This window comes from Gordionus sp. m RMFG-2023, chromosome 3 (genome assembly GCF_954871325.1).
Source record: "Gordionus sp. m RMFG-2023 chromosome 3, tfGorSpeb1-WG-v2, whole genome shotgun sequence".
Classification (NCBI taxonomy): domain Eukaryota; kingdom Metazoa; phylum Nematomorpha; class Gordioida; order Chordodea; family Parachordodidae; genus Gordionus; species Gordionus sp. m RMFG-2023.
This window is the reverse complement of record NC_088777.1, coordinates 8,951,080-9,072,975: the sequence shown is the minus strand read 5'-3', so window position 1 is coordinate 9,072,975 and position 121,896 is coordinate 8,951,080. Positions and strand designations below refer to the sequence as shown.

Genomic DNA, 121,896 nt, shown 5'->3' with positions numbered 1-121,896 from the left:
GGTAAGGAGTAGGTTCATTAAAGAGATTTGGCTGGATTAATTTAAAAGTGTTTTAGTAAAATAAAATTATTTTTTATTAACTTGTCAAATTTGACAGATCATGTGATTATAAATAGAAATTTTCATAAATCAGCTGTTGTAATAGCAGTTTCTTAGAGTTAGTCCATAATCGATAAAAAGCTCTTTGAAAAAATAAACAATATGACCAATAAAGCCATCTATAAATTTATAAAAATCATTTGTTATGACTTTGATTTTTTTTATAAAAATATAAGAATAATAAAACCAAATTAAATAAATTCTGATTAGAGCAATGACATCATTTAATGTTAATAAGTTGATTTCACCAATTTTCTTTTTAACTTGGTATAAATAACATCTAAAATCCTTGCTTCATCCCAAATATCTATAAAAAAAAGCTTAATATTCATTCCAATATATCTAAAAACATAACATTTCTTTTAAATTATTTTAAAAAAACCTATAAGTTGCTAGAACAATTTTATGGGCTTTGATTCTGTCATGTCCTATTAACAAGTTGACATCCCCATTTTGAACTCCCCCATCTTGGCTGATTTCATAACACGTCACTTTCGTATTGATTTCTTTCTTTCTAGAAATTTGGCTCATTCGTAATAAATTAATTCTTAGTTTTTTTTATTCATTTATTATTCGTATGAATATATAGATAAAAATATTTACTACTTTTTATACGTATTTAATTTTTTGTGTCGAAATAAAGCATGCTTTTTTACACGCATGTTATAGGAGATAATATGTAATATTAATTTAAGTGCATAAATTTTACCTAAAGTTAATCTTAAACGATTATGTAATTATTTTATAACATATTTCCCATAAAGTGAATTATTTAAACGCTATCCATAAGGTATACATTTAATTTATTTATAAGCTACCTATATTAATAATTTTTAATGTATCACGATTTGTATTTATTAAAATCAAATAAATATGAACCCAGCTTTCAACAAATTATTTATTATATAGCTGGATATCGTGGCAAATGAACTCTTATGGTCTTACAAAAAAAATATCCTACCATTAAATTTGATCTTTACCGATTATAACCAATTCTCTTGCTTTTTTATACTTAGTTTTGTTTTTGAATTATTTCTTACACTATGCAAAGTGGTTAAAAATTAGACAGATTGAAAAATTAATTTATATTTTTCTAAAAACAATGTAGTATATACTTCAATCTTTTTAACCATAGCCTTACCCTGCATTTATTTAGCACGAATTCGCTGCAAAATATATAAAAATGAATGCAAAATTATTATATTTATATTATATTTTGTATTTTTCGTCACGAATTTATGCTAACTGTGAATGCAGGGTTATGTCTAATCTGAGGTCTGGTGGTCTGATAAGTAAACTCATAAAAATTTAGGATCTGTTGATTTCATAGAAAGGTTATAGAATGGAAGATACACATCTAGTCTCAAGTTAGTTTTAGAAGAAAAAAAATTTATGAAAATAAACTGCTATATGAATTTATTAAATTTTATAAAAATATGTGTTTATAAAGCTTTACCCTTCAATTTTCTACCACCTTGCCTCTCTACTCGATATATTCATTTATTATAAAATAAGCTATTAGATAATATTTCTTTAAAAAAACGATATATCACGATGATAATATTAACGTAAAAGTTTGAATATTAAATATTTTAAGTCTCTCTGTTACCAGATGATCCATTTTCGAATAAAATTATTTTTCATGGGCACGAAAAAGTTTATAGTTGTTTAAAAAAAAAGATATGATGGTATTTAACGATTATTATTGCTTTTAAATTATATTTTCATTAAGAAGGGTGTAGAATCTATATTCATTATTTATATTATTTTGCAATTATAACTGATTTTCGCTTTAAATTTTTTTAAAATATTTTGAAAGAGATAATTATTTTAGTAAATTATGATTGTAGTTTTAAAATACTATCATGATTGAATGGGTTAATGATGCTTACTAATCAAATTTGTATTTTGTTTATTTTTCATTTGGATAGGCACTACCAAATATATTTATAATATATATTTGAAAAATCGTGATTTTTGAAAAGCCTCTGTGGCCTAGTCGGCAAGAGCTTCGCTTACTTATCCCATAGTCATTAGGGGTGGGACCAATATTAATATAATATTGGTTTACATTATCAATACAATATAAACCAATATATATTTAAATATTGGTATTGCTTTTACAACCAATACCAATACTAATTACCAAAATATATTGGTTTTGATATATTGTTTAAATACAATTTTAACCAATATTAATACCATTATTAAAAATAACATAATTTTTTGGGTTTATCGTGGATAATTATATCGGTATTTTTTTTACTTTCATCGCAAAAATTGATTACATCTGTTATTTCTTCCAAATACTACTGTGATATCAATATTTCTGTTATTTATAATTATAGTTTATTTTTATTATGGAATTAAATTTTTAGCATGACATCTATCAATTTTATCTATTTATTTAGGATATTATAATAAATGAAGACCAAATAGAGTTAATAAATATAGATGCTGTTGGTACTAATAAATAATAGCGATAATGAACAAGAAGAATTATCAATATCTAATAAAAGATGAAATTCAGCAAAAATCTGGGAATTTTATACTACTTGTGATAATAAAAAAAAGGCAATTTGTAATAAATGTAAAAAAAAATGCCACTTCCCAATTTTGGAACCTCAGGATTATGGACACATCTTAAATCCATCCATCCAACATTATATAAGAAATGTGAGCAAATAAATATTGGCAGTAAAAAAATTAAGACAATAAAATCATTTTTACTTAATAATATAAATAATAAAGCTTATTTAAATAATTTAATTAAAAACCTTTTCATTCAAAATAATTTAGCCTTTTCAATAGTTGAGGATATCACTTTTAAAAATTTAATAGCAAATTGTAACCCCTCACTAACATTAGTTTCTAGGAAAACACTAAAAATAGAAATTATGAAACATTATCATAGTTCTTTTATCAATTTAAAATCTGTACTTTCTAACATTACATCTAAATTTTCCTTAACAATGGACATTTGGTCCTCTCCAAATAAAATACCCTTTATGGGCATAACAATTCATTATATTGATAATGATTTTAAATTAAATAATCATTTATTAGATTTTATTCCTTTTAAATCAGCACATAATTTTATTAATATTTTTAATTCTGTATTAAAAGTAAAATTTGAAATTGATTTTTTTGCATTACATTAGACAATGCAAGTAATAATTTAGAATTTCTAAAAATTTAAAACAAAAAGATAATTTTGATAATGTGTGCAAATGCTTTTGCCATATTATACATTTAGCTGTCATGGCTGCATTGAAACACTTATAAGAAATTTTTTAAAATTTTTAAACTTTCTATATCTAAATTTAATAAACTCGCAAAAAGATATCTTGATAAAAATCCACACTTAAAATTTCCTCACCCAATTTTGGTTTTTGATTACCAACACGTTGGAATTCAACATACCAAATGCTTGAAAGAGCAATATTGCTCAAACCCTATTTGACAACATATAATAATCATTTACAAAATACCAATCAAGAAAATTATATTAGTGCCTTAGCCTGGAATAATATAGAAATATACCGAGAATTTCTAGAACCATTTAATTTTGCTACAGAGATGGCCTCATGTGCTAATACTCAATCAATTTCAACAATTATTCCTTTATATTCCAGTATTTTTGAGCATGTGGAGAGTTATAATAATAATCCTAATGCTATTTTAAAGACAGCTTCTTTAGCTGCCTTAACAAAACTTAATAAATACTATAATTTTAATAAACACCTCTTTATTATTTCAACAATGATTGGTCCAAGATTTAAACTATCAAGTCATTTATTAAAGCATAATAATATGGAAACTCTTTTGGATTTCTTACTAATGAATACAATATTTATAAAATAAATAATAACAATTCAGCGGAACTTACAAATGAAGCACAAAATAACAAAAAATTGTCCTTTTATGACAAATTTATCAGGTGAAACCTCATAATAATAACAACTTAGAAATAAGTAAATACGTAGATTAAGCCACAATATCCAATGATACAAATCCATTAGATTGGGGAAATTAAATAAAAATAGATATCCAGTATTATCAAAAATTTCCAGAGATTATCTAGCAATTCCGGCCACCTCATCTAGCTCTGAAAGGGCTTTTTCAGAAGGACAGTATGTTATAACCGACCAACGTTGTTCACTAGATGAGCATACTATACAAGCTTACTTGTGCCTAAAAAGTTGGATGCGCATGCAAGATTCTTCTTAAATACATAAAATTATTTCCTCTTATATTAAAATTATATCATTCTTTTGAATTATATTTTGTATAAATAGACAGTTATGTTATATTTTTAGTTTACTTATTTTGCTATGTTCTTTGTGATAAATAAAATGGTTCAAAATCAATACGTTTATTATTGTTGATACAAAAAATACATGATTAAATCAAATTTTTCATATTCACATCACTTAATAAATTCCTAGTTTAAAAAAGAATTTGAATTCAGTAAAATTTTGAGAGTTGGTTCTTAGCCCTGATCTTATGGTATCATGATTTTTTTCCCATGTTTATTTAAATTAAGGGTTTTATAATCACTATTTCTATTCTTTTAATTAGTAATTTGAATTTAAATCAATACCAATATAAACAATAGTTACCAATATAAAGCAATAGCAATACCAATACAAGAAATAGAAAATATTGTTTAAACCAATACCAATATTTTAGACCCAATACCAATACAATATTTTGTTAATATTGGGTTTTTACTATTGGTTCCCAGCCCTAGTCATGGGTTCGAATCCCGAGAATGGTCATGTTTTTTTTCTTAATCTAACTTGGTGGTTCCATCCATGGGGGGGGGGGGGTGATATATAGGAGGCCGGACACGACCATGTGATTCCGTTATAATCTATTAAAAAAAATATAATATAAAATTAAGTTTATTAATTAATAATAATTATAATAGGAATGATCCTTTATACAATATATCGCAACTTATACTTTAACTTATTTCATTTTAATTTATATAATAAAATTCAAATTTAAAAAATTATAATAAATAAAAATATAACATAAAATTAAGTTTATTAATTAATAATAATTATAATAGTCGAATGACCCTTTATACAATATATCGCGATTTCTACTTTAACTTATATCTTTTTAATTTATATAATATTATTCAAATTTATATCCCAAAATTATACTATATAAAGTGAAAATTTTATATATGTCTGATTACAAGATAATTCTATTTTCAATTTAATAAAGTAGTTTTCTAAATTTTAACTAACCGTGTTTCTAACAGTCGAAATAAATATATAATATGTTTTTTTTAATACATATGAGCTATTAATGATAATAATTTTCATTATAAAAAAATTTATATTAAAATTATATCACTTTGGAATTGGTAAGGATATATTTTTATTTTTAAATATTATATCATATTTATATCGATATTGATATCAGCTGATTTTTCAGAATCTACATCGGTTTTGTATCGAACTACATAAATATATAATTCATGATGGAAAATTGGTGCGGTTTCATCCGGTGGAAAATTTGAAGTGATAGAACGGTAAATATTATTTTATTTTAATCATATTTATTTACAGATTTTATGAACATTATATCTCAATATTGATAGTAATTATAACTTACACTAAAGAAATTAAGCTTAAAATCAGCCATCACCCACCTTTAAAGTAATTAAATTATACTGTAGTTTTTGGGTATAGGCTTTTTCTTTGTCCCACGCCTTTTAAATTAAAGCCTATAGAGGTTTAAGCAACATTTTTCGAAATGTTGTGCCTACAAGTACGTGCGGCTTGCCACAAACTGGTGGAGGGCTCCTCATATTTTTACTTTTATACCCAAATTAAATTGTTCCAATTAGATGGAAATGAGGAAAACCTAGCGTAGCTCTGTTGAATCTTCAACGCTAGAGGGCAAAAGCGCTATATATCACGTATCATGTATAATTCATGATTAATATATTTTGAATAATTTTTAAGCACGGTTAAAAGTTTGTTATAGCATGGAATATAAAAAAATAAAACACTTTTTGCGTGGATTAATTTAATTGACACATTGCATCTTGAAAATGACAGCTGAGGTAGAACAACCCTGTTACGTTATTATAAACTCTCCAACTGATTCAGACACGCCGAAAGAGTCACAATTAAAACATGATATAGGTATTTATAATATATTAAATTATTTATCCAAATATTTTAAGAAAATGGTAATTTAAAGGCCAAAACTGAGGCGTTGAAAAAATTGATATTTGCTCTTTTAAATGGGGAAAAGCTGCCCCCATCTATGTTGATATTGGTCATTAGATATTTGCTTCCACAGCAAGATCATCAGGTCAAAAAATTATTATTAATATTTTGGGAAATAGTTCCCAAAAGAAATGCCACTGGTAAATTGTTACCTGAGATGATTTTAGTCTGTGATGCCTACAGAAAAGTAATAAGCTCATTTATTAGTGAAATACCTGTTTTTAATATATATTAGACAACACTATATTTTTATAATATAAAAATAATTATTTACCTTTCCATTTTTCTACTCTTATTATTATTAAATATATAACATATTTATAACTAGCAAAAATAAATATATTAATTATTATAATAGTGTTATTTTTAAATTTATTAAAAATATAAATTTTCCTTTTTGTAAATTATATATTTTTATAATTATAAGAATATGTATTTACAAATATATATATATGTAACTATCATTAATTAGGATTTACAACATCCAAATGAATTTATAAGGGGTTCAACACTGAGATTTTTGTGTAAATTAAAAGAATATGAACTGCTGGAACCATTAATGCCTTCTATCAGAGCTTGCTTGGAACATAAACATTCTTATGTCAGAAGGAATGCTGTATTGGCCATTTATACTATATACAGGTATATATTTCTTTTGTTAAATCAATTTTTTTTAATACATCTTTTGGAATTTCTTTTTAATATTTATTTTTTATTGCTATTTTTTCTACATGTAATAATGTCTTAGACTTATATAATAATATCTTTTAATATTTTTTTTATTAAATATTTATCATAAGACACATTTAAGTCAAATTATTTTAAAATTTCTTTCTTCCATTGCATTGAGTTAGGGTTAGGGTCTTCTTTATCGATTTAGTAATTTATTATTATTCTGCTAAACTAGAAGCTTGCATATTGAATAGTAGGCTGCATTATCTTCACAAATTTTATAAAACTTACCCTATTCATTAAGGTTGGTGGTTAAATTATTTAAATTTTTGCTTACAAAAATAATAAATTAAGGAATTTTGAGTTTTTGATACCTGATGCACCAGAATTGATTGGAAATTTTTTGGAAATTGAACAAGATGCTTCATGTAAAAGGAACGCTTTCATAATGCTAATACATGCTGATCAAGTTTTTAAAAAATTAATTTTCCAGTTATTTTTTATATACATATTGTTAACTTAATTTCAAGAGTATTTAAAATTGTAAAAAGAAGAAAGAAAGAAATAGAGGAATATAATTACAAAATGTTATATATATTTTTTTATATATATCTATTTTTAATAAATCATGAAATCGTTTATAGGAAAAGGCTCTGAATTACTTACACAGCTGCATAGACCAGGTGCAAAATTTCAATGAAATTTTACAATTAGTCATTGTGGAATTGATTTACAAGGTTAAAAAAATTTATTTTTACCTATATAAAATTTTATACATCATAAATATCAAATAATACATACAAAATATAAGAATAATATTTTACTCCACTGGAAAAATAATAAATAATATAAAATTTTTACATCTTGTGTCATAATTTCAAACAAAAAATAGAAATAAAAATATTATTTTCAATTTTATATATTAGTTTACCATATTCAAATATTATTGATAAAAACGGGATTTTAAAAAAGAATTCTTAACTATATATAGGTCTATTTTATCGATAATTATGAAATTTGCTATATTTGTATATACACTTTATTACAAAATATTAAAATAATGTGAGGTTCAATATATCTTCTCATTTTTTTATTACCAAGAATATAAGGCTCATGCATACACCACCTTTGTTCTGAAGAGTTAAAAAAAATTTATTAACTGGAGTTATAATATTTTTAATTATTTCCCTACATGATACTATTAAGTTTTTAAATTATTCCTTACTATATTTTTGATTATTGAGATTTAATCTTGAGATTAGATTGGTTTTTTTTTTTAAAAAGAAATAGCTTTTTCTCTTTTAATAAGATCCTTATTGCCTAATACATGTCATGTTCCATGCTTCTATAGAAAGATGTGTATGTAAAGACTTTTAGCGATTTTTGAAACCTGTCCCAGATTTTAGCTACCATGGATGTGCTTCCATTTTGAAAATAAAAGATGGGATAGGTGTTTGACCTATTCTACCCACTCCCCATTCTTCTTAATAAAAATCATCATTGCATCGATATATACTTTTCAGATAATTATTTTCTATGAATATAATAAGGTATTTATTGCATTTTAAAGTATATTTATACTTTAACTATAACCCTTATTAGTTTGTACCAAGAATATGGCCAATAATTTTATTCTAAAGCTATGAAACTAAAACCCTGGTAATATTGCCAAATCCCCTCATTTAACTCGATTTTGAGTCGACTCTAATATATTACTAAGCCTAGTTTTGTATTATGGCTTTCACTTAGGGTAGGTTGGGGCAAATTAATCTGCATCTGAAGGTTTATTTGGCACCCACCTTTAAATTGAGTCGATTTTGTAACCCAAAATTGTACTCCTATTTTTTTAAATATAAAGTAAGGTAAAAGTTGAAATTCTTATAAGAAAATATAAACTTGCCAAATCAAAGAAAATTTGGCCCAAGCCAACTCACTGCTAAGTGGCGAATTTTTTTTAGAATGGACCAGACCCATTGAGGCAGGGCCTTATGGGGAAGAAACCTTAAACTCACAATATATTTTTTTTCCTATTTGTTACAAAATATAATAAATAAATTTTTAGTAAATATTTCCCACTTTCCTATTTTCTTTAAATTCATTTTATAATTGTGATATTTAATTGTGCATAAAAAGGGGATTAATATTTTTAGCTATGGACCAGGCCTGGTCTATATTTTATTAATGAATTTAGTGCCAGCTCGGACTGGCCCTGCAAGACTCTAATTCTTATACTAATTCTGTGCGTTTTTTTTGAAATAGTTATCTTTAGCACTTTCAAGCTTAAGAAATTTATTTTAAAAAAATATAAAAAAAATATGCAATCTTATTTAGATGAACATAGTATATAATATTACACATAAAAGGTGTGCCGTTCCAACCCATCCGAAAGATCCAGGTTTATCAGGTGCGTGTACAATCTGATAAATTCTTGCAATAACGCGGTCAAATATGAGGCAGCCGGAACCCTTATGTCTATATCCTCTGCTCCCACTGCTATTAAAGTATGAAAAAGAAAGAATAACTAATTTTTTTTAAAAAAAGAGGTCGATTGAAATAAAAGGAAAAAGGATATAAAGTTTTATAAAAAGAAAATTTAAGAATTATATTATATAAATAAAAAAACATTTTATACATTAAACAAAAAGGCTGCCACTACCTGTTACATAGATTTGATAGTTAAGGAAAACGATAATAACGTAAAACTTATCGTGTTGGGAAAGTTATTGGAACTCAAGGATCAAAATGCGAACAACGAAAGAGTCCTCGAGGTTAAATATTATCCCTTTTTTATTTTCATTGAAAATGATTATAAAAAAATTTAGGATATGATGATGGATATTTTGCGATTGTTGAATTCGAGCGATTTGGAGGTCAAGAGTAAAACTTTGGAATTGGCCTTGGAACTTGTATCCTCAAGGAATGTTCGCGATGTATAAAAAAATATCTTCATATTTTTAAACTTTTGATATTTTTTTAAATAAATGTAAAAAGGGAAGAGATTTGGACGAAGTATTTAACGGAATAATCTTTTTTTTAGAAAATGAAATATAGTGAATGATTTTTTTTAGCTTTTATCTTTTCGAGTGGTAAGCTCCTTCAATATCTCTTTCCAATTTATATTATTCATTTGTATAATCCATGTATATTTTGCCATATTGGCTTAACTCTTTGGGCTCATTGGGTTTTCGGTATTCCTTTCTTTCTTTTACCCATCACTCCTATACACTAAACCTTGTTTCTTATATTTAAGTAAGTATAGCATTCCGTTTGAAATGGACAGTTTCGTGTACATCTTTCGAATTAAATGACATTTTGTGTCATTGTTAAGTATGTTATGAGGAAAATAGTACGATGAATTTTTTAAGAAAACTATTATTTTAAGAGATATTAGGGTTTAAAGTGTAAAAATGGCGTCGTACCGTTTTGGTAAAACGCGTAAAAATAAATATTACTCGGAAAATTTTAAATGGTGGAGACTGGAGAGCTATGTTTGGCATCATTAGACAGCCCCTGAAGTCCTTTATTAAAAAAAACTACTTTTAAACCTTCAGTGTTTTCTCATTTCCAGAAAAGATAATGCTTCCAAATTTGGAAACTTCACTAAATATGTTCATCATTAAATGAATGTAAATTATGCTTGAAAAAATTTAATCCGAGTAAAAAAAGATTGGTTTTCGAGTTTTTATTAATTTTTTATCGATAAGAAATATCAATATAGATAGCGGTATGCACATTATTTAAAATAAATTAGGTATGTGAACCTTCGACAAAAAAACAGGGTCCGGTTTAAGAGATAAAATTTAAAAAAAAAAGGTTTCACGGTTTGGTAAAATAAAACTTTTATTTTATGATATACTTGATATAAATATAATTTGATGGCAAAGAAAATAAAAATTGATTCATATTTTAATTGAATTTTTTTAATATTCAATCAAACAATTATTCCGCACAAATCATTGAATATCTAAATAAAAATAAGATTCTATTTTACTTTCGTGATTGTATGTGTTTTTGTCCCACTATTTTACTTTTTTAAATTAATATAGAAACAAGATAAACCACGTATTCCTATTGTATTATTAGAATATTAAATTATCGTTCCATAAAAAAGTTTTACCTTCAAAATGAAGGCATAAAAACTAAAAAAATTAAAAATATGAAGAAATTGAAAAATGATTCCACGAAAAAACCTCTTTTTATTTATTTTTTAACCATTTTTTTATATAATAATAAGGTAACTGCTCAATAATATTTTATTTTAGAATTATTTAATGGAAGAAATAATTTTTACTAATTTTTTTGATACATTGAACCACCCTTACTTTTAAAAGACGTTCGGCATCAACAAAAACATGAGAATTCGAGTTCACGTCCTCAAAATAAAATAAATAATCCTATAATTACTATATATCGAATATATAATCCAAAACACTTATAATGTGGTGTGAATGTCCTAGATTTGAAAATAAATAATATGAAAAATTGGCTCAATATTAATGACATAGATTGCATAAAATACCTCATTAGATTTCTAGGTATAGAACTAGGTTATGCCCTTAATGAATCGTAAATTGATTTTAAACCCCCTTTACTATAGAATTCCTATACTTATAATGTACTTTCTTTTTTTTACAATAACATGGCAAATTACTATCCATAACAATAAGATCAATTTTTTTAAAAAAAAATTAACTAATTGATAATACAAATTTGAATAATCCATTAATGGAGAAATTAGGCGCATATTTTTATAATCTTAAAAGTCATTTATTTTAAAATGTTTGCATAATGGCATCTATATTGATGTTTTATATCTATAAAAAAATTTTAATCAATTTTTAGCATAATCTGATCTATTTTTAGTATAAATTTATATTCATTTAATTAACATATTTACAAAATTATAGTAAATTTAAACTCGTCGTCAATATTAAAAATCTGTTTTCACCTTTTCTAGAAGTCAAAAACACTTGAGAGTAAAATAAATTATTTTGAATAATGGACCTCAGAGGTTATCTAGCGTTACCAAGGTCTCTATCAATTAAATTTTACGAGTAATTTTTAATGCATTTTGCTAAAATGAATAAGACGTCATGAGTAGAATGATAACAATTTAATTTTTTTTATCCTTTCTTTTTGCCCCTAAGCTTATAGCGGTTCTCAAAAAGGAGATTATTAAAATAAAGGATGCCTCCGACATGCAGCAAAATATTACCACTAGTAGCCCCACGACTACTGCCAGTGACCACGGCTCCAAGCTAGCTTCGGATTCTAAACCTACCAGCGTGACCACGGTAAACGAAAGTAACCCCAACGAGGATTCTAACAAATACAAGACGATGCTGATCAGAACGCTTAGAAATTGCCTGTTTCCCAAATACCCCGATATTTTGGGACAAATTTTTCCGACCCTTATAGAATGCTTTCTGGTGAACGAGAATAATTGTGAGTTCTGCAAGCTAATTATTCTTTGATATTGATTTTTTTTAAATTTAATCCAATAAGATAAGTTTCTTAGATCTGCTTTTTTCAATAAATAGAGAATGACATAGGTTTACCTCGTTTTATTTCCTTGAACAGATCCTGGGCGTCGGGATTTTTTGAAGATGGGACGAAGCAGTGCCCGTCGATTTAGGGTTCATTTAGCTCTATAAAATTTATAAATCTAGTGATGGAGCAAGATATTCTGTTATCGTAATATATTGTTTTTATTAATAGAATTTTCTTTTTTCATTTTAGCTAATAATTCGGAATCACCGGCTTCCCAAGTTTTATCTCTTTTGCGGGAATCTGTTCAAACTTTTCCTCAGGTATTATCAAACTAAACTTATTTACGATCGATATCCTTTTTATTTAAATTCAATACTTTTCATAAAGGGATAAATGAGATCGGAATTAATTATGTTTCAGAAGAATAAAATTTATGAAAAAATAGAAGAGATTTAATATCCATTTAATTTTTTTTAATAAGATGACGGAAGGTATAGTAATGAAGCTTTTGGAAATATTCGCTACCCTAAAATGTCCCTACGTGTTTAGAGGAACGATTTGGTTGCTAGGAGAATATTCGTACGGAAATTCGCAGTTAGAAGCTGTTTTAGACGTAGTGACAAAATCCTTGGGGAAAGTAATTAATTTTTTTTTGTTTAAAGAAAAAACAAGAGAAGATTTTAAATAAATAAAAGAGATATAAAAGAAAAAATTAAAATTTGTTTCTTAGGGATAAGTTTTTTAAGTGTTTATACTTGTCTAGCATCTATTTATTACTTTCAGATTTACTTTAAAAGTTTTCTAGAGGATATAAGCGAGATTTACAATTTTTAGCGATTTAGAATTGGAACCGTTTCTTAAGAAATAGCACTATTTTTTTTTGTCTTTCCAATCATTAAGATTCCATTGGTTCCGGACCAGAATCAACTTGTTTCCGAAGAAGGAGAGAATACAAACGTCGATGTAACTGCTGCTACGGATAAAAACATCGTTGAAATTAAGTCCAATAAGCCCGTTATAACGCCTGATGGAACTTACGCCACTCAAAGCCCATTGGAAAAATCCAATAAAGCAACTAAAACCGATAATGAGTTATAACCAAAAAACATTTGCTTTTAATGTTAGAGAAAATGGAGGGAGGGATCAGAATGAAATTTTTCTTTTTTAAAAAAAAAATACCTTGATTTTTTTATTCTTTTTATATTTCACCAAGGATCCCCCCTTTGAAAAAATTTGCTTCAAATGGAGAATTTTTCGTAGCTTCCAGTTTGGCTAACGATCTTACCAAAATCGCTTTCAAATACATGGAAGCCAACAAAGGAAACGATGCTAAGATTAATGTGAGTACTCATTTTGTCATTTTAAAATGTATACACTAAAATCCTCATTTTTTTATATTTAACTTTCTAATGAAGGGCTATTTGTCTAGTCGCTATTTTCCTAATATGGGCATTACAAACTTATTTACCCAGAGTACGCTTTTTCGACAACATAAATTATGATTCATTGTCATATATCTGAAGATAAGGTTGAAAACGATTTAGCACCAGCCCCATAAAATATACCTTAATTTAAGGGCATTTGTGGAGCTAATAAATAATGTCCAAAAAATTATCAAGAATCTCGTTGGAAAAGTTATCTTCTATCTAAGTCATGGACAGAAGTGTATTAACGGCTCTATTTGAACCAATTTTTTAAACATATTTAAAAAAATGGAATTATTGAATGAAGACACATTAATGCCATATTCTGAAAATTTATCAATTTTTCTAGACTGTGACTAGTGTTATCGAACACGTAATGCAGAAGGTTTAGAGTTTCCACCCAATTGGCAGATAGCTTAAAGAAAAACGCGTTTGGTAAAATAAGAAAAAATTTCCAAGATTGGCCATCGTGTCGTAACGAAAATATAGAATCGTTGAATTTTTGGGTGCGCCAATATATGTCTAATTATACTTAGTAATTCATCAATCAGTTTTACCAGTCAGTAAATAAAACCAGCTATAAACGAAATAAAAACTTTCTGAAAATGTCTGATTGTAAATTGCTATTCAGAATTCGGTTATCTCTAAATAATGTTTATAAAAAAATTCGATTATTTTAAAAGAAAAAAATGATGTTATATTATCTTCAACATTTCAAATAGTGTTGTTAAGCAGCTCGTAAATTACAATTTTAGCCACAAAATTACCTTAGCCTAGAAATTTAGCTTCCAGATGTAGGATGGTTGGACATCTATTGGCCAAATTTTGAGCTATATGTAGACCTGTGCGCCGCCTGCAATTTTATTCTAGAAAAATCGCCGATTTTTTTTATAGCAGCGTGCATAATTTTTAGAATGCTATATGATTATTTAAAAAATAGAAATATGATATTTGATTTCTCATCAGAATTGCCTGATAGGACAAGAATTAGTCGGGATGCACTAGATTGTGTTTATTCATCTACGACTTATGTTTTAAATCTGATTTATTCTGGATCAAAATTCTGTTCTATCACTTTTGATTTTGTTAGATATGAGAATTTAGAGAATACAAATAAAATTAAATGCTAATTACTTTATTAAATAATATTAATTGTAATTTAATAAATTATAAAAACAAAATAAAAAGTCAACTAAAATTTATAAAAATTTCTTCTTCATATTACTTTTTTTTCTCTAATTTTTATACTAATAAAATTCATATAATCTCGTCATATTCATTACATGAACTCTAAATATTTAACTTTATATATATAAAAATACTATTTTCCATAACTATTCAAATTTATATAAACAACTATTTAATTAAATGCAAATACAAATAATAACATTCTAATTATTACAACATCCTTTACTTTGGATTCACCTTTCTGCGAATGAACAACTTTCTTCGATTTCGACTTAGTCTTGTATCTCCATCAAATCTATTCTTCTTAATCTTTAATGTATTCTAATTTATAACTACAGCTGTCCTTTGCCTAGTATTCTTAGTTTCTAACAATCGTTCATGTCCGACTACAGCTGTAAACATTGAGTTATCCCCATCTTTTGCCAAGGCATCTCTTTTGTCTCATAATGTCTACGATAAAGATTGCTTATAACGATACTGCCTCTTGTCATGATCCTATTGATACCAATTTCTTGAATAACCATTTCTTGTAATCAAGATCTCTTATACGATAACGATTTTTTGTATCTCAAATGATCCCAAATAAAAATCCGATTTCTAAATGAGCTCGATTCCTACATGAATCTAATGATGAAAGCCGTTTCTCTTTATGAAGATTACAATTAAAATAGAATAAATAAAATTAAATACTAATTACTTTATTAAATAATATTAATTGTAATTTAATAAATGATAAATTAACAAAAAAGGAAAAAATAACAAAAATTAAAAAGCAAAATAAAAATTAAAGTCAACTAAAATTTATAAAAATTTCTTCTTCATATGGATGTATGAAATGACCATCGACATAAAGAATGAGAGCAAAAAAACAATGGTATCAATATCCAGGCAAATGGTCGTAGTTCGAAAAGGTATAGAATTAGTCGTTTTAGTCTCAAGAGATTGTGATAGTTAAAAGGAATTCATCACAAGAGATCGTTATACGTACATGTGACGTTTTAGCTAAAAGAAATTCGTTATTTTTATTAAAGATATATGTTTAACGGTGAATTAAGTTGATAATATTTAGCAAAATATTAGGTTTTTTATTAACCAAAATCTTCATAAAAGAAACGGCTTTCATCATTAGAAAATTCATGCCGCAATCGAGCTCATTTAGAGATCGGATTTTTATTTGGGATTTAAGATACAAGAAATCCTTATCATATAAGAGATCTTAATTACAAGAAATGGTTATTGTTACAAGAGATTTGTATCGGTAGGATCATGACAAGAGGCAGTATCGTTACAAAAGAGCGTTATCATTGTAAGCAATCTTTATGGTAGACATTATGAGACATATTCGCGAAAGATGGGGATAACTCAATGTTCACAGCTGTAGTTATAAATTAGAATACATTAAAGATTAAGAAGAATAGATTTGGTGGAGATACAAGACCAAGTTGAAATCGAAAGAAAGTTGTTAATTCGCAGAAGGATGGATCCAACGTAAGTGAAAGAGTGTTGTAATAATTAAAATGTCATTATTTGTGTTTGCATTTAATTAAATAGTTGTTTATATAAATTTGAATAGTTTCGGAAAATAGTTTTTTTTATATATATAAAGTTAAATATTTAGAGTTCATGTAAAATATGAATATGACGAGATTATATGAATTTTATTAGTATAAATATAGAGAAAAAAAATGTAATATGAAGAAGAAATTTTTATAAATTTTAGTTGACTTTAATTTTAATTTTTGTTACTTTTTCCTTTTATGTTAATTTATAATTTATTAAATTACAATTAATATTATTTAATTAAGTAATTAGTATATAATTTTATTTATTCTATTTTATTGGTATTCTCTAAATTCTCATATCTAACAGATTTTATGGATAGATCATTTCAAGCATCTATTTTATATCACGTTTAGTCTTAGTCATTTAAAAAATATTTTTTGAGATAAATATTTTACTCTGACAACTAGAAGCGTGACACAAAAGCATACTGGTGAAACCATATTATCTGAAATCTATATATAGTAGAGGAATTTCGTTTTAAAAAACAAAATAATACAGATAACTGATGCTGGCTGCTTTCATAAGGGGAGCTTATAAATGTTCATTATTTTTGTTATATCTGATACGTTTAAAGGTCACCATAATCGACTTTATTTCAAAATTATAATTTTGTATATTGTTATACAATATTATTTCAATATTACATATCGTATTTGTTTTAATATTATATAAAAGATCAATTGAATTGAATAATTATATTATAGTGTCTATATAGACAAGAATTAATAATAAAGGTTAATAAAAGACACGTTTTTAGAGACTGATCATATCGAATCAGGCATCTATGAACATTTATATCATTTTTAATGGAATGGACTTTTGGCAGATCGGATATCCCTCTCTACACTGAAAGCACTCTTGATCTTGATATAGCAAATATCGAACCGGCCTTGGCCGAAAAACTCGTTGATCGATGCTGCCCTCTCATATTTAAAATGCTAATTATTTTTAAGTTAACAATATAGCATTTTTTTTCTCAATTTCGATCAAATCTTATTCATCTTAAAATTATTTTTCTTTTTCAAACCAGTCCTTCTTTGCTCGTACGATGCTAATATTGGCTTCGATATTGCGATACGGAAAATCCAGTTTACCCAAAAAGGTATGTTTGAATTATTTGAAAAATTTAATAAGATATCGGTACGGGGAACAATCAATATTTTTTGAACTTTATTGGTACATTATTTACTCCATTTTTAGTGCCTTAGACTTTATCACTTTTCGTTACATAATCAAAAGATAACTTAATTTTTGAATTTTAAAAAATAAATTGATTTTAAATAAAATATTATCGAAATAGAAAAGTAGTTTATTACACAAGTTTGATATAAAAAAAAGTCCATTTAGAGGTTTAAATTGGCCGTTTTATATCTGCCAATATATATGGTTTGAAAAAAATATTTTCCCCGCCCATTGGCTTAAAAGAAATGTTGAGTCAAATCCACCCGCCTCTTTTTAAAAATAATCTTCCCTCCTCGCCCATTGGCTTATAAATTTTAATTCATTAGCCATTTTATTTTAATATATTTTTTACGTCACCCGCTGCTTACCTCTATTTTCTCGAATTACCCTTTTATTAAAGTGTTTTTCTTATTTTTTGCTCCTTTTGAGGGGAAAATTTTTTTTTTGTACATTTGAATATCATAAATCAAGTTAATTTCCTATTATACGCTTTTATCATCCATCCCATAGGGCGTATCGCTCGTTCTTATAATGACAATTAAGGCATTCTCAAATTAACTTCAAGCATGTTGTTCCTAGCTATCCCACGTGCCACTATGCCCTGATTCATTTTTTTCTGATATTTACAATGGCATTCTAATCGTATTATTTTTTTAGATAACTTTTTTTATAAGGAAAGAAAAAAAATAGTTTAGTTAGTTATAAAAAAAAAGTATATTTAAAAAATCTTTTCCGCAAAAAAATAATAATCAATTAAGCGCATCACTTCGGATGATACGGATCGAATAATGCTGTGTTTAAAGGTTCTTTCGAGCTCTCTATCCTCCAAAAATGGCGACGGAAACTCCGTTTTATTGGATATCTTTTCGAGATTTTGTCGCGACTCTCTCAATAAGATTGTTAAGGTCGAGGCTAACACGTTGGCTCAACAAGCCAACCGAAATAAAGTTTAAAATTGAATAAATTCGATAGATAATTGAATAAATTAGATATAAATTGAATAAATCCGATAGATAATTGAATAAATTGGATATAAATTGAATAAATTCGATAGATAATTGAATAAATTAGATATAAATTGAATAAATCCGATAGATAATTGAATAAATTAGATATAAATTGAATAAATTCGATAGATAATTGAATAAATTAGATATTTGATAGGTTTAAAAACTTTTCCCTTGGCATCTTACACGATTGTTTTATGCTAATAATTATATTTTTTTTGATCAGTAAAAAAAAATATTGCTTATTTAGCCAGCAAATCTTTTCACACCTTTTTTTTATATTATTTTAATCAGGGAATAAAAAGCTCAGAGGTTCAACCGGACTCCGAAATCATTTTTATGCCTCTGATCAAACATGGCGATCTGGATGGACAAGAGGTTAATCCTTATTTATCTTTTTCTTTAACTATTTTATACGACAATAGCTTTTGTTGGTAGCTATAATTATATTTTTTTTAAAAAATTTTTTATTTATAATCTTACCTTGCGCTATATCCAAAACCATTTTAAAGAAATTCGAAAAGTTTCAATACTTTCGCAAAATCATATGTTACATTTTGAACTTTATTAAAAAAAATTCTAAGATTATTTCTTATACACTTTTTTATATTTAAAATAGCTTATTTACATAATTTCATTATAGTTCCGAAAGTTTGTGAATTTAATTTTTTGATGTTTTGGACATAGATTAACACACTTTATTCACATAATTTAATTTTTCCCTTATAAATTTTATAAAATCTAAATAAAAACGCATTTTCCTTCAAGGACCAATTCGAATCCAGTCTATTGAAAGCTATAGGGGACACTGGGATAGATGGCACCAGCCACAAAGAAATGCAAAATATTATCAATTCATCTCGGCTTAATAAAGTATAGTTTTTTTTTCAATTTCTTTCTTCCTTTCCTTATATTCAAAATATTTCGATTCTTAACTGAAACTTAAAAATAACTTTCGAACACTTTCCTATGTTGCATTAAGATAATCTGGGGGAAATGGGAACCCCCTCCCCTAAAATATTTGCAAATATTGACGCCATAAATAAATAAATTTTTAGAATAATAAGAATGCTATTAATTTTTAAAAATAATTGTTATACTGTCAATCCTATACCTTGGGACCAGGATTTTTGCCCAACTTGGTTGCTTAATTTATCAAGACTTTTTATTTAAAAAAAACATTTTACTATATCTGTTATATTCATAGTTTAGCAAAAAGTGAAATTAATCATGAATAAAATTATTTATTTATACGTAAGCTTAAATAAGAATGTAGTACATATATTTAAATTGTTATAAAATATTTGCATACAAAATAAGAATAAAATTATGTAATTAATTCAGTTGTTAATTTTGTGGAATATTAAATCGTTTAGCACAATCTCTTTGAGTAAGATGGTAAAAATAATAACCTCAATTTTTATAATTAATGATACCTTGTTATATTTGTTTTATATTTGACACGAATAAGTTTAAAAAGATAAATTTTATAATATAAATGAATGAATACAACAAAAAACAACAAATGCCCACTTTTCAAAGTAAAAAGTTGCCCGAATTACCAAGAGCTAAAATTAGACACGTTTGACTGTAATTGAAATCTTTCCGAATTTTTTAAAAAAGTGTGAATTTTAATTAAATATTGTTACCATCATTGCATCCTCTCATCTTTGCTGTCGTCTATTGACTATACTATTAGCCCTATATTTGTTCTTTCCACTATCAGGTTACTCAACTCACTGGTTTTTCAGATCCAGTTTACGCCGAAGCTTATGTGGACGTTACTGGTAGGGATATAAGGCTGGACGTGCTTATAGTTAATCAAACCCCCGATACTTTGCAAAGACTAGAATTGGAATTAGCTACTCTAGGTAAATAGAATAAATGGAAAAAAAAGATATAAATAAAAAAAGCATGAATATAAACAAAAGGTTTTAGCACATGACTAATTTTATTAGCTATGTTCAAAATATATTGCTAACCTTTATAGAGGCCATATATAAATTAATTAAAATCATCGTTTGAAATGAATACATGAATTTTATGTGTATTGGAACTTTTTTTCTAAATTTTGAATAAATAGTTTATTAAATACTGGTAGTTACTTTTTAAATTTATTAAATTACCTTTAACGCTGTGACCTCTCTTTTAGAAAAAGAAAATTCTTTTTCATTACAGTTGAATCCTTCTTTGAAATAATGTAAATTTTTTTAGAAATCGTGTTAATTGTTCCTAATCCACGAATGTTAGAATCTGTCATATTGCCTTTTATTTTATTAGTTATTTTCATCAAATTTTATTATTTAATCCCAATATCAAATTAAAATTAATTTAACCATATAAAAATAAGCATCGTACAATGAATCCATTTCATATTATAAAAAAATAACACATGCTCCCGTTTTATAAGTTTTTGAATACCCTGGAAAATCACTTTTTCCTAACAATTTAACAATATAATTAAAAAATAAATCTACAAAAGTGTATACATTAGTCACGGAATAATGCGGCCAATATGAAAGCTGCTAATCTTAAGATATCTGCTTTTAACTTATTCAATTTTATATTACAATTATATTTTCGGGATCTTGAACGAGTTAAGTTATTTAATTCACATATATCCGTCATTATAAAAATTGTTACATTTTTTTAAAATAAACATATGCCAAGTTCAAGTAGTTTCCCACCGCTGAGATCAAAATGGTGTATTATCTACTTTTCTTCAATGAATGTATGCAACAAATACAAGTTTGCAAAAGAGCTTAAAAAGAGTCTGTCGTTAAAGAAACTGTTTGTGATTTAAGACAGGGGAAATTTCTCCTATAGTTTCTTCAATTTTAATGGTCTTATGATAAAATAAATACAAATTTTATTATATTTTATAAAAACAATTTTTCCTCGCGGTTTATATCATAAGTTATAAATATGGTTTGTTTTATTATAGGTGTTCATTTCCTTATCTTCATTTGCAAAATTCTAGAAGATACTTTTAAAAATTCAATAGCTATTTTACAAAGTATATTTATATTATAAATAAATACAAATGAAATATATAAGTAATATAAGAAATTTTAAAGGTTATTTTTAGTAGAAAATATTTATAGTAATCAATTTAACAGTTTTGTTCATTTAAATTAATGTATCAGTCATCAAATCAATATATACAACATACATACTATATTATAGTTTTTAAATTCTCATGTTTGGTCTTATAGATGCTTGGAAAATATTAAGATGTTTGGTCTTTATTTTATAAACACAAAGCTGAGAATAAAAAGGGCCTGTTATTTAGAATACAGCTTTCTCAACTCAACAAAAATAACTACTTATTTCTAAATGTAATAGGTATCTTAGAAAATTAAGTAATAATATAATTAACAATAATGTAATACAGTAGAAGTTTAAGTCATAACCCCATCAAATAAAAATGTTGCTGATTTAAGAACTGCATCCTCCTATATTAATTCTAATAAAAATGATAATATAAACAAAAATGAAATCATTTCAAAAAAAATCAATACCTTACAAACAAAATACATTAATTATATAACAGCTTAAGAACAAGTAAAATGTATATTGAATTTACACAAGCCATTTTTTTGTCAAATTGTCCATTTTCAATAACCCATTGTTTTTATTGGAAGAAACTATTTCAATCCTTAAGACCTGCTTTTAAAATCACTTCCAGATATTTACTAAGCAAAAACTTATTAGACAGTAAATTTAAAAGGATCAAATATATAGTAAATTTAATAGGATCAAATATATAGTAAATGAAAAATTAAACAAAAGCAAAAATTTGACTCATTAGTGTTGGGCGGACAAATATAAGAGGGGAATGCATTATCAACTTTATTCTAGCAACCCCTTGTCCCATTTTATATAAATCGATCGACACAGGAACAAACATACATACAGGGGAATACATATCAAACGAATTTATCAAAGTAATTGAAGAGATGGAATATCAAAATCACCATAATAACTGACAATGCAAACATTATGAAAAAACCATGAGCCCTTGTAAAAATGAATTGAATGCATTGGGCCCTCATGAATTAAATCTACTTCTAGAGGATATAGCAAATAAGATATTATCGATTCAAATTTTAGTCACAAAAGCTAAAAAATATCATCAAATATGTAAAATCTAACAATATTCTTATATCAACCTTAAAAGGAAAACAACTCCTAAGCAATAATAATAAAATTGTTTCTCTAAAGTTGCCTAGCCCAACTTGTTTTTAAAGATAAACTTGTTAAAAAATAAAGATATTCTATAGGAAATGGCAATTCTTGATATATTTACTAATCGAGATAAGAGACTTACTTTTCTCAATAACGATGGGGTTTTAAATATTTAATGCAAGTATACAATTTTAAGTCATATTTACACAAATATAGATATTGGAAGGGGATAAATCCAATTTATCTGATGTCCCTTAAGCATTTATTCATATCAGGGAGACATTTAACGATTACAAAACAATATCAAATCTATTGTTACAGAGCGAGATTTCAGCGGGACATACTTTATGCTGCTCATATATTTTACGCAAGGTTTTGCGGATTTAATTTAAGAGACAATGAATTTGTAAAAGAGTTGGATATCATTAACCGATTTTCTGAATATCTAGATTTAGATAATACGAGCGGCAAAACAAAATCTATTTTGCCTTTTAAGAAACTGCTCAATTTCTGAAATCTCGCTCTGTAACAATAGATTTGATATTGTTTTATAATCGTTAAATGTCTCCCCGATATGAATAAATGCTTGAGGGACATCAGATAAATTGGATTTATCCCCTTCCAATATCTCTATTTGTGTAAATATGACATATAAAATTGTATACTTGCATTAGATATTTAAAACCCCATCGTTATCGAGAAAAGTAAGTCTCTTATCTCGATCAGTAAATATATCAAGAATTGCCATTTCCTATAGAATATCTTTACTTTTTAACAAGTTTATCTTTAAAATATACCTTCCCAACGAGTTGGGCTAGGCAACTTTAGAGAAACAATTTTATTATTATTGGTTAGGAGTTGTTTTTCTTTTAAGGTTGGTAAAAGAATATTGTTGATTTTACATATTTGATATTTTTAGCTTTTGTGACTAAAATTTGAATCGATAATATCTTATTTGCTATATCCTTTAGAAGTAGATTTAATTCATGAGGGCTAAATGCATTCAATTCATTTTTACAAGGGCTCATTTTTCATAATGCTTGCATTGTCAGTTATTATGGTGATTTTGATATTCCCATCTCTTCAATTACTTTGAAAAATTCGTTTGATATGTATTCCCCTGTATGTATGTTTGTTCCTGTGTCAATCGATTTATAGAAAATGGGACAAGGGGTTGCTAGAATAAAGTTGATAATGCATTCCCCTCTTGTCGGCCCAACACTAATGAGTCACTTTTGTTTAGTTTTTCATTTACTATATATTTGATGCTTTTAAATTTACTGTATAATAAGTTTTTGCTTAGTAAATATCTGGAAGTCATTTTAAAAGCAGGTCTTAAGGATTGAAATAGTTTCTTCCAATAAAAACATTGAAAATGGACAAATAAAAATGGCTTATGCAAATTCAATATTCAGTTTACTTTGTTCTTCAGCTGTTATATTATCAATGTATTTCATTAAATTATTTTTTTGAAAAAGGTATTGATTTTTTGAAATGATTTAATTTTTATATTATCATTTTTATTAGAATTAATATAGGAGGATGTAGTTTTGAAATCAGCAACATTATTATTTGGTGGGATTATGACTTGAACTTCTACTGGATCTACATTATTGTTAATTATATTATTAATTAATGTTCTAAGATATCTATTGCATTTAGAAATATGTATTGTCATCTTTGTTGAGTTGGGAAAGTTGTATTCTACAGTATTTGCACACTGTGATACAGTCCTTATTCTGAGCTTTGTGTTTATAAAAATAGGACCAAACATTTGAATACTTTCTAAGCATCTATAATATCAAACATGAGCAATTTAAAAACTTTAATATAGTATGTGTGTTGTATGTATTGATTTGAAACTGTAAACACATTATTTAAAAATAAAAATTTTCGACTAAAAACTGAACACATTGATTTAAAAACTGTGAAATTGATTACGATAAATATTTTCTACTAAAATTTCTTATATTATTTATAAATTTCATTTGTATTTATTTATGATATAAATACAGTTATTTAATTTTTACAAGTATCTTCTAGAATTTTGAAAATGGAGATAAGGAAATGAACATATATTCAAAAATAAAACACAATTATAACTTATGATATGAACCACGAGGAAAAAATGTTTAAATTTTATTTTTTTATCATAGGACCATTTTTAAAATTGGGAAAATGTTAATATTATAAAAATCATGTTGATTTAAGCAAAAAGCATATTATGAAAATTGGGAGGGGAAATTTCCCCTGTCTTACATCCCTACTCATAATGCTTTCTACTTATTAGATCTCCAATATCAATAACTCATGTTGTTAAAAATATAACTAGTTGCCTTTACATTTCAAATGAAACTAGCTACATTATAAGTTACTTTATAAATCTTTAATATAAAAATTTGCACTAAGGAAAAAAATACCAGAGAATAGAATAAATTTACACCGAAATAAAATAGCATTAATATCATTGCCCTGATTATTTTTTATAAAAATTCGGGTTTAATAAATTTTTAAAAAAAATCCTCTCGTTTCTCTCCACAAATAAGCTATCCTGGATTGAACAAACTTTCTACGGGAGCACTTAATATGAGGACAACATTATATTTGATAAGAGGTAATTTTAAATCTGGGAAATCATCATATAAGATAATGTGTTATTATTGGATCACATAAAAAATTTTATATTCGTTTATCAACAACAAAATTTTGCCTATCTTGTTATGCGGGATATGGTAGTTGCAATAAAGCTTGTGGTATGATAAAAGAACTAGGTATTCTGCAAGGTGGTGATAGTCAAGTAATAAGCGATATCTTTGATAACAAAATATGTGGAATGCGGTATGATACAACACCAATAAGATCCTAATATTAAGCTGGTGGAATGGACTTGGTCCATTTTGATTTTTAAGGGAAGTAGCAAATAACTTATTAACCCTTTCAAGTTCAACTTCTTCATAAAGAAATTAGTGCGTTTGGAATAATTTTCATACAAAGAACCGAAATCAAATGAAGACTTTGACTAGGACAAAGTTAATTTACGATTCATTAAAAGCAAAAATGAAAATGATTATTCAATAGAACCAGAAAATTACTCTGCCCGAGAAAGTGAAAACGAAACAGTATTTCAAGAATGAATCAAAATATTATCAACTTTAATAATATGCATTTATTTATGAATATATTTTGTTTATTTTTTTTATTACATATACTTCAATAAAGTAAATACTCTCTTAAAAACATTTAATTGAATTTGACCCTTCATATACCTAACCCTGTTTTTAACAAAAATAATTCTACTAAAAATATTTAATATTATATTTTTCCCTCCCTTGTATACTTTTTTTAACCTCTATCTAATAACACTAAATCTCATTCCCAAACATGGTAATGTTTCTCCCATATTTATAACATAAGCTTTCCCTCCAACAGAGTAAAGTTACCCTAATATTTATTCATCTAAATCCTTCCTCTCCATAAATTTTTAAAAAAATATCATTATTGATTTTAATCTTTCCCCTCCAACTTTTATTAATATTCTAAATACATAAAAAAAAATTATCTTGCTTGTCATACCTTCTCCGTATTTTTTAACCCCTTTCCTTTCCCTACCCACCCCCTTTAAAATATTATACGATGATATATTCCCCTTTCTTATCCTTTATTTTTATTTCAATATTCTTCCACCCCGAAAGACTCCACCAAGTCCTAAATTGTTACTCATTCCACCCCCTCTTCCCCTGATCATTGTGACGTTTTACTGTTTTTATTCCTCCCCTCCACACATTTATTGGATGGTCATGTTGTAAATTGTTGCGCGTCCCACATCCTTAACGCGCCACCCTATCCCGCAACCCGTTATGCTGACCGCGTCTCCCAGATTATCCAGTCCTGATAATAGGGCGTTGTCGACCTACTGGCTCCCACTTTCTTTGGAATTTACTACCTCCTATTCATCGTAGTCTTCCCACCGTCCTTCCCCTCGATTTATTCCCACTGCCAACCGTACTTATACTCATATAGTCATCTAGAATTGGAGTACAATACTCAGTCCCCTAACTCCACATATCATGTCTATTTTGAAATGAAATCAATAAATGTTAAATAAAATAATCTTATAATGAGCTGGATCTAAACAAAAGAGAAAAAATAAATAATAATAAGAAAAACAAGCTGATAATTACAGAATGTTTATGGAATGCCTAGAAATGGGAGATCAAGTAATGAAGGTTAACTCATAAACAAAGTCCTTAGGCCGTTGACGGATGAATGGTTGACAATGCTAGAACTCAGAGAAGGGAAAAACGGCCAAGAGGGCATGATATGGGAAGTTAGGGGCCGAGTAAACAGCTCAATTTCATATCCAGGATATTCAAGCCACCGGCGGATGACTGGATGGCGAAGGCAAGAAGTATAAACTGCAAGGCCGGAGATGCCAATAGGAGAGATCGGCCACGGGGAGATGAGCATATGTTTGACAATAAGAGACAATAGCTATTATCGGAATCGGTCAGTCCGGTTAATGAGGTTAGCAAAACAGTTTGAGGAAGGAAGAGTGTGGTATGGTTGTGGCCCACCTGACTATTTATAAATTGATGGCCCAAAAAGTGCTTGAGAGGAGGGGTGAAAACAGGGCAAGCGCACAAGAATCATTGGAAAAAGGGATGGAGTTACTCATGGCAACCCAGGACTTGCTAGAGTTTTTTGGGAAGGAAGATAATTGAAATTAAAGAGTTAAGGAAGAGGGGAAGATATAATGGTATAATATTTTTACTCGATCCCATAATCCAATATTTATGTAACTAATAGATATATAATATATCAAAATTATGCACATAAAAAATTTTAACATATATTACTATATTTACCACGTATAATGTATATCATAATGTTGAATCGTAAATAAAGAACGTATTGAAAATTTTATTTTTTATCTTTAAGGCGATTTGAAACTGGTGGATAAGCCCGCTCCCCTCAATTTGCCCCCCAACGATTTTTGTAACATCAAGGCTTCTGTCAAGGTCTCCTCTACCGAAAATGGAATCATATTCGGAAATATAGGTTTTCATTTTTTATTTTAATCTGTGGCTGGTGAGGGAAAAAGCAGAGATACTCATTCTCATTTTAATTTAATTTTTGCGAATTTCAGAAAAATGAATTTAAAAATTATAATATTGGCAATTATATCTTTGCATTCTTATCAATGTTATTGGTATATCTAGCTGACATGCCACAACCACATACCCTATTGATTATATTTATGTCTTGTCTTTACATTAATAAATAAAGTTTATGAGGTCAGTAGCAGTGGTGCTCAGGATAGAAACGCCGTCATCCTTGAGGAGATACGGGTGGATGTCACCGATTATGTCATCGCATCACGTGATGGTAGTGACGACAGTGCTCTCACCGATTCCTCCTTCAGGCGAATGTGGTCCGAGTTCGAATGGGAAAACAAGGTAACACTTTTTTTTAGTTTATACGTTAGTGTAGAAAAAAAGGGTGATTGGTATATCATTTTGGTTCTGTATTGAAAAATGGGGACACAGGCTATGAATGAAAAATAAAAACAGCCTTTTAGAAAATATATATTAAATAATCGAGGAATGGAGGAAACATTTATAATATAATTTGGAGAATATTTGTTAAAATGAGATTCCATGTCCAAACGACCAAAAAAAAATGATTTTTGCTTTGAGTGAAATTTTGTATAACAAACTAACGTATACATAACTAACCCTGCATTCGCACTTAGCGCGAATTCGCGAAAGCAGTATTCGAATTTTCTCATTCTTGCGCTTATTGAAGATATCAATCAGGGATCAAAGTACGAAGAATGACCTATTTTTAATGCTTTCTATTAAAGATTTGCTAGAAACTACAAAAGTAATGATTATTATATCAAAATTAAGTATGTGCATTCGATTTTTTTAAAATATTTGAATATATTTTTATATCAATGTGGCTGTCCATTTAAAACCCCATTCTAAAGTTTAGAATTCTTTTATTGAGTTTCTCCTATTTTTATTAAATTTTAAGCAAATGTCATTAAGACCAATCTATACCTGTAATTGATAAAAATACCCTTAATTTTTTGTAAATTTTATTAAATTTTTGGATACGAAATTTTTAAATTAATTGAAGTAAAATTATTCTTAATTGAGTGATCATTTAAAAAAGGAATTTAATTAAGAGATATATAAAAATTTAGTAAAAATCAAATGAAGACGGAAATTTCATCAGATCAAAAGCCATTACAAGGTGATATCAAGACTGAATCAGAATAGAATTGGCCCAGCCTAGTAATCAAGCTCTCAGGGACGAGGGAGTAATCCTTTGTGGACATGCTACTACCACTGTTCAAAAAATCACTTAAGAATCAATTCTCCCTTGGGCTCTTGAGAGCTTGGGGGCGAATAGGATATTACAGTCCGGTTGATAATGCCATCACAGACAAGACTCGGCATACCTCTGCAATCAAGGCCCTTGTCCATTATTTAGGGAAATGTGGCGTTGGTAGCAAGGGATGGATATCCTCAGTATAAGTAGTGGCAGACCTAAATTCCAGTGGAATGGAATCAGATGAGTGACCATTATGGATATTTAGGCGGCTGAATTATGTGAATTATTTGGAGCAAACAGTGAGGTTACTGACTTTAAGGAGAGGGTAGCATGTCGTCGGTCTATAAATGGAGTGTCCCACTCGACATTTTCAAAATTTTTGAGTTATAAGTGGATAATAACTTATTTATTCCCAATATATATAAATAAAAACTAGATTAAAGAATATTAATTTTTGCCAAAGACTATTTACTAGCACCTTGCGTTCTGTAACATTAGCCTCTTTTTTCTTTCCTATCTTTATATTTTTAATTTGGTATTCATTATTTTTGATATACAAACTTTATTTTTGTATATAAAATTAGATAATTCAATTTTATAATTTCCTGTCCATAATTGTATTAAAATAATCATCATTGTGATGGAAAAGAATACCATACAAAAGAGATTAATTTTAAATAATTTGAAAGAAATTTATATATCCCCCCCCCCATCGTAGTATATGATTTTCTTAGAAATATGAAAATAAAGTTCTGCTTAAATTTGGACTCAAGCTGTTATAAATAATGAAGAATATCCCAAATTCGAAATTCTAAGTAAAAACAAATAAATCTCTTTAATAAATATTCAACTCTTTATTTCCTTGTTTATGGAAAAAATAAAAAAAATATATTTTCTGCTATTATATATGCTAAAAAGTATTTATTTTGAAGCTAACCTTATCCCATTTTATAAAAATCAAGCAGATGAGACAGTTTGAAAATTAACCTTATTTTTAAAACACAACCCTGGTCAAAATCTGACCCTCGTCTCTATTTAATATAGATCAACCCCACTATGCTACATTCAGGGATTGGTTTTATATTCCTTTTATTTTAAGTGTCATTTTAGAATTTGACTATTTACCAACATTGTGTTCCGTAACAATAATCAAAGAAAAACAACAAAATTAATGCAAAAGAATACACGGGGGGGGGGGGGAATGCTAAAGTGAATATTGAATTTTTTAAACAAAAATAGATAAAAGTACTTGTATATCAAGAAAATGAAAAGGATACCAGATGCTTTTGAAAATAATGTATCTTATTAAAATATCCAAAAGATACAGAGCATAAGATGCAAAAAGGATCTTATATACGAGTATTCATGATACTGTCAAAATCATATTACATGTATCACAATATTTTTCAAACAATCTAACTTCGTATTTTTGTATTTTTAATTTTGTCGAATTTAAAATTCTACATAAATATAATGTAGTTTCCCTATTTTAAAAATATCTCATTTTAAATCATATCAGAACAATTAATTACATATGCTATCTATTGAACAAATAAAACCATTGTCTTAAGTAACTTGATATAAATTGGTCTTTGTGACATTTGCAAAAAATTTTATATCCGAGAATCTCATTATGTTTTTTGTATTTTAAACTTTAAAATGGGGTAAATGTGGACTACCATATTATAAAAGAAAATACTTTTCAAATATACATTTTATTTTGATATTATAATCTTTATTTATAAATCTGATTTTTAGTCCTTAAATGAATAGCAATCGATAAGCGTAAACTTTGGCCCTTGATATCTCCAAAAATATAAAAAAACTATGATGGTAAAATTAACACTACTTTAGTTACGTGTACTTTAGTTTGTATGGGAAGTTTTAGCCAAATCCCTCTGGAAAAATATAAACAATCATTTTTTATAACAAAGGTTTGCGTGAATCGCGTGGTTACATCTCGTCGAAGCGTCAAGCAGGATAGCGGTGCCCATGTTACAAAAGCGCGGGAATTCCAATCAACCGAAAATGAGATCGAAGAGCCGGGAGAAATCGAAGGAACATTGGAAGAAGAAAAGGATGAATTGGTCGATTTTTTAGAATTTTTGATAGCTGGTACCGGTATGAGAAGCCTCACCCCACATCAGGTTGTCATTTGTTATCTACTTGAGGACACTTTTTAAAAAAAAATACATTCATTTAAAAATTGTTACGAAATAATCAGGGTGGATTGGATCAACGTAATGAAATAGAGAGATTCAGTGAGGAAAAAATATTTTAAAATCTATAATTACATTTTTATCCATAAAGTTTCAAAATGTTTTTACTTTATATATATCCTGTATTTATTCAATACTGGGGTTAAATATGGTTGTTTGAGGAGATGGAGGAAAAGAATAAATTGATAAGGAGAAGGTAAGGGATTTCAAACCTCTAGGATAGATTTATAACAATCAAAGATCACTAAATATTTCATATTAAATTAATATCTAGAGTGACATTCTAATGTTTAAACATAAAAAATGATTAAATTAGAATAAGAGGAAAGCGAGTGTTTGTTAATAATTTATCTTATTTTATTCATATTGATGAAAACCTAGGCACTAAAGGGGGATTGTGGTTTCCTGGCCGCTAACCTTTACGCAAAATCCATTTTTGGCGAAGACGCTTTGGCCAACGTGTGCCTCGAAAAAAGTAATTTCGTGATTTCTCATTCTCCATATTTTATTTCTTTGGATTATTATCTATATACATTATCATTTTAACTTGTAAAATGTCATTCTAAACTTAAAGTGCGACATTGATTTGTAAAGTTATCCCTTTTAATTTTATAATGGAAAACATATACTCTATTATTAGTAAGTATGTGACTATATTTTTTATATTTCTTATGGCCTTTTAAAAGAAGGTTGGCATTTGAAAAATATTAGTCCCGCTGTCGATCAAACAAAAGAAATTTTTTATAATAATTATCGGTAGAGCTAGCTATCTATTTACCATTCTTTTTATTTTAAATTAAATTTAAAAGATTATCTCAGGCCTTGAATTTCTCTAATTCCCTTCCTCTTTAATTTATATTGTTTTTTTTATATTCATTTTAGCTATAAGCGATATAAAAACTTCGTCTAAGTTTGAAGAAGATAAGGTTGAAGGCGATATGGAAGATAAAGAAATTGCACCTCCAGTTCGGTCTGTCACTATCTTGGGGCACGTCAGAATTAGAGCCAAAACTCAAGTTTTTATTTGTATTTTTTTACTTTAATATCGCAAAAAATTTTTTTGCTTAAAATATTAAAATTAACTTATTATTTTATATCATAAAGGAGTATTAATTAACAGTCTTAATCTAGATTTTTTTAAATTTCTATAAATATCATAAAATTAATTTTTTTTAGGGCATGGCACTCAGTTTGGGTGACAAAATTAACCAGTTACAGAAGAACAGAAAATAAAATATTTAATGGGTTTTTTTTCTTACTTATTTTATTTATAATTATGACCTATTTTTTACGTGTAACTTTAATTTCATTACCTTTTATAAATTTATACAAAATATATTTAACTGAAATAAGATCATTATAATATATATTTTTTTAATAAAATTAATAATTCAAATCTAAAAACTTTTATATTCTCGGGCAAACTCAGGAAATTTCCTATGATATTCAACTATTTTTTGGAAAAAAGATTGATGACTCCTCGTCGGAGATGCTTTTCGCAAAATCTAAACATTTTAGTTAATTCTCTTATACAAAATAAAATATTCTTTGTAGCAGGTGACACAGTCTGAAACAATTTATTTCGATTCCAAGCCTGGAATAATTTTTTTTAGTGGAACCCATCTAACAAAACCTTATAAAATAATCTTCATTTTTTTAAAATTTTTGTTAATAATTTTTACATAGATTTGTGAACCTGAATTCGGATTCAAGAACTTTAAACTACTTATCGGAAATTTTGATAACAGAAACTTAATCGAAACCGATTTTTTAAAAAAGGTCCTAACCCGCCCCGTTTTTATATTGCCCCATTGCCTTTGATTCGGTCTCTGTTTAGAGTGTTCTCAAAATGTCCAACTAAACACACAACCCTGAATTATACTCCTTTTATAGAGTATTTTCTATAAAAAAAATGATAATCACGTTTTGATGGGTTCATTTTATATACATCTAAATTATTTTAATTTTTGCAAACCAAGAATATATTTAAGATCCAACCTCTTTTATTTTTATATTATATTTTTTATCGCCGATTGGTAAATTAAAAAATCTTGCTATAATAACAACAAAAATTTTATTTTTATTTATTGTAAAGTAAATCCTTACCTTTGCTTATTTTTCCCAAAAATATATCATAAAAGGGTTCGTCTTAATTAAATATACAACTAAAATGCATTACATGAAACTATAAAGAAAAAAGTAAATCAATTTTCAGACCAAAATAATTTTAAGAGAAACATCAGTGTTCCTAAAGAGGAACAATAGTTAAATTTAAACATGTTTATTTGTATGTTCTGCCTAAAGAATAAGAACTTCAAGTGTATTTAATCTTATTTTATAAGCTAAATTTTTAAAAATCTAAAGGTGATAGAAGCAAACTGTCCTTTGAGAAGGTGCAATTATTTCTTTCTCTTTTCGTTACCTTACAAATTTTAGTTATAGATGTCAGCATGTCCTAACCCGAAATTGAGCAAATATTTTATTGGCTTGCCCGGAATTTTCAAATTTTTTAAACTTGTAACTAAATAAATTTATCCCTTTATATCAAAGAAATTATTACGAGCTGGATGATGCAAAAGAGTATACGCTCATATTTTTTGCCCCAGTCCGAGAGCCTTTACAACTTTTTCAGTCGGTTTTTACGTTTCAAGATCATTTTTAAAATTAATTTTATTACATATTTCCGTGTAGACGGGAAAACGAAGGACAGAAGAAGATCCAAATAGCCGATAAATTTTTACGGACCCTTAACTAGTCACACCACAACAAAATATTTATTTTTTTGCTAAAATTTTATTTTTGACATTCAATGTAAATTTTGAAATTCTATTTCTTTAATTACCCGAGGAGGCAGTGCTGGTCAAAAATTTTACCGGTTCAGGAACTTTACATATTTTTAATGCTCATCGATGCATAAATCTATGCTCTCAGTAAATATTATTATTTTTAGTAAATTTTTGGATTTTAGCGCTTAAAAATGTAGACTAGATAGATAATTATGGTTTCTGAGGCTGGCTCTTATTCAATATGTAAAACATAATTCCACTTAAAAAATTAATTAATATATCTCTAATGATATTTCGTATAGATTATTAGTGTAGTCAAAAAATCACTGTGCTTTAAAACTCTACTTTCGCATTTCTCGGATAACTTTAACATGTTGAAGATAATTAAATCAATATTTATTTTTTATCAATAAGCAATTGTTCATGATCTCAATTTTTAATAATTTACTTACATATTTATTTAACCTAACATCTTCCAGATCACCTTAAAGTGTTAGATGTATTTGTTAATTTATTTTTTGTATGTAATTAAATAAGATTTCTAGTGTCAAAAGAACGAGTGTTTTTTTTCTACATACCTCTAATCTAAAAAATTAATATTAACATTTTCTGAATCCTTTTAAAGAGTCAAACATGATTTTGCATTAATTTGTTAAAAATTTAGGATGCAAGGAGTTTTTTATGGTGATGCTCATATTAATTAGTCAGCAAAAATAAGGGTTTTTCTTTAAATATTTTACTAGTTATTTTAAATTAAAAATAACATTTTCTATATCATCAAGTTAAGCTGAACACGCTTCTCTATTAAATTTGCGCATCTACAAGAGGGGATGAGTAGTTTAGTCAAAAAAAAATTGATATTTAATTTTTTTTTTAAATATTAACATTTTCTAAATTCCCTCGAAAAGCTAAACATGATTTTATATTTATTTTTTTAAATTACAGGGTATGAGTGGTTTTGTCAAATAAAAAAATCCGATATTTAAAATATTTTTTTAAAAAAGTTAATATAAACATTTTTTCTGGAGCCTTTTAAAAAGCTAAACAAGATTCTTGCATTCATATTTTTAAAATAGCTCATAATTATTTAGGATTCGGTGCTTTTTTTAATATTTTAATCATTTATTTTTAAATTATGAATAACACTTTTTATAGCATCTCAATAAACTAAACATGATTGTATATTTATTTTTTTATATAATTAAAATATTTTATTTTAATATTTATATTAATTTTGAAAATATAAGCTATTCTGACTATATGTATTTTTATTTGTGAATAATATAATAGAATAAATTGTTTAAATTTTTTTAAATCAGAACCTTTTTAATAGGAAATTGCGTAGTTTAGTCAAAAAAAGTGTTTTTAAAATCCTACCATGTTATCAAATTTTTTAAAATTAATATTCACATTTCTGAATCTTTTTAAAGTGCAAAATGATTCTACATTCATTTTTTTATGTGCATTATTAAGGATGATTTTAGTTTACCAATTTTTTAAAAAAAATTTCTAAATCATTTTTTATAGCATAATTTTTAACAAAAAAATGTTTTAACTTAATTTGTAAATTATATTTTGAATAAAGGACTTGATAAAGTAAACATGATTTTATAATTTTTTTTTTTAAATTGAATTTTTTATTAAAATTCATATACAAATATGATAAAATATTATTATTTAAAAATTAACTTTATAATATAGAGAATATAATAAAACTAGTTGATAGCCCGTCAAGAATGACGGGAATTAATGTTCTTAAATATTGGATATTAAACTTGTACCTTATATTATATTAAAATTTAGTAGAAAAAGAGGTAAATTTGTAAATGATACCTCATAAAATATTCTTAATTTCTGATTTAAATATTGGGAAAAATATTATTACCCGCCTTTAGCGAAGGGCATAATAATAACTAATAACACCAGAGCTCCCGTTAGTCAGCATTTCGCGGCCACCGCGGAAGGTGGGAGATGGGTTTTAGGGGAGCAAAGAATGAATAAAAGAAGGTAGAAATATAGGAAAAAGAGACAAAATGTGAAAAAAAAATTTATAATTATTTACAACCATTACTATAAGCGCGGAATTAACGCCGGTATCGGTTCTAAATCGCTAAACTATAAATAGCCAAAAAAAGGGATGTTCCCAATTTTGTTACCAGTAAAAATCCCAAAAATGGCTATTAATGTTTTATTTAAAAAATGAAGATCCAAACCGTAGCAAAAAACATAAATAAATTACTTAAGTATAGGAAAATTAAGTATTTGAACTAAATTTGTAGTGTCTGTTTAATAATATAATTTGTAAGATATATATTTGTATTAAGTATTTAATATAACGATTTTTTATTGCCATTTAAAATACTTATTAAATTTGTAAAAGGTTTTCTTAATAATATAATTTGTAATTAATTACAAATTATAATTTCATAGAGCTTAATAATCCAATGAAAAAAATAAAATTGATTAAATTTAGTTAATTTTAAAAAATCAAATATAAATAAAGATTTTTATAACAAAATATAAAGCTTAAAGGGGCTGAACGGTAAGAACGTTTGCCTTACGGAAAGAACGTTTGCCTTTTTCGAATCCCCGAGTAAGAAAAAAAAATTTAACAATACCGAGATAATAAAAGCCCTCGATTTATTTAACATTAAGAAGATAGGAAAGTTGATAGAAAAAATAAAAATTAACGTTATGAAGATATGAAAGTTGATACCAAAAAAAATTAACGTTATAAAGATAGGAAAACGTTCATTTCTTGAATACGGCTATTATATATAGAGATATGTCATATATCAGTTTAAGTTAAAAAAAGAAGATTGATATAAATGTATATTTTTATAGAAAGAAAAAAACATTTAAAAAAAAAGTACCAAATGACGAGGTCGGGCCATGATGTTTTAAATATTTGATAATTAGATCTAATTATAGATATGGCGATTTTCTGGATTGAGTTTGTTTAATAGATCTAGGGCCGCTTGATGTAGCTGCTATAGGAACAAAGTGGTTATCACACATTAGGCATGAGTATTTTATATTTTTTAGAGATTCGGCTTAAGTGGATCATGTGAATTATTAGATGGGGCTATGGGATCAATGCAGGTAAAATCCCACATTAAAGGCTTTCCTATGAAAAAAGGTACGACGGTCTTGACGTCATTTAAAAAAAGAAGCTATTATTGCATTTATTTTATCATGTCGGCTGATTTTTGATATAAATTTGCAGTGGAGAGCGATACGTGTCTGCCGATTGATTGCATTTAATGCAAATATAATTGTTTAAGAAAGGTACACCTTATGCGCTATCTATTAGCTGGTAATTTAAAATACTGGGATATGAATCTAACCATTCATGACCAGAGTTGTTGAAATTAAGAGATTAGGAGGGATTTATGTTGGTGATCATCGCTCAAGTTGAGGTAAGCTAAGCTTTCTTTCTTTTATTAAATTTGATTTATATTGGCCATGAGTAAACCTGTGTCGCTTTATTTTGGCTAAGGCTGAGCTTATTTTGATTGGCTAAGGTTAAGCTTAAGCTGATTTTGATTGGCTAACGCTCTGATTTACTGTAAATTTAATAATAATTTAATTTTTACTGATAACAATTGTCATATTCATCATTTTAAAACTTTTACAATATGTTTAAATGAAAAATTAGGTTAGAATGAATATTTTAAATTTGTTTTAGTAGAAATATAATAAATTTTCATATTCGTCAATATAAAACTTTTCCAATGATTTTTAATAAAAATGGTAATAATGAATATTTTAAATCTGTTTTAGTGGATTCAAGAATATTAAGAAAGGTGACAATTGTCACATTCACCATTTTAAAACTTTTCCAATGTTTTTTTTAATGAAAATAGTTATAAATGAATATATTATATTTGTTTTAGTTTAAATTCAATAATTATGTAATTATTAGAGGTGACATTTGGCTAAAATAAATTGACTATTACCTAAACTTACCCAAAATAAATTGGCTTAGGCTTAGTCTTAGCCAAAAAAAATAGGCTCAGGCTTAACCAAGAAAAATTGGCCCAGACCTAGCCTTAGACAAAAAAATCAGCTATTATTCAATTATAATCATCACAAATAAATAAATATATTTTGTTTTCTTATTCCCCCAAAAGTTAATCATCTCATTTAAAATATAGGAATTGTTTATTTGAATGTAACTCATTAAATATTTTTAAATCCCTCTCAATTACAATGATCTAATTTTTTTTAATAATCCATAATGAAAAACAATTATTTAAATTATTACTTATTGTGATATATTAATAATGTAAAAAAAAAATTGGGGAGAAGAGCTAGTTTTAAAAATGTTTTATTTTAAAAATGAATTTGTATCATAAAAATTTAAAACATTTTATTTATTTTAATATACAAAATAATATGTAAATTTAAAGAAATTATATATATTTTTTGTTTATAATATAAATGGAATGAATAAAAGCATCATATAATTTGATTTTAAATATAAAATCATGTTCAACAAATTGATCTTGAATTTCAATTATTCCAATCCTGTTTATACAAAATAAATTATTTAGCAGATCAATAAATAAAATTTGTAAGCCCTATAAATAAATCAAAATGGCATTTCAATCTATTCATAAATTTAAAATACTCACAAATTAACCTTAAGTAAACAAAAAAAATAAATCCTTCAGAAAAATTAACCTAGACTAAATTAGAGCTGTGTAAGTTAGCCTGGAGCTAAGTCTAAAAAATTTTTAACATTTTGGGTTGGGCCCAGGCCTAAAATTTTTTTAATGGAAAATAATTTTTTTAAAAAATAATGTTTTGTCTGGTTTGTCAAAACAAAGTACTAATTAGAGTTTATCTCTGATAAGGACAAAGAATTATTTTTAATAATATATTTCAAACTCGGCAAGGTTTAGGCTTAAAAAAATTAATAATTTGGGCTTGGGAAACTAGCAGGACTCTAGCTTATGTTTTATGAACAATTAACACTAGTTATAACTTTTAAATTAGATTCATGCTTAAGATTTTCTCCCTTAGACATTCTTTCATTCTCCAATCTTTCCATCTCTTGGACCTTTTTTTGCTTTTCTTTCAATGAGAGTGGATCTTTTATACCCCTTGATTCCATTTGTTCTAATCTTTTTTGAGTAGCACTTAGTACTTGTTCCCTAACTACTGCCTAATGAATTATATATTTAATAGGCTTAAAAATAAAATATGATATAAACATTAAGTCATATGTTAATATTAATATTTCACTTAAATAAAATTAAGTCAATACAAATTTTATACAGACTATGCTTATTAGTTGTTATAAAATACAATATAATGATTCAAGATTAAAATTTAAACTAAAATATACCTGATTTGGATTAGGTGGGTGATTTCTATTTTGCTTTATATTTAAAATAATAAGATTTAGTATTTTTTTAAAAAAAAATTCACTTCAGTAACTGTATCATAGGTTTGGCTTTCACCACAACAAGAAAATATGACCCCCATTCATATTATTTATATGTTATATCAATATAATTAAAAGTGATAAACATTTATTTTAATTTTGACTGACAACATGTTAAATTTCCTACCATAATAATTTTTTGATGTCATCGTTGCTTGATATTAATTAACTAATAGTGATCTAGGATAAGGACTATAATTGTATGTGGAAGTTTAATATATTTTGTGGTTTTAATATGATAATATTTTAAATTGATTTTTGTGTTCAATTATGAAATAACTTAATTAGTTTTCAATTATTTATATTTTTTGTTTTATTAAATAACATTTATTGGGATTAATGTAATGTCGATGTAGATAAACATTGAGGCTGTGAAGGTTAGTGAGATACTTGTATTTTAGAGAATGTGGAAAGATTTTATTTGAATATCAGAAATAATAAAAAAAAAAAATTTAAAAGGAAATCGAAAAAACTTGTAAAAAGTTATTATTATAATTATCTTAAATTAATTACATTTTATTGATTGCGTATTATAATTATCGTAAATTAATTACATTTTATTGATTTTATTTTAGAAAAAATTATAATATTGAAATTATTATTATTATTATTGTTTTTTTTTAAAAAAAGAAAAAGTTGTTGGAAAAAGAAAATTTTTGTTTTAAGTTCATTATATTTTTTGATTAAATTTTTGAAAAATAAAATTAATAAAGGATAAAAAAAAAGGAGTTGTAAAAAAAAGAGATAAAGAGTTGTAGAAAATCAAAAAGAAAAAAGAGGAGTTGAAGTAAGTTTTTTTTTTTAAATAAGAAAATTATTATCAAAAATTTAAGTGTGGAAATTAATTAAATTTTAAGGAGTTGAAACAAAATATTTGAAATAAGAAAATTGCGTTGAATGAGTTGATCGTTTTTTTTTATTAAAAAGTGTTAATAAGGGAGAGAAATACCACAGTTATAATCCAATTCATCATTTCTATCAAAATAGATGTATTTATATTAGCAACCTACCTAAAATAAAATGAACAATATTGTTGCTAAACGGCTCATTCCTAATTGTCAAAAAATGTTGCTATGCCTTGAGCTGAAGAGGTATTTTTTCAAGATTGAGCTAATCTTTAAGTTTATCTAAAGCTCAGATTATGTTTTCTCTTAAAAATTCGGTTTAGTCATTTTATATTCGATTCAAAACTTACTAAAAGTGGAAAATTTATTATTATTTAATCATAGAGAACCTCATTCTATGCCTTAAATATGCAGAAGCTTAGGCGATTAACAAAAATTTTTATGGGGTTTAAAAATTTTTCAAAGACAATTTGATGTTTAAAATATTAATGGGTCAATAATTATATTTTTTAGAATATTTCAATGGGTCGTAATTTTTTACTAAATATTATTCTATATAATCACTCCAGTGGCGTCACTAGAATGGGGGAACAGGGGCTCTAACCCCCAAAAAATTTGGAGACCTCCGAAAATTTAAAAATTAATTTTTATGCCATAAAATGGTACTTTTGAATAGCTAAAAAAAGATTATTTTAAAAATAATTTAAAAACAATTTTTGAGCCCCTGAAATGTAAAGGCTAGTAATGCCCCTGAATCACTTTGCATTTAGTCTCAGGATGCATAACTCTGTCCTAACTCCTAAGGACACTACATAGTAGGAGAGAACCACTTAGTGTGTTTTGATTTTTTATAAAATAAATAAATCCAGTCACATGGATTGAATATAATAATAGCTCCTCATCTAAATATAGACTTTGAAAAAATTACCTTTACTGTCATGTATGATGAAAGTAAATAGATAAAAACTCTTTCTAAATTTGCCTATTAAAAATTATTCTTGTGTAAATTTATGATATTCATTATATAATAAACCACAAAAGAGTTTATTCTTAATTGTCTGTGGGTTCAGCGTAGTCTATTTCTATAAAGGATAGATTATTGTGATGAAATATTAAAAGGTAATGGGGACCCAAACGGTTATATAAAAAGGTTTTAGATTACATAAAGGTTTTAGCTCTATAAAAAAAATCGATTCTTATTACAAAATAAATTAAGTTGGGAAAAGTATATATCGAAATTTTCCTTAGATAAAGTTAAGTCAATTTTAAAAAAAATTGTTTTAATGGCAATTAAAATATATAAACTAAAACGGTTTTTAATCTGACCTTAAAATCACAAATATTTCCTTTTACAAATTTTTTATAAAGTTTCCATCACAATTCAAAAAATTACAAAGATGTGTTCCCAATTAAACGCTCCTCTCTTCAACTAATGGGGGAGTTGGGGGGGGGGTCCCTTTTATTCTTTTTTGTTTAATAAAAATATTTAATTTTATCCAAAATTAGGCAAAAAGGAAGGTAATTCCATTTTAAAATATTTCCTATTTACCCGAGCTCGGATAACTGTTTACGTCTTCTAAAGGCGCCATTATTGTATCCACTCAAAGACTTTGGAGTATACTAGTAATTATTAAAAGCTAGGCTGATATATATTTTATTACTATACCTTTTTTGTTAAGGTGAATCGAACCATTTTTTATATTTTTGAAAAATATTTTGTAATTTAAAAAATCCCCCCCCCCACACACACATACAAATAAGCGAGACAATTCCAGTTTACAACATTCCAAATACTAAGGTTTATGTAATCTGGTCTTTTTCCCCATCTGATGGTTCTTAAACTTTACTTAATAAAGTATTGATCGTTTTACCTCGGATGCCTCTACCTGTTCTAAATTCGCAATGGAGAGAATAAAATAGTAGGAAAAACTAATACCGAGATTCATGATAAATTGTTAGATATCTAGGATGGATTATACTTTATAATTTGGGAAAAAATTTTATATTATTTTTTATGTCTATTAAATAAATATAAAATACATTGAGAAGATAGTTATAAATGAAAACGATTAGTATTAAATTAAATTTGTCAAAAAATAATCATAATTTGTTCTTTGACGATATCTTTTTATTAAGCATTTTTGGGAGCATTTAGCGAAAAATATATATATAGTATTGATTAAAAATATTCGAATTTTAAAAAAATATATATATTATATAAAAATATTTAATTATAATAAGTGGGGCTTAAAAAATTTTAATCATTTGAATGCCATATATTTTAAAATATAAAAACCTGCTTGCACGAGGCTTCCCCGAAAGACTAGAAATTTTAATATTGTTAAAACCGGGAAATTGTAAAGGGAAAGCGGCAAATTTATATACTAAAAAATATATAATAATAACCTATATCAATTAATATAAATTATTTATTTTTTTAAAATTGATTTATTTGAGCTAAAAATTTAATCTTTTTTTTTTTCATTTAAAAATTATTTCGGTGAATCGGTTTGTGATGAAACGTTAAAAGTCCTGTTTTTAATGGCTTTGGTTTTGGGTGGCAAGAGGTGCATAAGATATTTTTGAAGGCATTTCTGAACCTTTTAGAGAGCAAATTATAAAGAATTGGATTGACTGTTGAATTAGCGTAGAATAGACAACCTAATTTATAGTTGTTGTTTTTTTCAAATATAAAAATTAATAATTATTTTTAAAGTTTAATAAATTTAGATAAAAATATTTATTTTTATGTGTCAAATATAGTCTTTTGCAATGTTAAGGAGGGAGAGAGCATATATCCTTTTAGCCGGACATCGTAGAATAGAGGTCATGGCCGGGTTTTAACCCGATCATACTCCTTCCCATTTATCTAAAAATTATGTTTATCCCGTCTGCCCAATGTTTTAAAATTATTTTATCAATATTTTTACTTATTCTTATATAAAATAAAATAATTGCAAAATTATGAAATAAAAAAAAATGATTTTTAATAAATAGAAGTATGATTTGTTCATTTCTCTCGAAATAAATTTCAAACTCACTCGCCTATCGACTGTCCATTGTTAAAACTAATTTTTTAACTCACCCCACATTGAATATTTTTTTAGCCCATCCATTGCAGACTTTTAGTGTCGGCTTCCTCTTATGTTAATATGAGACTACAATATTGAATACAATAAAGATTATTTTTGTTAGGTAGCTAATCCGAGTTAGAGATAGTTATATTTTGGTTGATTAACATAGAGGATTGGCCAATTGATAATAATTGAGAATTTAGGTAGGGAGGGAACTGACACTAAAACAGTAAATGTAATGAGGTATTCAATTATAAAGATTTTTACCAAGTGTTTCTTGCATCTCCTGCTTTATTTTATATAATTGTATGGGAGAAAAATTGATTTTTAAGTGATTTTTTTGTCTAGGTCTTTTCTAACTTCTATTTTGATTGAAATTGATTAAAAGTAAGTATCTTTTACCGCCTAGAAAATCTTTTCCTGCAGTTCTTTAGTTTTTAAGATATACTCAAAGGAAGTTCCAAAATTATAATTAGCGATATTTTAAAAAAAATATAGCTTTTTTCCGCAGTTTTAAAAGGAAGTAATTTTAATTACTATACAATAGGAAAAAATAGTGGCGATTTAAAAGTAACGTTCAACAAAAAAAACTCTCAAAAATTAATTTTAGATTAATCATTATGCCTTTTTACTTAAGAAAAGTATAATTCAATTAATAAGATAAGCTTGGTGTTTAATAAAATGGCAACTTCTGTATAATAATTAATCAAAAAAAAAGGAAAATCTGAATTAATTAAAATTTGCATCTAGTCTATGTATGATTGATTCATCAAGTCTCCATCTTTAAATATTACAAATAAAGTTTTTTTTTTGGTAATTTTAATTTTGTCCATGAAATTTTTATTTAAAAAAAAAGAATAGTAAAAACGTTTTTATATACATTTTTATATTAGCCCCTTAAATATATATGCATAATTTGGTTTGCATAATTGGCAATAAGATAAATTAAAAACTATACTATAATAAAAAAAAAATCATTCAATGAACTTTAACACTTCCTTAATCTCCAAAAAATTGGCAAAATTTATGTTAAACATTTTCCTTTACTCGATTTATTTACAATTTCTTTAGTAAGTTCAGGCTGATTCCTCTGAGAGCTGACTAATTTAATGCCAAAATATTCTCTTCGTTCCAGTCTTGAGAATCAAAAAAATAATTCCACCGAATATTTTTTTATCTTATTTTATCGAAGAAGAGTTTTCTACTATTGCTATAATATATAAACTCGAGACCTGCAGAGGTACCACTTGCACGGCGAGGCTCAAATTTTTTTAATTTTCGGCAAGTAACCGCCCGGATTTTATTTTTTGGCCAGGCCCGGCCCGGATTTTAAATTTTCAGGCCTGGTCATGATATTTTTAGAAAAAATAATTTTCTGGTTCGGCCCGGATCTTTTTAAAATATATTATATTCATCGGGTCGGGAACTATTTAAAAAGATTTTTAGGCCCGGCTCGAGTATATTTTAAAAAAATGAAGATACGAGCTTCCACTGCGTGTATTTAGTTGGGATTTAAATTAATTTTTACTAATTTAATATTTGACAAGGGTTCGAACCCGCATCTTGAGCTTCTTCATATAGGTCATAATCTATGACTTTGAATCATTATAGTTATTCTAAAATTGATTCAAATGAATATATCATCAATGATGATCTTTTATCACACCTTGTGACATGTAGCACGAAAAGTTAGTTTTATGTCATATTTATATTAAATAATATAATTTATTTTTTTTTAATGAATTTTTTTTTTCCCTTAAAATTTTCAGGCTTAAATTAATAGAAAGAAATTAAATCGAGCAAGGTCATACTCTGTCTAAGAGCACACCATTGAATCAAGTTAATAACTATATACGCATTCGTATACTACTTATAACTATGAAGAAGAAATACTAATATAGGGCTACTGTTTTGCATGAGTTTCCCAACCACTCAACCTTAGAACATTATTAGATATTTTTTATAAAAAATATATTAAATAATTGTCATACCAGTGATATTGTATAGTTTCTCCAAGGTTGCCTTTCTTTCCGGTGTCCATTCTTTTACGAATACGAAAAATAATCTTTGAGCGTTGAAAGGAGCCCAGCATATGAAAAATGTGACCACCACCGCAACTATTATTTTTTAATATTTTTTTAAAAAGAAATTAAATAAATAAACTATTTTTTCCTCATACAACTTTCTGTTGAGCATTTGATACTTTTTTTTGATCTGACCTTTTTTTAAAGCTTTTTAGAGCTTTTCTTTCTTTCGCTCTCTCTTATAAAAAAGAACAATTTAGAGTGGAAATAATCAGGGCATGTGACACAAAAATACTTTTTTTATATGAGAAATATCAAAGTTTAAAACCAAGCGTATCTTAAATATAATTACAGTATGAGTGAGGCGCTATCTCTAAGTGTTGTTAAAGTTACTGTAAACATTTTTTTTTTCCAAAAAAAATATTTATAACTAGTGGCATTTTATGGAATGTAAAGATAAGTAACTGGATACTTTTCGAGTTACCTTTAAAGGTAAATATAATAAATATTTATATATATCACGTGCATTAATCTTTGCTATGCTAATTTCCTAATTTTAAAATTACCCTTTATTAAACAATGTCTCACTTACAAGCACTCCTTCAGAACGTTTGTGCATTCTAAGAAAACTTATTTTTGAAGAAAAACGAATTACGCTTTTTAGATACCAATTTTGAAAATAGTTTATCTTTTAAATTTATATAGCCCAATTTTTTTATTTCAAAAATAAATATCATATTTTACATTTATATATTTTTTTTAGGGTAAAAAAGAATATTACTTTGTTTATTTCCTTGAAAAAAAAAGATAACGGAAATGTAAATGTAGTGTTGTAAATTGAACGCGTTCGTGAACGAAGTTCGTTTTCTTGAATAAAATGATGAACGACGTTTCTATACTTTGACCAATGACATATATGATACCTAGACTGACGATACATTCATTAAAATGCATTTTTAAGCGTCGTTAAAAGCAAATCAGTTAGACCCGCCATTTTGGTAACACATAAAGTAATTATTCTCATGTTAAAAACTATTATTAAATTGATAACTTGCTTCCTTATTATCTCGATGATCCGGTAATTCTTTAATAGAGTTTGCATCAGATATAGGAATAAATTAGGCTCTCGTTTAAAATTTTAATAATGATTAGTGTAACCAAGATGGCTTCTCCAGCTGATTTGCATTGATGTACACTTTTAATGAATGAATCGTCAGTCTAGATATTATATATGTCATTGACTTTGACAAACTTTGAACGTGAACGCGTTCCTTTTTTTTTGACGAATGCGTTCGTTTTTTTACGTTCGTTCAATTTTAGAAAATCTTCTTATTTTTATTCATTTGAAAAATAAAAAAAATTAAAAAAATGACTTTAAAACTTTTAATTTTTAACATGGCTAATATATTGTGATAAAAACATATGTGGTGTATATTTATATTAAATTAAATATTAAACGAAATTTAAAAAAAAAAAAATTTATTCGGAAAGTTTTGAACGAACGTAAACGCGTTCCTTTCTGAAGGTGAACGGTGAACGTATTCGATTTTTTTGGAAACGTTTACTAAATTTTTTTGACCAGCGCATATTGCAAAACCTTTTTTTTTAGATAAAGATGATAATTTATAAAATATAACTGTAATTACTTACTTTTTTTTAAGAATGAATCTTCTCGTTATTTTTTAAAATTAACTTGGGCCAAAAAAATCTAATACTCTTAAGGTCCGATTTCTAAAGATCAAACTGAGGCAGATAAATTTTATACCAAAATTAAAGACTAACCTCTATCACATGACACATAATTTGGTATCATGACTGATAGAACATTCCTATATTATTTATATTAGCTTTTGCAATAGGTGAAGAGAACAGTAAAGGAATATAGGAACATTTATGTCCAATATCTATATTTTGCCCATTAGCAATTTTTTTTTGCCATTTTGTGCAGTCATATGAAAATATCCAACTAAATTTATTAAAAAAAATACGCAAAATTTATATTATTCTTGTTTTCTGACGAGCATCCTTTTTTGGGAACCGTATAAAGTTAAATAATAGAAAAATTTTAAATACTATAAAGTTTTCATCATATTATATTAGACAAAAGTTTAAGTAAAACCGACGTTTAAATAGTGGATTATATTATTTCAACATCTTAAACACTTTATAGGAATTTTACAAAATTTGGCCCGATTTGCTCCCAGTCCACTTATACCAATACTTGACATTTGCAATTTGCAAATATTTTATAATAAAGATAAGGGGGAAAAGGGGAGATTATTTAAAAAAATTGTATTCATTTTAGAAATTGAAATTTCGATTAAGTTACCTAACATCTTAATAGCGTCGGTTCTTGAACGATTCCTTTTTTGGTAACTCTTGGTTATAGAAGATAAAATGATGGGTCGCCTTTTGTAAACTATAAATTTTCGAGACATTTTTAAAATTGAATCCCGCTTAGGAATTTTGGAATCCTTGCTCTTAACCCTAGATAACTTTATTTTTGGAACGTCGTTCGACTGGCGCATTTTGAGAGCGGGACTAGAGCAAATTTCGCTCAAATGGTTTTTAATGACACTAATACCGTTGGAATTGTTGAAATTACAGTTCATACCCGATTCTACCTGATGGTTCTCACAACTCTCTTTTGTATTTCGAGGTTGGAATAAATTGTTATTGACTTGCCTAGGCTTGAATTCCATTATGTTTTCGTTCTGCGAGGACTTATAATAACTTGAGTTAGAAGTAGGAGGAGTTTCGGATTCGATATCCATCTCGGATGCGTTTTTTGTTAAAGCGCTTTCGGAAGATATGTTTGAAGCAGGAAGATGTTCGTCATCTATTTTGTGATTAGAATTGGAGGCACTTCTGTTCTCATAGCAAGTGTGAGAATTGTAAAGTTTGTTACCTATATCTTGATTAATGTTCATAAATCTGAGCATGAAAGATTTAGACCTTTTGGAAGATTTTTGTATGTGGTTCCCTCTTCTGTGGTTTACTTGCAATCGACTCTTAAAATTTTGCCTCCAATTAGTAAACTTTTTGCCTTTTCTCTTGATATTTGAATCGATTACCTCATGATTTTGATTTGATTTTACATCAGAAGGACGCAAGTCTTTGAATCCAAATTTTAGTTTTTGTTTTTGATCCTTTAATCTAGGAAAATTTTGTTTTCCTAAGGGTTTCCTGAACTGCATTATATAACTTTTAATGGGTGTAACAGGGGTAATGTTAGGGATCTTTTCATCATCCATAGCTTCATTATCCATATTGTTATTAGATGTTTTGATTATATCAAACCCTTTTTCATTAGTAAGATAATTGATAGCAGTGTTACAGTTGCTCGTAACATCGATGCTCGTAGAAATATCACTAATGATACTATTATTGTAAGTATAGCTCTTTTTATCACGCCTACTCCTTCTCGGGTTATATTTAAATATGTTTGGATAATTCCGATTTTGCTTGTAAACAGGTATAATAATATCAGCGTGTGCGGACCTTTTTATTTTGAGTCCGATTTTTATATATAACACGACTAGAACGGCCATAGGCACTACCAAGAAGGCGAAAGCCGACCATAACAATAGGGGAATGTACTTGCCTTGGCTCATCGAAAATGGGACCCCACACCAGGCCGATTCACTGATGGGCTTGTCTTCGAAGTCGCAAACGTAATTAATTTTTGTGAACAAGGAGTAAGGGATAGCATTGACTATGGCTATGCACCAAACGCCCACTATGATTTTTATGACCCTCTGTAGGTTTGATAGTATGTGAGGTTTGAAAGGGTGGCATATTGCAAAGTAGCGTTCTACTGTGAAAGCCGTTATGCATAGAATGGATGAATAAGTAGTCATCTCTGATACTAATGCTCGGAAGGAACACATGAAATCCCCGAAGGGGTAGGGATATTGGATCCACATCGAATAAAGCTCTTGTGGCATACCTTTTTAAGTTTGATATTAAAGGAAAATTTTTTTTAAATATTCTAAAATTGAAACGCATAATTTAATTTTTCTAAAAGTTAGCCTATTTTACTTAAATTGATTTTCATATTTTAAATAATTTATACTATAATTTAATAAATCCAAGCTATTTAGCAATCATAAAGATTGATAAAAAAAAACAAATTATTTTGCACCTTCTTTTCAAATCCAAATATTTGGGCATAAAGTCAAAATTTCTTCTTTTAAATAATAATTTATTTTTATGAAAAGAAAAAATATATTCAATTTAGTAGTGAATTTTGATTTACCTTTCCAGAAATCTTTTTAAAACTTCTTTAAATAATATTATATCAAATATTATATTTCGTTTAAAAAAAAATGCAAATTAAAAAATATTAACTACTTAATTATATAAAATTGAATATTAAAAATCATATTTGTTTTTAATATCTATCTAAGTAGTTCTGTTTTGATGCGGCAGTTGGCGATGCAAAATCGCTCTATTTAAGCAAGTTTTTAAAAAAGGCTAACTCACTATTTTAGCAAGAAAAATATTCCCTAAACCTCGAGATTTCTCTTATAGATGTCCAAACTTATATGCCATCTATGAAAAAAAATCTTCATAGCCGTTTTAAAAATGCGGCTCAAATGGAGAGATGAATGGCACTTATTGCAGTGGTGAAAAAAAAATGAAGGTTATTTAGACATTAAAACATAAAACATTTCGCATCAGTTAAAAAAAAATTTATAAGTTGAATCAGTATAAAGGTTAGATTACCACTCAGGAAATTATAAAGGTGGGTTATAAGTTATGAAAAACAATATACTATAGACAAAAAAATTTCATGATGATTTGACTTAAAAGCCGAATTACCATTATTATTTTAGAAAAATACATGGATTCAATCCGAACTTTTAAACCGGTATTAACCGTTATTATTTACAGAACCTGAGCGGTCAAAAAATTTGTCACCTGATACGAACCTCTAAAAATGTGCTTATGATCCAGTTTAAGCCCTACGATATTTTAACTCTTTAAACATGATTAATGCGAATATACTAAGCAAGCATCCCATAAAAACCCATTGAAAATTTTACGCAATATTAACACCAATGGGTTAAATGAGGCCTTACCAAATATATCCATTATAAGGATTATTTTAACCATTCCAATTAGCGGGGTATTCTCAAAACGCAGCTTCCCAACGCTCAAATTAATTAAAACTTACCTACGATTTTACATAAGACCGACTTGTTGCTCACATTAATTTCAATTTTAAAAAAAATGATATAGTCTCATCGTTAGATTATATAATAACCTCTTTTGCAAATAAAAAAGACAAGGAGGATAAATAAAATTGCAATATTTTAGTTTATGATTATATTCATTTTTATGATACGCGCTTCTCATTCATGAATAAAATAAAGCATTATGCTTATAGTTCTTGTTGCAAAAAATTATATCAAATAAGCTTAGGTAAGTTATGCTTTTTTAAGGGGCCGTCAAAAGTCTCGGCCCAGTGCTGCTGACAAGTTATCAGTCATTAATTTTAGATATTTGAAGGTGCCAGCTACCCAAGTTGCCATATAGAAGTGTTCTAAGTTATAAAATTTATTATTCCTCCTCATAATATATAATTTGACAGAATAGAATCTTGAAAATATTTAAATTTTAAATTTTAAAAATGTTCTTTTCTTTACATAATTTCAATACATTTGTATGCGAAAAGGTTTGAGCTAGTTTTTTAAAGGTTCAAACATAACCGTTATTATTATATTTTACAACCATAACCTGACCCATGAAAAGTTATTTTTTCTGAACTTGAAGAATACTCATAGCAACGTATTTCTTTCTTTCTTTCTTTCTTTCTTTCTTTCTTTCTTTCTTTCTTTCTTTCTTTCTTTCTTTCTTTCTTTCTTTCTTTCTTCTTAATGGTATATTCTTAGAAACCTTAACGTTCGAAAACCTAAGCAATCAACATCTTTATTGGTGTATTTACCCAAGCAAATATTTTCTAAAACAATCGTATTTTTCATAAGAATTTATGATTAACTATTTCCCTTATCGCTTCCATCTCTCCTTCTATTTTATTCAGAATAATTCTTGTTTAGATCAATTTATTAATAAATAAAATTTGTGTTAAATTAGAAACATTTTTAAATTTACATAGAAATCATCTTGGTATTTGTCCAATACTCCCAATAGGCCGAAAAAGTTAGAAGAAAAAAAATAACTGCTAGTTTTCAAAATATTTTGAAGTCGGACAAAAAAAAGAGAACAAAATTATGTAGATCAAAAAAACATTATTATAATATCATATTATGAGATTCTCGAGGCACCAGAAAATTTAAAATGATAAAAGTGGGAATAGACCTATAAAAAAAAAGGGAATATTTTTTTTATATTAATTTTAATCACACCAAAAAACGTATGCAAGGTTAAGATTTAGAAAGTATAAACCAAATTTTATTAAGAACAGATTATATATTATTTTTTATAATATATTGATTAAAATGATTTGCAGGGTTTTATAGACCTGATAGTCCGGTCCAGAACCGAACTTACCCTGTATGTATTTTTGTTATTCTCTTTCATTATTTCTCGCCGCTAACTGTGATTGAGGGGTTACCCTGCATTTACATTTAACATGAATTTGCGGCGACTAGGGTTTTATATACTTCGCCGCGAATTCACGCTAACTGTGAAAGTAGGGATAGGCCGAGAAATGGTAAGATTTTAAAAAATAAATTTTATATAAATTATATCAATTAATCAGTTAAAAAATCATGCAATAATGGAACGTTTACTATTTCATTTACTACTAATATTTTTCAATTTCACTTTGAAACAAATATGAACAAATTGTTCAAAATAATAATTTAAAAAAATTGAAATTTTGAGGCTAAAATAACCAAAAATAAAAATTGGGGACCGGGTCCAAAAAATTTGCCAAATAACCCCGAGCCGAGCTTTAAAGCAAAAGAAACTTTTAAATACGGGTCGAGTTTTGACCTCTGCGTGTCTTCTATAATGTAACGGTGTATCCATTATATGACATATATATTAGCAAAATAGCCTTTTTATTAAAAATAAAAATTGATTAAATTCAAAAAAGAATTATTGGAATTCGTTGAACGTTATTTCCAATTATTCAAAATCGTATATGAATAACGAATAATTTTAAAAAAGGATTCTAAGCGCTAAATGCGAAAAAATATTAAAATAAAATTTCTGGAATATAAAAAAAAGGATTAATTTAAATCAATATAAACCAACCTATTTTTCCATATTCAAATAATATTTTTAAAAAGTATTTATTTTATTTTTTTTTAGAATATTGTGTGTAACTTCTATAGTTTTATTTTTTGGTTTCGTAATTAACATAATAATCAGATAAATCATCTTTTAGGCAAAAATATTTTAGTTTTAAATATTAATAGATTTTGATAGACGATATTTATCTATTTTTTCTATCATTTTAAAATATAATCCAAAGATTAAAGATAACATTATAAATCCTCTTTAAGATGACTATTAGAAACCTCCTCTTTTTTTTGGTCATATTGAGATATACTTTGTTCCTCTTTCTCTATAGAAACCATTATTTATTTATTTTTTTGTCAGATAAGATCAAAAGTTCACAATTGAGAACTATAAAATAAACTCAGGATTTTAAAATAGTAACAATCGTGAGAACATTCTGGACTATAATTAGCGGCAGAATAATGACAAAGATCAAAAACATCTCTTTTTTTCCATTTTTCTTTTTAAATCATAAACAGCCGATTTATTTTATCTCAGTGTTCAGCACCGAGCCAAGAGTTCTGGACCACTGTTCTTGCCACCCATCTTCCCCCAATGAACACAGCCCTGATTTGTCTCCGACTCAGAGATAGGGTTCAGGAAATTTTGTCATTTTAAGATTTTGATTTTCTTAAAAATAGAAAGTAAAATTATGTTACGACCAAATTTGATATTTTTTTTTTAAAAATCATACTTAATCACATCTATATTAACTGTTCTTAACACCTATAATAATTTCCATTTAATCAAAGCGTTTATTGGAGTATATAAAAAGGACCGTTAAGATTTTATGGATAAGAATTTATTCTCCCAATGACATAAAAATATAAAATGGATATTTACCTATGTGTTGACTATGAAGGTAATTCCCATCTTCCCTTAGTTTACCCACTAAAAACATCAATGAAGTTATCGCATTTCCCCTCTGTGTTAGAGAGCCCTGAGAAACTTTCACCATCATTTTATAAAACATGGTTCTTAGATGAGCCTGCATTATTCAAAACTCGAGCTCAATTAATCCTTTTCGGCGTTTGCGTGAAAGATGTGTGGGGGAGGGGCTTATTAAGGAATCTCTAGTTATTTTAGGGTATCTTAAGATCCCTTAAAAAAATATTATCTCATGATAACGCTTAATCCTTATGGTATATAAATTCAAATACTTGAAAACTTTACTGTCTCTTGAGTGAGTTGTTAAACGTAACTCAATATTTTAGCTAACAAATATTGCCTAAGCCTCGAGATTTCGATAATATATATGTCTAGATCTTTGTTCCTTCTATGAGTAGAATCTTCAGGCTTACATAATATTTTTTTGGATAAAATATTGAGTTAGCCGTTTTTAAAAATCGGCTCAAGAGCCGTTTAACAATACTACTCTTGAGATCCTGGTTCGACCTGCATTATTTTATAATATATATTTTTTTTCTAGATTACATCATTATGATTTATCTTTACATTTTATGTTAAGTGAATTGTTTTTATTTAAATATTTAGAAAAAAATAATAATTAATTTTAAAAAATTCCAATCATATCTAATTTCTCACACACTCCACAAACTCATAAATTTTTCCTCGATATCAAATAATATTTTAATTTTAAATAATATTTTTTGTATATTGATTAAATTTGATTCGACGTATTGTTTCTTTTTATACAATTTAATATATATATATTTTTTAACTAATATTTATATTTATAATATGTATTATTATAATGAATGCTTTAGCAGCAGTCAAAGTTATAATAAATAATATAAATTAGCGTATTAGAATCCCTTTAAAAATAAATAACCAACCTTGAGTCAGTTAGCAGTAAAAAAAATTTTATTGGTCATATTTTGCTATTTTATGTATTTTTCTAAAAAAAATACTTTGAAACAATAAGACTGGTCCTAAGTTCGTATTTTTGATACTCGTCTAAACAGCTGTTGAACTAGGGCACGTTTTGGTTTATTTTAGGTGTTTGGTGGAATTGTTTATTTTTAATTTTTTTTTCTTTTACTTTTTAGGCTTGTTTGGTCGAAGTTAAATAGTCGGTTAAACAGCAGGGCTGGTTTAGTAATAAATCAAACCAGGAACATAGTCTAACTTATTTTTAATTATATATAATATTTTGGGGGGGGGGGGGTTATGGCAAAGTTTAAGTGGGAAACACGGGTGACCAGTAGGGTTTGAGTTAATATAGAGCGTAAATATCACAACTTCTAAGTTTTAATTGAAAATTCCCACTTCAAAACCATTAACGGCTATTTTAGATTTTTTTAAAAAATAATTTATCTTGTAAATTCATCACTTGAAATTCCGGGGGTGAATTGGATCACGGCAAAATTAAAAATAATTTCGTTTTCTAAATCTTTTTATTCACTGATATTTTGGCCCAAAATTTTAAATGAGCCTCGAAATTTTATGCCAGAAAGGTTTGGATATCTATTGAAGAAGTTTGCGAAATATTATTTTGGCTAAAATCTTAGCTCAAAATGGGCTAAAACCTTTTAACAACTCTATTTTTAATTTCAAACAAAAATTTCCCGCTTTTCTAGAAATGTATCGATTACATTTTCAATAGTCTAAGGATTGGATTAGAATCTCTGACTGATCGGATCTGTCAGTCATATTTTTTTATAAAAAAAATTATATTGGATCTGGTGGTTCCGAAAAAAATGGGTTTTGATACCGAACTTTAATTGTATTGTGATTGTAAACTTTTTATTTTATAAATATTAATAAAGTAGAACTAAAAAATAAACGAATGCCAATTTATGCTAATTATGAACTTTCAAAGTTTTGAACATTATGCGGTCTCAAAGGTTTATCTAGCCTTAATTGCTTTTGGATCAATAATTCAATAAAGTAAAATTATTTTAAATATGACAAAATATTTAAAAATATTTGAACCGAGCCTAAGAAAAGTGGAAAGGTTTTTTTTCAAAACAGCCAGACTTAAATTTATACCTCAATTTCCATGATTATAGGGAACTCGATTGGCTAATTTTTTTTTGCTTCATATATATGACGGATATTTGTCCTATTAGTATATAGATTCTATGTGGATTCGAAATCTCAATATTAAAAGGGATTTTTTTAAATCTGATTTGACCGGAAATAGATTCCAGCATATCTAGACTACCTACCCTATAAATTTTGAACAATTTTGGCCATAGACTGTTGCGCATTTATTTCAATTTATATGAAAAATTTATATAAAAATGGATACAAATTACCATTATTTTAACAGTTCTAGGCAAAATTGTCTGAAATTCACGGTGGGCATACTATGTAACATGTTGGAATGCATTTCTAGTTAAATCAGAATTTTTTAATCAAATTTAAAAATGGCTCCCAGTAAATGATTAAGAATTAAGTGATTCCAAATTCCAATGAATTCCATATCCCAATAGGGCAGTGTCAAAATTTTGAAATATGACTCAAAGGAGAATACAAAAATTTTAAGAGGTAGGTAGGATGGGGAAAACATCACCCGTCCTTGAAAAATGCATAAATTAATTTTTGACTAGGGTCCTAGACCCCATGAATCCTCTCTCCCGCAGCTACATCCCTTTTTCTATAATTCACCTTTCTCTCTGCATTTCTCGTTCCGTATAAAAGTAGTTATTTTTTTTTTAAATTTTATCTTTAATCATTTAATTCTTTTTAATAAAAATAAGAAAAAAATATTGAATTCATTCATCCTAATCTTTTTTAAAAAGTAATGAAAATTTTTTTTTTTTAATTTTTTAAAAATATTATATATAAAAATTCAAAAAATTAATATATTTTGAAAAAGTTTTTTTTTAATATGTCACGATAACTTAACCAAGAAAAAGATTGGTATATTTAGATTGATGTCCAAGCAAAACGTCGGCATCGAGCAAATAAAAAGGGGAATAAGGTCAAAATTAGTTTTCAGTGAGCTTAAATCTTTGAAATAGGGACTCACCCACTCACATAGCCCCCCCCCTCTAGGAAGGAAGAGTCAGTTAAGCGGGAGATTTTTGTTATATTGATTAAAATTTAAAAATGATCTCCGACGAAGGAGGGCGCCACATTCATTCCAAGAGATGGAGGCATATATTCACCATAAATACTCGTTACCAAAAGCGTACAGTTTGGATTCTATGCTTCCCACAATTATTTTTTTTTAACCAATAAAAAAATTATTATCCAGTGACACACATTTGCTATTTCCTTTTTTTCTTTATTTTACCAAGATAAAAATTTCCTTTATATTTTTTTAACCCCCTATTTAAAATTATTCTTTCAATATTTTCTTATCCACTATTTTAAAAGAAATTAGTCAATCCATGACATCAGGGGCATCACTAGCCTTTACAATCTCAGGGGACTCAAAGAAAATTTTTTAAAATTATTTTCAAAATTGTCTTTTTTTTGTTAACATTTTCCAAAATGGCCTCTTTTTTTAGTTAACATTATTCAAAATGACCTTTTTATTTAGTGGTTATAAAAAAAATTAGAAATTTTGAGAGGGCTCAAATTTTTCAGAAGGCTACCCCTACGCTCCCCCCCCCCAGACGATACTGCATGACATATCTTTCCTTCTTTTTTTTTAGTTTATACCAAAAATTTTAGGATAATTTAACGACACACTCCTGAATTTAATGCATTCAATTTATTTTAAATATTAGATGCATAATTCATAATTCGTATATGTAAATAGGAATATTATTGGTAAATTAATTAATTATTTATAGGGCAGCCAAATCATTTATAAAAAAAAAATCCCCAATTTTTATTCATTAAATTAGCAATTTTAATAATAAATTAAAACTAAAATCCTTTATATTTTAATTTAGATAATATTTAAAGATTTGACACTTCGTAACATAAATGATATAGAGATACTCATTTGAAGAATGATAACACGGCTGTGTTGGACTTTACACACCTGAATTTTCGATTGTGATCTTGTAAATAACCAAAAATAAATTCATTATTATTAGCCTCCTTCTGGTCATTTACAAAAAAAATATTCCAATTTCTTAGGCCAGCTTTATGAGGATTGGAACTCAAAATAATCTTTCCTTCCCTTCCTTCCTAAAAAAAAAATATTTTTTTAAGTGACAAATGTTTTTCCTATTTATAAATGATTAATGATTACGATTCGAATAATATATTGATTAAAAATAAATTGCCAATCTTAAGATTATATAAATATTTTTTAAATTGCGAAATCTTTTAAAGTGTGTGTGTGATTTGTGATTGATTAATTAGATAATTATTTTAAACATTTTAATCTTTGTAACTCAATAGGCCGTCTCTAAAATATCAAAAAAAAATCACAAACTTTCGAAACTTTAATGAGAAAAAAATAAATAATCTATTTTAAATGTAAATAAAAACCATGACCAAAACATAATTTCAGAAAATTTTATACGATTTATTAAAATTTTAATATTTGCTAAAGTTTAGATTTTGGTCATGGCCTTAAGAATATGGTAATGTATAAAAAACCACCACCTTCTAATATCAAACAACGGTCATTATCTCACCATTCCATCGTTCCTCCCAAAAAACCCTACTCGTAAAATGATACCCCAAATTTCTCTTCGATCGACAAACTGAATATCTCGCAACTAAATTTATAATTTTTTATATATTCGTTTGTATTTAATTGTTTGAGATATCGTATTAAATTATCTTTTGAAGGAAATGTATGTCGTATTGGGATATGGAATCCATGGGGATTTGTAATCTTTCGATTTCAAATCATTTGCCGAGGGTCTATTTAAAAAATTTTAAAGTTGATTTAACCGGATATGTGTTTCAGCCTGTGTAGAGTACCCACGTCGGTGAATTTAAAACCATTCTGCTATGAACTTTACAACTAATCTTAATTTATATTGATTTTTATATGGATTTTAGCTGTAATTTTTTTTAAAAAAATATATACAAATGTTTATGGTAAAAAAAAATCTAAAATTTCTAAGGTAGGTACTCTACACATTCAATACATTTCCTGTTAAATTGGACTTTAAAATTTTTTAAATCGACCCTCGGCAAATGATTCAAAATCGAAAGATTACAAATCCCCATGGATTTCATATCCCAATACGGCATATATTTATATCGAATACGAATAAAAATCAAAATCAAAAACTTTAAGAAATATTAAATATGTTACTTGCCAAAATCTTATTTTTATTTAAACATATTTTCAATAAAAGAGTAGAATAATCATAAAAAATAAACTAGTCAGGCAAAATTAACAAAGTATGTTAGTCCTGACACGAGGCACGTAGAAAGTGGAAAATTTTCTCCCCCCCCCCACAGCAAATTTACCTTCTTAAATATCATTTTAAGCAAATATAAATTTCTTCCCTACACAACCACCCCCCCCCCTTCTTTTTCCCCGAAATATATATAAAATATTATTAAGGGCCGTAGTCACGGGGGGAGGGGGCCCCGGCCTCCAAATTTAAAAAAAATTAATTAGTTATTAAATTTTAATTCACTATTAACAATTAAATCTAAATGAAAATAACAAAATTTTCAGAAAAATATTAATTATTTAATTTATAAAAATTAATAGACAAGTTAAAACCTGAGCATAATTATTTATATTTTTTGTGGAGAAATACAAGAAAATTTAATAAATCATTATTTTACAATGTCTTTCTGCTTATTAAATGTATTTTAAAGCAACTTAATGAATTAAATATCAATTCATCGAATATAATAAGCCAGGCATATTATGTGCAAAAGTCATGTCTATCCAAAATAGAGAAGTACGTACCCACTTCAAAAAAATTGATAAAATTACCTTGTATACATTGCTACAATCACAAGTTGCATCCTATGGTTCAAAATTAGTATAATAATATTGTTATCACTTCTAACCCACTTCAAAAAAATTGATAAAATTACCTTGTATACATTGCTACAATCACAAGTTGCATCCTATGGTTCAAAATTAGTATAATAATATTGTTATCATTTCTACTTTAAAACTTTTTAAAAAAAATTTGGGTTCGGGCCGGGCCGGCAAAACTTTTTAAAAAAATTTCGGGCCGGGCCGGGCTTGAAAAATTAGGCCCGATACAGATCAAGACCAAAAGTAGACTGGTCATTTATAAACATCTCGTATCATAGAACTCTTAGCTCAGAGGTCTCATGATTTAGTCGAAGCCACTGGTCTTTTATCTCAGTGTTTTAATATAAAGTACATTATATTGGCCATTTTCATTTATGAGATATTAATAACTCCACTAAATAAGTATCTACAGTCAGTAGGTACTATTATATTGGATGTTAAAAATTGTATCGATTCCACAGTTAATATATTAAAAAATAAAAGTAATAATTCTTTAGATTTTATAAGAATTAAGGCTGAGAAACTTATATGAATATTTAATCTCATCCCTCAAAAATCATCAAGGGTACATAAAACGCCCATAAATCTTCAAGATTTTTTATAAAATAATTGATTACTTTGTAGATCGTTTTTTAGATAGATTTGTACAAGATGATTATAATCTTCTATCATGTTTTAATACATTATCCCCCTCCCCACTGGAATGATTATTAAACTTAAATGTGGAAACGTTACATAATGAAATGAAAACAGCAAAAGGATTATTGGCTGCAGAAGTTAAAGAAACATAATTTTTTAAAAATATAGTAAATATTATGTATAAAAAAAAATCAGCTCGCATTTAGGAAATTGTATAAAGGTTCATCATGTATCAGCGGTTTTTTGTGAGGTCTCATTCTCTACACTAAAGAGAGTTCTATTGAGTACCAGAGAATAGATGAAAGGTCGACTTAAACAAAATTTAGTATTAATGACTTATGGAAAAAAAACAGAATTTATAATTCGTTTAGGGTTAAAATTTAAATATAAAAATAGTCTACAAACTTTTGATAAAAATAGCAAAAATTTCTATGAGTGCCTAACTATTTGTTCTACTTCAAAAATTTTGCCCCCTCCCCTTCTAACTAATTATTTTTTTTAGAGTAACTTTTGACAACTCCATAAAGATTAGGGTGTTTTAAACCATAGAAATTCTCATTTTTATCGATTTAGAAGATCAAAAAAATAAGGTCGGATAAGTTCTAGTTATTTTTTTATTTCTTTACAATTTTATCCCTTTTTTTTCTATAAATGTCCTTTTTTTTTGTCAAACTCAAAAGAGTTTTATTTTTTATAAAGTTCTTTTTCAAAAAAAAATTACTATTCATTTTAAGCATCCCTTGTTTGTATTTTTAATAAATTCTAGACGCGTAAAATTTAAATAATTATTAAACATATTTTTCTTAATTTATTTTTATTTTTTTTACACTTTTTTTAAAAGTGGACAAAATATAAATGTTGGTTTAAAAAATAATTAAAATGAAATTACATTAATTTATAATAATTAAATTTTATATTTAATCTAATACCACATTATTTCCTCTTTCTTTTGTAATTATTAGGGCTGTCCAATATATTGGATCGGAAATATATCAGAATCGGAACGCCACCGATAATGATCATTATCTAAATAAATTCGGATCGGCTCGATATCATTTAAAAATCGATTCAATCCTAATTTTTTTTTAAAATAAATAATAAGATTGATCAATCGCGTAAATAGAATAAATTTTATCCCTGGCACACCCCATAATCTTTTTTAACATTTTTTTTATAAGGGACTTAAATAAAGGTATTTTGAATTTGATAAAATATTCATGAAATACGATCATATTTATAACATAATTATGGGTTAATAACAATGTATGATTTACTCTTCATTCATTGTTAGAGAGATTTGGTGGTAAATTATATAAATAACACCCTGTATTTTTAAATCATCTGCCGCGAATTCGAGCAAACTGTGAATGAGGGGTTACCCTGCATACAAGTTGGCATAAATTCTTGGCGAAATATACAAAATATGCTGAATTTTTGTGTATTTTTATATACTTCGCTGTGAATTCGCACTAATTATGAATGCAGGGTAAGATCGAGATTAAAAATAATCTGAAATTTTGATGAAAAAAAAATAATTTATTCTTCTTCTAACATAAACATTGACCTTACTAGAATTTTGAAAAGAGAACGTTTTAGATATAAAATATAAAGACTTTTTGGAATTCTTATTCTATAAGAAAATAAATGGAGTAATATAAATATTCTGGTTAAAAATTTTTAAAATAAATATTCCAAAAGCTTAAAAATTAAACAAATATAACATTTCACAAGCAATTTTTTATTAATTAAAAATTCAGATCGGTTTTTAATATCAATATCGGGTCGGATCGGTTTCTAAAAAATATTTTCAATACCTGATCAGACCGGTTTTTAGAAAATATTTTCAATGACAGATTGGATCAATGAAAAAAATTGCGGATCGGATATCCCTAGCAATTAACAATAATTTCTTAAATATTTTATTTTGTATTTCGCGGAATAATCTTTTTTTTTAATGTTCCCTTTCAATTTATTTTCTTTTTTTTTAAAAAAAATTTAGAAATTTAAAAATAAAGCATTGTCTAAATTTAGGTTTATCTTTTACTTTAATTGCTTTATTTGAATTTTAAGAGTGTCAAAATAAATAATAATATGTATATAATCCAATTAACAAAAATAAAATTAATTTTTTTCCCCCATTATATTAATAAAAATCTCATTTTTAATATTAAAAAAACGGAAATTGAGCCCTGGATTTATCAACATAGCATTAATGATAATAACCTAACTCAAAAAATCAGCAAGTTATGGAAATTTCTTTTTTAAAATAAGTAATTAGGGTTAACGGTTAGGAGGATATAGGTTAGGGTTAATTAAAGGTTTGAGATATATGGGTTATTTTTATGATATATTGATTTGATGATATATTGATTTAATTAAATCATTTTTTATTAATAATTTGTCAAATCTGACATGGTCATGTGATTAAAAATAATTTCCTTAAGTTGGACCACAATCAGCATTATTAATATAAGCTTCGTTTATAATATATTTTGTCTATCGAAATAATTAAAAATGACCATGATTTGGTTGGCATAGGCTAATTTTCTAATTGTTTTTAGTTTGTCAGTTTAAGGTATAGATCTGAAATAAGTGGGTTTTTTGTATGCTCATATCTTAAGCGGGGCGACCGGTTAAAGATATTTTTAAAACGATGGGTTTAGGAGAAGGAGGGGGGGAAGGGTGAAAATATTTTTCTGTGGATATGAGCATTTATTTTTAAAATATATATTAAAATAAATTAAGAGACGAATCAACATCAAATAATTTTTCATTAGGGGAGGGGGGGGGGGTAAAAGTTAAACAAAATTTTTAGCTAAGAATGGAAGGAACGGACAGGCGGATTGATTTTTTTTTAATTACAGATCTTAATTTAAGATGTGCCATTTTATTTTATTAAACTTCACTAGCCATTATATTCTTTTGAAAAAGGCTTCTAGGACCGCTCATAGGCATAGCCAGTATTTTTTGGGGGAAGAGGGAGGGGTGGGGAGGCTTTTAGGTGCCATTGTAATATTTTATTGAAGGACTTTAAGTTATCATTTTGGGAAGCAAATAAACAATCGTTAATTAGATAAGAATCATTTGACTTAAAACCAATAGGTCTTTAAAACAATTGAATTTCGAAAAAAAAAATAATAGTTTAATTGGTTATTGTCACAATTTATAATATTTTTTGGAGAAAATTTATAAGTATTATTTTATATAAATTTCTTATCCCCTTGGCAAATTGTTTCGATGACAAAGCGAAACCATTTATAGAAGAAAATGAATTAAATTTTTAACCAAAAAAAGTAAGAATAACACGTATCAATGGTGGAACTAAGTATAGAGTTAGGAAATGGAGTCCCGATTAAGTTAAATAGAGAACTAAGACAGTGGCAAATGACCGCTATTATAAAGATATATATATTACATAAATTATGCTTAATATTTTCCTATTTCTAACATTTATTACAAATTATTTATATATTGTATAAATATTACCTACATTATATTCTAATCTGCTCATTCACGAATCCCATTTTGAAAATGTCGAAAATGATTTATTTATTTTAAAGTTTAGATAAATTGGGGGTTTTTAGGTCGCCAAAAGCATTGGCATGGACCTGCAATTAGAAATCCTAACGAATCAAGATTGTATTAATTACAGATAGAGGATCTATCACCTCATAAGTAGTGATAATTTTTTTTGAAACGTTTTCGCAATCTTTCTTTCCTTCTTTCTTTCTTATAGAGAAAAAAAAATGGAGTAATAACCCCTGGAAATCACAAAATATTTTATTCCTTATTGATTTTAAAATTATTTTATTGTTTATTTTTATCTAAATTCTGAAGGTATAAATGATAAAGTATTTTAATTTGTTTAAAACAAACTCTCAGCGAGAAAGCCATTCGTTCTTTCCTTCTCAACTTTCCTATTTTATTTAACGAAAAAATAATCACGTGCTCGTTAGCGATAGTCATTCAAAAATCATATATAATTAATAAGTTCAAAATGGACATTAATTAAAGCTATTTTTAAAATAAATAAATAAGTAGTAATTAAGTTTAAAAGGATAATGCTCTCTTTTTTGTTATAAAATGGTATATATTATATGACAAGATGGTATCTTAAAATATCTTAAAAAAATGTTCACACTTTTAGAAAAAAAACATACTTACATACGTATATATACAGACAAGGTTGCCTAATTTTGGCTCTTGATAATTTGGTCATCTCACTAATTTGACCACCATTCCGAGCCCCATTCATATTCCTATTAACTACTATGTAAAAATGCCTTGATAAATTGGGCAAATGTCTACCTTGCAGAATTTAATATTTTGTCCATTTGCACAAGACCTCTATTAAGTGGGCATTTGCTGTTTTTGTTGCATTCATTCATTTATATTATAAAATTTTATCATCTATTTAAAACTATTCAGAGTCATATAACAAAATTAATAAAGAAAACAAGTATAAGGCGTTATCGTTAATTAAGAAAATTAAGGTTATTAAATTTCTAAAACATTATAACTCAAAGAGATTATGCTAAAAGATTTAATATCTCTAAAGGAATTATTTTACAATATTCATAAATCCATAGAAGACATTAACAAACTCCAAGCAAATAAAACATATTTTTGTAAGTCGTATTGGGTTAAGGAATTTATGAATTTCGTATAATTCTATTGAGAGCGATTTTTAAATTTTTTGAAAGTCTTTAACCGGAAATATATTGCAACATAAATAGAGTAACTACCCTATAAATTTCGATTAAATTTTGTTATTAAAAATAGTGTAATTCAAAGTTTCAGGGTCGGGTATGGGCCTTAATACTATATTTTCTAGCGAGTCTGGGCCAGGCCTGGGATTCTTTAAATATTTAATGGGTTTGGGCCTAAAAAAATTTCGTTTAAATATAGCATATTTAAAACAGTTGCTAGATCAAAGAAATATTGCAAATTTTTTCTTCTATTTGTAATAAAAAATTTTAATATTGCAAACTAAATACACTAAAATATTATTCATTTTCATTGAATGCAATAAATTATATTTTTGATATGGGTTGGGCCTGGCTTGGGCAAAATTTTTAGAACTTATTATGGGCTTGAGAATTTTTTGTTTTTACTGCGAACCTAGGCCAGGCAAGACCAATGAAGATCTCTGATCTCAATACTACATATTAATGCATAATTTTCCTCAAATTTGAAAAAGGTTGAACATTTTTGCTATACTAAAACTCGAACTGATGGTAAAATGTATTTTTTCTAAAGTAAAAAGTCTTGATAAATTGGGCAACTGTCTAAGTTGGGCAAATATTTTGGTTCTAACCGTGCCATAGACAGATTTGACTATACACAAAGGGGCATTTTCATAACATCCACCCCCCACCCACCCCAGTTTCTGTAAGGTGATCCCTTAATTTTCTAATAATATAAATGGATTCAAAACTTGTCGTTCTTAATGACCATAAGATTCTTTTAAATAGTTATAAGAATTATAGAGAATAGTTATATTGTCTATCTCCATTTTTGTCGAAATTAATCTTCTTCATCTAATTTTGGATTGTGTAAAATGGAGTTAAAATATTTAATTTCTAAATCTAAATTACATAATATAAGTTGTTTTTGTTAAATATTATGGCATATACAATATAGCACCAGCGTCTCCTGTGCCAACAGTATAATAAGCGACCGATATTTATTAATAGTGGTCTGGTATATATGTATATAAATACACTAAAAATATATATGGTAAAACCTATGATGAGTGACAATAAATCCGCCACGGCTAAATTAAACAAATAATAATTGGTGGCGGTATGCAATGACGCTGTTTTGATTATGACAACGCAGGTCAGTAGATTTCCCAGCAGCCCTGTTATCAGAATCACAGAATAAATAACGGTTATAGGAATGAGCACCTTGTGCGCCAATTGTTTGGAACCCAGAATTTGGGTTAGATTGAGTTCGTGCGAAGGTGAATTCTGAGTAAAATTTTTTTGCCAGGGCTTAACTTTGTCAGTGACAGAATGGGGATAAGATGTATGTGTGGTGACTGTTGATAATATTGATATATTTGGAATGAGAAAAGTTTGTTGAGAAGAATTCCATGATTGTTGGTTCCAAAAATATCTCGAAGAATCGTTAGAAAAGCCCTCCTGGGGGTTAGACGGACCGGTCCAATCTGTTATGTTAAAAATATCTTTTGCGTATACTGCACAAATGGCATTGGCCATTAAAAGCGTAAAAGCTTTGCTCTTCTTTTTATTAAAAAGATTAAATTTCTTAATATTTTGAATGACATCTTTTTTTACGAATTTGTTATTGTAGAAAATTTAAACTATTAAAACTGTTATAAAAAATATATATAATCCATTTGTATTTAGCAAAGTTTTCTAATATATAAAATATATTATTATTTTTTTTCCGTTTTTTTTGTAATTTAATTATTTTCTAATAACAAAAAATTTTAAAATAATTATTTATTTATTTTTAAATTGAATTGATTGTCGATATACATTTAAATTATTACAAAATTATCGACTCTTATCAATATTTATACAAATTATCGAGTTATAAATCAAACATAGATAATAAAAAAAATAAAATTTTTCAGAATTTTAAGATTTATAAATAAATATTTCTGTCTCGTTATATATTTGATCCTTATTACCTTTTCTTTTCCATAATAAATGTTATATAATCGAGTACTATAATAAAATATGTAAACAGGTGTGTAACCAAGAGGAAGTGGGAAATTTCCTTCTCCATCGGAAATTTGCCTATTCTTGTATCATTTTATGTAGACATCCTCCTGCATACACCCCCTTCCCCACCCTTCCTAAAAATGGATACAAGATAGATATCATTAAAAACAATAATTTGAAATAAAATTAGTAAAAGTTAATAATTTTATTAAAATAACGACTATAATTCAAAATTTTTATAAAAACAATAGTGAAAATCCAAAATCATTTTTATAAAAATATAATATAGTCAAAGGTCTTCAATAAGTGGCCCTAAATACCTCCAATATATGGCGAAAAAGACCTACCAAATCATACTTTCCTCCTTCCCCCTATAGAAAAATTCTGAATACGCTTATATAAGACCTTAATAACAAATTAAAAAGATAATAAAAGTTTTCCCTAGAAAAATAATATTCTATTAAAATTATTTTTTGGAATGTTCTTTCTCTTCTTTTTGCTCCTAGCCCCCCCCCAACATAAATAAAAGATCTTTGATAAATGGGAGGGGGCGGAACTACCCCGAATGATCAGTGGAAAATAAAATTTTAAAGGAAAAAATCAAACAGGAATAAGAAAATACTTTAAAATTTTTAGGTCGAAAATTATTCTTATCTTTTTAATTGTGTTTGTTTATCCTATAGATATAGAAGTTTGCAAATGGCAAAATTTCTAGGCCCGGCACACCCCGGTGGTAATTTAGTCATTACCCGACCGGGCCAAATTTTTGTCCAGCCCGGTTTCAATTTTTTACTAAGGTTGCCCGACCCTGCTTTCAATTTATTTATTTTAAATTCAAGGCTTAACCCGAAATGTATGTTATTGAACACCAAAATAAACAACTATTTATAATATTGGGGAGTTGGTTATATCAAAAACACTTTACTATGTGGATTATCATTTCTATGAAATATCAATCAAATACATATATTTAAAAAAATTATTCGACCAGTTAATTTTTTTTACCCAGCATCGGGTACCAGGTCGGGCTTTGCGGATCTTTAATATCCATGACGTCAGAAATATTTAAAGGGGAATTAGAAAATTTTTCAGCTTGGTTGAGCTCCAACAAGTCGCAGGCAGGGTGGGGTTTGGCCCTAAGCTTATTAATGAATAAGGTAGGGTTGGACTGAGGCATATGTATATATATTTATTTATTTTTTAATCGAGCATAAATATAAAATTATTTTGCAATTTGATTTAAACCTAAAATCGTGCAAATTTATGATTTATTCGTTTACAAAAAATTATTCCGTATCGGACAAGCTTGTACGGTCCAACCAAAAACTTGCCAAATCGTGCGATGTCAAAATATATAAACACAGAAACAATGCATAATTAAAAATATATAAATCATAAGTTGTTTTATTACTTAAAATCCAGGAAATTGAAACTTAAATAGCAAGAAATAATCAAAAAATTACTATTCTATGGCGGCTTTCAACTCACGGTAGAATTTTAGGGTGAAAGAAAAGGGCGTCGAAATCCTAGAATTTTCAATTCTCTATTATTCGTATTTTTGGGATTGATTTTTACCAATTATATTTAATTTATCTAATGTTTAACATTTATTTTCATTTCAATGAAATTGTGCCACTGAAACACCCCAGGTTATGGGTCTTAAAAGTTTGTATCTACCACGGGGCCAGGGGGTAAGATTGGGCTTAAAAAATCCTTTTGCAGGAATCTACCGTAAAGATCAAACGGTACTTCTAGCCAAATATAGAATTTTGACTCTATTTCAGAATAAAGTGTAGGTGGGGGGGGGGGGGGGGGGGTAGGAGATTTTTATATAAAACAAGTCATCACCCAATACTGAAATGTTATATTTATCTTCATTCAAAATTTTATTAAATTGTTTTAGAGCATATTTTCTATCCCTCTATACTGCGCTATATTTACCTAAACTCGATATTTTAATAATAATAAAATATGAATATTTATAGATATTTTATAAAATATATAATTATTATATTGTATTTGTAATTTGTATATTATATTATATTATTTGATAAAGTAATTGTTTTTCTGTTTTCTATTAAAAATATATATATAATTAAGATAAAATTTATTGTTTGCAATAAATAGCACTTGTTCAAATAATGAACAGTCTGGAAGTGGAACTTATATTTTGCAAAAATAAAATAAAATAATTTGATTTTTTTTAATGTAGACCTTATTATAGGTTGGGTGCCCTGGTTAGATATTTTGTCCGTTTTATCAGTGATCCAAACCAAGCACAAGCCGTACCGTTAAACCAGCATTACCGCTTATTTACAGATCACAACCCAAACAGTTAAAAATTATATTAAGTGGTCCTAAACTGCCTCTAAATGTCCGCATCGAACTTTATGATATCGTAATTGTTTTAAATATTAACAATAAATTGAATATTAGTTAGAATCGGTTCGAACGGGTTTTAAAATCCAACCGATATTATTATCTTTTTGGAACTTTAACATCCTGAACCTAAAACTGAACCGAACAAGTTTTTTCGTTCATATCCCTCTCATATCAGGAGCCTCAAGTATAAAAAATACAAAATTATTACCTTTTTAGGAAATATTTTTAAAATGACCTTTTCTGGGAAACATTATCGAAATGATCTTTTTTAAAGCATTTTCCAAAAAAATTAAAAATTTCAGAGGCTATCCAAATTTTTCAGGTCGCTTGAGCCCCCACCCCACATAACGCTACTGATACCTGTATGTTGAATATAAACATTTTTTAAAAAAATTTTTTTTACCAAATTATTCTAAGTAATTTTAAAAACGGCTAACTCAATATTTTAGGCAGAAAAATATTGCCTAAGTCTCGAAATTTCACTAATAAATGTCCAAATGTTTGTGCTATCTTTAAGCAAAGTCGTCAGGCTTGCGTAATATATTTCTGAATAAAATATCAAATCGAGCCGTTTAACACTGATTATTTATTCATAATCCTAGGAATAGTCAAAGGGGGGATTTGGGAAAGTGAAGCCCACTCCCCTCCGAAATTTGCATATTTATATAATTATAATTTTAAAAGTAAAAATGTTTTTGATGTTTAAAACATTTGATTGGTAAAATAAGAAAAAATTGGCATCATGCCAGACAGAAAATATAGAGGTTTTAAATATCTGATTTACACTAAAATTTATGTTATATCTTCAATCAGTTTCTAAATTATAACCGAATTATCAGCAAAATAAAAATCTTAATATAATGCCTTAAGAGTATTTTAGCCAACCTTATGTAATCATTAATTCTGGAATTTCTATCAATAATTGATGCGTATTTAATACGTTTTAATGCTAAGCCTTATTTGGTAGAGTTTAAACAAAAAGCATGATTGACAAAATAAGAAATATTTCAGGATTTGGAAGGAAGCTAGAACAAAAATTTAAATATTTGAATTTCCCAATACCTTTTTTTTGCCTAATTGTTATTTATTAATCAATTTTCTAGGTACTAAACAGAATTAGTTATAGTATTAATAAAAACTATAACATAAACGGTTTTGGAGTTCTAAATCAATGATCAATTACATCTATATAGCTAGGTGCCTTTTTAATCGATTCTAAATATTTTTGAATCTTATGGTTTTACGAATGAGTCTAGATATTGTTTGTTATTTTTTTTATATCCATTTAAAAAAAGAATAGATAAAAGCAATATAAATCGAATTACATTATCCAACCTAACTTTTTTAATCCTTTTTACACATATTATTTATTTTTTAATTTTATATATATATAATTTTATTATATATACATTTAGTGCTGTAAAGTAACGTCAACAAAGTAATGTCGTTACCTTTTTTGAAGAAAAGGAACGCTATTCGTTACCTTCTTTTAGAGGTAACGAGTAACGGTAACGCGTTTCTTTTTTGAGTAAAGGTAACCAAGACGTTATTCGTTACTTTAAATTTTTTCTTAAAAAATATTATAAAAATAAAAACATATTTTATTACACTATAAAATTACTTTTATTTATTTTTTAATATAAATAATTCAGGCGCATAACCAATGGGGATCGCAAATTTGACTGTTTTCATAAATATCATTTTAAGATAATAAAAATTTACCCCCCCCCCCTCCTAATCAAAATTTTACAAATATTTGAATATCAATTTTCCAACATATTATTCAAAAATATTAATAAAATGGAAAAATATCTAGTCAAAGAGATTGAAATCAAACGATAATTTATTTTATTATTATATATATTTATTTTATTAAATTCAAAATTATTAGTGAGTTAGAATTAATAACTATTTTTAATAATATTTTAATTATTAATAAATATCTATAATTTTTTAAATATTTTTCATTTTTACTTCCATTTTGTAGAACAGAAGAAATAGAAATATAAAAGTTAAATAAGGCTGAGCACGAAAAAAAATAATGTGTCGTCAGAAGCGATATCATTATTGAATTCAATTGATCAATCAGAGTTTATCATTGCTGCTAGTTGCATCAATAAATATATTATTTTTAGCTCACTACTTTGTAGAAATTAACAAAAACCAAATTTAGATTTAGTTCAGGTTATTGATTTGGCGGAAAATATATATGAACAGGTAGTAGATACAATAAGAATGAATGTAGATAATTATTTTCATAATATTTATCTAGACGTTGAATCGGAGGCTAAATTTTATGATATAACACTAATTAAACCTCGTCTAGCACCTAGGCCATTATTGAGATGTAAAATAAATATATGCTCACCTGAAGAATATTATAAAATATCCATTTTCATCCCATTCTTAGATACTTTTTTATCGCAAATAAAAGCACGTTTTTTAGATAAAAAACAAGTCTTTAGCAATCTTCAAGTTTTATTATCCAAAGATCCTTCTTCGTTTTCTAATGTGTTGTAATATTTTAAATTATTATTTATAATTGTATTAAAATGATAAAATTAATTATTATAATATATATATTATAAACCTGTTGTTAGCCATGTATTTTGTTGATTTTTGTGAAAAGGAATACAGTGGCAACAAAGGAAAAGGATTTTCATTAATTTGTTTTTTGTTTAAGAAGATGAAATTTTAATAAAGATATATAAATTATTGAAGAAACCAAGAAAATATATTAATTAATAGTGTGTAGTAAATTAAAGAAGAGACAAAGAAATTATACAATTAATAAAGGGAAGAGACAAAGAAATTATACAATTAATAAAGGTAAAGATACTTTGAATTTTAAGATACTTTCAATTTAATTTATTTTCATTTTAATTTACGTCCATTTAATTTACGTTCATTTTAATTTATTTTCAGTTTAATGTACATTCTTATTATAATACCACTATTGGTAAAATTAAATATTTAGCAAAATTTTATTCTTATGAGATTGATACTGAAATAAATTTAATCAGTGAATTCGAATTGTGGTATAAATATTTACTACATTTGGCTATTTTACCTGAGCATGCTATTGATGCGCTCAATCGGTGTAAAGAAACCTTGGCTCAATTTCCTAATATTTTGAAGTTGTTTTATATTCTTGCTTGTTTGCCTATTACAACATGTATGAATGAAAGGACTTTTTCCAACTTGAGAAGGTTGAAAACATATTTACGAAGTACTGAATCTCGGCTAAATGGGTTAGCTCTGTTAAATATCCACAGAGATTTGGTTTCAACGACAAACAAAATTCTTGATGAATTGGCAATATTCCCATGAAAATTAAAAATCACATTATATAGAAAATATTTTGTAAAATATTGTATTTGATAAGAAGTTTAAAAAAACTTGTTAATTTAATTATTTTCTAGTCAATATTTTATACACACTACTATTAGTATTTTCAATAAAAAAATTATATTCTACTTATATTGTATGAGAATTTAAGCTGAGGCTAGTTTTTAAAGCAAATTTTATAAAAAAAATGACATTACACTTTATTTCAACTTTACATTTAAAAAAACTTTATTAAATAATATACCTAACTTGAAATAATAAAAAATAGGCTTGTAATATCCATAAGCAAGAATTAGTAAATAATTAATTTAATAGAATAGCTAAAACATAAGACCCGGCCGAAGACCGGGGGAAAACTGGCCGAAGGCCAGGTAAAGCGGTTTGGGGGCGAAGCCCCCAAAATTTCCCCCCTCCCTCCCCTCTTATAAGAAAATCCTGGATACGCCACTGAAATAATTTAAGCTGAGTATTTAATTCATATCAACCACCATTTCTTCATTTTTATTTTGAATTCTCGTTGTTAAATTTTCATTTGAATGTTAATCTAATTAATATTCAATCAAAATTCAAAGTAAATGTTAATAATAATATTGTTATTTTATTTTATAATTTATTTTAAGAATATAATATCCATAGTGCTTACTTCTTCAGATGAAGATGATTTATCCCTTCTATGGCCTCAATTCAAACATATTTTGCACCAATAAAGAAAATTAAGGGTACGATGTCTACACTTTGTAAATGTAAATTATGTCTCAACGCAAATATTTTAACCTCAATATCCAGCAGTTCAAACTTTTAAAAAAAGTATATGAAAAAAAGATGAATTAATATATTATTATTTTAAACATTACTTTAATAATAGATTATTAAATCATGGATATTAAAAAATAACCATTAAAAAAAGTATTCTTTTATAATATTTTGAAAAGCTTAATCATGATTAAAATATAAGCAATTAACCGTCCGCTATTTAAATTGGACTGGCCCTGGATAAAATTAGAGGTCAACAAAGGAAGAATGCTGGAACTTATTTCCAGTTTGAGTAAAGATCTCGATAAAGAAAGAGCAGACATCCAACACACATACCAGAATATTTTATGATAAAGATTAATATTTTGATGAGAAAATGAATGAAGATCCTTTGAAGATGATCTACTAAGCTAAATTAAGATAATTCTTTAAATATTGTTAATAAATTCACCTAATTAAAATTTTTGTTTATTAAATATAATATAATTATCCCATTCTCTGCGCCAATTGAACACGTGTTTAGCATGGCGAAAGCTGTATTGAGCAATAAGCGCTCTTCTTTGTCTGATCAAAATTTTGAAATCAATTGTTGCTATAAATAAATAAAAAAAATAGTTACAAAAATATGTTATATTATATATTATTTTTATATAATTTTATTTATATTATAAATATATATATGAATTTTTTTTTTATAAAATGATCTAATCTTATATAAATTTTTTGTAAAATTTTATTTATATTATATATTGTGGGAAAAAAATAAATATTTTTTTTTTGTATATAATATTTAATTTTTAAAGTAACGAGTAAACCGTTACTTTTTTGAATAGTCAGTAACACACGTTACTTTTTAAAAAGATTATGAATAAGAACGCGTTCCTTTTTCCAGACGTAAGGAGTAACGGTAACGCGTTTCTTTTTTGTAGTAAATTTTACAGCACTACGTAACATTTATAATGTATTTATATTATATGTTTTGATTCAAAATAATAAAGGTTTAATATAATTGAATCTTGTTTTAGTCTAATTATAAAGATTTTTAATATAATCAGTTATTCAGAGTTGAAAATACGGAAATACTTTACCCTAACCCTAAGGGTAGTCCATAGATTTTTCAAAATTTCCGCATTTATACATTATGTATCCAAACTAGATTTCGTAAATTTCAATAATTATTTAATTTTTTTAAAAATAAAATGCTGCCTTTGGACAAACCCTAAAGGTGCTTGATCCTTTTGTTTCTTGTACTCGGTATCTTTTTGATATTTTATATAAAGATAAAAGATATAGACACTTTAAAAAAAATGAAAAAAGTTATCTTGATACTTTAAAAAATTGACATAATGCTAAACAAAACAGTTTATTTAAAATCATTTCTCTTAATATCTCTTTATATAGTATGTTGTATATTACAATTATATGTACAAAATTTTTTTATTTATAAGAGTAAAATTTTAGAACAATGTAATAAAAATACATCAAACTACATTAAAAATCTTATAAAGTTCATTATTTTTTAGTATCATTAATTTATCTGACAATCTGTCTATTTTGACTATTGACAAGGTATGCAAAGTTAATTAGGCATTCAACTGGAGCTGAAGAGGGAAAAATAGTGTTATTCCTTAGAAAATTTTTTTTGATATATTTATGTAATTGCTGGTATCAAGGCAATTACCTTTAGTTTAATTTAATATTTCTAATTCAATTTTATCAACTTCATCATTTTTAGAAGGTTAAAACTAAAAGAGTATGAAATTGTAGGCTGGTCAAATGCAACTTTGTCATTAATAATAGGATGTGTTTCATCAAGCAACAGATTTGATTTCAAACATTCTTTTATCAACATTATCAATTCATCTAACTTTAAAAAAAATAATTATTTGAAATGAATGCCAAGAAGTCATTTTAAATTCAAAATATTTATAAATCTTAAAAGTTGTAGGCTAATGTAAGTCAGTTTGAAGTAAATCTTGTATACTTCTTTTTATAACAAATAAAATTGAGACCAAATCCCAATAATAACAATTATTTTACCCTATTGCTTATCAATATATTTTTATAATATTTTAGCCAGCATTAGTGTCATTAAAAAAATTAAACAAATTATTATTTGAGGAAGATATCACTAGAATATTAATAATTATTGGTGGGAAATATAAAACAAACCCAAATTTATAACAAATTACAAACTTTATTTAGTTAAAAAATTTTAGGCGCTTGAAACAGATTCTGAAAATGACTTGAAAAATTTCTTGGAGACATAATGTATGAGCAAACATAGTGGCACTGGTTGAAATCCTACAAAGATAATGTAAGTCAGGCAAACAAAACAGATAAGGTGAGACCCAGTGGCATAGCTAGGAATTTTTCTTAGAGGGGGTCCATTAAGAGGCCTTCGGCCAAGTTTATCTTAAAAATCATATTTGTTTTTCTTATAATATAAAAGTCTTAGAATTATTGATCATTTTAATTAGTGTTGTATGACTATAATAATACTATCCAAAATAATTTCAATAAATATAATATCATTCCACAAACATCAAAACCAGAAAAATATAAATATTCATGGTATTTATTTGATATAAATTCACTTTTGAGTGTTTAGAACGTATAATCTTTAAAAAAAAAATTGCTTTGGGGAAGGGGGTCCAAACACGAACTGCCCTTCACCCCTGTAGCTACGCCATTGGACCAGATCCCCATAATGAAAAAGGAAAGTCATAGAACTATAAAAAATGGCCAGCTTGGGTATAGAACAGAGTACATCAGACTCTGAAGGAAATAACTAAGTCAATAAGATGTATTTTTCATAAATTATTGGTATTAAGGATAGAACTATTTTGGAAACATGCTGAGCTATATTGATTTAACATTAGCAATTCCAAATTGTTTGGTACAATGTTTCTCACAGAATTGTAAGATACCAAAAAGAATCATTGAAATATTTAGCAAGATTTGATAATATATATATATAGAACTTTCTTTTTTTTATTTTTATATATAATAATTGTAATGTTATCAATATAAAATTATTTAATAAAATCATTATCATTCTTGAGTTTTAGATACATCATATTAATCTCTGTAGATTTGTTTTTTATTTTCAATTTCTAGTCCAATATATCTTGTAACTAAAATAATGGTCTGGTATTGCATTCTAGAAATAGATAAAAAAGAATAAAATATTATAAATTTTATATAAAAAAAAGCATTTGCTCAAATGACAATATTTAAAAAATTTTGGGTATCTAGTTTTTTAAATAATTTAACAACCCAAGCTCAAACATTATTGAGATTGTCTAAATACTTATTTAAAGAAATAAATTATACTCATATTCAAGATTATTTTATTAACCTCTACATGAATAGATTAAAGATTATTTATTGTAAATGTTTTAAATAAATTATTTGTATAAATTAAAATGAATTCTATAAAGACCTTATAGCCCTTCAAACAGGTTCTAAAACTTTTGAAAAATTTGAGTCGGGCTCAGACTAAAAAAACCACTTAACTTTTATTAGTCAAGCAAAATATATTACCATCTCTAAAACAACTGTATTTTTATATGTGTTTGAATAACAACTCTGTAATATATTATAATTTGTAACTTTTAATAATTAGATAACATTCCATATACGCTTTAGAATCTGTATTTCCCTAATTTATAATGAATAAATAGACATAATATAACTATTAAATATATTAACTTGTACCTTTATAGTTGCCATTTAAATTTGATCATCTAAAATTAAGAAATGATATATCCCACTATAGCGAAGCTTGTTAATATTTTTTTATAAAAGTTTTTTGGCTTATAAAATAGTTTACATAAGTTGCCCAACCTGGAATATGGGTTTGGCTTTGGGCCAATCTCTAGTTTATTTTAAAATCGAAATAAAGCAATTGACGCAAATCCGTTTGCAAGATCAGCTGTTAAATTTCGACGCATTTCGCGTTATTAAACTCAAATTTCTATATAAAATCCAGCCATCATCTTTTAATCACTTCCAATCGAATTTATTAAGATTCCAAATGATGGTAGATGGCAGTTAAAAAAAAGTCAATTAATGAAATGTATGAATATTTTGGCCTGTTTTCTGAAATTCGGCATTAGAGATACGAACCGGAAATTCATCCATATTATTAAAAATATGTTATTTAATTACCGAAACATAGCTATGCTATTTAAAAATAACAATGAGTTTGTTATAAATCGAATTCCTTAATAAAAAATAAAATTTTTTATTGATTAAACTTAGAAAAATTACTCAGAAAATTCCATCCAACTATCATTTTTAAACATTTTAATAATAAAGAAACTTTATTAATATCAATTTAGACCTACTCTTAATAAAGATAATATTGTCATTTACAAATTTATTTTATTTGATATATAATTTTGAAAAGATTAGTTAGTATTTATTCATTAGATAAAATACAATATTAACATGAAATCTTTATGTTATTTACTAATCTTATCTTAGATATTCCCTCTCAAATTGTTATTTATGTCAATAAGGGTATTTTATTAATTGTTTTAACTAAAAATAAAGTATTCTATTAATTGTTAAAACTAAACATGTTATAAAAGTCTTTTATTAATTGTTATAACTAAAAATGTTATAAAAGTCTTTTATTAATTGTTATAACTAAAAATGTTATAAAAGTCTTTTATTGTTATAACTAAAAATGTTATAAAAGTATTTTATTAATTATTATAACTAAAAATGTTATAAAAGTATTCAATCAATATATATATATCCACTCAAATAAATAAGAAGTAATTATAAAATATGTGCTATTGGCAATCATATTTAATATTGAGTAAGCTAAGTACCATGGAATTATTATCTTAAACTAAGAAGTATTCTCTTATTTATTAATTATTGGAACTTAGTTATCTCAACCTTTACATTATTCTATTTCTATGCCTTAAAAAATAATACAATTGTCTTAACCGCCATTTTAATTAAAATATTTCTAATTTAAATATTTGACTTTGGAAAATAAAGATAAAACATAAAATTTATTTAAATACCATTTTTGCGATATATTTCAATCCGCAAAAAAGTCAGGATAAATTTGGGAAAGCTTTTATATCTTGAATTTTATAAATATCAATTCATACGCACATTTACAGAGAATATTCAAAAGTGACATCTTAATACTCTTAGAGTGCTTTTAGTTAATTATGCACTCCCAAAATGGGCCATTAAGTCACATGTGTTAGAGAATGAATGAATGTACAAAAATATTGACATGTTAATTTAATAAATCATCTGTTTTAAAAATATTTTAGAAATTTTATTTTTTGCCACTTACATTTCCACTTCAAATAATTAAAGAGTTTTTAAAACAAAAATTAGGATATTTTTTAAAAAAAATATGTAATAATTTCTTGAAAATGGTTTAAAAAAACTATTAAAATCTAAAAAGTTCCACTAACCCTGGATTCATAATTATAGAAAATTCGTGCAAAAATATGAACAAAAATGAATGTAAAATTTTATATTTATATGATATTTTTTTTTGTATACTTCGCCAATTCGCGTTGACTATAAATACAGAGTAACATCGAAATACTATGAAAATTAAGAGAAATTAAATTATACACATTTTTAGAGCATTTTATTTTTTCTAATTATGATTAGAAATCAGACTCTATCGCAAATATCAAAACTATCATTCAATAATTTAAAAGTTTCGATCTCTGTGAGATTACAAATAACAATATCAAATAATTTGCAAATAATATAATATATGATTTAGGATAAATTACATAATTCATATAATAATCATTTTTTTTTATAGTTAAGTTAAACCTTTTATAAATTTTATAGCATAAGTAAATATTCATTTTCTCATTTTCATATTTTTATTAAAATTTTTTATATATAAATTCGTCTCACAATATTATGGATAAATTTATTCTCCATTTTCAATAAATGCTGAGCCAAATATTAGAAAGATTTTTTTTTCCCTTAATTTCCCATAGATCATTTAACAGCTTGAAATAATTATCAGTTTTCAAACAAGATCAATATAATTAAATAATTTTCTGGCATATTAAATCTGATTCTTTAATAATATAGTGAGTGATATTTGGATATAGTATAATTTACAAATCTTCATTATTTATATTTATTAAAAAAGGATTAGTATCTAATTCAATTGGAGTAGCTTACTAGAAAATTTTACCCTACCTACTCTCAAAAAAAATATATATTAATTGATTGATGTTATTAAGCTGAGTTTAATAAAAAAGAGGAAGGAAGATGGTTTACTCAAATATAATTATTTATTACGCTTATATCCCATTTTAAACCTATTTTTAAATTCAATCAAAAATGTTTTAAAAAAATATTTAGGAAACGATAATAAAAATGTTTCAATAATAGATTAAATTATTTCCCTTTTACGTCAATCCTTTATTTGTCGGGGGCAATATTTTAAGAAACAGAAATAATATATCAAATATAATCGCGTTAATTTTTAAAAATTGAACTATTTCTAGACTAGCCATAAATATTAATGTGTTGTTAAAGGTTCGATTTTTAAAAACTAATAACCTAATATTTTAGCCCGCGCTATAGATTTTGTTTATAGATGGCAGAAAGTTTTGGACATCTATTATCAAAATCTCGAGGTTTGCGAAATATTATTTTGGCTAAAATCTTGATTCAAAATTTAAATTGAGCCAGTTAACAATATTATATCTACCTTATGATTTCCCTAGTTTTTAACAGAACAAGAGATCTGGTTAAATCTTTGGTTATTTTGCATCCTTACCCGAATTTTAGCTATAACCGAATTTTCAAAATTTGACCACTTTATATATATATTTGTCAATATTTTGTAATTGGCTGCTTCAAAAAGATATTGAATATTTGAAAAGGAATGGATGTTAAAGGATTCATTATATTATTTTTCAACTGATTAATTTATATAATTTACATGTATAAATTATTTTATTTTTATGGCCCTACCCGAATTATTAGAAAATCTGCCCCGTTCCAAGCCGGAGTTGCCAGTCAACAATATTGCAATCAATCTTCCATGTCTTCAAGCGTTTATGGTCAGCTATCATCACCAGTCATATAGAGCAACAATCATTTTTATCACTTACATTGTATATATATATATATGCTTATCATCACGAAATATTTCATCCAACATTTCTTTCTTTTTTTTCCTATCTAATTCATCACTTGATTAAATTTTAGATTTCTTATGGTTTTTAAGAGACCTTTTATGCATTTTTTTGCATTTAATAAATCAATTCCCACTATAATTTTATGATTAAAATAAATTTTATATATATCGTACCACATAAACTTCTAACGTTTTGATTTATGAGTGAAAGGTCTAACTCACACTTCAGTTAAAATATTCTAATTTATATTATGAATAAAATATTTTACAAATTGATGAAAGGCCTCTCTATTTTATCCTTTTATCATATTTATCAAATTTCCCGGTTGTTTAACATGATATCGTGCTTCTGATATTCATCAATTATCGAAAATAAAAGAAAATAATAATATTTGGATTTTAAAAATTTATCAAAATTCTTATAATTAATAAAGGAAAATAATAATGTTTATTTTTTATAATCCCCTGAGTGCGAAATCTCTCAGTTTTAAATCATTTTATAGAAATTTATTTTTCGATTTTTTTTAAAAAAAATCTTATTTTAGTTTCAGAATTTATAGATGCCTACCACACGAATTTAAGAGAATTATGTGTAAACCTTTTGAACGATTCTTAATTTGTACCAATTTTTATTATAGATTCTCATATAAAATATAAAATCAAAAAAAATAAACAAAGGCTCTCCAAAAATAATCTAAGAATATTAGGGGTATGTATGTTGTTACATAGTGTTGTTTAACGGCCCGATCAAGATTTTAGCCAAAATAATATTATGTAAGCCTCGAGATTTGGCAAATAGAAAACCTTTCTGCCTATAACCAATTTTCAGGCTATCTTAATCGGACCGTTTTTTAAAATCAACACAATTCGGGTCGTTTAACAACAATATTCTTACACATATTGAAATAATGAAAATTCCAATTTAAATATTAATTTAAATTTTTTTGAATTTCATTACCCAATAATGACATTTTTCTTATTTCATCTTATTGGTAATAAAAGCCAATTTAAATAAATATTCTTTTTATTCAAAAGGTACATCATAATATCTAAAATTTTAATTATTTTTTTTTCTTATATTTTTTTTGAATTACCCATTTTTTTTCTAGGTATTGAATTGATAAAAAAAAATCTATTCTTTTTAAGTGATATTTTATTTCCTAAATATTAATCTTTTTAAACAATCGATTTCTTATTTCTATAGTAAAAAATAAATTAAAAATAATAATTTAAGGTAAAAATAATAAATATTTTCATTACCAAGTTCAACTACAATAAAGTTCTAATATATTCTAATCTACTTAATATATTTATAGTTTTTCTGGATTAAAAAATTAATTTTAGGTCATATTCAGGCTTAAATTTAAATAATAATCATAACTTTATTATAAAATATTTTTTTCTTCTAGGGTTTAGTTTTTGATAGTTTTGTTCAGAGTTGTTAACGCTCCTTTTTTAAAAGTAACTAGCTCCCACTCCTGCTCCTACCTTCTCAAAGGAGCTATCTCCCGTTCCCGCTACTACATTTTTAAAAGGAGCTAGCTCCCGCTCCAAGTAATGGAGTGCCACACCATAACCGCTCCTTTGATTTTCGTTTTTTTAGAAGGTATACGAAACAAAATCATATTTTTTTTATCAAAAAGCTTTATTTATATTAAATGATCTATCAAAATATTTATAACCTTTTATTAGCTTTTAAAAGTAATAAGTTTTCTAAAATAGAATCTAACAAACATCCACGCCTCTCCTCTAAGAGCTGTTTTGCAATACTAAATAAGCGCTCCACAGTAGCACTAGAGGGAAGTGGGATATTGTATTTTTTATAGATATTTTTTAATTCAGGGAATTTATCTGTAATTTTGGTATCATTATTTAAAAAATATTTGTGTGACAAATTTCGACTTGATTTTTTGGGAGAAAATAAAATAAACATGTTTTAAGACAGTTTTTTATGCATATTCTAAATCCGCTGTCAGTTTTATTTCTAGCACGTCAGGTTTTTTATTTATTTTAGGTTATAATGGTCAAAAAGGTCATTTTTAGCCTTTTTGAAGGTTTATAACTTAGGTTCTAATGATCCCTACAACTAAAAAAATATCTTAATTTTTGCAGCAAACCTTTCTTATTATTATTATTATACATTTTTTTTTATAAAATCCTTACTCAATTTTTAAACAACCTATATTTTTTAAATTTACCTTTATTTATAAAATCTTTTTTAATATAGCTTACATTTAATATATTTATTTATTGTGGCTTTCGTTCTCAAAAAAAATTAATGAAAGAAATTAAATGTTTATGAAAAATTAAGCGCGAAAAAAAATAATTCTTACCCTTTCTTCCTACTCGTTATTTGGCATTATTATTTATTGCCTATACTACGGGTTCAAGGTACTCCATTGGAGAATCATATATCTTCATATAAATTGATTAAAAAAACAAATATTCTTAAATACATCTAAAAAAGATAAATATTAATAAAAAATATGAAAAAATTACCAATTATTGCATTTTAAATGAATTTTGCTTCAAAAATGGTCAATTCAAAAAGAGTACAAATTAAAAAAGTGGGTACAGATATCTGATTTTGGTATAAATTGATCATAAATGCATAAAATATTACTAAATACAACTAAAAAAGATAAATATTATCTTAATTTTGCTTTAAAAATGCTTTATGCAGAGAAAATTCAGTAAAAGTGTACAAATTAAAAAGTTCGAAAATATCTGTACCGACTTTTTTAATTTATAGATTTTGGTTAAATTTTCATGGCATAGAGTACTTTTGAAACATAATTAGAATTAATATATATTCTTGAGCATATTTGAAGCAAAATTATATAAAATTTATCTTCTAAAGTTAATAATTTTGATAGTAATTTAAATTGAAAACTCAAGACCCCCAAAACGAAATTCTTTACCATTTTTCTCAAAAACCAATCGATAAAAAATTATAAAAATTAGTAAATTTATAAAGAAATATATATTTAACACTATCACCAATTTTCAGGGATTTTTATTCGATACTTTTTAAAATATATCCATATAAAGACCTAAATTTTACCATTTTTGAGATTTCGAAAAGTTGTCTTTATACGGTAATATTTTTAAAACTTGACGTGTAGGGAAAATTTGGAAAACGGATTCGAACTCAGCGTCAGATTCTGCACCAAAATTTGTTTTTATTTATTTCTCCCATTTTTCTTATCACACAGTGTTATCTTCCTGATGATCAATTTCATGGAATCCAAAAAAATCTTCCAAATCATTTTGTATTTAAAAGAAAGGTTATTTTACTGTTAGATGCCTTTTTAGATTGAAGCTGCTCACTTTTGAAAATCAAATAGTTTTATTTAAACACAAAAGGCATTTTGCCCTTAAATTTGTTTGATCATTTGGATCAACATCTTTTAGAAGTTTAAAATATATTTTGTATAATGGAAATGGAAATTCTATTTCTTCATCTATGATCTCTAAATCCATAATATCTAATACTATTTTTTATTATATATCTATAAAATGAATATTAATATGACTTACAAGATTTAAAAAATTTTCAATATAAAAAGGAAAAACTTAATGTTTTAATTAAAATGATTAGATAAAAAAAACCAATATAAAACTCGGCTAAAAATTTAATTATGGATAAATTTAAATAAAATTTCAGTTTTATACAATTTTAATTAACAAATATTATTAATATTTAAAATATAATTTAATTTATACATTAAATTTAAAGGAGCGGTGGAGCGGCGCTCCTCCACTCCAGCCTTAAAAGGAGCTAGTTCCCGCTCCCGCTCCTCAATTTTAAAAAGTTTTTGAAAAAATGTGGCGCCGCTCCTTAACAACTCTGGTTATGTTATATACAGGTATTATGTGGATGCCTTTTCCAACTATAAAAATTGGAATATAAAATACTCGATTTTTTTGAACATTTTTACTGACAGTGAATGTCCCTATACCTACTACATTTAGACCTCCAAAAATTAGCTATGAATCATATAATGGTATCATTTTGTATTTTCCTTATACTAATATTAAAACTATTATTTGATTCTCGTATTATCAATTCTATAATTCAATTTTTTTTAAGAATATTTAGGATTGAGTCGTACATATAATTTCGAATATAATTTATGAAATAATTTTCAAATCATAGAAATAATTAAATTATTATTAGTCGAGCAAAAAATTTTTAAAATTTTACGTGTTCGATCGGAATTTTCAAAATTGAATAATACCATTATTCGTATTCTTCGGGAATTAAGAAGCGAATAGTCGTAACAGACAAAGGAATCTTTAAATTTAAGATTATTTATAAGGCGCCCGCGTTTTTTTTTTAAAAATTTTAAAAGACCCCAATTTACTTCAGACAATCTTTGCTAAAAAATTTGTTGTCTAAAGTAGAGATCTACAAAAGTAGGCCCCGCCCGAACCAGCCTATTTTTTAAAAAGAAATCGGGTTCGGGTTGAGCCGGGCCTAATATTTTTTTAAAAAAATCAGGCCGGGCCAGATCGGGCTTTGGAAATTTTTTTAAATATATCTAAATCTATCAATTTTATGTTGAATTTTTAATGTAAAATAAAAATTAGATTTTATTTATAGAAACTAGACGCCATATAACATATATCATTTATTTTGAGTAATTATAAAAATTAATTTATATATTTAAATAAATTCGTAAAAAAATTTCAGGTTCAGACCGGGCCGGCAAAACTTTTTTAAAAAATTTCGGGTTCGGGCCGGGTCGACAAAACGGGCCGGGCTTAAAAAATTAGTTCCGATGCAGATCACTAGTCTAAAATTGTTCAAATGGTAAAATTATTATACCCTAAGAAATTTAATATTTTTTTAGATCAAGTTGTGCCCGAAATTTTTAATATCTCCCAATCACGGATATTTTAAATTATCATTCTATATAAAAAAGAAACAAAAATATCATTTTTCTATTTTATTTTTAGAAATTTTTTTTAACCCCGTAATCTAAGTGCAAATATTTTTTAAGTTTTAATCCCTGGCCTGATATCTTGTTTTTAAATTTTAGGCTAGAGTTTCGGATCCACTTGCACGGTTCCAAATACCATGTGCATAATGCCGGAATAAAATTCCAACAGAGGCACATGCTACAATAATTGCTGTAAATTTTAAAGATTCTCTCATCCCATACCCTTCCTTAGTGGAATATATAATTACACTGAGTTGAACAATACTCTACGATATAATATAAAATTATTTTTGGTTTATTTTAAAAAGTTTTAATTTAAATCAATCAGACCATCTACAAATTAGTCACGAAATTTGATATGCCTCTCTCCACAAATTTAAGTTTGTCTTAATTTCCCACAATATTTAATTAATTTCATGACATTCAAAATGTATCCTGAACCATGTTGTTTATTTTGTTTTTCAGTGACGTAAGAAAAATAGAGGAAAGGTGGAAATAATGGAAAGCATATTACAACAAATTAAAAGTATTTATTAACTATAATATGAAATAATCATATCCTATATAATATTTATGCTGTGTAAAATTAAAACATTTTCGAGATTGTTTTATGAAATTATATGCGTAGGAGAAATAAAGAAATAAATTATGGCTGTGTAGCCTTCTATGCGCTAACTTGGGTAGCAAGCATGGCACCATCAAATAGCGAATTAGACAAAAATAGACTAATGCTGACCAATCAAAATTGATTTATTTCAACCTTTAAATATTTGAAATATCAAGCGATTTAAACCAGTCCTACCACACCTTTTTGAAGGTTTGGTTAGGTGACAAAATATTTGACGGTTGGGTTATATATAAGATTCAATATAATAACGGTTCCGGTTTAACGATCTTTTTTTTATATCCTTAATATCCCATTTTTTTCAAAATATAATTACCGCTTCTTCGCTACTCGGTGTGAAAGGCTTTGGCTTACCCTGAAATTTAAATGATATAAATAAACTTACTAAATTCAAAGCAACACTTTTTAACATTTATTTGTATTTTTAAAATAATTATTATACTAAAAATTTGTGTATGATAAAACTATTGCTTATATCCAAGAAATCACGCGGTTTTATATAAAAAATAAAAATATAAAATGAATTATAAACTCTAAAAAGATTATAAAAATTGTTTGAAAAAAATATATATTCTCTATCAAAATTTGTAGATACAATATATGAGTATAAAAGTATAAAATCACTATTAAATATAAGAAAAATTAGTTAACTATTTCCCCGAATGCTTAGAAGATTTTAAATTTGTATATTTTGTGAAAAATAATTTTCCTAGAAGATATATGTATTTTATAATAAATTTACAAAAAAGAATCTTTTGGCTTTAACATTAACTTATTTGGTTAGAAATTTTTATCATTATAATCATATAATTGAATTGATTATAAAAAGATTTAAGAGATAATTGAGTATATGAATATTTTTTATATAAATATATTGAAAACTAAAATTTTATCTAAGATATATTAATTTTTATAAATCTATTATAAATAAATATTAATCATCTTTATATGAAATAATAAGAAAATCTATGAGTTGTTAAAAATACCAAAATATAGCCATTTACACTTATTATTATTATTTTAAATAGAAGATTTGAAATTCTAAGAGTTATTACATATTTTTTTAATGATGCTTGTAAATATGTGAATGCATGAACGGTGGTAGAGTTGGAGGTAAATTGTGATTGTAAGTAGATTGGATGGGGAACCCATTGGCATAATAGAAATAATAATTAAGTGATATGGCATCAAGCTCCCTCATTGATTCCACTTCGTCAAATTTGAGGTTGTTAGGATTGCAGTAGTTCGGCATCAAAGCTCTTTGGCATCTCATTATGAAAGCTTGTAAACTGTTTGAGCCATAATCGTCGTATGTTTGAGGTGTTTTAGATAAATTATAAGGGTAAATAATATTGCCGTTAAGTTTATCGCCATAGCAATCCTTATTTTCCATTGGTTCCTTTAAAATATGTCGGATCTCGTTCCTGTTGACATTCATCTCGGGTACGTACTTTTTTTCGCGTGAGGTAGTTTCAAAGGAAAGCCCCGAAAATGTGGAATAGTTTGAATCTTCGGAAAGCGAACAAACATTATTATCATTATTATTCTTGGCGTTTCTTTTTGCCGATCCATGGTAACAATGTAATTGTTCCATATCGCTTCCATCATTAGTAAAATCGTAAAGACTTCCAGAAAAAGGTTGTCGTCGTTCTTCCTTCATTGGTACCGGTTTCATGGACAAGGCCTTCCGCAGCAAAAAGTTGTTGGCTTTATCAGAGTTCTCATCTTTTTCTTCCGAATTCTCGCTAAAAACATTATCCTTATTCTCCGTTATCACGTTTTTGTTATTGGCATTTTGAAGAAGTTTCTCTCGGCGTTTAATGCAAAATTTGTTCAAGTGTTCCACATGGCCATCCAATCGATTCGACGTAAAGCCACATTCCTCACAAACGTACAGCTTCTCTCGCCTCTCTTTATAACCGTATTTCATTTGTAGCCCGTGCAATTTTCTGTTGTGACTTTCTAGACTGCACCTTTGAGTGAAGCTTTTATCGCACATCTGGCATTTGTAAGGCTTGACACCTATAAAAGGGAATAATATAACAATGATATAAAGGGAGTAATTGAATATAGTAGAATAGTAGGGAAATGAGTTTTAAAAAGAAATTATATATGACTTGTTCTGAATTTATTTGTCCTGCAAAAAGTAATTACTAATGGACATAAGAAGAAAGATAAAGAAAATGGTCGAAACATGTAAATTCCCAAATAAATGGAGGATACTGAACAGTGCAAAAGCAAATTAAAAATTTTATACATGATAGCTATCATACAAAGATGATTTGAATGTTTAGTTGGTTCACATACATCAGAAAAGAAATAATTGATAAAAGTAAAATGGACTAAAAAAAATATTTTGTTTAAACTGGTCTCTTTCTGCCCGGTGTATATACACATCATTTTAACCAATATGATGTTTAAATTATGGGTTATATGACAAAAATGACAAACGAATACAACAGAATTTTACATGCGTCAATGTGCTATCTGATTATGCCGCGATATCTGTAACCGACAAAAAAAATTCCCGAAATAAAAAAAAAATGTACACATAATTTTTATAATTTTAGAAAATGGAGGGAGGAAGAATAGAATTCCTAGATTCTAAAAACAAAATATTCCTAAAAATATATTTTTTTTATTTATTAAAATTAAAGACCTGTATGAGTACGAGTATGCCTCTTAAGATCGAACGTATCGTTGAACCCTTTGCAGCAATATGTGCAGAGATATCTCTTCAATAACGAATGACATTTGAGATGCCTCTTTAGTAATCTCATGTAAGTGAACTGCTTACCGCATATTTGACAAGCTATGACTTTAAGCCTCCCGTTTCCCGAAACATCATTTCCCGTCTTTTCAGCCGTGTCTAAAGTTGTTATATTAAAATTATGATCCGTAGTAGTCGATTGATGACTATTCCCATTGAATTCGCTTTTAATCATAAGGCTAGATGGTGTCGAAGAGCCGTGGGAATTATTTTCCTGTATAATTTCGGCAGATAAAGGCAAAGGAGTTTGGTTCAAATTTTGCAATAGGGGGTTCTTTATGCCATAGCCACCGTTTATCAGTTCAATGGGGACATCAGCTGGAATTTGCATCTTTTTTTTAAAAAAAAAATAATAATTTTATTATTCTATTTTTAATAAAACTTTTCCACCATGTTTTTTAAATTTAAAAAAAATATTAAATAATTTTTTTGTAAAAAAAAATAAGAATAATTTTTGCAGCGAACTCAGAAAAGGTGATTACGTTTTGGGGTCAACATGTCAACAGAGGTATGATGTCAATATATAGAACATTTCAAAATCATTTTTTTAAAACAGGATTTGGGAAAGGAACCCTAAAATGATTTTGGAGGTGTTACTAAAAAATTTATATAAATTATTTGTAATTTTAGTTATCAATCGTGATCTATTCCTTTTCTAAGGTCTTTACCCAATTATAATTAAGTTTTTTTTATTTTTTTCTCCTCACTAGATGAATTAATAATCTATCTGTGAATATAATAATCAATCTTTCTTACAAAAAAAAATCCAGTAACTGACGTCATTAAAATCATTGAAAAAAATATTAAATTCATCAATTTGAAAAACTTGACATTTTAACATTTTTTTTTAAATTTTGATATACCTGAAATATCAAAATTTCTATATTTAGAAAAAAAGCTTAAAAACAAAACACTGAAGCTAAGAAATATTTCACTCTATTTTGCTTATTTTTGATAAGTATATGGTAGTTTAAAAATAATTAAGGAGCATGGCATGTGACACTTATTTTTAATTTTTTTTCATATATCTATATTCCACTAACTTAATTAACAATATATCCAATTTTTATAAAAATGAATTTATGATTTGGACATGTGCACAGGCCACTATTTTAAGATAATGTTCCTTTAACCTAATTAACCTTTTTTTAAAAAATTGTTTCCCATATTTCTTTCAATTTTTATTGTTGGTTTTATAACGTTTGAACACATAATTCAATCGCATTAAAAAAAATTTTATCGTCTGCCTTACTAATTGTAATTATTCCGAATAATTTTCATATTTTAAAGGTATAGATGTTATACTATATTTAAAACTAGACCTATAAAATTTATAACTCATTATATATTTCTTGGTTTAAATTTTTAAATATGGCTATTAACGAAATTGCTTTAGTTTATCCAATGATTACCTTTTTTTGCAAAAGTTGGATTCGATAAGATGCCGCCATGTCAGTTGGTAAAGTCCCTTCCACTTGGTTGACTCTTGGAGGAGTTGCCCGACTACTACTAATGCTTATTCTTGTCTTCTTCCACTTTTCCCTATAATCTTTAATTATCATATTTAAATTTTTATAGTTAATCAACTGTAAAGATAATATTTTATTTCAATAAAACACTTAAAATAGCGTAACTATCATTCATTCATCAATTTATTTAGACATAAATCAAATCATAATATAATAATATGAATATAAAACAGACCTCCTTCAACCTCTTCTTCGACAACTTGTTGTCGGTGTTTGTGTTCGCTTTCTTTGTAAATTTCTTTTCCACCATTATTTTTATGGGACGCTGGAATTAGAGGCGAGTCTATTAATGATGGTGGACCAGAAAAATATGAAGAATCCTCGCAGGAGTCAGATCCGGTCCCTATATTTTTCCTTTTTTCTGCCATGTCGGACACTTTTCCACAACACAATCCCTGATCAATATTAAAAACGGCTGTCATTTTGTTTTGTGATATTGAACTCGACGTATCTATGGGTGACAATAATTCTTCGTATTTTAATTTAGTAGATGAATTTAATAAATGGTTCGACAAATTGTTTGCGGATCCATATACAGCATTAAATTTAAATGATGATTTCTTGTGATAAGAATTTGGTACAGTGGATCTAGACGAATTAGTGCGAGTCGATGAAAGGCCGTATTCGAATTTATTTAAAAGATTAGAAGAAAAATCGTCGGGTAATCCGTATAAATTGTTTAATTTATCAGAAGGTGTTCGGGCATGATTGGTTAAATGCTTTTTACGTGAATTGTAATCAGCGCTATATAATTGGTGGGGGTATTTGGTGGAAAATGGTGGGTTTTTAAACGAACCGTTGAAAGTGAGGGAGTGCTGTTTCTCCTCGAAATAGTCGGCATCATTTAGTTGTTCACTCAAATCGTCTGAGGAGCCTCTATAATTCGTGCTACAACGGGCGGAACTCAATAAGCGAATCACGGATTGATTTTTGACAGATGACGATGTGTTGGTCACAGTCCTCTCAGAATAAGAATCAAATTTCTTGCTTAAATCCAGAGGAGAATTTTCGTCCCCGTTCACTTTGATATTGCTTTCAGATTTTTGCGGTTTGATATTAATTTTAAATGGATGAAGATCCTCTAATGGTGATCCATTCTTTTCGTGATTACTTTCAATATTATTATCAATACTATTGTTCATATTTAACGGGTCTCCCTCCAGGGAAGGGGACGATGATAAACAATTGTAAAGTATGGATCGATACAATTCTTTAGTAGTATCCAACAATTGCCTGTAATACAATTGATCTTCCGACGAGTTCGAGCTTTGAGTGTCATTTTTTTTTCTAAGATCTAAGGCATTCCTATAAAGGTCGGCATTTCCGTCATCTTGGTTTTTATATTGAGCTAGGATAAATATGCCAAAAAAATTATTATGATAATTTTATTTATACTTATCACTACACTGTCTATGATCTCTAAATAATTTCATTAAATTTTTTTAATCTAAAATATCGCCAATATCCGGGGCGCCGCTTTGATAAGTTCCTACTCGAAAAAAATTTTCTTTTCTTATAATTATTTATGCATTATTTTGCTAATTTCAAAGATTTTTTTTATAAAGTGAGCACCCTTAAGTTAAAAAATTTAGCGAGGAACGAGTGACTTCATAATACTATCTCGAAGTATAACCTTTTAAATTCTTTCGTGGTATTAAGAATTAAAGTTAGTCTTTTTTAATAATGTTCATGTTAATATATCTTGGGACACCTGCAAAGAAATTCATATGAGCTTTTACCCATCATTTAAGATTTCTATAGGTCCCCTATATCTGTGATGACTAGGGCATACTTATTTTTATATAAAAAAAACAAGAGATGTTTTATTTTAATTTAGTTGTCTTTTTCTGTTTCATATATGTTTATTAATAAATATAATTATAATACTGGCGATTTCACTTAGATTAACACTTACATCTAATATATGTCAACCCTATACCACACAATGACACCCATCAACTTCTTCTTGGGAAGGGACACACAGACTTCTTTTATTCAAGCCAATTACGCTGAGACCCTATGCTGATTATTAAAAATTGAATATCGATTATCTATGTTAATTGGCTAGTAAAGTCTCCGGTTAATGGGTAATTATTTTAATATATATATTAACTCCAAATGTTACTAGGGATTAAAATATATCTGTTTTTAGGTTTACAAAAGCAAAAAAAAACAAACGTTGTCTTGTTTTTTTCTTCACAAAAATTATTACTACAAATAATACTTATATTTTTTAATATAAAAATCATTGTCACAGTTAGTGATGCAAAATCGCTCCATTTGAGCCTATTTATAAAAACGGTATTTTTATCCAAAAAAATATTACGCAAGACTGGAGATTTTTCTCAAAGATAGCACAAATGTTTCGACATCTATTAGACAAATCTCGAGGTTTAAGTATTTTTTTGAATAAAATATTGAGTTATCCGTTTTTTATACAGTTATATGTCTCGTTCATTTGGTTAAATGAGTTTATCAAAAAAATATTAACATTTTTATTTTTTAGGTAATCAATTTCATAAATTTAATTTTTGATCATTTCAAAATATTGTTTAAAAATGTATTCAAAACAATTTATATTGTTTTCAATATTTTCATTGTTTTTATACTATTAAAAAAAAAATTTTTTCTAACCCAAATTTCGATAGCTTTTTAATCATACCTCACCCAAACCTAATAGCTACACATTTATTAGAGATGGAATGGTTTTCATATTTTTTAGTTTCAGCTCTACTAATATCTTAAATTGGCGACAATCATACGGGCACATACCCAATTGGCCGATAATGGTGCTTTATGCAAGGTTATATCTCATATAGATTAACCCTAACTCACATCCCGGCTGAGCCACGTGGAGTCACGTGCTCGTTAGCTTTTTTTTAAAAAGATATATTATGTTAAGATACAAAAATTTTAATTATATTTTAAAAAAATTTTAAAAAAATTATTAAACAAAATGGAGGAAAATAAAACAATTTTATAAAAAAAAATACAGAGTTAACAAGTCTGATTAATTTTAAAAATTACGATTCTTAGAGCTTAAGTTACAAAGACAAGGTGGCAAGAAAAAGGTAAAAAGATGTGGTATATATTATTTAATCTAATTTGTAAGTAAAATTTTTAAAATGGTATTGAAAGTTTTTTTTCTTCTTTTCTTAGGAGGGTCTTCTTTTCTTAAGAGGGTAGGGCTTACTGGTTGTTATTTAGATGTACCCGCTAGACAGTAAGGGTCAACTAATGAGTCTTGTGAATAGTGTTGTTGAAGGGCTCGATCGAGACCATTCTAATTTAAGCTTTTAGCCAAGATAATATTATGCTAGCCTAGAGATTTCTTTACTAAATGTCTAAACTTCTCTGCCATCTATGAGCAAAATCTTCAGATTTGTGTAACATTTTATGTCTAAAATAATCTTTTTATAAAATTGAGCCACTTAAACAACAGTATTGTGGAGTATTTTTAAATATATGTATATAATCTAGAGGTGGGCGCGGGCCGTGAAAATAGGCGTGACCCATCGTGTCACGGTGGGTCACGGCGTGAGTGTTAAATTTTGAATTCCAAGGCGTGACTGGGCGTGACGGGCCTTCCCAAAATTTTCCCCGGGCGTGATCGGGGGTGAACATAAATTTCCTGTGAATCACGGAAATTTTAATTTTTTAAATTGTTTTTTTATAAATATAAATGTGCAAATCAGCCTAAAGAGTCCCTTTTTTTACGACAAAGACTTGCTACCGCCATCATTCGCTCTAACTACCTAAGTTTCATCTCTTCCATTGAATAATCTCCTATGTCTATGCTCTCTCTCTCCCTTCTCTTTCCTAGTTTCCATTCTTTTATCCCTTACCCTTTCGCAAATTATATTTTTATATTTTTTTACCTTTATTAATTTTACCATATAAAAAAAATTTATTATTTGCTATAAACTTTTGATAACATATTATATCAGCAACTATTGAAATAAAGAGAGAATTTACCCGTCAAAAAAAAAAAAAAAAATTTTATAATTATATTATATATTATATATTTTCTTATTTAATTTAGTTCTTTTTTAAAAAAGAAAAATTTATGAAAACTAAAAATCTTACGCATTTTATAAACAACATCAGATATCATTTAGTTAGTTCTATTTTCTTTTTATGTTTAGGTGTTTTTTGTCGCAAGACTTTATGCTAAATTTTGCTTAAACTTTTTAAAGAAAAGTCAGTTATGTTTTATTTATAAAGATCTTCAATCTTTAAATGCAACAGAAGTGAAGGATTTTACAAGCTAGGCCAAGAGATAAATGTTGGTGTTACATATGGATAACAAAATATAAAAGTTGTGAACCGGAAAACTCTCATGAATACTATAGGTCCAAAAATATACCAAAAAAAAAATTTATGATTAAAAGCATGATCAATAATAATTACTTGTCCATAATCACTGATATTTGACGGATAACTATAAAAATCTAAGTTTTTTAACCATTACAGGACATATTATCATTAAGGATTTTAAATTAAAAACATTTGTTTTGGCCACAAGGACAATGGATGAAAAAAAAGTCAATAATAAAAGTGTAGACAATTCAATTTTAGGAGAATATACAGAAGTAGAAAATACTTAAATAAATGTGTTGTGAGTGATAACGGAGCCAATCTTATAAGTGCATTCAAAGATGACGAAATGCTTGCATGTATATGCCATATACTAAATAATGTATTATGCATTATATTTTTGACAATTGTTTAACTGAAATAGACATAAATATAAATGGTGTAAAAAAAATAATACAATATTTCAAACAATCTACAGCTAATAGCAAACTAAGCCACACCCTTAAACAAGATGTAATAGCGAGAATAACTAGATGGAACTCTGTATAAATCATATTCTGAAATACAGGTGTACTTGTTTAGCAAGCAAGAATAGATTAGCCACAATTGATATCAGCATCATACGCGAGTTAAATAAATTTTTATCAATATTTAAAGAATGCTCGGATAATCTGAGAGCAGATTCTCGTCCCACAATAAATGAAGTTTGTCTATGAAAACAAAACTTAATAAAATTTTGTTAACCTTTTGAACGTGATACAGTAATAATCAAAACCTTAAAATACAGAACAAGATTTCTTTTAAAAGATTATTATGCAGCCACTACATAAGGTAGGCTTAATTCTAGATCCTAATTTCAAAAGACTTAAGTTTTTATTAAAAGAAGAAAATTATATATATAAAACAATCTTAAAAATGAATCAGATGATATGCATAAGTCATTGCCAACTTCATTTATAACTTTCCTAACTTATCCTAAACTCATAAAAAACCGTATATTCTAAATGGTCAATACCAACTATCACTTTCCTAATTCATCCTACACTCATAAATGACCGTATATTCTAAATAAAAAATTTAGAGAATTCTAGATGATTCTGATGAAGCATCAACATCATCGATGAAAGCTGTGAGGATGAACTTAAAAGATTCATATAAGATAAATAACAAGATAATATTTTGAAGTTTTAGAAGCAGGAATATTCATTTCCTTTTTTGAGAAATCGAGTAAAATTTTGTCAGCTGCAAGTTCGGCTTCTAGTGAAAGGTTATTTTCTGTAGCCAATCTCTTATTAGAGGAAACACAATGAAATAAAAAAAGATGGACATTCTCCTTTTTCTAAATAAATTTCGATTTATAGATTGTATTTATTTTTGTTATTAATATATGGATTATGAAATTAGAGAAATAAATAGAATGAATTCAAAAAAGTGTGAAATTATAGCAATAGTTTTGAAAAATTTAAAAACACCGTGAATTTTCGGGCGTGACGGGCGTGAATCAAAATATTGCTTGTCGTAAGCGGGAGGGTCGGGTCGAAATTTTTTTAGTGGTAAGCGTAAATGGGCGTGATTTTTTTATTGCCACCGTTAGCGGGCGGGCCGTGAATAAAAAATTAGGCCCGCGCCTACCTCTAATATAATCCATAAAAAGATGACAATATTTAATTTTTTGAGCATATAATATATAATATAAGATAAATAAAAATAAAAATAAAAATAAAAACGAATTTAAATAGATAATAAAGGGAAGAATCTTAAATATTAATTTTATTGTATTATATTTTTTGCTGAAAACGTTAAAAAAGTTAATAAATCAAAAATAAAGGAAGAGGGGGTACTGGGGGTAGGATATTTATTTTATTATTACAAAATTAAAAGGTGAAAATAATGCATGTCTATGTCTGGAGTGACCAGTCAACAAAAATATTTTGATATAATTTAGTAGAAGAATAAATATTTATATACCCAAAATATTTTTGGAAGCGTTTTAGTTCAGTTGGCATCAAGGACACGTATTAAGATTTCTCGCTTGCTCGGTCCAAATCAATTCTTAATATTTTTATTTGGATTTTTCGGCCCCGCCCTTGAACACTCTTGACTAGATCCAATCCGAAAAAAAAAAATTATATATCAATTATTTAAAATATAGTCGAAAACATATAAATAGTTTATTTTTTTTAACATAAAAATTTTTGAATTCTGAGCCTATATAATTTTGGGCTAGTCCAAACCATAAAAATATTTTGAACAACTTGCCTTACCCAGTCTTTAAAATTTTTGCCCTTTCTGATGGAACGAGCAGTAATACTAAGTTTCCCTTTCCATAATTAAGCCTCAACGACGTTGATAGGGTTACTATACCATATAATTGTATATGAAGCATTTATATATGTAATCTTAATCCCGCCCCTATTGAAGTATCCAAGTGAATTTAAAAAAAAATGATTTAAAATAATTGATTATATTATTTAAAACGATATTTACATTTTAAAAAAATTCGATTCAATGTTAAATAATCTGTTTTCTAAAATGTTTTTGATATTGACAAAAAAAATTGGTCAAATCACAGCCACTACACTAGTAATTATAATTAGAAAGAAAAAATTACTTAGGCGTGATGACGTTTATTTTTTTTGTATCCAAAAATCACAGATTTCTAGATCCTTATAAGGAAACTAGAATATGCCATAATCATAAAGGGGCAATATGGTTCATTTAGGCAGGTAGAGCCGAAATGCCCCACCCATTTGGAAGATTTTGGTGCAAAAAAAATGTGTTGGGGAATCAGAATCAGCCCGACCAATCAATAAAACTACCAGAATTAGGAAACTTAAGGTGACTCCTACCTCTTTCTCTTATATCAGGGTTAAATTTTGCTTTAGGAGCGATTTCTTTAGATAACATTTTAAATAATCTATAATAATTTCAAATATAAGCTTAATTTACAGCTGATAATAGAACGATTTTTTCTCATCGATTATTAAATCGCCAGATATTTCAAGCATGTCCTTCGCTATGAATACGGTCCTGTTCATTTTGCGAAGGATTCAAGGAATAATTTTATTAAATAATTTATTTACCTGTATCAGAAGCTTTAGAATTCCAGCCTTTTCGAATCATAAATAATTTCGCCATTAATTTAATCACCAACACAATTTGATTATTTTTTTTAAAAATAAAAGGTGTCTTTTTTTTTATCTTCTAAATAATTTTTTGAGGTAGAAACAAAAAAAAAATTATATAAAATAAATTTAAAATTTTATTTTTTAAAAATAAAAAAATTTTTCTTGTTTAATTTTTATACTTTTACTATTAAAATTATTTTCTATTTTTTTAAAAATGTATGTATATTTTACCCCTGAAAAAAAATATTATAAAAATAATGGGTTTATAAAACAAAATTTTTAAAAAATTGGGCCAAAAAAAATAAACAAAAAAAACAGCTAAGTAACAATATAAAATAAAAATTATATTATCTTGTGGCTTTTTTTAAAAAAAAAATTATAAATATTATTTTATTTAAATATATTTTCTTTCTTTTTATTAATTTATTCTTTCTATTGTTGATTTTCTTTCTTCTTCTCTTTTTTTATAAAAAAAAGGTAATCTCTAAAAGAATAAGCCAATCAGCAGACCACAAACCCAAACAATTAATATTTTAAGTTTTAAAATATCAACCAATAAAAAAAAAAATTTTTTTCTAAGAGCAGAACTTTTTTCAGTGTTAAATTATATTAATAGTCTTTTAAAAAAAAATGAGACAAGGGCAAGAGGATCATACAAAATAAAGGGAGAAGGTCAATTGAAATTTTTATTATAATTATAAAAGTGGAATGTAAATTTAAAAATTGTAGGACTTTTTTTTAAAGCCTTATTTATTATTTTCTTCTCTCTACCCTCATTCCATCCCTTCAATCATTCATTGTGCAATTGTGAATGGTTTTACAATTTGAACTACATTTTTTTTTTCTTTTCTATATTGTCAATTTTTATACCATGGTGGTTAAAGAAAGAAGAAAAAAAAATATTTTGTCAAGGACATTCTATTTTAAATGATATTATTTAACATATTTTATATTATTTTTTTTTCAAAATTAAATATATATTTTATTTTTAAATCGCATAATATAGGGAATGCAATGTAGTTAGTAGGAAAGTAGGCATGACATAGCATGGCATGACCATGTAAAGTGATCGAAAAATTAAATGGAAATTTTATTATTATATAATATAAATGTGTGGTGATCCTATTTTTTATTTGCGCGTTTTTTTTTTACATTTCCACTTGGAAAAAAAATAATAAATTATGTTAAGTTCAAATATGCCTAAGTGTAATATATAAAAAAAAAATATATATCCTTTTTATTTTGATAATCATTTATTAAATATATTATTTAAAACAGTAGTACAGGACAGGGGCGTCAAGTAGGTAGAATGGAAGTGGTTATGAATTCCGACGAACAAAGTTTTTTAAAAAAATTTGCCGCTTGCAAAGCTTAAATTCTTGAGCTGATTAAAATAAAATAGCAGCATAAGTGAAATAAAGTTGGTAAAGAGGGGGTGGGGGAGGTCGTGATTCGCATAATTTTGCAGATGACGATACCAGATACCACATTTGACAATAACAAGGAAAATAGGATAATCATAAATTAAATTTGTATCTTATTCTCCTTCGATATGCAAATATTTTTAAATAATTAACGGAGTAAATTTGGGGCAACCATTTTTGGATTTTTTTCTTCAAAAAATCAATTTATTTTTTTACCCAATTATTTTAAAGTATTCCATTTTTAATTTAAATATAAATTTGAAGTTTGTTTAATTATTTTTTCAAAAGTTATCGTCTGGAGTTAATAAAAAAGTGAAAATTTGATGAATTAAATTCAACACTTACCCCATTACTTTTGTAAATCTGATTTTGTTTATTATCAAATGCAATTCGTTATTGTAATCTCACTCTCACCACATAGAAAGAATGATTTAATCCCCACACCTTCCTCCTATAAAGAAATAATTGATTTTGTGCTATTGATAAACAATTATTTTATTTAGCTCTTACTATGGAACTTAAATAAATCAGATTATTGTAAGGCTTTTTCTAGCGGTTTTGAAACCGCATTTTAATCCTTAATCGCATATAAACCTAATTTTCTCCATTATTTTTTTGCCTTTCAAAATTATTTCTTTTACTATTTGCTCATTCCCTTCCTAAATATATAGCCATTCTATTCTTCTTAATGTTTTTTATCCTATTATGTTACGCAATTTATAACATATTATAACAATAATTTAACAATTCAATTTTTTTTTTATTATTCATTCATTTTTTTCCTACCTTTAACCTATATTTTTATTTATATTTACCGTGACATTCATAATTATAATGAAATATTTCCTTCTGTCATTTCATGACTATTCTATATATATATATATATATATATTTTAAAAAAGATGCGAAAAGTAAGGGAGAAATAAAGCCATAATTTTTTTTTTTAAATAGTGATTTTTTATTTATTTATTCCATATTCATAAGTTTTTAAAATGGAAAAATAAAAGGTTCCTTTTTATTGCCACCTTTGTTTATGTATTATATGTCCATGTTGTTTTGCGATTTCTACGTACATCTATATTTTTTTTCAAAACGCGCACAAATAAATATCATTGGTAAAAATGTAAATAGTTACGTAATATTATTCATTTATGAAATTATTATAGTGAAGTAAAAAAAAAATTTATTTTAAATGTTTAGTTAGAGAGTCAAGGACAAAAATTTTTATTGGTTTTATTTTCAAATTCGATATAATAAAATTATTTTAAAAATTAAATTAAAAAAAATAAATGGAAAAGAATACTCTGAGTTCTAACTAACCAACTGGATCCCCTATTATTTTTGAATGAACGAAATTTAACGTAAAAAAAGACGTCAAAAGATTTTTTAAAAATCACCATTTTTTAAATGACAAGTGTGGATCGTTTGGTTGGGGGGAAATCGGTCAGAAGTGACCTAGGCAAAAATACCCAAATTTTGAGAATTTTTTTTGGAATGAAAAAAGTAGAAAGTTTCTTAAAATAATTATTAATTTCTTACAAACTAAAAAAAAATATTTATTTAATGATAATGATTAGCCACTACACCGTTTTTACACAAACTTTTATTTTAAAAATACCTACAAAAACTCCTTACTTTAAGATTTAAATATTTTGTTATATCATTAGGTAATGCTCTCCTACATCTTCCCATCTGCTGTTGTTTAATTTGACGTGGATGCTAACTATTTCAAACATTGCATTTATGATTTAATAATCTTTCATTGAATTCTCTTTGCTTTTGTAGAAACCGTACAATCAAATTTTTATCCACGTTGATGTTATATTCTTCCATGCAAGTCAAATGTAACATGTCTTAGATATATTTTTTACCTAATTAATTTCTTCCGAAGATAAAATTATCAGTTATGATTTTAAATAACAAATAAAAGTTGTAGATTTTTTAACCCTCCCGCCCGCATACCAATAGTTTAAATATTTTTCTTAACCCTCCCATCAGTCGGCCCATTCTTTAAAAAAATAAACCCTATAAAAAAAATTTTTTAACTCATATTTTTTTTCAGGCCGAGTTTGGGACCCTTTGAATATATAATCTTATTAAAGAGGATAAATCTAATATTTTGTGGTTGTAGATTTTGTCTTACAAAAATAAGAATGGGTTACATTTTATCGTAATCATCTTTTCGCGGGTTAAACTGGGGGAGGGAGGGACTAGTTTGCTGAGTAATGGCTAATGTTAAAAATCTGCTTAGAATTGAGATGCGACTTAATTTATATCCGCTCTCTTCAAATTTGAGCATATATATTTCCCCATAATAGTTAGGTGGCTATTTTTTTTTTATTCTTTTTTGAAATTTTAAGATGTTATTAATATTAACTTTCATAGATTACTAATATTTTTTTCAAAAAAAAAAAATAGAGGAGAGGTCAAACTACTAAATAATATAATAATTTTTTTTATTAACTTTTTAATAAACATGTCAAAAAAATAATTAACATTGTTTATTATTTTTTCGATAATTTATTAATTATTACCTTATTTTCCTTCCTCATCTCAGCTAATATTTTTCTTTCAAATTCGTCTTAATTTATTGTTTTATTGAGTTACTTTTTGGGTATTATTGCGTGTATCAAAACTGGTGGGTAGTCAGCGCTAGGGGGAGGGGAAGGGAGACAAATTCCCCTATCTCCGAATTAAAAAAAAATGCTAAGTATTGAAATATCTTTAAAAACCTTCATCATTGTATAGAGTTAGAGGAACCTAAAAGTTCTATCATTGAAATATTTCAAAAAGAATGCACTGGATATTGTTTGCATTGGAATGTATGGACATCTCTTTCAAAAATCTTGATGATTTAGTGCTGACATGACAGTAGTGATCTACATCGGGCCTAATTTTTCATGCCTGGTTCGGCCTAATTTTTTTTAAAAAATCGACATGCCCGAATATATTTAAATATAGAAAAATTTAATATTTTTTATTAGCGCCTCGTTTCTTGCACGAATTTAAAAAATATATCAATTTATTTGACAAAATGTAATGATATAACATTTAAAATTTTAAGCCTGGCTCGGTTCGAAATTTTGTAAAAAATATTAGGCCCGACCCAGCCCGAATTAAAATTATTTTTTAAAAATAGACCCGTACCGAAACCCTTTCGGACTGGGTCGTGACTTGCAAATCTCGACATGATACAATACAATTTGTTAAATATATTTTAGAAGCTCAAATAAATTGGTAAAATTTTGATGAAAGATAAAATAAGTTATGTGATTGTTGTCAAAGCCTATCATAGCGGATTTGATGTTCGCATACCTCGACTAGCCCAAAGATAAGCCCCATCGTTCAAAAAAAATTGTTATTTTTTATGAATATTTTTGCGTGATCAAATCATCTATATATTCAAAATTTGGATTTTGAATATAATTTATTATAATAGAAATTGGGCCGTTTTTTTAATCAATAATTTGTATATATTATCTACTTGTTATTATGAAAATCCTGGATACATTATTGTGAATTAGGCCTATTCAAAAACGAATTCGAATCGAATAGTGCATTATTCATATTCGATTCGTTTAAATGAATCGAATAATTTACTATTTGAATTCGTACGAATAATAAAATCTACTATTTGTATTCGATTCGAATAATTCAAATTAATTTTTTTAATAAAATAATTCCTGCTCAAATATATTGATAAATTTTTTTATTACAAATTTGATTTTAAACAGAAAAAATTATAATAATATGTAATCAGTAGTCTGATAATAAATAATATATAAGCAAGTTATAAACATAATTAAAATGTATATTATTAATTTAATTTATAATTTAAGCCAATTTTTAAGGCAAAGAGTTTTTCTTATATTTTCTTCCTTATATGACATGCGGTTTTTTGACAAAAAATTAGTTCCAACTGAGATAAGCCTTTCACAAGCAGTTGATGTTCCTTGTATAGATAGATAATCTCTTGCCATTTTCGAGAGTATGGGGATCCGATATGCATTTGCCTTCCACCACATTAACGGGTTATCACTCTTTGCTCTTGGTTCACTCAGATAAAAATCTATTTCACACAGTTGAATATTATTTTGTTTAAAAACAATGTCTAGCCTGTTTTATTGAATTTTATCCTTATTTGTTTGACAGTTATAATTATGAGCTTTAAAATAAAATCATATTTAAATGGGGGTAAATTAAATACCTGTATATCTATTGTAAATCTCTTTAAATTTGTCCATTAACTTGGATATATCAATATCATAATCAACAGATATTGATTTAAAATATTCTACTTTAAGCCTGGGATTTAATACTGTGGTTATTATCGCATCTTCGGCAGTTAAATTATAATAGCCCAACAATTTTTCATATGCTACTTTGAAACTATTGTTAAAGGATTTATGGAAACCAGGTTTTTCATTTTTTAGATGTTCAAGAATTAAAATAATAAATTTTAGATTACCTCTGATATTTGTTTTTCTTGAAGAATTTTAATATTAGTTATTACTTCATTAACTAATTTTGTTATAGCAGGCTTTAACAATAAGCCCCTTTCAATCATTTGGTATGTTATTTTACCTTATTTCTCAACCAATTTTGGTTTTAAAAATTTAGGGGAAAGTGTAGGGAACTACATATATTTTTTAATAAATTTAATTTTTTAGGGGAATTACAAATCATTCTAATAATGTTTCTTAGTTTTAGAATTGAAGGATCTTAAATTTTTAAAATTTCTTTGGATATTAAATTAATTACATGGGCAAAGCATCGGATGTGCCCTATTTTTATTAATGGATATTTTAAAGTAAATGTATCAATAAATGTTTTATTATTAGTTGCATGCATTATCTAAAGTTATATAAAAAAATTTATTCTCTAAATTATAATTTTTAATTATTTTGACAAAGGCTTTAAATATATTTTCACCTGAATGTGTTTCATTTATTGGACTGACATCCAAAATTATGTTATTTATTTTAAAATTATCATCAATAAAATGGGCTTAGCCCTAAAAAAAGAACCTGTGTTTGGCTAGTCCAAATGTCAGATGAAAAATTAATCTGACTTTTATTTTTAGATATTATTTCCTTTACCAACTGTTCTTTTTCTGCAAATGTATTATACATGTGCAATTTAAGAGTATTGGAGCATATTGATTTTACAGAACAATCAAGATCACTTATAAAATTTTTAAAATCATTTGAATTAATAATTTTAAAAGATATATTATTATTTATAAATAATTTTAATAAATTATCCTTAAAATTAATTTTTTTGAAGAATTTGGTGTAGACTTTAAAAAAATGTCAATTTTATTATTTTTTTTACTAAGGTGTGAATGAAATCTATTATAATGATTAATAAGAGGAGATGTTGTTTTGCCTTTACATTTTATAATACTCTTGTAATGATTGCAAGCAGCCTTTTCACCGTCTTTAAGGATTTGATATTGATCCCATATGATTGCTCTCTTTTGTGAGGAAATTTTCTTATCTTCAACATCAAGCATAATTTCATCAGAAGCATTCTCCTCTAACATAATTAGACTAGCTCAATAATTATTGTAGAGATGTAATATATTTTTATATACCTCTGGTGTGTGTAATTTTTAATATAATTTATTATGAGATTCAAAAAATAAACTTTACGTGAGATTCAAAAAATGTGGCAAATAAAAATTTTTTAAATTTGTGCTAGAATTTTTATAAACACAAACATATCACCTGTCAGATTGGCTGGTCAACAAATAGAAATGATAAATGTTAGATTTAAATATTACGAATAATTCTTCGAATTATTTTTGAATAGGCCTATTGTGAATAAACGTTAAGATCAGATATTTTAAATCAAAAATAAAATATGTGGCATTGGTTTAACAAATCTGGGTTTTTATCAAATTTTAAACACTTAAATCATTTCGTATATTACCATATCCACATAAAAGAATTAAAAATTTTACCAAATTTGTAAAATTTTTGAATATTTACATCTTCATTTTAATAAAATGTATATTATAAATTTATAGGAGTCACATAGTAAGTCGTTAGTACCAAAATACCTTGTCTGGCCAAATAAAAGAATGAGTAAATAAAAATATTCTATCTATCTATTTAAATAAATTACTTTAAAAAAAAATAACCAGTTTAGAACTGGTATAACATGGCACAAGTAATACACTCTGATGAAAGTAATTATCAGATGAAAAGTAATTACGAATAGGTACACTCATAGAAAAGATAACTGATTTATTTAAGAATATTTTTATGTTATATAAAATCTAAAATAACGCAAGCCCAAACTATTTAAAATAAATCTAATTTTAAATTTTATGATTTTAAGATGGCCGTCAAATTATTTTGAATCGATGAATGTTGCTATATATCAACTCTTTAAACATGGATATAAATTTTATAACTCTAAAATGGCTATTTCAAAGTAATTGAAATCGGAGTTTGAAATGCTCTTCAATTTTTTGAGGATGCTCAAATAAAATTTTTGATCAAATTGTCTTTTAAAAAAAAGAATTAAATTTAATCATTTCCTAAACAGCATAATCTTTGAATTTTTTGTCAAAGTCTGTGAGGGAATTGAATTTTGTTATGCTAAAATGGCCATCAAAGTATTCCAAGATGAAATGCATTACTTTTACCATCAACTCCGATACTATTCAGAATAAAAAGTACAATACCCATGGGTGAAAATAATAATGTATTATTGCTATTAGTGTTGTTAAAAAGCTCGATCAGGGTCGATTTTTAAAAACTACCCGATTAAGATTATAACAAAATTAATTTTGTGTAAGCCTGGTAATTTTGCTCATAGATGGCAGAAAGGTTTTGGCTTCTACTAGCCAAATCTTGAGGCTTGCACAATTTTGATTAAAATCTTAATACCTTTTATTAAAAAAAAATATGTTTCTAACAGGAATCTTTATTTTGTGAGTTCAAAATTTCAAACTTTAAAAATAATCAAATAGCAGATAGTTTTGATTGTTCGTAATCATAACCAATTTCCTGTATAAAAAAAATAGAAGATTAGAGTTTACGTTAATATAAGATATATTATAAAATATTATGTTTATAATCTAAAAAATACAAAAATGCTATAAATATCTTGTTCATAATCGTTTTTATCAGACATTAATATAATAAGATAAGTATTTATAGATTTTGCGTTCTATTTTTATATTTACAGGCTTATAACTAAGTTATAATCAAACATAATAATTTAAATTAATATATTATGTCCAGCAAGATCCAAGGTAAGCATAATAATCATTTTAGAAAAATACACTAATCAACCTTTATTAAACGGCTCTATTTTTAAAAATGGCTAACCCAATATTTTAACCAAAAAATGCAAGTTTGGAGATTTTGCTCATAGATGACAGAAAGGTTTGGACATCTATTAACAAAATTTCGAGGCTTGAGTAATATTATTTTGGCTAAAATCTTAATTTAAAATTGGTCAAATCTCCTAAGTTATTATTTGACACTTCATCAAATGTATTTTATAACATTCAAAGTTCTAACAAGTCATTCATAAATCCACAATACAATGGCTTTTTATCTATTAAACATATTTTTTTTTAAAAAACCCTGGTCCAAACCAAATATTTTTTTTACAAACCTGCCTGAAGAATCTGAATATGAAATGAATTCACAATAAATGCCCCAAAAGGCAAACAAATTTTGTTCCTTTTAGTTCAATAAAAGGAATAAAAAGATTGGAATTGATGAGCCATTCGATGGAAGGAAGAGCTTATGCTTGAAACCGTTGCAAGAAAATTTTCAATATCTTTGCTTATATAATTGGTATATATATATTTTTTTTAAAAAATATATATATTTTAAAATATATTCTTAAAATATTATATATAAAAGGAGAGACGGCCCCTCTAGCTGACGTCACTCTAGATTTATATATAGTGCGACATATATCTCAGTTGATATCCGTTGTCTGAATTAAGAACCTTCTTGAGTGCCATCTGAAAAGCTCTCTCGGGATCTAGATTCAAATATACCAATTGTGCCGGGAAAAAAATGTAATTAATGGGATTTTAATTTTTTTTATTTTCCGCTCTAACCATAGAATTGTAACTAACAGAAGGCGCGAAAGAATATACAGACTCGTAGTCTATGGCTAGCGAGATTCTGTTACTCTGTGGAAAGAGTTTCATTCTATCCCCCCCCCCTAATATTATCTAGGAAATTTAGTTATACGAGTTTTATGGTCAATGTAATACTGGCTCGAATACTTCTAGCAATAATCGCGTGTGCTGTTTGCTAGAGTAAATGGCGGCCTTTCGAGAAGCGGCATTATAGGAAAATATGGCCATGGCATTCGATGGAGAGCTGTTCTGCAAATGAGAGAGGCCTATATCACAGCTATTTCTACGCGGAGTTCTACTTTGCAGATCAAAGTTGGAGTTTTTGATGATTTCGAGCCATTCATAGCTTGAGCCGAAATAATGGATTGTTGAAGAATAATTATTAACTTGATTCATTTAAAGAAGTATCAGAGTTAAGAATCGAGGAATCGCGTTTCAAATCAAAATCCATTCAAATAAAAGAATTGGATGGAATGCTGGATTAAGATTAATTTGTTTTCTAAATAAAGGAGAAGGAGTCCTTGTGCCTTCCAGAGATCTAAGGTCGCCGTTTGAAATACATTTCTAATGATGGTAAATGTGTTGATAATTTGCTGGCTTTTGATACATGAGGAGAAGAAAACTGCAATGCTAGGTAAAGCAGGGGATCCATAAGCATAAGGATTTTTCTATGGAGGAGGGAAAACACTGTGGGGGGGGGATTACCATAAACCTTATTGGAAGTCTTTAGGCTCACTTATTATAAACCTTTGGGCATGTTAAATTTTTATAAAAATAATTTTGTCTTTTCATCTTTTCTTTTTACAAAAATGGGGTTTTTTCTTAACATTTTAATTTATAGTCCTTTTTAAAAAATTATTAACCTTTTACTTATTTTTCTTTCAAAAAATTGTCATTGATATATTGTATACATTGTAGAGGGAGGGAAGAGGGGGTCAGAAAATGAACATTTCCTATGGAATTTCCCACCTTCCCATCCCTTGGCATATGAGTGGATCGAAAAAACTATACCCCCCCCCCCGATTTCGTTGGGAAAGAAGCTCATATCCAGTAAATGGATGAGAATTTGAGATTGAGTACTGTTTTTATTTATAAAGTATTTAATTTATTTCAAAAATATGAATTATAAAAATTAATATTAATTTCTTACCATATTAATTTTAAAGTAATATGTAAAAGGAGAAGCCTGCATATGCCAAAAATAAAATTGGAAGTTATTGACGGGTCTCATTTAATTTTAGAAGAAATCCAAAGCTCCTTATAACCCCGGTCCCCAGTTTTTATAGTTATAACCCTCTGCCCCCCCATGAAAATCGCATTATGCATCCTTTTAATTAATTGAATTTCGTAAATTTAATAATTCCCTTTATTTAAAATATGTTGATTAAATTTTTAAAAAAAACCCGAGCGACACACCCAAAAAATTTGACCTCTTAAGTTTCCAAAGTATTGTTAATAAATTTTATTCATTTTTTTTTATATGTCTTCATAAATGGGGTAAACATCTTTAAAAATTTTATATACGAAGATAATGTATGATATAATATTAAATTATTAATTATCCAGTACCAATTTGCATTGTCATTAAATAAAAATGGGAAAAATATTTTTTGTTTTAAAGAGTAAAATTGACCCCCATCCCTTACCAAATAATTAGCGATTTTGTATATAAACAACATTATAAGTAAGAATTATAAGGTTAACTAACCCTTCAAAAAAAAAACAATTTATCATTTTAAAAAGAAGTATAGACCTACGCATAAAAAATAGGTTAAGAGGTTTTCTTAACAAATGGCAAAAGAAATAACAACCAAAATCTGGTAATCTGATTATAATGCAGAACCCAGGGCTTTCTCATCTATCATAGAGATGTAAAACGGGTTCTGAGGGCACTTTCCTTAGAATCTAAACTCGAACCCATTTCCAAACCACTTTATGAATCTGAACCGAACTCATTTTTTGGCAAAGATTTTTATGTTTGGTTCTTCAACCGATCGAACGAGCTTTGGGTCGGGCATATTTAAAAAAAACTAATTTTGGGTTTTGGCTGGGTCGGGCTTAATATTTTTATAAAAAAATTTGACCAGGTTGGGTTGGGTTTAAATTTTCAAATCTATATCCCTCAAATTTGTGGAATAAATTGATATATTTTAAAATTCTTGCAAGAAACAAGGCGCCAATATTTTTTAAGTTTTTTTATATTTAGGCCGGCTTTAAGATTGGACCGGGCCCGGTCAGAAAATTTTGGATTGACCGGGCTTGAAAAATTAGTCCCGATGGAGATTACTAATTTTCATAATATAAAAGATTATTGAATATAGATTTTTCATTTAAAAAAGAATAATAATATTTTAAAATTCTGATTGACATTTTGAATGTTAATAGACGTGTAAAAATAAATGACGTCTTTGATTTTAAACGGAAACTATTGTAAAACCTTGAACTGAAGGGGGATTGGATCTTGTTTAAAGCCTGATTCAAATATGGTTAAAAATTATCACGGGTCCTGGCAGAGCCACCCTGACTCTTACCAATGACAATGATGCCAAGATCCTTCTCCCCATCAAAACTAAATTATAATAAGATTCAATTATAAAAATGGTTACTAAATATGTATATTGGCTGAGAATCACCCCCACCCCCCATGCTGATAAATAAAACTTTTGTCCTTACTCCATTTAACATAACAATAATGAAAAATTCTTTTATAATTACCAAAAAAAGATAGCACAGGTTCATCACAGTGTAGTTTACATACGTATACATCTATCCGGATCTTCTCGTGAGGTTTTAGAGTCTCTCAACTTTAAATAATCTCAAAGGGCCATTTCGATGGATATTATCTTACAGGAAATGAATTTCAGCGCGTATAGAATTATATACTTATTACTTATACCCTAGCCACTTTCGCCATATTTTGTTTCATATATTTTTAATTTATAGCAAAAAAAACATCATATTCATACCTAAAAATTAAATTAATATTTGAGATCAGTTCGAAAGTTCACTGAAAAATTTTCTATATGTAGGTAACTATTTATTTATATGTATAATGGAATTCATTTCCGGTAAAAACCTATAAATCCACTAGGTAGAACTGCGCATTCGCCGTTACTCTAGAACTACCTACTACATATTCATTTAACATTAATACGTTTACTCCAGCTTATTTGTTATATTTCCCATTTTAAATCATTTCATTGAAAAGGGTTTTTTTTAAAATTTATTTGATAAAAATCTGATTTTGCTGTAGATATGTAACCCTTAAAAAACATTGATTGTGAATAATATTTTGGATATTTTGATATTTCTTTTTGCCCCTAAGAATAACACTGAAAGAAGAAGATAATATTTATCCTTCGTTTATAAGGATAGAAATAGAAATAAAAATGCTCAAGAAAAAGGATAATGACTAAAAATATTAAAACAAAGTGAGCATGCGCGAGAAATTTTGATACGAGACCCATCATCCCAATCCAAAAAATAATAGATTTAACTTTTAGGCCTTCTGGATATACCTGACTTTCGTCCTTCTTTGCGGATCTCTAAAACCGCTCGCTCACCCTAAAATAAATATAATTCAAACATTGGCTGAGACCTAACTGGAATGTGTTTGAGTGATCTAGAAGAAATAAGACTAAACCTTAAAATTATCTTTTACTTAAAATAATATTAATTAGAGTTCTTTTTTGTGGCCATAAAAATAAAATACTAATTTGCTTGAAATGGATATAGAGAGCTACGGTGAATCTAAGCGACATTAAAAAAAATCATAATTTTTTCTATTGTGGATGTTTTGTATTCAATTTTATTTTTTAAGGCAATATTACTTGATCAGGTCTTTGAAAAGAAACAACCAAAACCAGGGATACAACACAACCCTGAATCTAACCGTTAAAAGGTGGTATTTTATTTACAGAACGATCTGTAAACCATTTAGAATCTTTTTATATTCTAACTCTACGGTTACTAATGAATCAGTTTCGATTGGTAATTAACTATTTTTAGATATTACATATTGCTATTTGACGATGCCATTCATTTTTTTCTCCTTGTAAGATATGATTTGACAGGAGAGAATCTTGGAAATATGATAGTATATACACAGCATATTATTTTATTAACGAATAGTGATAAAATTTCTAAATGTGTTTCTCTTTTGCATAATTTTATTTGTATGCGAAAGCAATTTCTGGCAACGATTTACTAGAAAACTGACTTATTTTTGCCACATCCGCTATAAATTTACTTCGTGGCGGAAGGGTTACAGTTGAAAATTGAAGCCTATTTTTAATGGTTCAACAAATTGTAATGAACCTAACCGATGCTACTATTTTTTTACGAATCGAACCTTAACCTTAAACCGTTTTGTATCTGGACATAGCCCGATATTTGTCGTAGTTCAGACTCCTAGCTAAAGACCAAGAGAAGAACCTCTATATTTACTTTTCCTTTTTTTTTGAATAACGGTTCATCATTTAATATAAATAATTGCCACAAAAAAAATGTCAAAATACTTTTGTAGAAAATGTAATTATTCGGATATAAATTTTCTCAGGTAAGACAAAAAAAATCATCTAACGACAAATTTTTAAAATTTCTGTTAAGTTTTGCTTTTTTGACACCAAATTATTCTTTATTTTGTCATTTAACGGTCATTATTCCTTTTATTTTCTTTAATTATCTTCAAATTAATTTTTTTTAAGAGAGAGAAACGCCCTCCCATTGATGTTTTTTTTATTATTTGAACAAAAATAAATTAATTTAAAAAAAAAAAATTTTTTTAAATTGTTACCACTAAGTAAGTGTCATTTGCCTGTTATTTTTTTTTTCGTATTTTTTTTAATTAATGTAAAAATTTGTTTTAAGGATTTATAATAAAATTTTGAAAATAAATTTATTCATTTTACATAATATTCCGGACAACTTATACAAGGAGCTTAGAATCCAATCCAAACAGGGAGCCGAGAATACCGCTCAATGAGTATTTTTCTATTAATATCTGTGAACCCTGTCAAAACCGGGTTGGATACTGAGTTCATTCATAATTATTTTTACAATTCAATTTGTATATATGGGAGGAAATAGTGGGGGGAGGGGTGGAAGAAATATTATCCTAATAAAAGAATTTAATGACATTTAATAGTAATTTGATTGTCATTTTAAATTACACTGCTTTAAACCGAACATGGTGGTTTAAAATTTTATTGTAATAAATCAGTTTAAAATTGTCTGAGAACCCTTATAAAGTGAGTAGGAATCATATGTTATTCAATTAGAATCCTGGACAAGGTTAGAGCGATTGAACCTAGTTTTTCAACAAAGTCTTTCACACCGACTCACCATCTTTTAATATTGAGTCTCAACCGCAAATCCAATCTCTAGGTTTTTTTGTTCTTTCTTTATTTTAGCCCATTCCCGATTTCTTCATCAACAAATACCACACCAAGGACCAGACATTTGTGTTTGAGTGAATACAAAAAAATTTGGTAAAATGATTTGTGCTTTTTGTAGACACGTTAAGTTGTAAATTAACCAATATTTTTTTTTTAAAAAAAAATAATTATTCCCAAACCAAATAGAGAAAATATAAATATATTTTTTTTGTAGGGTATATAAAAAAACGGGAAATTTTTATATATTTTAACATATTATTTTGCATTTTTTATTTATTCTGTTTTAAAGGTCAGGGTACTTTTCTACATAAAAAAAAATATTTGTTAATAAATCTCTAAGGAAGGAAAAAATAGTCAAAAAAAACACAATTTTTTTGTATGTGGGATGAAAATATTCATAAAAAAAATTGAATTAATTTTTTCAAGTTTTTTTTTCTTATTTATTGTATTAAATTAAAAAACGTTATCATATTTAATAAAATGTTATGTTATAATAATAATATTAAAAGAAAGAAGAAAATAAAAGTAAGAAAAGAATTGATAGAAATGAAATTAAATGAAAATGTAAGAAAATAAAATATAAAACGAAAGAAATATCGCCACATGATATCATTTATTTTTTTATAATTTTTTATAAAAAAATTTCCACAATTTGGTTATTTTTTTCCTTTTATTTTTACCCATTTTTATTTTACACCAAAAAATAAAATGTTATTATATTATATATTTTTAATACATTATAAAATATAAAGATTATTTTATTATAAATATATATTTTAAGATATTACATTTTTTTTTTTTAAATAAATAAAATAAATTAATATATTTTTTGGTGTTGGGGAGGAGAGGGTAAAAAAAGGGGGGGGGGATCATCAATACAAATAAGGAATGAAGAGAATGGAAAAGTTAGAGAATAGTCCTATCGATAATATTTATTCATATACAAGAAAATTGATTTTTTTCAGCCAAAAAAAGAAATCTTTATGTAAATTTTTCCCAAGATAATGTGATTTTATAATAATATAATATTTATAAATAATATGTATTATATAGATATACCAAAAAAATTAATAATATTTACAAGATTTTAACGAATATTGGTTGGGTTAACATTATTAGTTAGTTCTAGTGGGAAAAAAAAATTGTTTTATTGATAAAAAACAAGATAAATGGTGTTTTTAAAAAAAATGTTTTAGACAAATTTTGAACCTAATTTAATTTAAAAATTGTTTTAATTATCCTTCAAGTACAAAACGTATATTTTATTCTAATGTTCATAACATTTTATTATTAAAGAACACTAATGTTTATTTTATTCTAATATTCATTAAATTTTCATTATGTGCACCCAGCATTTTGCTAAGTGGGGGTGGGGGGGGGGGGCTATTAGGTGCTCCCCTCCCCCACTCCCCATATATTTTATTGGAGATCTTTAGGTTTCCTTCAGAGTAAACCCTACTTTTAAAAGTAACGCTACCGCTATCGTTACCCGTCAAAAAATTTTTTTTAAGTAACTTTGGCTATTTTTATTTTTATGCTACTTCTTTATTTTTTGCTATAATGTAATTGTATAGTATATAAATATAATACATAAAAATCATCATTTATAAATATATAAATATAGTTATAGATTTATAGAAAAATTTATATAAAAAGACTATAATTTGTAATAAAAATAACTATTTATGGTAATATTTATTTTGTTGCATTTTAATAATAAAATCATTTCTATACTATCATTTCCAAGTCTAGAGCGACAATCAGAAAGTTCTAAATAATCTCTCAACACTAGCACTTGAGGGCAAGGCAGTATTTAATTTTATATACATATTTGTAATATAAGAAAAAATTATCAAAAATACTCATTTGAGTATTTCTAGAATTAGAAATCGTGTCTAGAGGATTTTCTATTATAGTATCCTTTATTTTATAAAAATTATCAGGGAAAGTCGTTTTTGTGGCTGTCATCTTTGTTTGGTATGAGACTATACAGCTTTACCATGAGCCAATCACGTTGATCATTCGCATCACGGAATTGATATATGGACATAGTTTAAAATTGGGATGAATCATAAATTTTATTTGCAATCGTATGTCTGACATCCTATTATCCTTTTGAGGGCTAATGTTAAAGATCTTCTTTTTAAAGCTTAGGGTCTAGTAAATGGCCTGTGATTCCCAAATATGCTCTAAATATATTAGTATCAGATCAATTTACAAATATAAATAAGTTTCTTCTGTTATGTGTCCAAATATCTGACAACTCTGCCATTAGAGAATCTTTCATCACTTCAAAGTTTTCTGCTATCTTAATCACTAGTGTCTGGTAATATAAAATTGTTGTACCTGGGATAGAGCTTAAATCATCATGATGATGGATTCTCAACCAAGGACATTGGCTGAACTGTATAAATTATAAAATCGACAATTACTTTATCAGCCAGTATATTATTAATCAATTTAGCTTGAATTGAATTGGACTTTTTGGATGTAGTCTCCCCTATACTTTACGATGTTTTTCTATCTCTTTTAAACTGTTGGCATGAACATTCTTATTAGAATTTAAAATTGATAATTACCTTTAGGTGTTTGAATATAAGTTTTTTTAGGTTACCTTCCATTTTATTAATATCATTATTGTCTGACTCACTAGATTTGGAAATCCATTTGCGATGTCATTTTAAATAATTTACACCAGATGATTTAGGTTTATAATACAAATGAAAATATAAATTTCAATTTTGAAATTAATAATAAATCATATAAATTATAATTATGATATTATATTTAAATTTTCGTGTTTATAGTTATATTCATTATATTCTTAAAAGTAGATAAGTAGCGCGCTACTTAGCTACTTTCAACAAAAGGAGCGCGCTAAATAAATTAATAATTGGAAAAAAAGTAGCGCGCCAATTAGCTATAGCTACCAAAAAAGATAGCATGATACATCTGGTTCCTTATTGTAGACCTTTTTAGATAAAAAATAATTTTGGAGTTTCCTTTTTTTATTATAAAAATGCCATTTTCTAAATATTTTGAATTAGAGTCATTATTTTAAAAAGTTATTAACTCTTACTAATTATTTTTCTGAAACTCGATATTTATTAAGTACAATAAAATTTTCAAAATTTTTTTATTTAGCTTAAAATGATATCTATGAGAACCGAGTCTAAATCTACCACACACAACGTAACTAATACAATTCTACCACATTTTTAAAATTTCCCTAATATACCATAAAAGCTTCCATAAAATCTCCCACTCCCACATTCTAAATTTTTTTCAAAAATCATGTTTTTGTGAATAAAAATTATAACGTATAAAGAAAAATTTAAAGATCAAGAAATTAAATTCCTTCTTTCTATTGGATCTCCTATTCTTAAATTTTTTATTTATCTTTATCCGATAAATAAAATAAAAGTAGGGGATTTTTATATAATTAGCGGCCATACCATATTAACTAATTTTGTATAAATAAAATCCTTTCATCATTTTTGATTTAAACCGTGATATATACATGAAAATTAGTACATTATTTGCTCCATAACACATTCCGGTATTCAAACTCTAATAATAAACTAGCATAGTTATAAAAAAAAGCTATTATATTAAAAAATAAACATAAAAAAACATGACATGTTAGTGGAAAAAAGGTTTGAACATGCCAAATCTTTAGGTAAAAATTAACCCAAATAGGGTTGTTTAACATCATTACATAGTGATTGTAGAATTTTTATTAGGCCTTGATATTTTCAAATATTATCATTTATGTAATATGAAACAACCTCAAAAGAAATACTTTAAATAGTCATTATTAGACCTCTTTTATTTTTTTCTTTAACTTTGTCATTTTGTATAATATTCATTAAATTTCAGAACCTATTATTTGACTGTATAAATCAATTTTGAATAAAAAAAAGAGAGGGGAGAAAAAGCAAAACTATAAATGGTATCCTAATTTTTTTAAAAAAATCTTTGTCTAGATTACAATTCTTTTGTTTTTTGATGAAATTAAAAAGTAAATAATAAACTTCCCTTAGGAAGGAAAGCTAGCATATAAAAAAAACAAGCTTGTCTCCTATATAAAAATGAAGAATATCTGGTTTATTTCAGTTAATTATCTTCAATATAATACTAATATTTTTGGGTAAAATATAATGAGAAAAGTTTGAGTGAACCAATAAATCGCATTTCATATAAGACTGGTTTTATATTAAAATCTGTTTATTTTTTGGTTTTTAAATTGAAAATATCTACCAAAGATAATAATGTAAGTATCGAAATCTGTATTTAGGATACTATTCCGAACTTGATATATATTTTTCAACTTTTTTCTAATGTACGAAAAAATCGATTTGTTTTAAACAATATTTAATTATAAAATTTTTAAAGTATTTTCATGGCCAATCTTTATTAATACCAATTTTAAAATAATTATTAAATAGGTAAGAATGTAAGAATCAAATATATATATAGTAAAACCTGCCTAATTTGGGCTCATGATAATTCGGGAAACTCTCTAATTTGACCAAAATTTTGAGCCCCACTCAAATTCATGTTTACTACTAGCAGAAAATGGTAAAAAGTCTCGAAATTGGGCAATTGTCTAAGTTAGCCGAAAATATTATTTCCAACGGTGCCTAAATTAGATAGTTTTTACTGTATTTCGATGAAATTGTCAACAAGTAAACATGGATTGTGATTTATAATAAAAAAAATATTAATGATTTTTCAGAATCTATTAAATGTTTTTCCCCTAAAAAATTAAATATGAATATTAATCATTGAATCGATGAAAGTTTGGGAACATTAATTTTGTGTCAACTAAACGATACATTTTAATTATTGGGTAGGCGCTCTTTGTGCCAATTCAGAGGAAATAAAAGCCTTGAAAATTCTTCAAAGTTATCTAATATTGGCCACCTTGGGGAATATAACAATTCGCCTTAAATATATATCAGAGTTTATAATAGTCATGGAGATGATTATAAAACATAATCTATTATATTATCAAAAGCCTACATAAGGTAAAAGATTCGATGAGTGACAACTTTCTTTGTAAAATGGAGTTATGAGTTAAGAAGTGTTGAATTTAAAGATTTTTAAGCATGAGAACTATGATTCCCTACACTGTTAAGTAGAATAGAATAGTCATGGTTACATAATTTAGAAATTTAAAAATATGACTAGATGATGATTTTGAAAAAAAAAGAAATTAGAAGGATGAAATGTTGGATTGATGAAAATTTAAAAGGATAAATAATATAACCCGCGTTCTAGATTGTTCCGTAATCTGGGCTAGGCTAGAAATATCTATTGAATAATTATAAGACTTAATTATAAATCTAATATATTATGCGCGTTTAACACCAGGCCCGTGAAAATGGGACAGCGGGGACAAAATTGGAACATCATTTAAAAGTGAATCGTTTTCAATGAAATGTAAATATTATATAAATCAAGCGTAATAGTGTACTTAATTTATTCATTATTAAGAATTATTTATATTTAAATTTTATTGCATAAAATATTGCCCAATTTATGTACTAAGCTGTTATTCATGAAATCCCATTAATCATGCTCGCCCCATTTTAGCCGATTTTTAAAAATGGCTAACTCAGGATTTTATCCAGCCGAATACTCCTAATTTTAATAAGGACCCCGTTAGTAATATGGATCCTGATGTCGACGCTTCTACATAGGTCTTAGATAACGCAAGCCTGAAGATTTTCAAAGCTTTGGACATCTATTAGCTAAATCTCGAGGGTTAGGCGACATTTTTCATTCTAATATATAGTTAGCCCTCTTTGAGAATCCTCTCAAATGGAGTGATTTTGTAACACTTAAATCCCATTATAAAATTTTTATTTTTTAAAGTTTAGGGTAAATTAGAGGGGTACTAAAGGATAGCCGAATTAATTTTTGCCCTGGGCCATAACATAGAACGCTTTTGGGCTTAATAAAAAAAATTGAGTACTTACTTAACCTTTGTTTGTATAAAAATTGTTTTTTTTTTATATACCTAGTCCAAAAATTATATCCATTTTAACATTTATAGAGTTTTTGAAATAATATTTCAATTGCCTTCCAAAAAAATCTGGCCTATTTGAAAATATATAATTGACGTAAAGGAAATTAATTTAATATATTTCTGATACATATATTATATAGAAGATAATAACTAAATGTAAACCTTGAGAAAATAAATAATATATAATGTATATTTTTATTAAATTTATTGATTGGTTGAGAAATGGGTTTAAAGGAAATAAAAGAGAAATCTCTCCAATTATATAAACATTAAAAAAATTCCCTATTTTCTCCGGGTTGGTATATAAATAAAAACTATGCCCTAAACAAAGATCTGTGCAAAATAAGATTAGGGATAAACTTGAAATTCTAAAAAACAAAAATGTTTTTAATTTTGTACAATTAATTATTTTATGATAAAAAACTATCTAAAATAACTTCTTTTTTTTCATTAGCTTCTCTAAATCTCTCATATTTTTATTATTTAATACAATAATTTGGGTTGATTACGGGATTATCGATAAAGAGCAAAAGTAGGAAGTTTTTTAATTGATGGCTGGATTCATAGTGAGATCCGATCCAACAAGATTTAACAGTTGAGGGATTTTATAAACCTTAGAATCAATTTTTTCCTTTAAATCTTAGATTATTACCTCATGAATAATAATTTAAAATAATATTAATAAAGAAAAATTGATCTCATAAAACAGATTTTTAAAATTGTTTACGGATCCTTAGGATGGATATTGCACTATATAGTTGGAATATTTAAATAAGCAAAAAATTAAATCTTATTAAGGTTAATATTTAAGAGTGTGGATCTGAGAGTGAAGATTTATTTATTTTTATCCTTCCTTTTCACTAATTTTTGAATATAATAATTTCACCTATTCAAATAAGAATAATGTTTAATATTTGTTACTAAACACTTTTATCCGATCTATAAAAAATTTATTTATTTGTTAGGGATTAGCCTTATAATTATGTTGACAATATATCCCAATTTTAATGGGAGTTTTTCGATATTTTTTTACCCGCCATTTTTATAAAGAAAATGAAATTATATTTACCTGATTTTGGGCAAATTAACTTTGAAAAAATTAAATAACTTAAATTTCTTTAAATGTATTTAATTATAAACTGAAAGTATGCAATATAGCAAAAAAATAAAATAAAATTCTTAAAAATATTATGTTGCCCAAAGCGTCAATTTAATTTAATTTTACAAGATAATATTTAAGCATTCATTCAAACATATTATATGATGTAAATATTGGATTAAGGGCCGCTCAATATCAAAGATGGAGCTTAGAAAAGCTTAAGTTGGTATTATTACAATTAAAAATGTAAAATATAAAGAATGAAACATTATCATTTGACTTTATATAGTTTATTTGAAATGGCATTATGTATCGATTCCAAGAAAAATTTTGCTCAATTGGTTTTTCCCGAATTAGAATTTGGATAAATCACAAAAAATAATTGGTATTTAGAAAATTACATTTTATGTTTTATCTTTAATTTTCGAAGAAGCTAAAATATTTATTAGTGTTTTTAATGGCCCGATTAAGATTTTAGCCAAAATAATATTATGTGAACCTCGAGATTTGGCAAATAGAGGTCCAAACCGTTCTGCCACATATGAGCAAAATCTCCAGGTTTATATCATATTATTTTGGCTATTTAGGATTTGGATAAATCGCAAAAAATTATTGGTATTTAAAGAAATATATTTTATGTTTTATATCTTTAATTTTCAAAGAAGCACCATAATTACTAGTGTTTTTAATGGCACGATTAGGATTTTAGACAAAATAATATTATGTAAACCTCGAAATTTGGCAAATAGATGTCTAAACGTTTCTGCTTCCTATGAGTAAAATCTCCAGGATTACAATATATTATTTTGGCCAAAAATATATATAGAAAATGTTTAAAATAAATGCCAATGATACTATGTTCTAGAAATGAAAATATGTGATATATTAGGCTTTTATATTTATAGTGAAATTAATTTAAAATGTCAAAAAGGAGATTATTTTCTGTTATAGATACTATATGTTTGGCAATAGGATCTAGTATTTTGCCTACTTCTATCTTTTATTCATTATATTATAATATTAAGAATGAATTACATGATATAACAATTTTAAGAGTTTTTGTTGCATAAATCTACAATTTTGAAAATATAACAATAATTTTTATTGAATTTTAAATTCAATTAATAGGAAAGCTTAGTATAAAGTCAAAAATGATTATAAAATTACAAATTAATTATAATTTTCACAATTATTGGAAAAAATATAATATTAGTAATTCACAATTATATAAAGTCATTAATTTTTGCTGTCTTTATCAATTGAGATCCAAGTTCCCTTTTAGAGTCAACGTTATAATTGGGAGCAAAATAGCCTAAGTCAATCCTATAGGATGTTCATTCAGGGGGTTTCGTTCATTGAGATTATAAAGCTGAGTGAATTGCATTTTATTATGTTTAGGGCTAACCTTTGAAGTAAATAAGTAGAATCCCTCTTGGGAATCCTCGGTCTTAGCAGAGATTCGTTTTCCCAGCTCTTTAAAAAAGGCCAGGCCATGAGTGCCGAACGATGTTAGAATCGTGGCGATTAGTGGTAGGAATGTATAGTAAACGGGTAGCGATGGTGAATATTTAGCCTGGTAGAACACCCCTATTTATATTGGATGGGGCAAGAGGATCGATATGAGAAATCCCAGGTTAGGAATTCCTC

At 26.6% G+C, this 121,896-nt stretch overlaps 4 protein-coding genes and 1 long non-coding RNA gene across 8 annotated transcripts; 1 reads left to right on the top strand and 4 right to left on the bottom strand.

Moving 5' to 3' along the window:
• The first annotated feature begins 6,107 nt into the window (after nucleotides 1-6,107).
• On the top strand, nucleotides 6,108-32,993 carry LOC135927602 (coatomer subunit beta-like). Of its 2 annotated transcripts, none has more exons than XM_065463706.1 (24): nucleotides 6,108-6,266; nucleotides 6,308-6,438; nucleotides 6,826-6,995; nucleotides 7,380-7,494; nucleotides 7,670-7,762; nucleotides 9,389-9,526; nucleotides 9,671-9,793; nucleotides 9,848-9,955; nucleotides 12,173-12,470; nucleotides 12,765-12,835; nucleotides 12,997-13,152; nucleotides 13,416-13,606; nucleotides 13,729-13,855; nucleotides 17,721-17,792; nucleotides 18,631-18,819; nucleotides 19,174-19,257; nucleotides 19,648-19,752; nucleotides 20,606-20,750; nucleotides 28,006-28,125; nucleotides 28,354-28,523; nucleotides 31,341-31,553; nucleotides 32,007-32,100; nucleotides 32,508-32,641; nucleotides 32,802-32,993. In XM_065463706.1, the coding sequence occupies exons 1-24, from the start codon at nucleotides 6,173-6,175 to the stop codon at nucleotides 32,856-32,858; spliced, it is 3,198 nt and encodes a 1,065-aa protein (XP_065319778.1). In that variant the 5' UTR covers nucleotides 6,108-6,172; the 3' UTR covers nucleotides 32,859-32,993. The 2 variants fall into 2 exon arrangements, with proteins under 2 accessions (XP_065319778.1, XP_065319777.1); XM_065463705.1 differs by having other exon boundaries at nucleotides 6,308-6,540.
• A 5,801-nt stretch (nucleotides 32,994-38,794) lies between these two features.
• Nucleotides 38,795-39,975, bottom strand: LOC135926546 (small VCP/p97-interacting protein-like). Its single transcript, XM_065462460.1, has 4 exons — nucleotides 39,848-39,975; nucleotides 39,765-39,797; nucleotides 39,402-39,581; nucleotides 38,795-38,941 (listed from the first exon to the last, which is right to left on the bottom strand). Exons 1-4 carry the CDS (start codon nucleotides 39,902-39,904, stop codon nucleotides 38,927-38,929), a joined length of 285 nt encoding a protein of 94 aa, XP_065318532.1. The 5' UTR covers nucleotides 39,905-39,975; the 3' UTR covers nucleotides 38,795-38,926.
• A 2,981-nt stretch (nucleotides 39,976-42,956) lies between these two features.
• LOC135926696 (muscarinic acetylcholine receptor gar-2-like) lies at nucleotides 42,957-66,822 on the bottom strand. The gene is made up of 4 exons (XM_065462628.1): nucleotides 66,275-66,822; nucleotides 48,136-49,755; nucleotides 45,774-45,899; nucleotides 42,957-43,369 (listed from the first exon to the last, which is right to left on the bottom strand). Exons 1-4 carry the CDS (start codon nucleotides 66,750-66,752, stop codon nucleotides 43,194-43,196), a joined length of 2,400 nt encoding a protein of 799 aa, XP_065318700.1. The 5' UTR covers nucleotides 66,753-66,822; the 3' UTR covers nucleotides 42,957-43,193.
• A 9,892-nt stretch (nucleotides 66,823-76,714) lies between these two features.
• LOC135926427 (uncharacterized) lies at nucleotides 76,715-77,867 on the bottom strand. 3 transcript variants are annotated; one of them, XR_010571870.1, is made up of 4 exons: nucleotides 77,427-77,867; nucleotides 77,253-77,370; nucleotides 77,152-77,207; nucleotides 76,715-76,869 (listed from the first exon to the last, which is right to left on the bottom strand). It is a non-coding gene; the product is annotated as an uncharacterized LOC135926427 (long non-coding RNA). The 3 variants fall into 3 exon arrangements; XR_010571871.1 differs by lacking the exon at nucleotides 77,152-77,207 and having other exon boundaries at nucleotides 77,427-77,864; XR_010571869.1 differs by lacking the exon at nucleotides 77,152-77,207 and having other exon boundaries at nucleotides 77,322-77,370; nucleotides 77,427-77,859.
• A 9,544-nt stretch (nucleotides 77,868-87,411) lies between these two features.
• On the bottom strand, nucleotides 87,412-98,195 carry LOC135925794 (uncharacterized). Its single transcript, XM_065461278.1, has 5 exons — nucleotides 98,136-98,195; nucleotides 90,911-92,083; nucleotides 90,619-90,755; nucleotides 89,096-89,537; nucleotides 87,412-88,458 (listed from the first exon to the last, which is right to left on the bottom strand). The coding sequence occupies exons 1-5, from the start codon at nucleotides 98,188-98,190 to the stop codon at nucleotides 87,500-87,502; spliced, it is 2,766 nt and encodes a 921-aa protein (XP_065317350.1). The 5' UTR covers nucleotides 98,191-98,195; the 3' UTR covers nucleotides 87,412-87,499.
• Between the last annotated feature and the right edge of the window lie 23,701 nt (nucleotides 98,196-121,896).

Coding starts and splice junctions, on each gene's coding strand:
- LOC135927602 (XM_065463705.1), top strand. CDS start 6,173: ATGACAGCTGAGGTAGAACAACCCTGTTACGTTATTATAAACTCTCCA. Junction 13,856..17,720: donor GAAACGATGCTAAGATTAAT/GTGAGTACTCAT, acceptor TTTTCAAACCAG/TCCTTCTTTGCTCGTACGAT. Junction 28,126..28,353: donor AATCATATTCGGAAATATAG/GTTTTCATTTTT, acceptor TAATAAATAAAG/TTTATGAGGTCAGTAGCAGT.
- LOC135926546 (XM_065462460.1), bottom strand. CDS start 39,904: ATGGGGGTCATATTTTCTTGTTGTGGTGAAAGCCAAACCTATGATACA. Junction 39,798..39,847: donor CCTATGATACAGTTACTGAA/GTGAATTTTTTT, acceptor TTAAATATAAAG/CAAAATAGAAATCACCCACC. Junction 39,582..39,764: donor ACCCACCTAATCCAAATCAG/GTATATTTTAGT, acceptor ATAATTCATTAG/GCAGTAGTTAGGGAACAAGT.
- LOC135926696 (XM_065462628.1), bottom strand. CDS start 66,752: ATGGCCAATGCCATTTGTGCAGTATACGCAAAAGATATTTTTAACATA. Junction 49,756..66,274: donor TTTATTGTCACTCATCATAG/GTTTTACCATAT, acceptor AAACTTAAAAAG/GTATGCCACAAGAGCTTTAT. Junction 43,370..45,773: donor GAAACTATACAATATCACTG/GTATGACAATTA, acceptor ACTATAAATTAG/GTTGTCTATTCTACGCTAAT.
- LOC135925794 (XM_065461278.1), bottom strand. CDS start 98,190: ATGGCGAAATTATTTATGATTCGAAAAGGCTGGAATTCTAAAGCTTCT. Junction 92,084..98,135: donor TTCTAAAGCTTCTGATACAG/GTAAATAAATTA, acceptor TATTTATCCTAG/CTCAATATAAAAACCAAGAT. Junction 90,756..90,910: donor CGAAGAAGAGGTTGAAGGAG/GTCTGTTTTATA, acceptor TGATAATTAAAG/ATTATAGGGAAAAGTGGAAG.